Consider the following 144,179-nt stretch of genomic DNA (forward strand, 5'->3'; position numbering starts at 1 on the left):
CCTCACACATTCTAACCCTAACCCTAACCCTAACCCTCCCCCTCACCCTAACCCTAACTGTAACTCTCACCCTAACCCTAACCCTCACCCTAACCCTAATCTTAACCCTCTCCCTCCCCCTAACTTTAAACCTCACCCTAACCCTCAATCTAACCCTAAATCTAACCCTAACCCTAAACCTCACCCTAAACCTCACACAACCCCTTACCTTCATTCTAACCCTGACCATAATCCTAACCATCACACTAATCCTAACCATCACCCTAACCCTAACTATACCCCTCAACCTAACCCTCACCCTAACACTAACCCTCACCCTCACCCTAACACTCACCCAAACTCTAACACTTACCATCACCCTAACCCTCACCCTAAACTTAATCCTCTCCCTAACCCTAAACCTAACCCTTATGTAACCGAAACCCTCACCCTCACCCTCACCCTCACCCTAAACCTAACCCCACCCCTCAACCTAACGTTCACACTAACCCTAAGCCTCACGCTCACTCTGACCCTAATCCTAAACCTAAACCTTACCCTAACCCTCACTCTCAGTCTAACCCTCAACCTAAACCTTACCCTACCCCTAACCCTAAACCTAACCCTTACCCTAATACTAACTCTAACCCTAACACTCACCCTAACCCTAACACTAACACTAACCTTTCACCTCACCCTATCCCTCACCCTACCCTAACCCTAACCCTACACCTAACCCTAAGCCTACACCTCACCCTAACCCTAACTCTCACACTAATCGTAACCCTCACCTTAACCCTAACTATACCCCTCACCCTACCCCTCACCCTAACACTAATACGAACCCTAACCATCACCCTAACCCTAAACTTAAACCTCGCCTTCACTCTAACCCTCCCCGTGAACCTAACCCTCACCTTTACCCTAACCCTCACCCACAACCCAAACCTCACACTCACCCAAACCCTCACCCTATCCCTAAACCTAAACCTAACCCTCATCCTAACCCTCATGCTAACCCTAAACCTCATTCTCACCCTACCCTTATCCTAATCCTTACCCTCACCCTAACCCTATCGGTAACCATAATCCTCACACTAAACCTAACCCTCACCCTAACCCTAACCCTACCCCTCAGACTAACCCTAAACCGCACCCTCAACCTAACACTTACCCTCCCCCTAACCCTCCCCCTCCCCCTAACCATAACACTAACCCTAACCTTAACCTTAAACATCACCCTAACCCTAACCCTTACCCTCATCCTAACCCTCACACTAACAATTACCCTCACCCTAACCCTAACCCTAACCATCACACTCACCCTAACACTTAAGCGCACATAAACCCTAACCCTAACCCTAAAACTACCCCTCATCTGAACCCACATCTTAACCCTAACTGTAATCCTAAACCTCAACCTGACCCTAACCCTCACCGTCCCCCTAACCCTCACCCTACCCTAACCCTCACTGACACCTGAACCCTCTTCCTCACCCTCACGCTCACCATAACCCTCACCCTCAAGCTAACCCTCACCCTAACCCTAACCTTAACCCTAACCCTCACCCTAACCCTAAACCCTTACACTAACCCTAACCCTACCCCTCACCTTAACCCTAACCCTAACCCAACCCCTAAGCCTAACCCTCACTGTCACCCTAAACCTCACCCTACACTAACCCTCACTGTCACCCTAACCCTCACACTCACCCTCACCCTAACTCTAATGAAACCTCTAAACCTCACCCTCACCCTAAACCTAACCCTAACACTAACCCTCACCCTACCTGTCACCCTCATACTAAGCCTAACCCTAACCCTAACACTAATCCTAAACCTAACCCTCACCATCACCCTAACCCTAAACCTAACCCTCACACTAACCCTAACGCTAAACTTCACCCTCACCCTCACCCTAAACCTAACCCTAACCCTCACCCTAACCAAAACCCTAACACGCACGCTAACCCTTAACCTCACCCTCATCCTAACCCTCACCCTAACCCTTAGTCTCACCCTAACCCTAAACCTAACCCCCTAACCATAACCCTCACGCAAACCCTCAACCTATCCCTCAACCTAACCATAACCCTAACCCTAATCCTAACCCTAACCTAATCAAACCCTCGCCCTCAGCTCCACTCTAACCCTAACACACACCCAAACCCTAACACTTACCCTCACCCTAACCCTCACACAAAACCTAAGCCTCTCCCAAACCCTAAACCTAAACCTCACGTAAACGAAACACTCACCCAACCCTCACCCTAACCGTAACCCTACCCTTCAGCCTAACACTCACACTAACATGAACCCTAACCCTCAACATGACCCTAATTCTAAACCTAATCCTTACCCTGACCCTCACCTTCACTCTAAACCTCACCCTAACCCTTACCCTCACCCTAACCCTAAACCTAATCCTAACCTTAACTCTCACATTAACCTTCACCCTAACCCTAACTCTAACTGTAACCCTAACTCTAATCCTAAACCTAATACTCACCCTCACCGTAACCCTAACCCTATCCCTAAAACTCACCCTCACACTCACCCTAAACCTAAACCTAACCCTCACCCTCACGCTTACCCTCACCCTCACCCTAACCATAAACCTATCCCTCACCCTAACACTCAACCTAAACCTAAGCCTAACCCTAACCCTCACACTCACCCTCAGCCTAACCCTAACCCAAAACCTAATCCTAACCTTAAGCCTCACCCTCACCCTCACCCTAACCGAAACCCCAACCCTAACCCTCAACCTCACCCTAACTCTAAACCTGAACTTAACCCTCACCTTAACCCTAACCCTTACCCTAAACCTAACCCTAAACTTAACCCTAAAACTCACCCTCAGCCTAACCCTAACCTTAACACTAATCGTAACCCTATTCCTCACCCTCACCCTCACCCTAACTGTAAACCTCACCCTAACCTTCAACCTAACCCTAACTGTAACCCTAAACCTAAACCTCACCCTTAACCTCACCCTAACCCTTACCGTCACTCTACCTGTAACCCTAACCTTAACTTCACAGTAATTCACCTAACCATAACTATACCCCTCACCCTAACCCTCACCCTAACACTCATGCTAACCCTAAACCTCACTCTCACCCAAACTTCATCATAACCCTTAACCTCACCCTAACCTATCCCTAACCATAACTCTCACACTAAAGCTAACCCTCACTCTAACCCTCACCCTACCCCTCACCTAACCCTAAACCTAACCCTGGACATCACCCTAAACCTAAGCCTAATCCTAACCCTCACCCTCACCCTAGCCCACAACCTAACCCTAATCCTAAACCTAACCCTAACCCTCAACCTAGCCCTAAAGCTCACCCTAACCCTAACTCTCACCCTCATCTTAGCCCTTACCCTAAACCTAACCCTAACATTAACGTTAACTCCCACCCTAAACTTAACCCTAACCCTCACCCTAACCCTTACCCTAACCCTAACCCTAACCCTCACCGTCACCCTAACCCTCAACCTAACCCTTAACCAAATCCTCATGCTCACCCTCAACCTAACCCTAGCCCTAATCCTAATCCAAACACTAACCCTCACCCTCACCCTCACCCTAATCCTAACACAAAACCTCACCCTAAACCTCACCCTAACCCTAATCCTAACCTTAACCCTCACCATAACCCCAACCCTAAACCTCACCCTCACCCACAACCTAACCCTCATCGTCAACCTATCCCTCACACTAACCCTAACCGTCACCCACACCCTAAACCTAACCCTCACCCTAAACATAACCCTAACCCTCACCCTCAACTTAGCACTCAAACTCACCCTAAGCCTAACCCTAACCCTAACAGTAATCCTAAACTTTACCCTCACGCTCACCCTCACACTAACCCTAACCCTAACCCAAAACTTCACCCTAAACCTAACTCTAAACCTAACCCTCATCCTAACCTTAAACATCACCCTTACCCTAACCCAACCCTCACACTATGCTCACAATAACCCTTACGCTCACCCTCACCCTCACCCTCACCCTAACTCTAACCCTAACCCCAATCCTAACGCTAGCCCTTACCCTAACCTTAAGCCTAACCCTATCCGTAACCCTCAACCTCACCATCACCCTAATCCTAGTCCTATCCCAAAGCCTCACACTCACCCAAACCCTCACCCTAACCCTAAACATAACCCTAACCCACACCCTAAACCTAAACCTCACCCTTACCCTAACCCTCACCCTTACCCACACACTAATCCTAACCCTAACCCTAAACCTAACCCTCCCCCTCACACAAACCCTCACCCTAACCCTTACCCTCACACTTACCCTCACACTAACCCTAACCCTCACCCTAACCCTAACCCTAAACCTAACCCTAAGCCTCACCCTACCCTTAACCTCACCTTAACCCTAACTCTAATACTAAATCTCACCCTATCCCTAACACTAACCCTAACTCTCATTCTCACCCTAGCCCTCACCATAACTCTAACCCTAACTCTAAACCGCACCCTCACGCTCACCCTCAGCCTAACTCTAACTCTAACCCTAACACTAATACTAACACTAATCCTCACCCTCAGCCTCACCATAATCCTAAAACTAAACCTAACACTCACACTCACCCAAACCCTCACCCTAACTCTAATCGGAACCCTAACCCTCACCCTAACACTAAACCTCAAAATAACCCTAACACTCACTCTCACCAACACACTAATCCTAACCCCAACCTTAAGACTAACACTGACACTCACCCTAAACCTCACCCTAAATTTTTCCCTCACCCAAACCCTAACCCTAACACTCACACTAACCTGAACCCACACCCTCACCCTAACCCTCACCTTAAACTTTTCCCTCAACCTAACCCTAAACCTAACACTCACACTAACACGAACCCACAGCCTCACCCTAACCCTAACCCTAAACCTAACCCTGCTCCTCCCCCTCCCCCTCAACCTCAGCCTAACCCTAACCCTAATGCTAATTCTAAACCTAACAATCACTCTCACCCTCAAACTAAACCTAACCCTAACCCTAACCCTGCCTCTCCCTCTCCCGCTCCCCCTCCCCCTCCACCGCACCCTAACACTAAAAATAACGCGAATCCTAACCCTCATCCTAACCCTAACCCTAACGCTAACTCTAACCCTAACCCTCCCCATCACCCTCCCTACCCTCACCCTAAACTTAACCATAACTCTAAACCTCACCCTTACCCTCACTCACCCTCACCTTCCCCTGCAACCTAACCCTAATAATAGAAATAACCCTAACCCTAACCCTAACCCTCAACCTAAAACTAACATTAAACCTAACCCTAATTCTCACACTAAACATAACCCTCAACCTAACCCTAAACCTACCCCTCAGCCTAACCCTCAACCTAACCCTCAACATAACCCTTACCCTCAACCTCACCCTAACCATCATACTAACCCTAACCCTCACCCTAAGCCTAACCCTCACCCACACCCTCACGCTCACCCTCAGCCTAAACCTAACCCTAACCATAATCCTAACCATAAACCTCACCCTCACCCTCACCCTAACCCTAACCCCAATCTACTGCCTCACCCTCAAAACCACCCTAACCCTCAGCCTCACCCTCAGCCTCACCCTCACCCCAACCCTAAACCTAAGCCTAGCCCTCACCCTAACCCTAACCCTCAACCTAACCCTGACCCTAAACTTCAACCTCACCCTCACCCTAACCCTAACACTAACAATAACTCTCACCCTAAACATCACCCTAACCCTAATGCTAACCCTAACACTCAACCTCACCCAAACCCTCACCCTAACCATTATCCTCAGCCTAACCCTAAATATAACCCTAATTCTCACCCTATCCCTAACCCTTACCCTAAACCTTACCCTCCCCTAGCCCTCACCCTAACTCTAAACCTAACCCTAACCCTCACCGGAACCCTCACCTTCACCCTAACACTCATGCTGACCCTAAACATCACCCTGACCCTAGCTTTCGCCCAAACCCTATCTCTAAACCTCACCCTAACCCTAACCCTCACCCTAATCCTCACCGACATCCTAATGTCACACTAACCCTAAACCTATCCCTAACCTAACCGAAACCCTCACCCTCACACTCACCCTCACCCTAAACATCAGCCTCACACTCAGCCTAACCTTAAACATAACCCTAATCATAACCCTAACCCTCACCATCACCCTCACCCTAACATTAACCCTCACCCTCACCCACACCCTCACCCTAACTCTAACCCTTAACCTAAGCCTCAGCCAAACCCTAAACCTCACAGGAACCCCAACCCTCACCTTCACCCAAACACTATTCCTAAACCTAACCCTAAGCCTAACTCTCACCCTCACCATAACCCACATGCTAACCCTTACCCTCACCCCAAACCTAACCCTCACCCTAACCCTCACACTAACCCTAACCCTCACCCTAACCCTAACCCTAAACGAAACCCTAAACCTAACCCTAACCCTCACCCTATCCCTAAACCTCACACTCACCCTGAATCTCACCCTAACCCTCACGCTCACCCTAGCCCTCACAATAATCTTAAACCGAACCATAACCCTCAACCTCACACTTACCCTCAGACCAACCCTAACCCTAACCTTAATCCTAAATATAAAGCTCACCCTAAATATAAACCTCACACTCACCCACACAATAATCCTAATCCTAACACTAAGCCTAACATTCATACTCACCCTAAAACTACCCTAAACTTTTACCTCACCCTAAACCTAAGCCTAACCCTAAACCTAACACTAACACTAACCATCAACCTCACCCTAACACTAAACCTAACCCTAACCCTCCCCCTCACCCTCAGCCTAATCCTAACCCTAATCCTAATCCTAAACCTAACCCTCACGTTCACTCTCACCCTAAACTTAACCCTAAACCTAAACCTCCACCTCCCTCTCCCCCTACCCCTCCCCATCCCCATCACCCTAACACTAAAAATAACCCTAAACCTAACCCTAAACCTAACCCTCACATTAAACCTAACACTCCAGCTCAACCTCACTCTCATCCTCAGCCTAACCCTCAACCTAATACTAATCCTAATACTAACCCTAAGTCTCACCCTCACATTAAACCTAAACCTAACCCTAAACCTCACACTCACCCTCACTCTCACCCTCTCACTCACATTCACCCTAACCCTAACCATAACCCTCACCCTAACCCTACCCCTCACCCTAACACTAACCCTAACCTTAACCCTAACTCTCACACTAAACCTAACCCTCACCCTAACCCTAACCCTACCTCTCAGCCTAACTCTCATCCTAACCTTAACCATAAATCTAATCCTCACCCTACCCCTAATAGTAACCCTAACCATAAACCTCACTCTCACCCTAGCCCTCACCCTAACCGTAACCGTAAAACTAACCCTCCCATAACCCTAACCCTCACCCTAACCCTAACCCTCACCCTGAACCTAACCATCACCCTAACGCTAACCCTAACCCTAACCCTCAACTTAACGCTCACCCTCACCCAAACCCTAACCCTCACCCTACTCCTCACGCTAAACCTAACCATAACCCTCACACTCAACCTAAACCTCACGTTAACACTTACCCTCACCCTTACCCTCACCCTAACCCTAACCCTAAACATAACCCTCAACATAACCCTCAACCTAACCCTAAATCCAATCCTCACAGGAAAACTAACCGGAACACTAACCCCTAACCCTCACCCTCACCCCCACCCTCAGCCTAAACCTAACCATAACCCTAATCCTAACCCTAACCCTCACTCTCATCCTCACCCTAATTCTAACCCTAACTCTAACCCTCACCCTCACCCTCACCCTCACTCTAACCCGTACCAAACCCTAACTCTCACCCAAACTCTAACCCTCACCCAAACCTAACCCTCAACCTCACATTCACCCTAACCGTAACTCTAACCCTAACCCTCACCCTAACCCAAACCCACACCCTCACCCTCACCCTCTCCCTAAGTCTAACCCTAACCCTAAACCTAATTTTAACCCTAACCCTCACCCTAACTCTAACCATAACCCAACCCTAATCCTCACACTAACTCTAACTTTCAACCAACCCTAACCTTCACCCTCACCCTCAACCTAACCCTAACCCTAATCTTAACGCTAATGCTCACCCTAACCCTAACCCTCACCAGAACCCTAATCCTAAACTTCCCTCTTACACTAACCATAACCCTAAATCTAACCCTCACCCTAACACTCACTTTAACCCTAACGTTAACCCTAAACCTCACACTCACCCTAAACCTCTCTCTAACCCTTACCCTCAGCCTAAACCTAACACTCACCCTCACACTAACCCTAACTCTAACCCTAACCCTAACACTAAACCTAACCCTAAACCTCACCGTAACCCTAACTATAACCCTAACCCAAAGCCTTACACTAACCCTAACACTAACCCTAACCCTCACTCTCACCTTAATGCTCAATGTCACCCTAACCCTCCCCCTTCCCCTCACCCTAACCCTAACACTAACCCTAATCCTAATCCTAACACTAACCCTCACTCTCAACCTCACCCTAAACCTAACCCTAACCCTAAACATCCCCCCTCCCCCTCAAATTAACGCTAACAATAATCCTAACCCTAAACCTAACCCTTATCCTCAACCTAACCCTAACCCAAACCCTCCCCCTCCCTCTCCCCCTCAGCCTAACCCTAACCCTAATACTTAAGCTAAACCTAATCCTCATTCTCAACCTCATCCTAAAACTAACCCTAACCCTACACCTCAGCCTAAACCTCACCCTAACGCTAACCCTCACCCTAATCCTCAACCTATCCCTAATCCTCACACTAACCCTCACATTCACCCTAGCTATCACCCTAACTTTTACCTAAACCTTACCCTCAACCTAACCCTAACACTCACCCTAACCCTAGCACTCATTCTGATCCTAAACCTCACCCTAAGCCTAACCCTAACCCTCACCCTGACCTTATTGCTCACCGTAACCCTAAACCTAACCCTAAACCTCAACATGACGCTCACACTCACCTTAACCCTAACCCTCACCCTGACCCTAACCCTCACCCTAAACCTAAACCTCAACTTAACGCTCAAACTCACCCTAAACTTAACCCTCACCCTATTCCTCACCCTAACCGTAACCCTAACCCTCACCCGAACCCTTACCCGAACCCTCAACCTAATCCTCACCCTCACCCTAAGCCTAACCATAAACCTAACCCTAATCCTAACCCTAACCCTAAACCTCACCCTCAACCTAGCCCTCACCCTAACTCTAACCGTAACCCTAACCTGCACCCGAAACCGAACCCTCACCCTAACCCACACCCTCATCCTAAATATCACTCTAATCCTAGCCCTCACTATCACCCTAAACATACCCCTCAAACTAACCCTCACCATAACCCTTACCTTCACCCTCACCATAACCCTCACACTAATTATAACCCTCACCCTAACACTAACCCTAACCCTCACCCTCACCTTATCCCATCCCCCTAACTCTAACCCTAACCCTAACACTCACCCTCACCCTCACCCTCACCCTAACCCTCACCCTCACCATAAACATCACTCTAATCCAACCCTCACGCTAGCCTAAACCTAACCCTCACCCTAACCTTAATCCTCAAACTCACCCTCCCCCTCACCCTAACTCTCAACCTCACACTAGCCATCACCCTAAACTTAAACCTCACCTAACCCTAACCCTGAAACTCAACCTCACCCTCAGCCAAACCCTAAACCTAACCATAATCCTACCCCTAATCCTAACCCTAACCCTCACACTCACCCTCACCCACACCCTTACCCTAACTCTAACCCTAACCCTAACCCTCACCCTAAACCAAACACTAACCTTAACCCGAAACCTCCGGCTCACCCTAACTCTCACCCTCAGTCTAACCCTAACCCTAATGCTAATCCTAACCCTAACCCTCACTCTCATCCTCACTGTAAACCTAACCCTAATCCGAAACCTCACCCTCACCCACAAGCTCACCCTCACATTCACCCTCACCCTAACCCTAAAAATAACCCTAAATCTAACCCTAAACCTCGCCTTCACCCTAACACTAACCCTAGCCCTAACCCTCACCCTAAACCTAACCCTCAACCTAACCCTAACCCTAAGCCTCACCCTCACCCTAACCCTAACGCTAACCCTAATGCTAACCCTAACCCTCACCGTAACCCTCACCCTAACCCTTACCCTAAACCTAACCCAAATTCTCACTAGTATGAGGACTAGCTCTCACCCTAACCCTAACCCTCAACCTCACCAACACACGAATCCTAACCCTAATCTAAAGCCTAAAACTTACCCTCACCCTAACCCTCACCCTAAACTTTTCCCTCACCCTAAACCTAACCCTAACCCTCACACTAACCCTAAGCCTCACCCTCACCCTAACCCTAACCCCCCCTCCTCCTCCCCCTCCTCCTGCCCCTCAGCCTAACCCTAACCCTAATCCTAATCATAAACCTAACCCTCACACTCACCCTCACCCTAAACCTAACCCTAACCCTAAACCTCCCCATTCCTCTCCCCCTACCCCTCAAACTACGCTTCACCCCAACACTAAACATATCCCTAAACCTAAACCTTACACTCATCCTAACCCTAACCCTAAACCTAACCCTCCCCCTCCCCCTCACTCTCACCTCACCCTAAACCTAAAAATAACAATAACCCTAACCCTAACCCTAACTCTCACCCTAACACTAACACTAACCCTAACCCGAACCCTAACTCTCACACTAAACCTAGTCCTCACCCTAAGCCTAACCCTACCACTCAGCCTAATCCTCAACCTAACCCTCAACAAAAACCGTAACCTCACCCTCACTCTAACTGTCACTTAACCCTAACCCTCACCCTAAACCTAACCCTCACCCACTCCCTCACGCTCACCCTCAACCTAAACCTAACCCTAACCCTATTCCTAACCCTAACCCTAACATTCACCCTCACCCTCACACTAAATCTAACCCACTCCCTCACCCTCACCCTCACCCCAACCCTCAGGCTCACCCTCACCTTCATACTAACCCCAACCCTAACCCTCACGATCACCCTAACCCTAATCCTCAACCTAACCAAAACCCTCACCCTCACCCTCACCCTCACCCTAACACTAACCCTTACCCTAATCCTCAACCTAACGAAAACCCTAACCTTCACCCTCACCCTCACCCTAACCCTAACCCTAACACTAACCCTCACCCTAAATATCACCCTAACATTAATGCTAATCCTAAACGTTATCCTCATCCTAACCCTAAACCTAACCCTAATTCTCACCCTATCCCTAACACTTATCCTAACTCTCACAATCTCCCTAGCCCTTACCCTAACTATAACCCTAAACCTAACCCTCACAAGAATCCTCAACTTCACCCTAACACTCACCCTCACCCTAAACTTCACCGTAAACTTCATTTCACGCTAAACCTAACCCAAACCCTCACCCTAACCCTAACCCTCATCCTCATACTCACACTAACCCTAAGCCTAACCCTTACCAACAGAAACGCTCACACTCACCCTCAGCCCCACCGTAATCCCCACCCTCACCCTCAGCCTAACACTAAACCCAAGCCTAATAATAATCCTAACCCTCACCCTCACCCTAACCCTAACCCTCACCCTCACCCACACCCTTATCCGAACTCTAAACCTAAACCCAAGCCTCAGCATAACCCTAAACCTCACTCTAACCCCAACCCTCACCATCACCCAAACAATAATCCTAAACCTAATCCTAAGCCTAAACCTCACCCTCACCCTAATCCTCACCCTAACCCTTACCCTCACCCTAAACATAACCCTAACCCTAACGCTCACTCTAACCCTAAACTTTACCCTACCCATAACCCTAGAGGAAACCCTAACCCTAACACTCATCCTATCCCTAACCCTCACACTCAACCTCACCCTCACCCTCACCCAAGCCCTCACCCTAACCTTAACCCTAACCCTAACCCTCAACCTCACCCTCAACCTCAGCCTAACCCTAACATGACCCTAAACCTAATCCTAAACCTAACCCTCAACATCACACTCACCTTAACTCTAAACCTAACCCTAAACCTCACCCTCACCCACACCCTCTCCCTAACTCTAACCCTAACCCTAACCATCAACCCAAACCTAAATCTAACCCTAAATCTAACCATCACCCTCACCCACACACTAATCCTAACCCTAACCCTAAGCCTAACACTCACACTCAACCTAATCCTACCCCTAAACTTTTACCTCACCCTAACCCTAAACCTAACACTCACACTAACCCTAACACTCAACCGCACCCTAACTCTAACCCTAACCCTAAACCTATCCCTCCCCCTCAGCCTAACCCTAACCCTAATCCTAATCCTAACCCTAACCCTCACGCTCACCCTGACCCTAAATCTAACCCTAACCCTAAATTTCACCCTCACCCTCACTCTCACACTCACCCTCACCTTCATCCTCACCCTAACGCTAAACCTAACCCTAACCTTAACCCTAACCTTCACCCTAACATTAACCCTAACACTAATCCTAACACTCACACTAAACATAACCCTCACCCTAATCCTAACCTACCCCTCAGCCTAACCCTAACCCTAACCCTAACCCTAATCCTCACCCTATCCCTAACTGTAACCCTAACCCTAAACCTCAATCTCACCCAAGCCATCACCCTAACCCTAACCGTAAACCTAACCCTCCCATAACCCTAAACCTCACCCTAACTCTAACCCTCACCCAAAACCTAAACCTAACCCTAACACTAAACCAAACCCTAACCCTCACCCTAACACTAACCCTAACACTAATCCTAACTCTCACCCTAAGCTTAACTCTAACCTTAACCCTCACCCTAACCCTCACCCTAACCCTCACCGAATCCTAACCCTAACCCGAACGTGAACACTCACTCTCAGCCTAACCCTAAACCTAACCCTAATCCTAACCCTAACCCTGATCCTCACCCTCACCCTTATTCTAACCCTAACCCTAACCCTCACCCTAACCGTAGTCCTAAACCTAACCCAAACCCTCACCCTCACTCTCAACCTCACCCACAGTCTAACCCTAACCCTAACCCTATTCCTAACCCTAATGCTTACCCTCACCCTCACAATAACAATAATCCTTACCCAACCCTAACCCTCACCATAACTCTAACCCTCACCCAAACCTAACCCTCACACTCACATTCATCCTAACCCTAACTCTAACCCTTACCCTCACCCTAACACTAGCCCAACCCAAACCCTGATGCTCACCCTCACCCTCACCCTAAGTCTATCCCTAAGCCTACCCTAATCTTAACACTAACACTCACCCTCAAATCACCCTAACTCTAACAATAACCCAACCCTAATCCTCACCCTCACTCTAAACCTCAACCAACCCTAACCCTCACCCTCATCCTCACCTTAACCCTAACACTAACACTAACTCTAACGCTCACCCTAAACCTAACCCTCACACGAACCCTAACCCTAAACGTCACCCTCACCCTAACCCTAACCCTAAACATAAACCATACCCTAAAACTCAACCTAAACCTAACTTTAAACCTAAACCTCACCCTAACCATAAACCTCACCCTAACCCTAAATCTAACCCTAACCCTTATACTAACTCTAACAATAACCCTAACCCTAACCCTAACCCTCACCATAACACTAACCCTAACCCCAACCCTAACTCTCACACTAAACCTAACCCTCACCCTAAAGCTAAACCAATGACTCAGCCTAACCCTAACCCTAACCCTAACTCTAATCCACACCCTATCCCTAACCTTAACCCTAAACCTCACACTCACCATAGCCCTCACCCTAACCCTAACCCTAAACCTAACCCTCCTCTAACCCTTACCCTCACCCTAAGCCTAAACCTCAACCTGACTCTAACACTCACCCTAACCCTAACCGGAACCCTCAACCTAAACTTCATGCTCACCCTCATTTTAACCCTAACCCTCACTGTATTCCTCACCCTAACCCTAACCCTAACCCTCAACTTCATTCTAAACCTCAGATTAATCCTTACCCTCACCCTCACCCTCACCCTAACCCTAACCATAACCATTACCCTCACCCAAACCCTAACCCTAACCCTCACCCTAACCCTCACACTCAACCTCACCCTCAACCTGAGCACAACCCTAAACCTAACACTAATCCTAAAACTAAATCTCACCTCAGCCTCACCTTAAGGTTAACCCTAACCCTAACACTAACCCTAACTCTCACCCTCACATTACCCCACTCTCTAACCCTAAACCTAACCCTATCCCACACCCTAACCCTCACCCTAACCCTTACCCTCACCCTAACCCTAAACCTCACCCTCAGCCTAACCCTCACCATAAACCTTACCCTCATCCTAAACCTAACCCTAACCCTCACACTCACCCTAACCCTCATCCTAACACTAATCCTACACCTCAACTTAACCATAACCCTAACCATCACACTAACCCTAAAATTCAGCCTAATCCTAACACTAACACTAACCCTAATCCTAACCCTCACTGTCACCCTCACCCTCAGCCTAACCTTAACCCTATTTCTAATCCTAAACCTAACCCTCACTTTCACCCTCACTATAACCCTAAACCTAAACCTAAACCTCAACCTCAACCTCACCTTGTCCCTCACACTCAGCCTTACCCTAACCCTAACAGTAACCCTAACCCTAACCCTAACCCTCACCCTAAATCTAAACCTAACCCTTAACCTCACCCTAATCCTAACCATTCCCCTCAGCCTAACCCTCACCCTAACCCTGACCTTAACCCTAATTCTCACCCTATCCCTAACACTAACCCTAAACCTCACCCTCACCCTATCCCTAAACCTAACTCTAACCGTAACCCTAACCCGCAACCGAACCAGAACCCTCAGCCTAACCCTCACCCTCATCCTTATCATCAACCTAACCCTAACCCTCACCCTAACCATAACTCTAACCTTCACCCTTAACCTCACCCTAACCCTTACCCTGACCCTAAACCTAACCCTAACCCTAACTCTCACACTAACCTAAGCCTTACCCTTTCCCTAACCCTAAACTTAACCGTAACCCTAACCCTTACAGTAACCCTAACCCTCACACTAACAATAACCCTAACCCTCAATCTAACCCACATAGTACCCCTGAACATATCCCTCATGCTTGCCCTCACCCTCACACTAACCATAAACCTCAACCTAAACGAAACTGTCACCCTCACCCTCACCCTCAGTCTAACCCTAACCCTAACTTTAATCCTAACCCTAACCCTCACCCTCACCCTCACACTAATTCTAACGCTAATCCAACCTTAACCCTCATTCTAACTCTAACACTCACCCAACCCGAACCCTCACCTTCAACATCAATCTAACCCTAACCTTAACCCTAACTCTCACCCTAACCTAACCCTCACACTATCCCTCACCCTCAACCTAACCCTAACCCTCAAGCTAACCCTAACCCTCACACTAATCCTAATGCAAACCCTAACCCTAACCCTCACACTGACCCTCACCCTAACCGTAAAACTAAACCTAGCCCTCAACCTAACCCTAACCCTAAACATCACCCTCACCCTAACCCTCACCGTCACCCTAATCCTCACCCTAACCCTAACCCTCACCCACACCCTAACCCTCACTCTCACCATGACCCTCACCCTCAAACTAAACATCACCCTAAACATAACCCTCACACTAACACTAAGCCTCACCCTAAACCTAACCCTCACCCACACCCTCACCCTCACTCACAGCCTAAGCCTAACCCTAAGCCTAAACTTCACCCTAACCCTAACGCTAAAGCTAACTCTCACCCTAACCCTAACCCTAACATTAACCCTAATACTAACCGTAAACATCACCCTAACCCTAAACCTCAACCTAACCCTAATCCTATCCCTAACCATAAACTTCACCTTCACCCTCACCCTAAGCCTCACCCTAAACCTAAAACTATTCCTAAACCTAACTCTCACTCTCATCCTTACCCTAATGCTAACCCTAACCCTAACCTACACACTAATACTCACCCTCACCCTCAACCTAACCCTAATCCTAACCTAACCCTAACCCTCACCCTCACCCTAACCCTAACCCTCACCCTAACGGTAAACCTAACACGAACCTTCACCCTCACCCTAACCCTCACACTCACATTAAAGCTCACCTTCACCCTAACCCTCACCCTAACACTAGCGCTAACCCTCACACTAACACTTACCGTCACCCTAATCCTGAAGTCAACCTAATCCTCACTCCAACCCTAAACATAAACATTACGCTAAACCTAACCCTCACCCTCACCCTCACCTTCACCCTCAGCCTAACCCTCACCCTCACCCTAGCCCTCACCCTGACCCTAAACCTAAACCTAACCCTCACCCTGACCTTAACCCTCACCCTCATACTAATCCTCACCTAACTCTTACTCTAACCCTAACCCAAATCCTAATAATCACCCTCACGCTATCACTAACCCTCACCCTCACCCTAACCCTAACCCTAAACCTAACCCTAACCCTCACCCTCAACCTAACCCTAAACTTCACCCTCACCCTCAAGCTCACCCTCAGCATAACCCTAATTTTAAACCAAATCCTTACTGTAATCCTCACCCTTACCTTCTCCATAACGCTAACTCTCAAACTCAACCTCACCCTCACCCTCAACCTAACCCTCAGCCTCACTCTCACCCTCAACCTAACTCTCACCCTAACCTTAACCCTCACCCTCATCCTAACCCTAACCCTAACCCTAGAACTCACACAAACCTTACCATAAACCTAACCCTAAACCTCACCCTCACCCTAACCCTCACCCTAACCCTTACCCTCAACTTAAGACTAACCCTAACCCAAAAACTAACCCTAACCCTCAAACTAAACCTAACCCTCCGCCTAACCCTAACCCTACACCTTAGCCTAACCATCACCCTTACCCTAACCCTAACCCTAATTCTCACCCTATCCCTCACCATAACCCTAAACCTCACACTCACCCTAGCCCTCACCCTAACTCTATCCTTAACCTTAACCTTCACCCGAACCCTCACAATCACCCTCACCTTCACCCTAATCCGAACAATAACTTTAACCTAACACTGACTCTAACCCTTACCCTAAACCTACACCTAACCCTAACAATTCCCCACCCCTTCCCACTCACCCTCATCCTAACCCTAACCCTAATCCTAATCCTAACCGTAACCCTCACTCCCACCCTCACTCTAAACCTAACCCTATCCCTAAACTTCACCCTCACCATCTCCCTCACTCTAACACTAAAAATAACCCCAACTCTAACCCTAGTCCTAATCCTAACCCTCACCCTAACACTAACCCTAACCCTAACACTCACATTAAACTTTAACCTCACACTAAACATAACCCTACACCTCAGCCTAACCCTCACACTGAACCTAACCCTAATGCTAATCTTCACCCTATCCCTAACCCTAAACCGAACCCTAACCCTCACCCTGACCCTCAGTTTAACCCTAAACCTAACCCTCACCATGAACCTCACCTTATTCCTAAACCGAACTCTAATCCTAATTAGAACAATATCCCTCACACTCAACCTCACCCTAAACCTAACCCTAAACATAAACCTAACCCTAACCCTAACCCTAACCCTAAACATAACCCTAATCCTAACAATAACCCTCACCCTAACCCTGACCCTAACACTCACGCTATCCCTAACCCTCACTCTCACCCTAATACTCACCCTCACCCTAACTTTTACCCTCACCCTAACCCTAACACTAACCCTAACCTTCACAGTAAACCTAACACTCACCCTAACCCTAAAAATACCCCTCATGCTAACCCTAACCCTACACCTAACCCTAACCCTCAACCTAAACCTAAGCCTAAACTTAACACTCAACCTCACCCTAGATCTCACCCAAACAATAATCTTAACCCTAAACCTAAACCTCACCCTAACCTTAACACTCAACCTTACACTTACCCTAACCCTAACCCTAACAATAACCCTAACCCTCACCCTAACACTAACCTAACCCTTACCCTAACCCTAACCATTCCCCTCAGCCTAACCCTCACCCTAACCCTGACCCTAACCCTAATTCTCACCCTATTCCTAACTCTAACCCTAAGACTCACCCTCACCCTAGCCCTCAACCTAACTCTAACCGTAACCCTAACCCACCCCCGAACACTCACTCTCACCCTAAATCTCACCCTCATCCTTAACATCACCCTAAACCTATCCCTCACCCTAAACCTAACCCTAACCCTCACCCTTACTCTAACCCTCACCCTAAACCACTCCCTCAACCAAATCCTCACCCTAACCCTAACCCTAACATTTACCTAACCGAAACCTTCAACCTTACCCTCACCCTCAACCTCACAAGAGCCCTCACCCTAACCTTAACCCAACCCTAACTCTAACCCTCAAACTCACCCTCAACCTCAGCCTAAACCTTACCCTAACTCTAATACTAACCCTAAACCTCACCCTCACCATAACCCTAACCCTAACCCTACCCTCACCCTCACTCAAACCCTCACCCTGACCCTAACCCTAAACCTCACACTAACTCTCACACTCACCCTCACCCACACACTAATCCTAACACTAACCCTAAGCCTAACTCTCACCCTCACCCTAAACCTCACCCTAACATTTACCCTCACCCTTAAACTAACCCTAACCCTAACCCTCACACTAACCTAAGCCTTACCTTCTCCCTAACCCAAACCTTAACCCTAACCCTAACCCTCACAGTAACTCTAACCCTCACCAGAACCATAACCCTACACCTCATAACCCTCATCCTACGGCTAATCCTAACCCTTTCGCTTACCCTCACCCTAACCCTAACCCTCACCCACACCCTAACCCTGACTCTCACGCTAACCGTAACTCTCACCCTAACCCTAACACTAACCCTAAACATCACCCTAACCCTAATCCTCACCCTTACCCTAACCCTATACCTAACCCTCAACCTCAACCTCACCCTCACCCTAAGCCTAACCCTAAATATAACACTAATTCTAAACCAAACTCTCACTCTCATCTTATCCCTGATGCTAACCCACACACTAATACTCACCCTCACCCTCACCCTAACCCTTACCCTAAACTAAGCCTAAACCTCACCCTCACCCTAACCCGCACCCTCACCCAAACCCTAACCCAAACCCTAATCCTAACCCTAACCTGAACTGTCACCCTCACCCTAACCCTCACGCTCACACTAAAACTCACCCTCACCCTAACCCTCACCCTAACACTAGCGCTAACCCTCACCCTAACACTTACAGTCACCCTAATCCTCACGCTAAGCTTAAACTTAAACATTATTCCAACTCTAACCTTCACCCTCACCCTCAACTTCACTCTCAGCCTAACGCTCACCCTCACCCTAGCCCTCACCCTAATCCTAACCTTAACCCTAAACCTCACCCTGACCCGAACCCTCACCATCATACTATACCTCACCCTAACTCTTACTCTAATCCTAACCCTAACCCTAACCCTCAGTCTCACCCTATCCCTAACCCTCACCCTCACCGTAACCCTACCCCTAACCCTAACCCTTACCTCACCGAAACCCTCACACTCACCCTCACCCTCACGCTAACCCTCACTCTCACAATAGCCCTCACCCTAACCTTAACCCAATCTTAACCCTAACCCTCAAACTCACCCTCACCCTCAGCCTAAACCTAAACCTAACCCTAATGCTAACCATAACCCTCTCCCTCACCCTAAACCAAACCCTAAACCTAACCCTCACCGTCACTCAAACACTCACCCTAACCCTAACCCTAACCTAACCCTAACCGTCACACTAACCTCTCACTCTCACCCTCACCCTAACCCTAACCCTAACACTAACCTTCTCCGTCACCCTCAACCTCAACCTCATCCTAATGCTAACCATAATCCTAATCTTAACACTAACCCTCACTCTCACCCTCACCCTAAACCAAACCCTAACACTAAACCTCCCCCTCCCCCTCCCCCTCACCTTTACCCTAACCCTAAGAATAATCCTAACTCTAAAACTAACCCTAACCCTCACCCTAAACCTACCCCTAATACTCACACTCACCCTAACCCTCACCATCACCCTAACACTCACCCTAACTCTAACCCTAACCCACATCCTAACCCTCACTCTCACCTGGACCCTCATACTCACGCTAAACATCACCTTAAACATAATCCTCACCCTAATCCTAACCCTAAGACTCACCCTAAACCTAACCCTCACCCTCACTCACAGCCTAAACCTAACCCTAAACCTAACCCTCACCCTAACCCTAATCCTAAACCTAAACCTCACCATAACCCTAACCCTCACTCTAACCCTAACACTAACCCTATACATCACCCTAACCCTAACCCTCACCCTAACCCTAACGATATCCCTAACCCTAAACCTCACTCTCACCCTCACCCTACGCCTAACCTTAAACCTAACACTAATCCTATACCTAACCCTCACCTTAACCCTAAACATCACCCTAACCCTAACCCTAAACCAATACATCACCCTAACCCTAACCCTCACCCTAACCCTAACGCTATCCCTAACCCTAAACCTCACCCTAACCCTCACCCTAACGCTAACCCTAACCTTCACCCTAACACTCACCCTAAAACTAATCCTAAACCTCCCATTCACCATAGCACTCAACCTAACACTTATCCTCACACTCACCCTAACCCTCACATTAACCCTAACCCTCACTCTAACCCTAAGCCTAACTCTCACCCTCACCCTCATTGTCACCCTCTGCCTAACCCTAAACCTAACCCGAACCCCAACTCTAACCCTATCCCTCACACTCACCCTTACCCTAACCCTAAATCTCACCCTCAAACTCTTGCTAAACCTCAGCTTCAACCTCACCCTCATCCTATCCTTAACAATAACCCAAACCCTCACACTAACCCTCACCCTAAACCTAACCCTCACCCTAAACCTAACCCTTAACCTCACCCTCAACCTCACCCTAAGCCTAACCCTAAACCTAACACTCACCCTCAGCTTAACCCTCATGCTTACTCTTACCTTCACCCTACCACTCACCCTCAGCATCAAAATTACTCTAACCCTAATGCAACCATAACAATCACTCTAACTCTAATCCTCACCCAACCGTAACCCTCACCCTCAACCTCAATCTATCCCAACACTTAACCCTAACTCTCACCCTAACCCTAACCCTCACCCAAACCCTTACCCTTACCCTTACCCTAACCCTAACCCTAACACTCACATTAATCCTAATGCTAATCCTAACACTAACCGTCAAACTAACCCTCACCCTAACCCTAAAAGTTATGCTAACCCTCACCCTAACCCTAACCCTAATCCTCACCTTCACCCTAAACCTCACCCTAACCCTAACTCTAACCCTAACCCTAAACCTTACACTAACCCTAACAATAACCCTAACCATAACTTAACCCTCAACCTAACACTAAACCTAACCCTAACCCTAACTCTCACAGTAAACTTAACCCTCAACCTAACCCTAAGCCAACCGCTCAGGATTACCCTAACCCTAACCCTAACCCTAAACCTAATCCTCACCCTACCGCTAACCGTAACCCTAACCCTAAACCTCACCCTCACCCAAGACCTCACCCTAACCTTAACCCTAAACCTAACCCTCTCCTAACCCTAACCCTCAGCCTAACCTTAACCCTCACCCTCACCCTAACCCACATCCAAACCCTAACCCTAACCCTCAACCTCAACATAACGCTCACCCTCAACTTAACCCTAACCCTCACCCTAACAATAACCTTAACCCTCAACTTCACCCTAAACCTCACTTTAACACTTACCCTCACCCAGACGCTCAGCCTAACCCTAACCATAACCATAAGCCTCACCCTAACCCTCACCCTAACCCTAAATCTATCCCTCACCCGAACCCTCACAGGAAACCTAACCCTTAAATTCACCCTCATCCTCAACCTCAGCCTAACCCTAAACATAACACTAATCCTTACCCTAACCCTCACCCTCTATTCACCCTAACTCTAACCATAACCCAACACTAATCGTCACCCTCACTCTAACCCTCGACCAAACATAACCCTCACCTTCACCGTCACTGTATCCCTAACCCTAACGCTAACGCTCACCTTATCGCTAACACTCACCCTAACCCTAACCCTAAACATCACCCTCACCCTAAACCTAAAGCTAAACCTAACCCTCACCCTAACACTCACCCTAAACCTAACGTTAACTCTAAACCTCACCCTCACCATAAACCTCACCCTAAACCTTATCCTCACCCTAAGCCTAACCCTAACCCTAACACTAACCTTCACACTAATCCTAACCCTATCCCTAACACTAACACTAAACCTCACCCTAACTCTAACTCTAACCCAAACCCTAATCCTTACACTAACCCTAACAATAACCCTAACCCTAACCCTAACCCTCACCCTAACACTAACCCTAAACCTAACCCTAATTCTCACACTAAACCTAACCCTCACCCTAACCCTACGCCAACCCCTCAGCCTAACCCTAACCCTAACCCTTACCCTAATCCTCACCCTATCCCTAACCGTAACCCTAACCCTAAACCTCACCCTCAACCTAGCACACTCCCTAACCCTAACCCTAAACCTAACCCTAACTGTCACCCTAACCCTAACCCTCACCCTGACCCTAACCCTCACCCTAATCCTAACCCTAACCCTCAACCTCAACTTAACGCTCACCCTCAACTTAACCCTAACCCTCAACGTACTCCTCACCCTAAACCTAATCATAACCCTCAACTTCACCCTAAACCTCACTTTAATCCTTACCCTCACCCTGACCCTCACCCTAACCCTAAACATAACCATAACCCACACCCTAACCCTCACGCTAACCCTAAATCTAACCCTCACCCGAACCCTAAACCTAAACCTTACCCTCACCCTCAACCTCAGCCTAACCCTAACCCTAACGCTAACCCTAACCCTAACCCTAACCCTAACCCTGAAGCTCACACTCACACTAATTCTAATCCTAACCCTAACCCTTACCCTCTCCCTAATCCTAACCCTAACCGTAACCCATACCCTCACCCTCACCCTCAACCTCACCCTCAGTCTAACCCTAACCCTAACCCTAATCCTAACCCTAACCCTCACCCTCACCCTCACCATAACTCTAACCCTTACCCAACGCTATCCCTCACCCTAACTCTAACCCTCACCCAAACTTAACCCTCACCCTCATATTCACCCTAACCCTAACTCGGACCCTAACCCTCACCCTAACCCGAACCCTAACCCGAACCCTAACCCAAACCCTCATGCTCACCCTCACCTTCACCCTAAGTCTAACCCTAACCCTAAACCTAATCTTAACCCTAACACTCACCCTCACCTCAACCTAATTCTAACCATAACCAAACCCTACTTCTCAACCTCACTCTAACCCTCAACCAAACCTAACCCTCACCCTCAACCTCACCCTAACCCTAACCCTAACCCTAATGCTAACGCTGACCCTAACCCTTACCCTCACCCTAACCCTAATGCTAAACGTCACCCTCACCCAAACCCTAGCGCTAAACCAAACCCACACCCTAACCCGCCTTCTCCACCTCCCCCTCACCCTCAGACTAAATCTATCCTGAATCCTAATCCTAACACTAACCCTCACTCTCACCCTCACCTAAACCTAACGCTTACCCTCATTCTCACCCTCACAATAAACCTAACAATAACCCAAACCCTCATCCTCACCCTAACCCTAAGCCTCCATCTCCCCCTAAGACTAAACCTAACCCTAACCCTCACCCAACCCTCACCATGAACCTAAACCTAAACCTCACTCTAACCCTCAACCTAACCCTTACCCTCACCCTAACCGTAACCCTATCGCTAACCCTAACCATAACTATCAGACTAAACCTAACATTCACCCTAACCCTAACCCTACCCCTGAGCCGAACCCTCACCCTAACCCTAACCCTAACACTAATTCTCACCCTACCCCTAAACATAACCCTAACCATCACACTCACCCTATCCTTCACCCTAACTCTTTGCTTAACCCTAATCCTCACCTGAAATCTCACCCTCAGCCTCACCCTAATCCTAAAAATAATTTTAACCCTAACTCTCTCTGTAACCCTAACCCTAAACCTACCCCTAACCCTAAGCTTCCCCTCCCCTTCCCACTCACCCTCAGCCTAAACCTAACCCTAATCCTAATCCTAACCCTAACCCTCACTCCCACCCTCACTCTAAACCTAACCCTATCCCTAAACCTCACCCTCACCGTCACCCTCACCCTCACCCAAACCTAACAATAACCCCAACGCTAACCCTAACCCTAACCCTCATCCTAACATTAACCCTAACCCTAACCCTCACATTAAACCTTACCCTCATCCTAAAGATAACCCTACCCCTCAGCCTAACCCTTACACTAAACAGAACCCTAATGCTAATCCTCACTCTATCCCTAACCTGAACCCTAACCCTCACCCTGACACTCACTGTCATCCTAACCCTAACCATCACCCTCAACCTGACCCTAATCCTAACCCTAACCCTAATCCTAATTCTAACACTATCCCTCACCCTCAACCTAAACATAACCCTAACCCTAACACCAATCCTCACCCTAACCCTCACCAAAACACTCACGCTAACCGTAACCCTCACTCTCACCCTATCCTTCACCCTCACCCTAACCTTATCCACAGCCTAACCCTGTCACCCTAACCCTCACACTAAACCTAACCCTCACCCTAACCCTAAGCCTAAACCTAACCCTTACCCTCACCTTAGCACTAATCCTAAAGATAATCCTAACCCTAAACCTAACCCTAACCCTAAACCTCATTCTAACCCTAACCTTCACCCTAAACCTAACCCTCACCGTAACACTAACCCTCACCATAACACTTCCCTTAACCCTAAGCCTAACCCTCACCCTCACCCTAACCCTCACCCTAACCCATAAGCTCACACTAACCCTAACCCTAACCCTAACCCTCAGACTAAACTTAACCCTCAACCTAACCCTAATCATTCCTGTCAGCCTAACACTCACCCAAACCCTAACCTTAACACTAATTCTCACACAATCCCTAACCCTAACCCTAACCCTCACGCTCACCCTAGCGCTCACCCTATCTCTAATCGTAAACCTAAACAGCACCCGAACCCTCACCCTCTCCCTAAACCTCACCCTCATCCTAAACATCACCATGGCCCTATCCCTCACCCTAACCCTAAACCTAACCTCCCCCTAACCCAAACCCTCACCCTAACCCTCACCCTCAACCTAAACCTCACCCTAACCCTAACAATCACCCTCACCCCAACCCTAACCCAAAACGTAACCCTAAACCTAACCCTCCCTCTTAATCTCACCCTCAACCTCAGCCTAAACCTAACCCTAATCCTAATCCTAACCCTAAACCACACTCTGACCCTCACCCTAAACCGAACTCTAACCCTAACCCTCACCCTCACCTTCACCCTAACTCTAACCCTAATCCAACCCTAACCCTCACTCTAAATCTAACCCTCACCCAACCCTAACCCTAACTCTCAACCTCAATCTAACCCTAACCTTAACCTTAACTCTCATCCTAACCCTTACCCTCAACCTAATTCTAACTTTCACTCTAACCAAAACCCTCACACTAAACCTAACCTTCACCTTGACCCTAACCCTCACCCTTACCCTAACCCGAACCCTAACCCTCACCCTAACCCTCTTCTTAACACTAACTGTAACCCTAACGCACACCCTAGGCCTCACTCTAACCCTAACCCTAACCCACACTCTCTTTAACCCTCACCCTAACCCTTAATATCACCCTAATCCTCACCCTAACCCTAACACTAACCTTAAACTTCACAGTAACCCTTACCCTAACCCAAACCCTCACTCTCACCCTCAACCTAACCCTCATGCTAACCCGTACCCTCTCCCTACCCCTAACCTTAACCCTAAACCTAAAACTCATAGTAAACCTAACCCTCACCCTAACCATAAACCTACTCCTCAACCTAGTCATCCTACCCCTAAACCTAACCCTAACTCTCACCCTAACCCTAACCCTAAACCTAACCCTCACCCTAACCCAAACCGCCACCCTCACCTTCACCCTCACCCTCAGTCTAACCCTAACACTAACCCTAATTCTAACCCTAACCCTCACCCTCACCCTAACTCTTACCCTAATCCAATCCTAACCCTCACTCTAACTCTAACCCTCAACCAACCCTAACACTCACCCTCAACCTGAATCTCACCCTAAATTTAACCCTAACTCTCACCCTAATCCATACCCTCACCCTAACCCTTAACCTAAACCTAAACCTAACCCTAACCCTCACACTAATCCTAATGCTAACCCTAACCCTAACTCTCACCCTAACCCTAAAACTAAAACTAACCCTCACCCTAAACCTAAGCCTAATCCTCACACTCACCCTAACACTCACCATCACCTTAACACTGACCCTAACACTAACCCTAACCCACATCCTAACCCTCACTCTCAGCCTGACCCTCACCCTCACCCTAAATATCAGCGTAAACATAACCCTCACCTTAACCCTAACCCTAAGCCTCACCCTAAACCTAAACCTCACCCTCACGCTCACCCTCACTCACAGCCTAAAGCTAACCCGAACCCTAACCCTAAACCTAGCCCTAACCCTAAACCTAACCCTACCCCTAAATTTAATCCTAACCCTAACCCTAACCATAATCCTCACCCTCACGCTAAACCTCACCATCACCCAAACCCTCACCCTAACCCTAACTGTAACCCTAACAATAACCCTTACACTAACCCTAACAATAACCCTAACCCTAACTTAACCCTCAACCTAACACTAACTCCAACCCTAACTCTAACTCTCACACTAAACCTAACCCTCACCCTAAACCTAAACCAACCCATCAGACTAACCCTAACCCTAACCCTAAACCTAACCCTAATCCTCACCCTATCCCTAACCTTAACCCTAACCCTGAAGCTCACCCTCACCCTAGCCTTCACCCTCAAAACAGCCCACAACCTAACCTTAACCCAACCCTAACCCTAACCCTCAAACTCACCCTCACCCTCAGCCTAAACCTTACCCTAACCCTAATACTAACACTAACCCTCACCCGCACTCTAACCCTAACCTTAACCCTAACCCTCACCATCACTCAAACCCTCACCCTAACCCTAACCCAAAGCATAACCCTAAACCTAACAATAACTATCACCTTCACCCTCACCCACACACTAATCCTAACAATAAACCTAAGCCTAAGTCTCACCCTCATCCTATACCTAACCCTAACCTAACCCTCACACTAACCTAAGCCTTATCCTCTCCCTATCCTAACCTTAACCCTAACCCTAACCATCACAGTAACCCTAACAATCACCCTAACCATAACCCTAACCCTCAACCTAAACCTCATCCTACCCCTAACCCTAACACTTTCGCTTACCCTAAAACTTACCTTAAACCTAATCCTCCCCTTAAAAAAATCGTCACCCTCACCCTCACACTCACCCTCACCCTAACCCTAACCCTAACCCTAACCCTAACCGTAACCCTAACCCTAACCCTAACCCTAACCCTAACCCTAACCCATCCTAACCCTAACCCTAACCCTAACCCTAACCCTAACCCTAAACCTAAACCTAAACCTAACTCTCACAGTCACCCTTTCCCTAACTTTAACCCTAATCCAACCATAACCCACACTCTAACTCTAACACTCACCCAACCCTCAAACTAACTCTCAACCTCAATCTAACCCTAACCTTAACCCTAACTCTCACCCTAACCCTAACCCTAACCCTCACCCTAACCCAAAATGCCACCCTAATCCTCACCCTCACCCTAAGTCTAACCCTAATCCTAACCCTAACCCTCACCCTCACCCTAACTCTTACCCTAATCCAACCCTGACCCTCACTCTAACTCTAACCCTGACCCAAACCTAACCCTCACCCTCAACCTCAATCTAACACTAAACTTAACCCTAAATCTCACCGTAACCCATACCCTCACCCTAACCCTTACCCTAAACCTAAACCTAATCCTAACCCTCACACTAACCCTAAAACTAACCCTAAACCTAACTCTCACCCTAACCCTAAAACTAACCCTAACACTCACCCTAACCTTAACCCTAATCCTCACACTCACCCTAACACTCACTGTCACCCTAACCCTCACCATAATCCTAACCCTAACCCATATCCTAACCCTCACTCTCACCCTCACCCTCAACTTCACACTAAACATCACCAAAAACATAACCCTCACCATAACCCTAATCCTAAGACTCACCCTAAACCTAACCCTCACCTTCACCCTCACCCTCACCCTCACCCTCACTCACAGCCTAAACCTCAACCTAACCCTAACCCTCAACCTAACCCTAACCCTAAACCTAACCCTGACCCTAACCCTAAACCTCACCCTCACCCTAAACCTAACCCTATACATCACCTTAACCCTAACCCTCTCCCTAACCCTAACGCTATCCCTAACCCTAAAACTCACCCTCACCCTCACACTAAGCCTAACCCTAAACCAAACACTAATCCTAAACCTAACTGTCACTCTCCCCCTAACCCTCACCCTAACCCTAACCTAATCTTAATCCTACCCCTAAATCCAACCCTAACCCTAAACCTCCCACTCACCCTAACACTCAACCTAACCCTTATCCTCACCCTCACCGTAACCCTCATATTAACCCTAACCCTCACCCTAACCCTAAACCTAACCCTCACCCTCATCCTCATTGTCACCCTCATCCTAACCTTAACCCTATCCCTAACCTTTCGCTTACCCTCACCCTCACCCTAACCCTAACCCTCACTTTAAAAAAAAAACCGTCACCCTCACCCTCACCCTCACCCTCACCCTCAGTCTAAACCTAACCCTAACCCTAACACTAACCCTAACCCTCACCCTCACCCTCAACCTAACTCTAACCCTAATCCAACCATAACCCTCACTCTAACTCTAACCCTCACCCAACCCTAACCCTCACCCTCAACCTCAATCTAACCCTAAACTTAACCCTAACTCTCACCCTAACACTAACAGTAACCCTAACCCTTATCCTCACACTAACCCTAACCCTAACCGTAACCCTAACCCTCACACTAATCCTAAAGCTAACCCTAACACTAACCCTCAACCTAACCCTCACCCTAACCCTAAAACTAATGCTAAACCACACCCTAAACCTAACCCTAATACTCACCCTCACCCTAACCCTCACTGTCACCCTAACCCTCACCCTAAACCTAACTTAACCCTAACCCTAACCCTTACACTAACCCTAACAATAACCCTAACCCTAAACTAACCCTCAACCTAACACTAACCCTAACCCTGACCCTAACTCTCACCCTAACCCTAAGCCAATCCCTCAGCCTAAACTTAATCCTAACCCTAACCCTAAACCTAATCCTCACCCTATCCATAACCGTAACCATAACCTTAAAACTCACCCTCACCCTAGCCCTCACCCTAAACGTAAGCCTAAACCTAACCCTCACCCTAACCCTAACCCTCACCCTGACCCTAGCCCAAAACCTAACCCTAACCCTAAACCTCAACCTCAACTTAACGCTCACCATCACCTTAACCCTAACCCTCACCGTACTCCTCACCCTAACCCTAACCCTAAACCAAAACTTCAACTTAAACCTCACTTTAACACTTGCCCTCACCCTGACACTCAGCCTAACCCTAACCATAACCATAATCCTCACCCTAACCCTAAATCTAACCCTCACCCGAACTCTCACCCAAACCGTAACCCTAAACCTCACCTTCACCCTGAACCTCAGCCTAACCCTAAACCTAACACTAATCCTTACCCTCACCCTCACCCTCACTTCACCCTAACTCTAACCATACCCAACCTTAATCATCACCCTCACTCTAACCCTCAACCCACCATAACCCTCACCCTCACCATCACCCTATCCCTAACCCTAACCCTAAGGCTAACGCTCACCCTAAACGTCACCCTCACCCTAAAACTAACCCTAAGCGTCACCCTCACCCTAACCCTAACCCTAAACCTAACCCTCACCCTAACACTCACCGTAACCCTAATGTTAACCCTAAACCTCACCCTCACCATAAACCTCACCCTAACCCTTACCATCACCCCAAGCCTAACCCTAACCCTAACACTAACCTTCACACTAATCCTAACCCTAACCCTAACACTAACACTAAACCTCACCCTAATCCTAATTCTAACCCTAACCCTAACCCTTAAACTAACCCTAAAAATAACCCTAACCCTAACCCTCACCTTAAAACTAACCCTAACCCTAACCCTAACTCTCACACTAAACCTAACCCTCACCCTAACCCTAAGCCAACCCCTCAACCTAACCCTAACCCTAACCCTAACCCTAATCCTCACCCTATCCCTAACCGTAACCCTAACCCTAAACCTCATCTTCACCCTAGCACACACCCTAACCCTAACCCTAAATGTAACCCTCCCCTAAACCTAACTCTCACCCTAACCCTAACCCTCACCCTGAGGCTAATCCTCACCCTAACCCTAACCCTAACCCTCAACCTCAACTTAAAGCTCACCCTCACCTTTACCCTAACCCTCAACGTACTCCTCACCCTAAACCTAATCATAACCCTCAACTTCACCCTAAACCTCACGTTAACCCTAACACTCACTCTGACACTCACCCTAACAATAACCATAACCATAATCCTCACCCTAACCCTCACCCTAACCCTAAATCTAACCCTCACCCGAACCCTAAACCTAAACCTCACCCTCACCCTCAACCTCAGCCAAACCCTAACCCTAACCCTAATCTTAAACCTAACCCTGACCCTCACCCTCACCCTAATTCTAATCCTAACCCTAACCCTTACCATCACCCTAACGGTATCCCTAACCCTAACCCATAAGCTCACCCTCACCCTCAACCTCACCCTCAGTCTAACCCTAACCCTAACCCTAATCCTAACCCTAACCCTCACCCTCACCCTCACCATAACTCTAACCCTTACCCAATGCTAACCCTCAACCTAACTCTTACCCTCACCAAACCTATCCCTCACCCTCATATTCACCCTAACCCTAACTCTAACCGTAACCCTCACCCTAACCCAAAACCTAACCCTCACCCTAACCCTTACCCTAACTCGAACACTAATCCAACCATAACCCTCACTCTAACTCTAACCCTCACCCAACCCTAACCCTCACCCTCAACCTCAATCTAACCCTAACCTTAACTGCAACTCTCAACCTAACCCTAACCCTCACCCTAACCCTTACCCTCACCCTAACCCTAACCCTAACCCTAACCTTCACAATAAACTTAATGCTAACCCTTACCCTAACCCTCAAACTGACCCTCACCCTAACCCTAAAACTAACGTTAACCCTCACACTAAACCTAACCCTAATCCTCACCCTCACCCTAAACGTCACCATCACCATAACCCTTACCCTAACCTAACCCTCACCGACACCCTAACACTCATTCTCACCCTGACCCTCACACTCACTCTAAACATCATCCTAAACATAACCCTCACCCTAAGCCTAAACCTAAGCTTCACTCTAAACCTAACCCTCACCCTCACCCTCATTCACAGCCTAAGCCTAACCCTAACCCTAAACCTCACCCTAACACTAACCCTAAACCTAAACCTCACCCTAAACCTAACCCTCACCATAACCCTCACCCTAAAACTAACCCTCACCCTAAACCTAGCCCTCACCCTCACCCTAACCCTCACCCTAACGCTTAACCTCACAATAACCCTAACCCTAACACTAACCCTCACCCTCAGACTTAACCTAACCCTCAACCTAACTGTAAACATTCCCCTCATCATAACCCTGACCCCAACCCTAATTCTCACCCTATCCCTAACCCTACCCTAACTCTCACAGTCAACCTATCCCTCAACCTAAATCTAACCGTAACCCTAACCCTCACCCGCAACCTAAATCTCACCCTCATCCTAAACATCACCCTAACCCTATCCCGCACCCTCACCCTAACACTAACCCTCACCGTAACCCTAACCTTCACCCTAACCCGCTCCCTCAACCAAATCCTAACCCTAACCCTAAACCAAACACTTAACTGACGGAAACCCTCACCCTCACCCTCACCCTAAATCTCACCCTTACAATAGCCCTCACCCTAAAATTCACCCAACCCTAACCCTATACCTCAAACTCAACCTCACCCTCAGCCTAAACCTACCCCTAACCCTAAACCCAAACGTAACCCTAACCTTCACTCTAACCCTAACCCTAACGCTAATCCTCACCCTCACTCAAATACTCACCCTAACCCTTACCCTAACCCTACCCCTAAACCTCACACTAACTCTCACCCTCACCCTCACCCACACACTAATCCTAACACTAACCCTAAGACTAACTCTCACCCTCACCCTAAACGTCACCCTAACCCTTACCCTCACCCTAAACCTAACCCTAACCCTAACCCTCACACTAACCTAAGCCTTACCCTCTCCCTAACCCTAACCTTAACCCTAACCCTAATCCTGACAGTAACCCTAACCTTCACCTGAACCATAACCCTACCACTCAATCTAACCCTCATCCTACCCCTAACCCCAACCCTTTCGTTTACACTCACTCTTACCCTAACCCTAACCCTCAACTTAAAAAAAAAACATCACCCTCACCCTCACCCTTACCCTCAGTCTAACCCTAAACCTAACCCTAATCCTAACTCTAACCCTCACCCTCAACATCAACCTAACTCTAACCTTAAACCAACCATAACCCTCACTCTAACTCTAACCCTCACCCAAAACTAACCCTCACCCTCAACCTCAATCTAACCCTAACCCCCACCGTAACTCTCACCCTAAACCTAAACCTAACCCTAACACTTACCCACACCCTAACCCTAACCCTAAACCTAACCCTCTCACTAATCCTAAGGCTAACCGTAAACCTAACCCTCTCCCTAGCCTAACCCTCACCCACAACCTAACCCTCACTCTCACCATGACCCTCACTCTCACCCTAAACATCACCCTAAACTTAACCCTAACCCTAACCCTAACCCTAAGCCTCACACAAAACCTAACCCTCACCCTCACCCTCATTTACAGCCTAAGCCTAACCCTAAACCTAACCCTCACCCTAACCCTAACCCTAACCCTCACCCTAACCCTAACCCTAAACCTCACCCTCACCCTAACCCTAAAACTCACCCTAACCCTAACACTAACCCTAAACATCACCCTAACCCAAAACCTCACCCTTTCCCTAACCCTATCCCTAACCCTAAACCTCACCCATACCTTCACGCTAAGGCTTACCCTAAACCTATCACTAATCCTAAACCTACCTCTCACTCTCATCTTTACCCTAATGCTAACCCTAACCCTAACCCACCCACTAATACTAACCCTCACCCTCACCCTAACCCTAACGCTAACCTAACGCTAACCCTCACCCTCACCCTAACCCTAACCCTAACACTAAACCTAACCAGAAACGTCACCCTCACCATAACCCTCACACTAAACCTAGAGCTAACCCTCACCCTAACACTTACCATCAACTAATACTCAAGTCACTCTAATCCTCACCTAACCCTAAATTTAAACCTTATGCTAACCCTAACCCTCACCCTCACCCTCAACTTCACCCTCAGCCTAACCCTCACCCTCACCCTAGCCCTCACCCTAACCCAAACCCTAACCCTCACCCTGACCCTAACCCTCACAGTCATACTAATCCTCACCCTAACTCTTACTCTAACCCTAACCCGAACCCTCACTCTCACCCTATCCCTAAACCTCACCCTCACCCTAATCCTAAACCTAAACCTGACCCTAACCCTCACCCTAAACCTACCCCTAAACCTAACCCTCACCCTCAAGCTCAGGCTCAGCCTAACCCTAATCTTAAACCAAATCCTTACCATAATTCTCACCCTTACCCTAACCTTAACCCTAACCCTAACCCTCACAATAATCTTAATGGTAGCCCTAACCCTAACCCTCAAACTGACCCTCACCCTAACCGTAAAACTAACGATAACCCTCACCCTAACCCTAAACATAATCCTCACCCTCATCCTAAAAGTCACCGTCACTTTAACCCTCACCCTAACCCTAACCCTCACCCACACCCTAACCCTCACTCTCACACTGACCCTCACCCTCACCATAAACATCATCCTAAACATAACCCTCACCCTAAACCTAACACTAAGCCTCACCCTAAACCTAACCCACAGCCTCACCCTCACCCTCACTCAACCTAAGCCTAACCCCAACCCTAAAATTCACCCTAACACTAACCCTAAACCTAAACCTAACCCTAACCCTAACCCTCACCCTAAAGCTAACACTCAGCCTAAACCTAGCCCTCACCCTCACCCTCACCCTCACCCTAAACCTCACCCTCCCAATACCCCTCACCCTAACCTTACCCAACCCTAACCCTAACCTTCAAACTCACCCTCACCCTCAGCCTAACCCTACCCCTATCCCTAATCCCAACCCTAACCCTCACCCTCACCCTAACCCTAACCCTAACCCTCACCCTCACTCAAACCCTCACCCTAACCTGACCCTAACCCTAATCCTAAACCTCACACTAACTCTCACCCTCACCCTCACCCACACACTAATCCTAACACTAACCCTAAGCCTAACTCACACCCTCACCCTAAACCTCACCCTAACCCTTACCCTCACCCTAAACCTAACCCTAACCCTAAACCTCACACTAACCTAAGCCATAATCTCTCCCTAACCCTAACCTTAACGCCAACCCTAACCCTCACAGTAACCCCAACCATCACCCTAACCATAACCCTACCCCTCAATCTAACCCTCATCATTCCCCTTACCCTAAAACTTTCGCTTACCCTCACCCTCACCCTAACCCTAACCCTCACCTTAAAAAAAACCGATCACCCTCACCATCACCCTCACCCTCACTCTAACCCTAACCCTAACCCTAATCCTAACCCTAACCCTCATCCTCACCATCACCCTAACTTTAAACCTAATCCAACCATAACCCTCAATCTAACACTAACCCTCACCCAACCCTAACCCTCACCCTCAACCTCAATGTAACCCTAACCTTAACCCTATCTCTCACCCTAAACCTAACCCTCACCCTAACACTTACCCTCACCATAACCCTAACCCTAACCCTAACCCTCACACTAAACCTAATCTTAAACCTAACCCTCACCCTCAAGGTCAGCCTCAGCTTAACCCTAATCTTAAACCAGATCCTTACCATAATTCTCACCCTTACCCTCACCTTAACCCTAATCCTCAAACTCACCCTCACGCTCACCCTCACCCTAAACCTCAGCCTCACTCTCACAGTCACCCTAACCCTAACCCTAACCCTAACCCTCACCCTCACCCTAACCCTAACCCTAACCCTATCCCTCACCCAACCCTTACCCTAAACCTAACCCTAAACCTCACCCTCACCCTAACCCTCAGCCTAACCCTTACCCTCACCTTAAGCCTAACCTAAACCAAAACCTAACCTTAACCCTCAGACTAAACCTAACCCTCACCCTAACCCTAACCCTAACCCTAATTCTCACCCTATCCCTCACCATAACCCTAACCCTCACATAAACCATAGCCATCACCCTAACTATATCCCTAACTCTAACCTTCACCCGAACCCTCACACTCACCATCACCTCACCCTAATCCTAACAATAATTTTAATCTAACTCTCACTGTAACCCTAAACCTACCCCTAACCCTAACCCTCCCCCTCCCCTTCCCACTCATCCTCAGCCTAACCCTAACACTAATCCTAATCCTAACTCTAACACTCACTCCCACTATCACTCTAAACCTAAACCTATCCCTAAACCTCACCCTCACCCTCACCCTAACCCTAACAATAACCCCAACTCTAACCCTAACCCTAACCCTAAACCTCACCCTAACACTAATCCTAACCCTAACCCTCACATTAAACCTTACCCTCACCCAAAACGTAACCCTAATCCTTAGTCTAACCCTCACATTAAACCTAACTCTAACGCTAATCCTCACCCTAACCCTAAACCTAAACTAAATCTTAATTCTAACAATATCCCTCACACTCAACCTCATCGTAAACCTAACCCTAACCCTAAACCTCAACCTAAACCTAACCCTAACACTAATACTAACAATAACCTTCACCCTACCCCCAGCCTAACACTCACACTAACCCTAACACTAACTCTAAAACTCACACTAAACCTATTCCTCACCCTAACCCTAAAACTACCCCTCATGCTAACCCTAACCCTAAACCTAACCCTAACCCTCACCCTAACCCTAAGCCTAACATTAACACTCCCCATCACCCTAGCCCTCATCGTAACAATAATCCTAACCCTAAACCTCAACCTAACCCTAACCCTCATTCTAACCCTAACCCACACCATATACCTAACCCTCAACCTAACCCTAACACTCACCCTAACACTTTCCCTAACCGTAACCCTAACAATAACCGTAACCCTCACCCTAACCCTAACCTAACCTTAAGTCTAACCCTCACCCTAACACTCACCCTAACCATAACCATAACCCTAAACCTCCCACTCATCCTAACCCTCCACCTAACCCTTATCATCACCCTCACCCTAACCCTCACATTAACCCTATCCCTCACCCTAACTCTAAGCCTAACTATCACCCTCACTCTAAGCCTCTGTCAACCTAATCCTCAACCTAAACCTAAACCTCACCCACACACTAACCCTCACCCTAAACTTAACCCTCACCTTCACCCTAACCCTCAACATAAGACTAACCCTAACCCTAACACTAATCCTAAACTTAACCCTCACACTCACCCTCACCTTAACACTATCACTAATCCTCCCCCTAACCTTAACCCTCATCCTAACCCTAACCCTAACCCTAACCCTCACCCTAAACCTAACCCTCACCCTAACCCTAACCCTAACCCTAACGCTCACCCTAATCCTAACCCTAATCCTAACCCTCACCCTCACCCTAAACATCAACCTTTACCTAACCCTCACCCTAACCCTAACCCTAATCCTCATTCTAACCCTTACCCTCACCCTCACCCTCACCCTAAGTCTAACCCTAAACCTAACACTAATCCTAAACCGAACTCTCACCCCCACCCTCACCCTAAGGCTAACCCTAACCCTAAACCTAACCCTAACTCTCACCCTCACCCTAGCACTCTCCCTAACACTAAGCCTAAACTTAACCCACAACCTAACCCTCACCCTTACCCTTACCCTCACCCTAACCATTAAACTCACCCTCTCCCTAACCCTCTCCCAAACCCTTACCCTCATCCTAACCCTAACCCTAACCCTCACACAAACCCTAACCCTCATCCTAACCCTAACCCTAACCCTCACCCTAACCCTAACCCTCACCCTAACCCTAACTCTCACTCGCACACTAACCCTAAACTTCACACTAACCTTAACACTAACACTCACCCTAATCCTAACCCTCACCTACACCACCACCCTCAGCCTAACACTAACCCTAATTCTAATCCTAAACCTATCCCTCACTCTCACCCTCACCCTAACCCTAAACCTAACCCTAAACCTCAACATCACGGTCACCATCACCCTCACCCTCAGCCTTAACCTAACCCGAACAATAAACCTAACCCTAAACCTAACCCTAACCTTCACCCTAAACCTAACCCTAACCCTTAACTTCACCCTAAACCTAACCCTAACCCTCACCCTCACCCTAACCCTAACCCTAACCCTCAACCTAACCCTCACCCTAACACTTACGGTATACCTAACTCTCATTCTCAAGCTAACCCTAACACTAAACCTTACCCTCACCCTAAAACTCACAATGAACCTAACCCTAAACCTACCCCTCACCCTAACCCTAACCCTCAACCTAAGCCTAACCATCACCCCAACCCTAAGACTAACCCTCACCCTAACCCTTACCACAAGCCTAAATCTAACATTAACCCTAACCCTCACCCTAACCCTAACGCTAACCTTAAACTTAACCCTCATTCTAACCCTCACCCTCACCCTAACCCTAAGCCTAACCCTCCCCCTCACTCTAACTTCAATCTAAACCTTACCCTTACACTCACCCTAACCCTCACACAAACCCTCACCCTAACCCTCAAGCTCATCCTCAGCCTAACCCTAATCATAACACTAATCCTTATCCTAATATTTACCCTTACCCCCACCTTAACCCTAACCTTCAAACGCACCCTCAACCTCACCCTCACATTAACCCCCAGCTTCACTCTCACCCTCACCCTCACCCTAACCCTAACCCTAACCCTCACCCTCACAGTAACCCTAACAAAAACCTTAACCCTCATCCAACCCTCACCCTAAACCTAACCCTAAACCTTACCCTCACCCTAACCTTTACATTCACCCTATGCCTAAACCTAACCCTAAACCAATCCGTAACCCTCAGACTAAACCTAACCCTCACCCGAAAACTAACCCTAACCCTAATTCTCACCCTATCCCTAACCATAAACCTAATCCTCACACTCACACTAGCCCTCACACTAACACTAACCCTAAACCTAACCCTCACCTGAACCCTCACCCTCACCTTCACCCTAATCCTAACAAGAAGTTTAACCCTAACTCTCACGGTAACCCTAACTCTAAATCTTCCCCTAAGCCTAAACTTATCCTCCACTTCCCACTCACACTTAGTGTAACCCTAACCCTAATCCTAACCCTAACCCTCTCTCCCACCCTCAATCTAATCCTAACCCTATCCCTAATCCTCAGCCTCACCGTCACACTCACCCTCACCCTAACCCTAACTATAACCCCAGTTCTAAACCTTACCGTAACCCTAACCCTCACCCTAACACTATCCCTCACCCTAACCCTCTCCCTAACACTCATGCTAACCCTAACACTCACTCTCACCGTAAACCTCACCCTTACCCTAACCCTTACCCTCACCTAAACCTAACTCTAACCCTAACACTCACAATAAACCTAACCCTAACCATAACCCTAAAACTACAACTCACATTAACCCTAACCCTAAACCTAACCCTAACCCTCTGCTTCACCCTAAGCCTAACCCTAACCCGCACCCTAACCATAATCCTAACCCTAAACCTCACCCTAACCCTGACATTCAATCTAACCCTAACCCGCACCCTAAACCTAACCCTACCACTTACCCTAACCTAACCTTAAACCTAACCCTCACCCTAACTCTCACCCTAAACATCCCACTCACCTTAACCCTCAAACTAACCCTTATCCTCACCCTCAGCCTAACCCTCACATTAACAACAAACCTCGCCCTAACCCTAAGCCTAACCCTCACCCACACACTCATTCTCACCCTCAGCCTAACCCTAACCCTAACCCTAATACTAACACAAACCCTAACCTGAACTCGAAACCTCACCCTCACCCTAAAACTCACCCTCATCCTAAACATTACCATAACCCTATCCCTCACCCTAACCCTAACCCTAATCCTCACCCTAACCCTAATCCTCACCCTAACCATCACACTCAACCTAATCCTCACCCAAACCCTCAACCTAACCCTTAACTAACAGAAACCCTCACCCTCACCCTCACCCTAACACTCACCCTTACAATAGCCCTCACCCTAACCTTAACCCAACCCTAACCCTCAACCTCACCCCAACCCTCAGCCTAACAACCCTAACCTTAACCCTAATCCTAACCCTAATCATCACCATCACTTTAACCCTAACCCTAACCCTGACACTCAGCCTCACTCAAACCCTCAACCTAACCCTAACCCTTACCCTAAACCTAAACCTATCCCTAAACCTCACCCTCACCCTCACCCATAAACTTATACTAACAATAACCCTAAGCCTAACCCTCACCCTCAAGCTCACCCTATCCCTTACATCCACCCTAAATCTAACCCTAACCCTAATCCTCACACTGACCTAACCCTCACCCTCACCATAAAGCTAACCCTAACCCTAACACTAACCTTCCCCCTCACCCTCAACATCAACCTCAGCCTAGTTTTAACCTTCAACCTAACGCTAACCCTCACCCTAACCCTTACCCTAAACCTAACCCTAACCCTTACCTAACCGAAATCCTCAACCTAACCCTAATCCTCACCCTAACCCTCACCCTAACACTCAAGCTAACCCTAACACTCACTCTCACCCTAAACCTCACCCTCACTCTAAACCTTACCCTCACCCTAAACCTAACCCTAACCCTAACACTCACACTAAACCTAACCCTAACCATAACTCTAAAACTGCAACTCACACTAACCCTAACCCTAAACCTAACCCTAACCCTCACCTTAACCCTAAACCTAACCCTAACCCTCACCTTCACCCTAGCCCACACCCTAACCATAATCCTAACCCTAAACTTCACCCTAACCCTAACCCTCAATCTAACCCTAACCCGCACCGTAAACTTAACCCTCACCCTAACGCTCACCCTCACCCACACACTAATCCTAACACTAACCCTAAACCTAACACTCACACTAAACCTAAACCTCACACTAACCCTAAACCTACGCCTCATTAAACCCTAACCCTAATCATAAACCTAAACCTTACCCTCACCCTAATCCAAACCCTAAACCTCACCCTCACCCTAAACTTCACCCTAAGGCTAACCACCAGCCTAAACCTTCCCATAACCCTAACCCTATCATTAACCCTAACCTTCACCCTAACCCTCATCCTAAACCTAACACTAAACCTCCCCCTCCCCCTAACTCTCAACGTAACCCTTACCTCACCCTCACCCTAAGAATCACACTGACCCTAACACTCAACCTAACCCTAACCCTAACCCTCACCCTCAACCTCACCCTCAGCCTAACACTAACCCTAACCCTAATCCTAACCCTACCCTTCACACTCACCCTCATCCTAACCCTATCCCTAATCCTCACTCTCACCCTCTCCCTCACCCTAACCCTCAGCCTCACCCTCCACCACACACTAATCCTAACACTAACCCTAAACCTAACACGCACACTAAACCTAAACCTCACACTAACCCTAAACCTACCCCTCACTTAACCCTAACCCTAATCCTAAACCTAAACCTTACCCTCACCCTAAGCTTAACCCTAACCCTCACCCTCACCCTAGCCCTCACCTTAACCCTAATCCAAACCCTAACCCTCACTCTAACCCTAACCTTCACCATAAAGCTAACCCTCACCCTAACACTTACCCTAACCCTAACCCTATCATTAACCATAACCTTCACTCTAAGCCTCATCCTAAACCTAACACTAACCCTCACCCTCACCCTAACTCTCAATGTAAACCTTACACTCACCCTCACCCTAATAATCACACTGACCCTAACACTCACCCTAACCCTAACGCTCACCCTCACCCTCACCCTCACTCTCAGCCTAACACTAACCCTAACCCTAATCCTAACCCTAACCCTCACCCTCACACTAATCCTAAATCTTTCTCTAAACCTCACCCTCACCCTCACTCTCACCCTAACCCTCAGCCTCACCTTCACCCTCACCCTAACCCTAACCATAATCCTAACCCTCACCCTAACCCTAAACCTCACCCTAACCCTAACCCTCACCCTCGCATTAACCATAACCCTAACCCTAACCCTCAACTTATCCCTCACCCTAACCCTAATGCTAAATCTAATCCTCATCCTCACCCTAAACCTCACCCTAACCCTTACCCTAACCCTAACCCTAACCCTACCCTAACCCTAACCCTCCGACTAACCTTAAACCTAACTTTAATTCTCACCCTATCCTTAACCCTCACCCTCACCCTCACCCTAGCCCTCAATCTAATTCTAACCCTATCCATAACCCTCATCCGAATCCTCACCCTCACCCTAACCCTCACCCTCATCCTAAACATCACCCTAAACCTAACCCTAACCCTCACCCTAACCGTAACCCCAACCCTCACCCTAACCGTAACCCTCACCGTAATACTCAACCTAAACCTAAAACTAACCCTTACCTAAGCGAAACCCTCACACTCACCATCACCTTGACCCTCAACCTAGCCCTCACACTAACCTTAACAATAACCCTAACCCTCAACCTCACAATCACCCTCAGCCTAACCCTAATCCTAAACCTAATCCTAAACCTAAACCTCACCTTCACCCTAACCCTAACCCTAACCCTCAACCTCACCCACAACCTCACCCTAACCCTAAACCTAACCCTAACCCTCAAACTAACCCTAAACCTCAACCTAAACCTAACCCTCACACTCACCCTAACCCTAACGCGAACTCTAACCCTAAACCTACCTCTTACTCACAAACTCAACCTGAGCCTAAGCCTAACCGTAATCCTAATCCTAACCCTAAACCTCACTCTCACCCTCACCCTAAACCTAACTCGAACCCTAAACCTCACCCACAGCCTCACCCTCACCCTAACCCTAATCCTAATCCTAACCCTAACACTAACCCTCAGCCTCACCCTAACCCTAACCCTAACTCTAACCCTAAAACTCACATGAAACCTAACCCTCACCCTAACCCTAACCCTAACCTTCAGCCTAATCTTCACCTTAACACTTACCCTAACCCTAATCATAACACTCACCCTAACCCTAACCCTCACCCTAAACCTAACCCTCACCCTAACACTTACCCTAACCCTAACCCTAACATTAACCCTAACCCTCACCCTAACCTTAACCTAATATTAACCCTAACCCTCACCCTAACCCTAACCCTATAACTAAACCTCCCACTCATCCTAACACTCAACCTAACCCTTTTCCTCACCCTCACATTTACCCTCACATTAACCATAAACCTCACGCTAACATTAACCCTAACTATCACCTTCACCCTAACCCTCAACATCACCCTAACCCTCACCCTATCCCTAACCCTCACCCACACCCTACACCTCACCATAAACTTAAGACTCACCCTCAATGTAACCCTCACCCTAACACTAACCCTAACCCTAACACTAATCCTAAACTTAACACTCACACTCACTGTCACCCTAACACTAACCCTAACCTGCACCCTAATCGTAACCCTAATCCTAACCCTAACCCTACCCCTAACCCTCACCCAAACTCTAACCCTACCTCTGAGCCTAACCCTCAACCTCACCCTAACCCTAACCCTAATTCTCACCCTATCCCTAACCATAACCTTAACCCTCACACTCACCCTAGCCCTCACCCTAAAACTTACCTGCACCCTGACCCTCACCCTAACCCTCACCCTAACCCTCACGCTAACTCTAACCCTCACCCTAAACCCAACCCTAACACTCACCCTCACCCTAACCCTAACCCTATACCTAACCCTCACCATCACACTAACCCTCAACCTAACCCATAAGCTCACACTAACCCTAACCCTAACCCTAACCCTCAGACTAAACTTAAACCTCGCGCTAACCCTAACCATTCCCCTCAGCCTAACCCTCACCCAAATCCTAACACTACCCCTAATTCTCACCCTATCCCTAAACCTAACCCTAATCCTCACGCTCACCCTAGCGCTCACCCTAAATCTAACTGTAAACCTAAACCGCACCCGAAACCTCACCCTCACCCTAACCCTCACCCTCATGCTAAACATCAACATAACCCTATCCCTCACCCTAACACTAACCCTAACCCTCACTGTAACCCTAACTCTCACCCTAACCCTCACCCTCAACCTAATCGTCACCCTAACCCTAAGCCTAAGCCTTACCTCACCGAAACCCTCACACTCACCCTCAACCTCACCCTAACCTTCACTCTCAAAATAGCCTTCACCCTAACCTTAACCAAACACTAACCCTAACCCTCAACCTCAGCCTAAACCTAACCCTAACCCTAATCCTAACCCTAACCCTCACCCTCACCCTAAAACTAACCCTAACTGTAACCCTCACCCTCACTCAAATCCTCACCCTATCCCTAACCCTAACCCTAACCCTAACCCTCACACTAACCTAACTCTCACCCTCACCCTCACCCTAAGCCTACCCTAACCGTAACCTTCACCCTAACACTAACGCTAACCCTAACCCTAAACCTTACACCAAGTCTAACCCTCACACTAACCCTTACCCTACCCCTCAGCCTAATCTTCACCCTAACCCTGACTCTAACCTGCACCCTAAACCTAACCATAATCTTAAACTGAACCCTAACACGGACCCTAACCCTTAACCTCACTCTAAACCTCAAACTCATCCCAAGCTTAACGCTAACCCTTAACCTCACCCTAACCCTCAACCTAAGCCTAACCCTAAACCTAACTCTCAGCCTAACCCTAATCCTAACCCTAAGCCTCACCCTCACCCTAACTCTCACCCTAACCCTAACCATCACCCACAACCTAACCCTCACCCTCACCCTCACCCTCACCCTAGGCATAACCCTAATCCTAACACTAACCCTAAAGTTAACACTCACCCTAACACTCACCCTAAACCTAACCCTAAACCTAACCATCACCCTAATCCTTACCCTCATCCTAACACTAACCCTAACCCTAAACCTAACACTCACACTAAACCTAAACCTCACAATAACGCTAAACCTACCCCTCACCCTAACCCTAAACCTAACCCTAAACCTAAACCTTACCCTCACCCTAAGCCAAACCCTAACCCTCACCCTCACCGTAGCCCTCAACTTAACCTAATCCAAACCCTAAGCCTCAACCTAACCCTAAACTTCACACTAACCCTAATCCTCACCCTAACCTTTACCATAACCATAATCCTAGCATTTACCCTAATCTTCACCCTAACCCTCATCCTTTCCCTAACCCTAATCCTCACCCTCATCCTAGCCCTCAACCTAACCCTTATCCTCAACCTCACCCTAAGACTCACACTGACCCTAAACTTCACCCTAACTCTAACACTAACCCTCCCCCTCACCCTCAAGCTCACCTTCAGCCTAACCCTAACACTAATGCTAATCCTAACCCTAACCCTCACCCTCACCCTCACCCTAACCAAACCCTAAACCTCACCCTCACCCTCACCCTCACCCTCACCCTAAACTTCTGCCTCACCTTCACCCTCACCCTACTGCTAAACCTAATCCTAACCCTCACCCTAACCCTCAACCTCACCCTAACCCTAACGCTCACCCTCACATTAATCATAACCCTAACCCTAACCTTATCCCTCACCCTAAGCCTTACGCTAAAACTAACCTTCATCCTCACCCTAAACTTCACCCTAACCAGTACCTTAACCCTAACCCTAAACCTACCCTAAGCCTAACTCTCAGATTAAACCTAACACTCACCCTAACCCTAATCCTAACCCTCACACTAACCCTAACCCTAACGCTAATCCTCACCCTATCCTTAACCCTAACCCCAACCCTAAACCTCACCCTAGCCCTCACCCTAATTCTAACCCTATCCCTAACCCTCACCCGAACCATCACAATCACCCTAACACTCACCCTCATCCTAAACATCACCATAAACCTAAACCTAACCCTCACCCTAACCCTAACCACAACCCTCACCCTAACCCTAACCCTTACCTTAACCCTCACCCTCACCCTAATCCTCAACCTAACCTTAAAACTAACCCTTACTTATCTGAAAGCCTCACCCGCACCCTCACCCTCACCCTAACCCTTTGCCTCACCCTAGCCCTCACCCTAACCTTCACACTAATCCCAAACCTAAAACTCAACCTCATCTTCAGCCTAACCATAACCCTAACCCTAATCCTAAACCTAAACCTCACCTTCACCCTAACCCTAAACCTAACCCTCACCCTAAACCTCACCCTCACCCACACCCCCACCCTCACCCTAACCCTAAACCTAACCCTAACCCTCACCCTAACCCTAAAACTCACCTTAACCCTAAACCTCACCCTTACCCTAACCCTAACCCGAACCCTACCCCTAACACTAACCCTCCCTCTGACTCTCACCCTCAACCTGAGCCTAAGCTTAACCTTAACCCTAATCCTAACCCTAAAACTCACTCTCACCCTCACCCTAAACCTAAACCTAACTCTAAACCTAACCCTCACCCTCACCATCACCCTCAGTCTAACCCTAACCCTAACCCTAATCTTAATCCTAACCCTCACCCTCACCCTCACCCTAACTCTAACCCTAATCCAACCCTAACCCTCACCCAACCCTAACCCTCAAACTCAAACTCAATCTAACCCTAACATTAACCCTAACTCTCACCCTAACCCTTACACTCACCCTAATCCTATCCCTCACCATAACCCTAACCCTCACCCTAAACCTATCCCTCACTGCGACACTAACCCTCACCCTAACCCTAACCCTAACCCTAACCCTCACCCTAACGCTCATCCTAAACCTAACCGTAAACCTAACCCTCACCCTACGCCTCACCCTAACCCTAACCCTAACCCTAACCCTCCATTTCCCTAACCCTCACCCTAACCCTTACTATCACCCTAATCCTCACCCTAACCCTGATCCTAACACTAATCTTAAACCTCAGAGTAACCCTGACTCTAACCCTAACCCTAACCCTCACCCTGAACCTAATCATCATGATAACCCTTACCCTCTCCCTAACCCTAACCTTAACCCTAACCCTAAACCTCATAGTAACCCTAACCCACACCCTAACCATAACCCTACCCCTCAAGCTACCCTCATCCTACCCCTAACCCTAACCCTCATGCTTACCCTCACCCTAACCCTAACCCGAACCTTCACCCTAACCCAAACCGCCACCCTCACCCTCACCTTCAACGTCAGTCTATCCCCTAACCCTAATCCTAATCCTAACCCTAACCCTCACCCTCACCCTAACTCTAACCCAAATCCAACCCAAATCTTCACTCTAAATGTAACCCTCACCCATCCCTAACCCTCACCCTCAACCTCAATCTAACACTAACCTTAACCCTATCATCCTAACCCATACCCTCACACTAACCCTTAACCTACACCTAACCCTAACACTAACCCTAACATTCACACTAAACCTAATACTAACCATAAAACTAACCCTCACCCTAACCCTAAAACTAACCCTAACCCTCATCCTAATCATAACCCAAATCCTCACACTCACCCTAACCCTCACCATCACCCTAACCCTCACCCTAACCCAAACCCTAACCCTGACTCTCACCCTGACGCTCACCCTCACGCTATACATCACCATAAACATAACCCTAACCCTAACCCTAACTCTGAGCCTCACCCTAACCTAACTCTCACCCTCACCCTCATTCACAGCCTAAACCTAACACTAAACCTAACCATAAAACTAACCCTCACCCTAACCCTAAACTTCACCCTAACCCTAACCCTAATTCTATACATCACCCTAACCCTAAATCTCACCCTAACCCTATTGCTATCCCTAACCCTACACCTCACCCTCAGCCGCACCCTAAGGCTAACCCTAAACCTAACACTAATCCTAAACCTGTCACTCTCACCCTAACCCTCACCCTAACCCTAACCTAAACTTAACCCTAACCCTCACCCTAACCGTAACCCTAAACCTAAAACTCCCAATCACCCTATCCCTCAACCTAAATCTTATCCTCACCCTCACCCTAACGCTCACATTAACCCTAACCCTGACACTAATTCTAAGCCTAACCCTCACCCTCACCCTCATTCTCAACCTCAGCCTAACCCTAACCTTAAACCTAACCCTAACTCTAACCCTAAACCTCACCCTCACTTTTACCCTAACCCTAACCCTCACCCTCACCCTCACCCTAAAAGTCAACCTAAACCTCACCCTCACCCTATCCATAACAATAACCCTAACCCTCATCCTAACCCTCACCCTAAACCTAATCCTAACACTCAACCTCACCCTCACCCTCACCCTAACCCTTAACCTAACCTAACCCAAACCCGAACGGTCACCCTCACGCTCACACTAAACCTCACCCTCACCCGAACCCTTACCCTAACCCTAGCGCTAACCTTCACCCTAACACTTACCATCACCCTAATCCTCAAGTCACCCTAATCCTCATACTAACCCTAATCTAAAACGTTACGCTAACCCTAACCCTCACCCTCACCCGCACCTTCACACTCAGCCTAACCCTCACCCTCACCCTAGCCCTCACCCTAACCCTAACCCTAACCCTAACCCTCACCCTGACCCTAACCCTCACTGTCATACTAATCCTCACCCTAACTCGTACTCTAAACCTAACCCTAAACTTCACCCTCGCCCTATTTCTAACCACCCTCACCCTAACCCTAACTCTCAACCACACCCTAACCGTCACTCTCACCCTGACCCTCACCCTCACCCTAAACATCGCCCTAAACATAACCCTGACTCTAACCCTAACCCTAAAGCTCACCCTAAACCTAACCATCACCCTCATCCTCACTAACAGCCTAAGCCTAACACTAACACTAAACTTCACCCTAACCATAACCCTAAACCTAACCATCACCCTAACCCTAACCCTCACCCTAACCCCAACTCTAAACCTATCCCTAACCTTAAACCTAAACCTAACCCTCACCCTAACCCTCACCCTAAACCTAACCCTCACCCTAAACCTAACCCTAACCCTCACTCTCACCCTAACCCTCACCATCACCTAACCCTCACCATAACCCTAACCCTCACCCACACCCGAAAACTCACTCTCACCCTGACCCTCACCCTCACGCTAAACATCAGCCTAAACATAACCCTCACCCTAAACCTAACCCTAATCCTCAAACTCACCCTAATCCTCACAATCACCCTAACCCTCACCATAACTCTACCTCTCACCCACAACCTAAACCTCAATCTCACCCTGACCCTGACCCTAACCCTCACACAAAACCTAACCCTTAGCCTAACCCTAACCCTCAGACTAAACCTAACCCTCACCCTCACTCTAACCATTCCCCTCAGCCTAACCCTCACCCTTACCCTAACCCTAATCCTAAATCTCACCCTATCCCTAACACTAACCCTAATCAGCACCCTCACCCTAGCTCTCAACCTAATTCTAACCGTAACCCTAACACGCACTCCAACCCTCACCCTCACCGTAACCATCACCCTCTTCCTTAATATCACCCTAACCCTATCCCTCACCCTAACCCTAACCCTAACCCTCACCCTAACCCTAAGCCTAACCCTCACCCTAACCATCACCCTCAACCAAATCCTCACCCTAACCCTAACCCTAACACTTACCTAGCCGAAACCCTCACCATCACCCTCATCCTCACCCTAATCCTCACCCTCACAATAGCCCTCACTGTAACTTTAACCCAACCCTAACCCTAACCCTCAAACTCACCCTCACCCTCAGCCTAACCCTAAACTTAACACTAACACTAAACCTAACCCTCACTCTCACTCAAACCTTCACACTAACCCTAACCCTAACCCTAACCCTAAACCTCACAGTAACTCACACCCTCACCCTCACCCCCACGCTAATCCTAACACTAACCCTAAGCCTAAATCTTACCCTCACCCTAAACCTCATCCTAATATTTACCCTCACCCTAAACCTAACCCTAACCCTATCCCTCACACTAACCTAAGCCTTACCCTCTCCCTAACCCTAAACTTAAACCTAACCCTAACACTCACCCTAACTATAACCCTACCCCTCAATCTAACCCTCATCCTACCCCTATCCCTAACCCTTTCGCTTACCCTCACCCTCACCCTAACCCTAACCCTCACCTTAAAAAAACCGTCACCCTCACCCTCACCCTCACCCTCAGTCTAACTCTAACCCTAATCCAACCGTAACCCTCACTCTAAATCTAAACCTCACCCAACCCTAACCCTCACCCTCAACCTCAATCTAACCCTAACCTTAACCCTAACTCTCACCCTAACCCTAGCCTCAACCTAACACTTACCCTCACCCTAACCCTAACCCTAACCTTAACCCTCACACTAATTCTAATGCTAACCCTAACCCTCACCCACAACCTAACCCTCACTCTCACCATGACCCTCACCGTCACCCTAAACATGACCCTAAACATAAACCTCACCCTAACCCTAATCCCTAAACCTCACCCTAACACTTACCCTCACACTAACCCTAACCCTAACCCTAACCCTCACACTAACCCTCACCCTAACCCTAAAACTTGCCCTACCCCTCACGCTAAACCTAACCCTAATCCTCACCCTCACTGTCAAACTAACCTTCAACCTAAACCTAACCCTCACCCACACCCTAACACTGACTCTCACCATGACCCTCACCCTCACCCTAAATATCATCCTAAACATAACCCTCACCCTAACCATAACCCTAAGCGTTACCCGAACCCTCACACTCACCCTCACCCTCACCCTCAGTCCCATTCACAGCCTAAGCCTAACCCAAACCCTAACCTTCACCCTAACACTAACCCTCACCTTAACCCTAACCCTCACCTGAACACTAAACATAAACATCACCCTAACCCTAATCCTCACCCTAACATTAACCCTATCCCTAACCCTAAACCTGAACCTCACCCTCACCCTAAGCCTAACCCTAAACCTAAAACTAATCCTAAACCTAACCCTCCCTCTCATCCTTACCCTAATGCTAACCCTAACCCTCACCACACACTAACACTTACCCTCACCCACACCCTCACCATAACCCTTACCCTAACCTAAACCTAACACTCACCCTCACCCTAACCCTAACCCTAACCCGAACGGTCACCCTCACCCTAACCCTCACGCTCACACTAAACCTCACCCTCACCCTCACCCTTACCCTAACCCTAACCCTAACCCTAACCCTAACCCTAACCCTTACCCTAACCCTAGCGCTAACCCTCACCCTAACACTTACCGACACCCTAATCCTCAAGTCACCCTAATCCTTACCCTAACCCTAAACTAAAACGTTATGCTAACCCTAACCCTCACCCTCACCCTCACCTTCACCCTCAGCCTAACCCTCACCCTCACCCTAGCCCTCACCCTAACCCTAACCCTAAACCTAAACCTCACCCTGACCCTAACCCTCACCGTCATACTAATCCTCACCCTAACTCCTACTCTAACCCTAACCCTAACCCTCACCCTCACCCTATTTCTAACCTTCACCCTCACCCTAACCCTAACCCTAACCCTTACCTCACCGAAACACTCACACTCACACTCACCCAAACCCTAACCCTCACTCTCACAATAGCCCTCACCCTAACCTTAACCCAACCCTAACCCTAACCCTCAAACTCACCCTCACCGTCAGCCTAAACCTAACCCTAACCCTAATCCTAAACCTAGCTCTCACCCTAGCCCTAAGCCTAACCCTAACCGTCACACTAACCTAACTCTCACCCTAACCCTAACCCTAACATTAACCTTCTCCCTCACCCTCACCCTGAACCTCATCCTAATGCTAACTCTAATCCTAATCCTAACCCTAACCCTCACTCTCACCCTCACCCTAAACCAAACCCTAACCCCAAACCTCCCCCTCCCCCTCACCCTCACCTTAACCTTAACCATAACAATAACCCTGAGCCTAACCCTAACCCTAACCCTCCCCCTACCCCTCACCCTCCTCCTCAGCCTAACCCTAACCCTAATCCTAATCCTAAACCTAATCCGAAATCTCATGATCACCCTAAACCTAACCCTAACAATCACCCTAACCCTAACCCAAACCCTCAATCCAACCCTTTCCCTATCCCTCAGCCTAACACTCACCCTCACCCTAACCCTATCTTTCACCCTAACACCAACCCTAACCCAAACCCTAAGCCTCACACTAAATCTAACCATCACCCTAACCCTTACACTACCCCTCAGCCTAACCGTCACCCTAAACCAGACCCTAACCCTAATCCTAACCCTAATTCTCACCCTCACCCTAACCTTAACCCTAAACCTCACCCTCCCCCTCAACCTCACCCTCACCCTCACCCTAACCCTAACAATAACCCTAACCCTAACCCTAACCTTCAACCAAACACTTACCCTACCCCTCAGCCTAACACTCACCCTCACCCTATCCCTAACCCTAAACTTCACCCTAACACTAACCCTAACCCTAAACCTTACACGAAATCTAACACTCACCGTAACCATTACCCTACCCCTCAGCCTAATCCTCACCCTAACCCTGACTCGAACCTGTACCCTAACCCTAACCATAACTGTAACCCGATCCCTAACCAGGACCCTAACCCTTACCCTCCCCCTAACCCTCAAACTAATCCTAAGACTAACCCTAACCATAAACCTCACCCTAAACTTCACCCTAACCCTAACCCTAACCCTCAGCCTAACCCTAATCCTAAACCTAAGACTCAACCTCACCCTAACTCTAACCCTCACCCAAAACCTAAACCTCACCCTCACCCTCACGCTTAACCTAGGCCTAACCCTAATCCTAACACTAATCCTAAAGTTAACACTCACCCTAACACTCACCCTAAACCTAACCCTAACACTAACCCTCACCCTAATCCTTAACCTCATCCTTACACTAACCCTAACCCTAAACCTACCACTCACACTAAACCTAAACCTCACACTAACACTAAACCTACCCCTAGCCTACCCCTAAACCTAACCTTAAACCTAAACCTTACCCTAACCTTAAGCCTAACCCTATCCCTCACCCTCACCCTAGCCCTCACCTTAACCTACTTCAAACCCTAAGCCTCACCCTAACCCTAAACTTCACCCTAACCCTAAACCTCAACCTAACCCTTACCCTAACCCTAACCCTAGCATTAACCCTAACCTTCAACCTACCACTAACCTCCACACTGACCCTAACCTTCACCCTAACCCTAACATTAACCCTCATCCTCACTCTCAACCTCACCCTCAGCCTAACCTAACCCTCACCCTAATCTGAACACTAACCTTAACCCTCACCCTAACCCTAACCCTAAACCACAACCTCACCCTCAGCCTCACCCTCATCCTAACCCTCAGCCTCACCTTCACCCTCACCCTAACGCTAACTTTAATCCTAACACTCAACCTCACCTAACACTAACGCTCACCCTCATATTAACCCTAACCCTAACCCTAACCCTAACCTTATCCCTCACCCTAACCCTAATGCTAAAACTAAACCTCATCCTGACCCTAAACCTCACCCTAACCCTTACCCTAACCCTAAACCTAACCCTACCCTATCCCTAACCCACAGATTAAACGTAACCCTCACCCTAACCCTAACCCTACCCCTCAGCCTAACCATCACCCTAACCCTAACCCTAACTCTAATTCTCACCCTATCACTAACCCTAACCCTAACCCTCAACCTTACCCTAGCCCTCACCCTAATTCTAACCCTATCCTTAACCTCAATCGAAACAACACCCTCAGCCTAACACTCACCCTCATCCTAAACATCACCCTAAACCTAACCCTAACCCTCACCCTAACCCTAACCCCAACCCTCACCCTAACACTAACCCTCACCCTAACACTTACCCTCACCCTAACACTTACCCTCACCCTAATCCTCAACCTAACCCTAAAACTAAACCTTACCTAACCGAAAGCCTCAGCCACACCCTCACCCTCACCCTAACCCTGACCCTCATCCTAGCCCTCACCCTAACATTCACACTAATTCCAAACCCTCAACCTCACCCTCACCCTCAGCCTAACCCTAACCCTAACACTAATCCTAAACCTAAACCTCACCTTCACCCTAACCCTAACCCTAACCCTCACCCTAACCCTCACCCTCACCCACAGCCTCACTCTAACTCTAAACCTAACCCAACCATCACCCTAACCCTAAACCTGACCCTAACCCTCACCCTCCCTCTTACTCTCACACTCAAGCTTAGCCTAAGCCTAACCCTAATCCTAATCCTAAACCTAAAACTCACTCTCACCCTCACCCTAAGCCTAACTCTAACACTAAACCTCACCATCACCCTCACCCTCACTCTAACCCTAACCCTAACCCTAATCCTAACCCCAACCCCAACCCTCACCCTCACCCTCACCCTAACTCTAACCCTAATCCAACCCTAACCCTCACTCTAACTCTAATCCTCACCCAACCCTAACCCTCACTCTCAACCTCAATCTTACCCTAACCTTAACCCTAACTCTCACCCTAACACTTAGCCTAAACCTAATCCTAACCTTCACCCTAACCCAAACCCTCACCCTAAACCTAACCCTCACCGTGACCCTAACCCTCACCCTAACCCTAACCCTAACCCTAACCCTCACCCTATGCCTCACCCTAATCCTAACCCTAACCCTAACCCTCACTCTCCCTAACGCTCACCCTAAACCTTACTATCAGCCTAAACCTCACCCTAACCCTAATCCTAAAACTAATGTTAAACTTCACAGTAACAATCATCCTAACCCTAAAAATAACCCTCACCCACAACCTAACCCTCATGCTAACCCTTACCCTCTCCCTAACCCTAACCTTAACCCTACCCTAAACCTCATAATAACCCTAACCCTCACCCTAACCATAACCCTACCCCTCAACCTACCGTCATCCTACCCCTAACCCAAACCCTTACGCTTACCCTCACCCTCATCCTAACCCTAAACCTCACCATAACCCAAATCGCCACCCTCACCCTCACCCTTACCCTCAGTCTAACCCTAACACTAACCCTAATCCTAACCCTAACCCTCACCCCACCCTAACTATAACCCTAATCCAACCCTAACTCTCACTCTAACTCTAACCCTCACCCAAACCTAACCCTCACCCTCAACCTCAATGTAACCCTAACCTTAACCCTAATTCTCACCCTAACCCCTACCTTAAACCTAAACCTAAACCTAACTCTAACCCTCACACTAATCCTAATGCTAACCCTAAAACTAACCCTCACCCTAACCCTAAAACTAACCCTAACCCTCACTCTAACCCTAACCCTAATCCTCACACTCACCCTAACCCTCACCGTCACCCTAACCCTCACCCTAACCTTAACCCTAACCGACACCATAACCCTCACTCTCACCCTGACCTTAACCCTCACGCTAAACATCACCATAAATGTTACCATCACCCGAACTGTAACCCGAAGACTCACCCTAAACCTTACCCTCACCCTCACCCTCAACCTCACTCATATCCTAAACCTAACCCTAACCCTAACCCTAACCCTAAACCTAAACATCACCCTATCCCTAACCCTCACCCTAACCCTCACGCTATCCCTAACCCTAAACCTCACCCTCACCCTCACCCTAAGCCTTACCCTCAAACTAACACTAATCCTAAAACTAACTGTCACTCTCACCCTAACCCTCACCCTAACCCTAACGTAACCTTAAATCTAACCTTCACCCTAACTCTCACCCTAAACTTAACCAAAACCCTAAACCTCCCACTCAACCTAAACCTCAACCTAACCCTTATCCTAACCCTCACCCTAACCCTCACATTTACCCTAACCCTCACCCTAACCATAAGCCTAAACCTTACCCTCACACTAATTGTCACCCTCATCCTAACCCTAACCCTAACCCTAACCCTAACTCTAACCCTAACCTTCACCCACACCCTATCCCTAACCCTAACCCTCACCCTCACGCTAAACCTCAGCTTATACCTCACCCCCAGCCTATCCTTAACAATATCCATAACCCTCACCCTAACCCTCACCCTAAAACTAATCCTCACCCTAAACTTAACACTAAACTCAACCTCACCCTCACTCTAACCCTCACCCTTACCCTTACCGTCACCCTAACCCTCACCCTCACCCTCACCCTAACTCTAACCCTAATCCAACCATAACCCTCACTCTACCTCTAAACCTTACCCAACGCTAACCCTCACCATCAACATCAATCTAACCCTAACCTTAACCCTCACTCTCACCCTAAACCTAGCCCTCACCCTATCACTTACCTCACCCTAAACCTAACCCTAACCCTAACCCTAACCCTAACCCTCACCCTAACCCTAAAACTAATGGTAACCCTCACCCTAAACCTAACCCTAATCCTCACCCTCACCCTAACCTTCACCGTCATCCTGACCCTCACCTAAACCTAACCCTCACCCACACCCTAACCCTCACTCTCACCCTGTCCCTCACCCTTACCCTAAACATCACCCTAAACATAACCCTCAGTCTAACCCTAACCCTCAGCCTCACCCTAAACTTAACCCTCACTCTCACCCTCACCCTCACTCACATCCTAAGCCTAGCCCTAACTCTAAATTTCACCTTAAACCTAACACTAAACCTAACCCTCACCCTATCCCTCACCCTCACCCTAAACCTAACCCTCACCCTAAAACTTACCATAACCCTCACCCTAACCCTAACCCTAAATCTCAGACTAAACCTAACCCTCACCCTAACCCTAACCATTCCCCTCAGCCTAACCACCACTCTAAACCGGACGCTAACCCTAATTCTCACCCTATCCCAAAACCAACCCTAACCGTCACCCTCAACCTAGCCCTCAACCTAACACTAATGCTAACCCTAAACCTCACACTAACTCTCACCCTCACCCTCACCCACACACTAATCCTAACACTAACCCTAAGCTTAACTCTCACCTTCACCCTAAACCTCACCCTAACCCTTAACCTCACACTAAACCTAACCCTAACTCTATCCCTCACACTAACCTAAGCCTTTCCCTCTCCCTAACCCAAACCTTAACCCTAACCCTAATCCAACCATAAACCTCACTCTAACTCTAACCGTCAACCAACCCTAACCCTCACCCTCAACTTCAATCTAACCCTAACCTTAACCCTAACTCTCACCCTAACCCCCACTCTAACCCTTACCCTCACCCTAACCCTAACCCTAACCCTCACAATAATCCTAATGCTAACCCTAACCCTAACCCTCAAACTGACCCTCAACCTAACCCTAAAACTAACGCTAACCCTCACCCTAACCCTAACCCTAATTTTCACCCTCACCCTAACCTTCACCGTCACCTTAACCCTAAACATAACCATCACCCACACACTAACCCTCACTCTCACCCTGACGCTCACCCTCACTCTAAACATCATCCTAAACATAACCCTCACCCTAACCCTAACCCTAAACCTAAACCTCACCCTAACCCGAACCCTCACCCTAACTGTCACCCTAAAGTTAACCATCACACTAAACCTAGCCCTCACCCTCACCCTAACCCTCACGATAACGCTTAACCTCAAAATAACCATAACCCTAACCCTAAACCTAACCCTCAGACTAAACCTAACCCTCACCCTAATCCTAACCATTCCCCTCAACCTAATCCTCACCCTAACCCTGACCCTAACCCTAATTCTCACCCTATCCCTAACAGTAACCCTAACCCTCACACTCACCCTATCCCTCAACCTAACTCTAAACGAAAACCTAACCCGCACCCTCACCCTCACCCTCAACCTAACCGTCGCCCTCATCCTTAACATCACCCTAACTCTATCCCTCACCCTAACCCTAACCCTAACTCTCACCATAACCCTAACCCTCACACTAACCCTCTCCCTCAACCAAATCCTCACGCTAACCCTAACACTAACACTTACCTAACGGAAAACCTCACCCTCACCCTCACCCTCACACTAACCCTCACCCTCACAATAGCCCTCACCCTAACCTTATCCCAACCATAACCCTAACCCTCAAACTCAACCTCACCCTCAGCCTAACACTAACCGTAACCCTAATCCCAACCCTAACCGACACGCTCACAGTAAACCTAACCCTAACCCTAACCCTCACCCTCACTCAAACCCTCACCCTCACCCTAACCCTAACCCTAACCCTAAACCTCACACTAACTCTCACCCTCACCCTCATCCACACATTAATCCTAACACTAACCCTAAGCCTAAATCTCACCCTCACCCTCACCCTTACCCTCACACTAAACCTAACCCTAACCTAACCTTCACACTAACCTAAGCCTTACCCTCTCACTAACCCGAAACTTAACCCTAACCCTCACATTAACCCTAACCCTCACCCTAACCATAACCCTACCCCTCAATCTAACCCTCATCCTACCCCTAACCGTAACACTTTCGTTTACCCTCACCCTCACTCTAACCCTAACCCTCACCTTAAAAAAAACCATCACCCTCACCCTCACCCTGACCTCAGTCTAACCCTAACCCTAACCATAAACCTAAGCCTAACCCTCACCCTCACCATAACTTTAACCCTAATACAACCATAACCCTCTTTCTAACTCTAATCCTCATGCAACCCTAACCCTCACCCTCAACCTCAATCTAACTCTAACCTTCACTCTAACTCTCACCCTAACCCTAACCCTCACCCTAACACTTACCCTCACCTTAACCCTCACCCTAAAACTAACCCTCACCATAAACCTTACCCTAACCCTCACCCTCACCCAAACCCTCACTATCACTCTAACCCTCATCATAACCCTAACACTCACCCACACCCTAACCCTCACTCTCACCCTGACCCTCACCCACATGCTAAACTTCACCCTAAACATAACCCTCACCCTAAACCTAAACCTAACCCTCACCCTAACCCTAAACATCACCCTAACCCTCACCCTAAACCTAACCCTCACCCTAAACCTAACCTTAACGCTCACCCTCACCCTAACCCTCACCATCATCCTAACCCTCACCATAACCCTAACCCTCACCCACACCCTAACCCTCACTCTCACCCTGACCCTCACCCTCATGCTAAACATCACCCTACACATAACCCTCACACTAAACCTAACCCTAATCCTCACACTCACCCTAACCCTCACCATCACCCTAACACTCACCATAACCCTAACTCTCACCCACACTCTAACCCTCACTCTCACCCGGAGACTCACCCTAACCCTTAACCTCACACTAACCCTAAACCTAACCCTAACCCTCACCCTCAGACTAAACCTAACCCTCACCCTAACCCTAACCATTTCCCTCAGCCTAACCCTCACCCTAAACCTAACCCTAACCCTAATTCTCACCCTATCCCTAACGCTAACCCTAACCCTCACCCTCTCCTTAGCCATCAACCAAACTCTAACCGTAACCCTAACCCGCACCCTCACCCTCACCCTCACCCTAAATCTCACCCTCATCCTTAATATCACCCTAACCCTATCCCTCACCCTAACCCTAACCCTAACCCTCACCCTAACCCTAACCCTCACACTAACCCTCTCCCTCAACCAAATCCTCACCCTAACCCTAACCCTTGTCGCTATCGCCTCGACCAGCAAGGAAGACGCGACACCGAACTCTTCTCTCTGCAGTTTATTCAGGACCTATGAGTAATCTTCTGACCCCAACCCCGGGGAGAATTCCCCACAGCCTTAAGTACCCGCTGGGTAGCCAACCCTCATACGCCACGTGGGAACCACCAATAGGTTCAGGTGCGCGGAAGCAAGCCAGATTCTTTGCCTTAGCCATATAAGGAGTTGTTTACCACGAGAGCACTCGCCATCGGGAAGGCGGAGGGCGGAAGCTGGCGCCATCTTCCAGGTGCGGCCTCTCGCAGCTCTCTACAGTTCCCCCTTTTTTGTTTAAAGAACACAGATGAGAACAGAGGTCTCATCCCTGTTGTGCAATGCAAGGACTGCATTCAAGCCTTCTCCCAGAGGGTACCTTCTCTAGGGATGACTCAGATTGTCCATTGATTCGTTTTTCACAAGGACGGGAAAAGGTGAATCGAACCCGTGTGCAATCAAACATGCTCTCCTCGAGGGCAAAACTCATGCCTCTCGACTGCAGTACTTTGGCTTTGCAATCTGTGTTCATTGTTTTAGGGTGGCAAGCCATGCTTGGGGGGACTGACCTGCTCCAATGACTGTAAAGGCATGGATAATCATGGCTGCACTGCGACGCTGAGAACCTCTAATTTGGCAAATGCACCACAGACATACCAAGGAGGCTAACACCAGAAGGCCTGTCAGGGCTCCTAAACCCGCCCATTCCTTAAGATGATTCATAGCAGCGGAGAGCCATGAAGATAACCCCTCCACCAATCTGGCATACACTCAGGTCGAGTTCACCATGACGATGGCAACCCTGAGCTGTTCCATCAGGCTGTCGAACTCCCCAGTTCAATTACCTAAAAGATAACTAGACAACTGTTTAGACAAATTTGCAGCGTTTTTTAAATAGGTTTTTTCCTGGGCCTGAACTCTGGGCCTGGGCGCTATCCCTCAGCTCTTCAGCTCAAGACTAGCGCTCTACCACTTGAGCTACAGCACCACTTCCGGCTTTTTTCTCTTCTTTTTGCTTATATGGTACTGGGGAATTGAACCCAGGGCCTCATGAATGCAGAGGAAGTGCTCTACCATTGAGCCACCTTCCCAGCCCCTCTCCTTAAGATGATTGGGTCATAGCATTAGGAGCATCCTCAGGCACAGGCACCCAATGAGGCATGCGGGAAACTAAAGCATATTTAAACTTTGAGGCATTCCAGCATTGGGTTACTGCACGAGGTAAGTTCTTCCATACTCACAATGAACAAAAATGGGGGGATACACGCACACAGAGGTAGGCCTGTGAGTAATAGAAGAATTAGGTTTAACACTTTGGCCGCCGCAACCCGTAGCAGTTGCCACAACACCAGTCACGGTACCAGAACCCGAAGAGGCTGTAATCAAGGAAACAGTTATGCATCATGTCGTACGGGCATCGGTCTCGGGAACACAGAAAGGGTTCCCCATCTCGGTACTGGTCTTCCCGGTTGCACCATCGCAAGGATGAGCAGGAGGACCATCACCCCCCGCATCTCGTGCCTCTTCACACTGGGCTTTTCTAGTGAGGCGTTCAGGCACCCACACCGGATCTTGTTGGTCCTGAGGAAAAACACAAACAGAGCCTCGTGCCCATGTCAGTACGGGATCGGGCCCACGCCAGAGCCCTGTCAAGACATCCTTCCATTTTACCATCCCTTTTGCTGGGCCATAAGGTTCATTATGTCTATCTGCTGCGGATTGACTCTGAGCATCCAAATTTAAAAAATTAATAGTAAATAAAGCAAGAGAAAGTCTTTCCTTTGGGGTACGGCCATGGCCAATTCCCCCCTTTTGTTTTTGTAGGCACTCTTTTATCGTGAGGTGAGCACGTTCCACAATGCCTTGGCCTTGGGGATTGTAGGGCAAACCATGTATAAGTTGCACCTCCATTTGATGACAAAAGGAGGCAAACTGTTGTCCTGTGTACACAGGTCCATTGTCAGTCTTAAGTTGAAAAGGTTTTCCCCAGGCTGCCCAGGCCTCCAAACAATGGGCAATAACATTGCGTGCCTTTTCTCCAGCCGAGGGCGTGGCATGTATAACACCTGAACAGGTGTCCACAGACACATGTATATATTTTTGGTGTCCAAACTCAGAGATGTGAGTCACATCCATCTGTCAAACTTTTAGCGGGAGCAAACCCCCCGGGGATTAACCCCAACACTAGGCGGATGCTGATAAATTACACATCGAGGACAGTATAATATCACGTGTCTCACATCGGCTCGAGAAATTTGAAATTTTTGTTGTAGTGCTTTTGCATTAACATGAAATGTTTTATGAAAGGTTTTGGCTCTGTCTAAGACAGAGCTAATAAATACCCATTCTTGTCTGGTCCATTGATCCACTACATCATTTCCTTTGCCCAGGGGTCCTGGCAGGCCCGTATGAGCCCGAATATGCAAGGGATAAAAGCATGATTTTCTCTGCCAAATCAACTGTTGTAATTGTTGAAACAATGGACCAACCGGACTGGAACTCTTAATAGGTCCGGCAACCTCTAAAACCTTGAGAGCATTAATAACATAAGCAGAATCAGATATTAAATTATAAGAAAACAGGCATGCTTCAAAAACTTTTATAACAATTTTTAACTCTACCATCTGAGGAGCACCGGGCTGAAACTGGTGTTGTACCGGTCGTTGTGCCTCAACCATGTATACACCACATCCCGTTTTTGAGCCATCAGTAAATACATTAGGGGCACTTACAATAGGTTGAGAAGACGTTACCTTAGGAAAGATAATTGGGTGTTCCTTGAAAAACCCCAAAAGGGGATGTTTTGGAAAGTGGTTGTCTATTTGTCCAGTAAAGCTACATTGTAAAATAGCCCAATCATCTATAGTAGCACACAAAGTTTGAACTTGATGGCTGGTGTAAGGAACTATAATGGTAGACGGGGCAATTCCAAAATACTGTAAGCATTGTTGAATTCCAGAGAGTGCAACACCAGCCACAGCAGTAGGGTAATATTCAATGGACTTGGCTGGTGATATTTTCGGGTGAATCCAAAACAACGGGCCTTCTTGCCACAACAACTCAGTAGGTTGAGACAAGGTAGGGAGTATACACAGGGTAATACTCTTGTCTTCCTGTATTCTCTGTAAGCAGGCATTTTGTAATCTCTCTTCTATCTTATGTAAAGTCTCTCTTGCCTCTTTGGTTAACTGTCTAGGAGAATCCAAAGCAGAGTCTCCTTGTAATATAGCATAAAGGGGTCTCAACTCATAATTTGGTAGCTTTAAATAGCTTCTAACCCAATTAATATCTCCTAACAATTTTTGAAAATCATTTAAGGTTTTTAGATTATCTTTTCTCAACTCTACCTTTTGTGGAGTAACGCAATTTTTACATATTTTCGCTCCTAAGTAATCTATAACCTGGTCCTGCTGTACCTTTTCAGGAGCTATAAACAGTCCTCTGTACTTTAGCATCTCAATCAAATCCACATACGCCTTTTCCAGCATATGTTTACTCTTTGCAGTTAGTAAAATATCATCCATATAATGAATGCATCTTAATTTGGGATATTTTTGTCTAAGAGGGGCAAGAGTTTCATCCACATAAAGTTGGCACATAGTAGGACTATTGGCCATCCCCTGAGGCAAAACTACCCACTCATATCTTTTATCTGGCATGATTGCAGGAGGGAATAGTAAAAGCAAACCTCACACTGTCTTGATCATGTAGGGGAATAGAAAAAAAACAATCCTTTATATCAATCACAATAATGGGCCAAAAGGCAGGCAGGGAAGAAAGCAAAGGTAGGCCTCGTTGTACGGGGCCCATAATTTGCATCTGGTTATTGATGGCTCGTAAATCGTGTAACAAACGCCATTTTCCAGACTTCTTTTTAATAACAAAAATGGGTGTATTCCACGAGGATACTGATAGTTTAATGTGTCCTTGGGTTAACTGTTCCTGTACTAACGTCTTGGCGGCAGTTAATTTTTCAGAGGAAAGTGGCCACTGAGGCACCCACACCGGCTCCTCCGTTTTCCAGGATATGGGGATCCCTCCCCAGTGGCCCCTAGGAAAAACCCAAGCCCTGCCTGTGGTTTCTCTGGTACACTTTAATAGGCTCCTTGTTCCCTCGTAGAAATTTACCTAGTCCAAAACTGGGGTGATAACCCATACGCACCATCATGTCCTGATGCAGGGGAATAGTCATTACTTAATTTAAATCCCATTTCTTTCATAAGGTCTCTGCCCCATAAGGAAACCGGGAGCTCTAACACATAAGGCTGTATTATACCGGAATGTCCTTCTTCATCACTCCAGTGCAGCTGTCTCGCACTCATGTCAGGGGCCTTAGCATATCCCAGACCTTGTAAGGTTTGGGAGGACGCTTGTACAGGCCATCCTGATGGCCAATCATTTCTGGCAATAATGCTCCTGTCTGCCCCAGTATCCAAAAGGCCCAAAATTTTCTTATTATCAACATTGAGTTCAAGAACTGGTCTTTGGTCCAAATCAAGAGACAGGAATGTTAAGTCTGTTCCCGTGGATCCAAAACCCCCTTTTCCTCTTAGCTTGGGCTGAGCCGCAAAATGGTCATGTAAACTGGGTAAAATCAAAAGCTGAGCAATTCTATCTCCTGGGGAGATGGCTAAAATTCCTTTAGGAGATTCAACCATAATCTTTACAATTCCAGTATAGTCTGGGTCAATCACACCAGGATGCACCTTAAGGCCCCGCAGAATTGTGGATGACCTCCCTATCAACAATCCCACCGTGCCAGGCTCAAGGGGTCCTTGGAAGTCTGTGTCAACTAACTGGACCCCCATTCGGGGAGTTAATACGAGTTTGGTGGTGGCACGGAGGTCCAGTCCTGCTGAGCCCGCAGTGGCTCTCCGCGGTCCTTGGGGTGCCGGAGGGTCGGCCACTGTTCTGGGTAGTAGCTCCTGTCCTGGTTCTCGACTGCCCCATATATTTGCGGGCCCTGAGGGCGGGGGCCCTGCTGCCCGTTTTTTGAATGGGACTACGTTAAGGTTCGACCGTTGATGTCTTTCACAGATCGGCATTCAACTGCCCAGTGCTTCCCCCTTTTACATCTAGGGCACAGCCCAGGCTGCTTAGGCTGTTGTCCCTTTCCTGTTTCTATCACACTTCCTCTTTCAGGGCAATTACGCTTTATGTGTCCCATCTTGCCGCATCTAAAGCACGCACCTGAGCCTCCTCCTTTCTTCTGGGTTAATTGCACCACAGCAGCAGCTAATCCAGCATTAGTTAGTGGTCCGCCCAGCTCTCTGCAAACTTTCATCCATGCTTCTAGTCCCCTATTCTTATATGGGGTTATGGCGGCTCTGCATTTCTTAGTGCACTGCTCGTAAACAAGCTGTTTAATTAATGGCATGGCTGCGTCTGGGTCACCAAAAATTCTGCCAGCAGCCTCGACCATACCGGCAACAAAGTCCGAAAACGGCTCCATAGAGCCCTGCAGGATTTTGGTGAGATTGCCACTCACCTCGCCTTTATTTGGTAAGGCCTTCCATGCCTTTATGCCAATTTTATTGATTTGTTCATAAACTTGAACCGGGTAGCCTATCTGCTGATTGGCGAATCTCCCCTGTCCAAGCAGCATATCTCTGTCCCAAGCTGGGTTTCCCCCAGCCTGATTGGCCACAGCCTCTTCACTAGCAAATTCAATCAAAAAGACCTTCCAATCTAAATACTGACCTGGGCTCAAACAAGCTCGTGCGAGCCCATTCCAATCACCGGGTGTCATGCAATGTCTGTTTAGGGCCCCCACCTGGGCTACAGTAAAGGAGGCTGTGATTCCGTATGTCCGCACAGACTCAGCTAAAGATTTTATAACCTTAAAATCTAAGGGTTCATGATACCGCTGTCCCTGTGGATCCTGAAATATTGGACAGGCTAGATGTAACTCGGTTCTGACCGCTTTCCACACGCCTGGGCTGAAAGAAAAGCCGGGGCTGCCACTTCCGGTGTCCTCCGCATAGAGCGGAGGGGCCGAAGGTGTGGGGCAGTGCACGAAGGGCGTGCATTCGTCTTTATCTGGGTCCTCTCTCTCCTTCCCTTTCCTCCTCTTTCTTATCTTTGTTTTTTCTATTTGTTCTATGAGTGTAGTTCCTCTGAGTCTGTAGACTCAGAGGTCTCTAGTTCGGCAAAATAGGGGTATAACCCCCCCCCCTGCTCTCCTCCTTTTCGCTGTCTGCCCTTTCCGATCTTTCTTCCTGCAGCATTTCTAGGGCGGCCTGACCATTCTCTAATGCCTCACTGCAACGCTGGTCCTCGAGACAGCCTCTTATCAGTTTCCATATTGGTCTCACTCCGCTCTTAAGCGTTCCTTGTTCAGAGGCAAAATCTAGGTCCCTCCCTAGTTTCTCCCAAGAGGCCACCGTGAGGCTTCCGGAGACAGCGAACCACGGGGCAACGATGTCACATTCATTCAAAAATCTCTCTAAAGTACTCTTTTTTATTTTTAACTTTTTTGAGTGCAGTAGCTCATTGAGAGCCAAAAAAATTGGGTGCGAAGAAGAAGCACCCATGTTTTAAACATTTAAAGCTGGTAAACAAACTTTTACTTTCACTTTTGGCTACTCTATTGACTAGCCCCGGGTTCTCGCTCTCTCTTTATCTACCGAGAAGAGCAAAAATCCCCCTGCTCTTGTCGCGGATTCCCCTTTTACCTGGGGACTTATCCCCCGCTCTTGTCGCGGATTCCCCCATTTACCTGGGGACTTACCCCCGCTTTTGTCGCGGATTCCCCTTTTACCTGGGAACTTACCGGTGCACCACCCTGACCGCAGAGAGTTCTGAGTCCTCTTTGGGGTTATGCCTGAGTCCCCGTACGGGCCACCACGTGTCGCTACCGCCTCGACCAGCAAGGAAGACGCGACACCGAACTCTTCTCTCTGCAGTTTATTCAGGACCTATGAGTAATCTTCTGACCCCAACCCCGGGGAAAATTCCCCACAGCCTTAAGTACCCGCTGGGTAGCCAACCCTCATACGCCAAGTTGGAACCACCAATAGGTTCAGGTGCGCGGAAGCAAACCAGATTCTTTGCCTTAGCCATATAAGGAGTTGTTTACCACGAGAGCACTCGCCATCGGGAAGGCAGAGGGCGGAAGCCGGCGCCATCTTCCAGGTGCGGCCTCTCGCAGCTCTCTACAAACCCTAACACTTACCTAACCGAAAACTTCACTCTCACCCTCACAATCACCTTAAACCTCACACTCACAATAGCCCTCACCCTAACCTTAACCCAACCCTAACCCTAACCCTCAAACTCACCCTCAACCTCAGCCTAACCCTAAACCTAACCCTAACCCTAACCCTAACCCTCACTCTCATTCAAAGCTTCACCCTAACCCTAAACCTAAACCTCACACTAACTCTCGCCCTCACCCTCACCCCCACACTAATCCTAACACTAACCCTAAGCCTAACTCTCACCCTCACCCTAAAACTCATCCTAACATTTACCCTCACCCTAAACCTAACCCTAACCCTAACCCTCACACTAAACTAAGCCTTACCCTCTCCCTAAACCTAACCTTAAACCTAAACCTAACCCTCACAGCAACTGTAAACCTCACCCAAACCATAACCCTACCCCTCAATCTAACCCTCATCCTACCCCTATCCCTAACCCTTTCGCTTACCCTCACCCTCACCCTAACCCTAACCCTCACTTTAAAAAAAACTGTCACCCTCACCCTCACCCTCACCCTCAGTCTAACCCTAACCCTAACCCTAATCCTAACCCTAACCCTCACCCTCACCCTCAATCTAACTCTAACCCTAATCCAACGATAACCCTCACTCTAACTCTAACCCTCACACAAGCCTAACCCTCACCCTCAACCTCAATCTAACCCTAACCTTAACCCTAACTCTCACCATAACCCTAGCCTTACCATAACACTTACCCTCACCCTAACCCTAACCCGAATCCTAACCCTAGCCCTCACATTAAACATAATGCTAACCCTAACACTAACCCTCAACCTAACCTTAAACCTAACCCTAACCCTCACCCACAACCTAACCCTCACTCTCACCATGAACCTCACCCTCACCCTAAACATCACCCTAAACATAAACCTCACCCTAACCCTAACCCTAAGCCTCACCCTAAACCTAACCTTCACCCTCTCCCTCACCCTCATTCACAGCCTAAGCCTAACCCTAACCCTAAACCTCACCCTAACCCTAACCCTAATCCTAACCGTCACCCTAACCATACCCTCACCCTAACCCTAACACTAACCCTAAACATCACCCTAACCCTAATCTTCACACTTACGCTCACCCTATCCCTAACCATAAACCTCAACCTCACTGGCATCCTAAGCCTAACCTTAAACCTAACACTAATCCTAAACCTAATTCTCCCTCTCATCCTTATCCTAATGCTAAACCTAACCCTAACCAACACACTAACACTAAACCTCACCCTCACCCTGACCCTAACCCTTACCCTAACCTAATCCTAACACTCACCCTCAGCCTAACCCTAACCCTAACCCGAACGGTCACCCTCACCCTAACCCTCACGCTCACACTAAACCTCACCCTAACCCGAACCCTTACCCTAACCCTAGCGCTAACCCTCACCCTAACACTTACCATCAAGCTAATCCTCAAGTCACACTAATCCTCACCCTAACCCTAAACTAAAACGTTACACTAACCCTAAACCTCACCCTCACCCTCAACTTCACCCTCAGCCTAAGCCACACCCCCACCCTAGCCTTCACCCTAACAATAACCCTCACCGTCATACTAATCCTCACCCTAACTCTTACTCTAACCCTAACCCTAACCCTCACCCTCACCCTATCCCTAACCTTCACCCTCACCCTCACACTAACCCTAACCCTTACCTCAACAAAACCCCCAAACTCACCCTCAACCTCACCCTAACCCTCAATCTCACAAGAGCCCTCATCCTAACCTTAACACAAACCTAATTCTAACCCTCAAACTCACCCTCACCCTCAGCCTAAACCTAACCCTAACACTAATCCTAACCCTAACCCTCACTCTCACCCTAACCCTAACCCGAACTCTAAACCTCACCATCACTCAAACCCTCACCCTAACCCTCACCATAACCCTAACCCTAACACTAACCTCCCTCACCCTCACCCTCAACCTCATCCTAATCCTAACCGTAATCCTAATCCTAACCCTAACCCTCACTCTCACCCTCACCCTAAACCAAACCCTAACCCTAAACCTCCCCTTCCCCCTCCCCCACACCGTTACCCTAACCCTAACAATATCCCTAACCCTAACCCTAACCCTAACCCTCACCCTAACCCTTACCCTAACCCTAACTGTAACCGTACTCTCCCCCTACCCCTCACTTTCATCCTCAGCCTAACCCTAACCCTAATCCTAATCCTATACCTAATCCTCAATCTCACCCTCACCCTAAACTAACCCTATCCCTAAACCTAAGCCTAACCCTCACCCTAACCCTAACCCTCAAACTAAACTTAACCCTAACCCTCAACCTCAACCTATCCCTAATCCTAACCATCACCGTAACCCTCACCCTAACCTTAACACTAGCCCTAACCCTCAAAGTAAACCTAAACCTCACCCTCAACCTTTCCTTTACCCTAACCCTTACCCTAATCCTAAACCTCACACTAATCCTAACCCTAACCCTAAACCTAATCCTCACCCTAACCCTAACCCTAATCCTAACCGTAAACTTAAACCTCACCGTAACCCTAACCCTAACCCTAACCCTCACCCTCAACCTAAACATCACTGACACCCTAAACCTCACACTAAACCTAACCCTCACACACACCCTAACCCTCAGCCTCACCGGAACCCTCACCATCACCCTAAAGCTAACCCTCATCCTAACCCTAACCCTAACCCTCACCCTAAACCTAAACCTCACCCTCACCCTCTATCTCACCCTAAGCCTAACCCTAACACTAACACTAATCCTAAACCTAACCCTCACCCTAACTCTAAACTTCACCCTAACCCTAACCCTCACCCTCAACCTCACCATAAGCATAAAACTAACACTAATACTAATCCTAAAGCTAAACCTCACCCTCACTAAAAACCTAACCCTAACCCTAAAACTAAACCTCACCCTCACCCTCAGCGAACCATAACCCAAACCCTTACCCAATCCCTCACCCAAACCTAACACTCACCCTAAACATAACCCTTACCCTCAGCCTCACCGTCTCCCTAACCCTAAACCTATCCTTAATGCTCACCCTCACCCTCACCCTCACCCTAAACTTAAGCCTAACCCTAACCCCTACACTAATCCAAAACCTAACCCTCACCCTCAAACTAACCCTAACCCTAAAACTAACCGTTAACTTAACCTTCATCCTCACCCTCACCCTCACCCTCAGCCTAACCCTAATCCTAACCCTAATCCTAACCCTAACCCTCACCCTCACACTCACCCTAAACCTAACCCGAACCCAAACCTCAGCCTCACCCTAAGCCTCACCCTAATCCTAAAACCCTAAACCTAACCCTAACCCTCACACTCAGACTCACCCTAAACCTCATCCTCACCCTCACCCTCACTCTAACCCTAACCCCAAACCTTAGCCTCAACCTAACCGTAACCCTTACACTAACATTAACCCTAACCCTCACCCTCATTCTAACACTAACCCTAACCCTCACCCTAACCCTCATCCTAATTCGAATGCTAACCCTAAGCTTCACCCTAACCCTAACCCTCACCCTAACACTTACTCTCACCCTAATATTAACCCTAAATCTAACCCTAGCCCTGACACTAAACAAATCCTTCAGCCTAACCCTAACCGTAACCCTCAGCCTAACCCTCACCCTAACCCGAAACCTAACCCTAATCCTCACCCTATCCCTAACCCTAACCCTCACCTTCACCCTCAACCTAACCCTCACCCTAACCCTAAACTTAACCCTAACCCTCACCCTAACAATAACCCTAACCCTAACCCTAACCCTCACCCTCACCCTAACCCTCACCTTAACCCTAACTCTAACACTAACCAAAACCCTTACCTTAACTCTCTCACTAACCCTAAATTTAACCCTAACCCTACCCATAACCCTAATCCTAAACCTAACTCTCACCCTCACACGAACCCTCACCCTAACACTTACCCTCACCCTAACCCTCAGCCTAACCCTAATACTAACACTTAGCCTCACACTAACCCTCATCTTAAACCGAATGCTAGCCCTAAACTTCACCATAACCCTAATATTCACCCTAACCCTTACCCTAACCCTAATATTAACCCTAACCCTCACCCTAACCCTTAACATCACATTAAACCTATCCCACAGCCTATCCCTAACCCTACCCATCAGCGTAAAACTCACCATAACCCTAAACCTAACCCTAATCCTCACCCTATACCTAACCCTAACCCCAAACCGCACCCTCACCCAGGCCTTCACCCTAAACCTAACTTAACCCTAACCCTCACACTAACCTTATCCCTCACCCTACACCTAACCCTGCCCCACCTAACCCTCAACCTAACCATAACACTAATCCTCAACCTAACTCTCATCCTAAACCTAACCCTCACCCTAACACTTACCCTAACCCTAAACCTAAACCTCACCCTAACCCTCACCCTAACCCTAACTATAAGCCTCACCTCACCCTAACCCTCACTGTCAACCTAACCCTCATCCTAGTCCTAACCCTCACACACACCCTAAACCTCACCCTCAACCTCAAAAGCACCCTAACCCTAACCCTCACCCTAACCCTAACCCAAAAACTCACCCTAAACCTAACCCTCACACTCACACTCACCCTCACCCTAAGCCTAACCGTAACCCAGCACTAATCCTAAACTATCCCTCACCCTAACCTTAATCCTCAACCTAACCCTCACCCTAACCCTAACCCTAACCCTATCACTCACCCTAACCCTAAACCTCACTCTAACCCTAAACCTCACCCTCACACTTACCCTCACCCTGAGCATACCCCTAAAGCTAACACTAATCCTAAACCTAACCCTCACCCTCATGCTAATCCTAACCCTAACCCTAAATCTCACCCTCACCCTCAGCCTAAACCTCACCCTAACCCTAATCCTAACCCTAGACCTCACCCTCACAATCACCCTAACACTTATCCTAACCCTAATGCTAACCCTAAACCTCACCCTAACCCTAACCATCACCCTAACTCTTACCCTCACCCTAACCCTAACCCTAACCCTCACCATCATCTTAACCCTCACCCTAAACATAACCCTCACCCATATCCTAAACCCAACCCTAAACCTCACCCTCAGCCTAACGCTAACACTTACCCTCTCCCTAACCCTTAACCTACCCCTAAACCTAACTTCACCCTAACCGTCATCCTAACCCTAATGCTTACCCTAAACCTCACCCTAAACCTAAACATCACCCTAACTCTTACCCGCACCCTAACCTTAACCCTAACCCTAACCCTCACGATCACCTTAACCCTCACCCTAAATATAACCCTCACCCATATCCTAACCCTAATGCTAACCCTAAATATAACCCGCACCCATATCCTAACCCTAATGCTAACCCTAACCCTTACCTTCACCTTAACCCTCACACTAAACCTTAACCTCACACCAAACCTAACCCTCACCCTAACCCTAACCCAAAACCTCACACTAACCTTCACCCTAACCATAACCCTAAACCTAACCCTCACCCTAACTTTCACCAACACCCTAACACTCACCCTAACCTAACCCTCAAACAAACCCTAACCCTTACCCTCACCCGAACCCTCACCCTGACTCAAACCCTCACCCTCACCCTAAAGCTACCCCTCAGCCTAAACCACAACCTACACCTAACCCTCACACTAAACCTAACCCTAACCCTAAACCTAACCCTCACCATCATCCTAACCTCAACCTAACCATTAACCTCACCCTAACCCTAACCCGAACCCTAACCATAATGCTCACACTAAACCTAACCCTCAACCTAACCCTAACCCTTACCCTCACCCCAACCCTAACATTAAACCTAACCCTAACACTAACACTAACCCTAACCCTCACCATAACCCTAACCCTAACCCTCTCCCAACACTCACCCTAAACCTAATCCTAACCCTCACACAAACCCTCAACCGTACTCTAACCTTAACCCTAAGCCTAACCCTCACGGTCACTCTAACCCTCACCCTAACACCAGACCTAAACCTCAACTTAACCCTCACCCTAAACCTAACCCTAACCCTAACCTTCACCCTAACCCTCAACCTAACCCTCACCCTAACCCTAACCTTCAACCTCACCCTCACCCTCACCCTAATCATTACCCTCACCCTCACCCTAAACCTAACCCTAATGCTAAAGGTCACCCTAACACTAACCCTAACCCTCACCCTCACACTAAACCTAACCCTCACCCTAACCCTAACTCAGTCCCTCACCCTAACCTTCACCCTATCCCTAACCCTAAACCTAACGCTCACCGTAAACCTCAGCGTCACTCTAACACTCAACCTAAACCTATCCCTCAACCAAACCCTACCCCTATACCTGCAACCGAACCGTCACCCTCACCCAAACCCTCACTCTCACCCTAAACCTACCCCTCAGCCTAAGCCTCAACCTAACCGTAATCCTCACCCTAAACCTAACCCTAACCCTAAACCTAACCCTCACTCTCATCATAACCCTCACCCTAACCATTAACCTCACCCAAACCCTAACCCTAACACTAAACCTAACGCTCACACTAAACCTAACCCTCAACCTAACAATAACACTTACACTCAACCTAACCCTAACATTAACCCTAACACTAACCCACACACTAATCCTAACCCTCACACTAACCCTTACAATTACACTAACCCTAACCCTCACCATAAACCTAACCCTAACCCTCACCCAACCCCTCACCCTAAACCTAATCCTCACCTTCACACAACCCCTCACACGTAACCTAACCTTAACCCTAAGCCTAACCCTCACCTTCACTCTAACTCTCACCCTAACACTAACCGTAACCCTCAACCTAACCCTCACCGTAAACCTAACCCTAAACCTAACCCTCACCCTAACTCTCAAAATAACTCTCACACTAACCCTAACCCTAAACCTCACCCTCACCCTAACCCTTAATTTATCCCTAAACCTATCCCTCACTCTAACCCTCACTCTAACTCTAACGCTAACCCTAACCCTCACCCTCACCCTAACCCTCACCCTAACCCTTAACCTCACCCTAGCCCTAACGCTAACCCTACAACTAACCCTAACCCTCACACTAATCCTAACCCTCACCCTAACCCTAACCCAACCCAGCACCCTAACCCTCACTCTATCCCTAACCCTAACCGTAAACCTCATACTAACCCTAACCTTAACCCTAATACTCACCCCCACCTTAACACTCACCGTCACCATAACACTCACCCTAATCCTAAACTTCACCCACACCCTAACCCTAAACCTCACGGAAAACTCACCCTCACCCTAACCCTCACCATCACCCTTAATATCAACGTAACCCTAAACCTCACTCTAACCCTAACGCTCACCCTCAACCTAAGCTGAACCCTAATCCTAACCCTAATCCTAACCCTAACCCTCACCCTCATGCTCACTCTAAATCTAACCCTAACCCTAACCCTCACCTCACACTCAGCCTAACTGTAAGCCTGACCCTAACACTAATACTAACCCTAACGCTCACCCTCAGACTGACCCTAAAACTCACCCTCACTGTCACCATCACCCTACCCCCAACCCTAACCCTTAGCTTCACCCTAACCCTAACCCTCACCATTACCTTAACCCTGACCCTCACCTTCACCCTCACCCTAACTCTAACCCTAACCCTAACCCTAAACCTAACCCTCATCCTAAACCTAATGCTAAACCTAATGTCACAGTAAACCTATCTCTCACCCTAACCCTAAGTCTACCAGTCAACTTAACCCTCACACTAACCCTAATGCTAACCCTTATCCTCACCCTGACCCTAACCCTAACCCTCACCATCACCCTCACCCTAGACCTCACCCTAACCCTAAACCTAACCCTGACCCTCCCCATAACCCTAACCATAACCCTAACCCTAACCCTCACCCTCACCTTTTAGCCTAACCGTAGCACTTATCCTCAAACCTAACCCTCACCCTAACCCCAACCCTAACCCTAACCCTAATCCTCACGCTAACCCTCACTCTATTCCTAATCCTCACCCTCAACCGAACCCTCACCCTAACCCTAACCCTAACATTAACCCTAATCCTCACACTAACCCTCACCCTAACACTAACCCTAACACTCACCCTAGCACTCACCCTAACACGAAACCTAACCCTTACTATAAACCTTACCCTCACCCTCACCCTCACACTCACCATAAGCCTAACCCTAACCCTAATACTAATCCTAAACCAAACCCTCACCATCACCCTCACCCTAACCCTAACACTAACCCCCACCTAACCCTAAACCTAATACTAACCCTCAAATAAACCTAACCTAAACCCTAACCATAACCCTCACCCTAAACCTAACCCTAATCCTCACCCTCACCCTAACTCTCACTGTCAACCCAATCCTCTCCCTAACCCTAATCCTCACCCTCAACCTAACCCTCACCCTGACCCGAACCCTCATCCTCACCCTAAAACTCACCCTCAACCTAAACATCACCCTAAACTTAAACCTCACCCTAACCCTAACCCGAAAAATCACCCTAACCCTAACCCTCACCCTCACCCTCACCCTAAGCCTAAACCTAATGCTCACACTAATCCTAAACCTAAACCTCACCCTCACCCTAAAACTAACCCTAACCCTCACCCTAATCCTAACACTATCCCTCACCCTAACGCTAAACCTCACCCTAATCCTAACCCTCACCCTCACCCTTATCATCACACTAAGCCTACTTCTAAACCTAACACTAATTCTAAACCTAAACCTCAACCTCACCCTAACCCTAACGTTAACCCTAACCCTCACCCTCATCGTAAACCTTAACCTAACCCTAAACCTAACCATCACCTTAAACCTCACCCTAACCCTTACGCTAACCATAACCTCACCCTCAACCTAAACCTCACCCTAAAACTTAACCTCACCCTAACCTTAACCTAACCCTAACCCTCACACTAATTCTAACCCTCACCTTAACCCTAACCCAACCCCTCACCCTAAACCTTACCCTATCCCTTACCCTAACCCTCACCTTAATCCTAACCATAACCCTAAGACTCACATTCACCCTAACCCTCACTTTCACCCTAACACTCACCCTAACCCTAAACCTCACCCAAACCCTCACCCTCACCCTATACATCAACCTAACCCGAAATCTCACCCTCACCCTAATCCTCACCCTAACCCTATCCCTAACCCTTACCTAACCGAAACCCTCACCCCCACCCTCACAATAACCCTAACCCTATCCCTCAGCCTAACCCACAACCTAACCTTTAACCTCACTCTCGCCCTATAACTAACCCTAACCCTAACCCTTACCCTAAACCTCAGCCTCACCCGAACCCAAACACTAACCCTCACCCTCGCCCTAAGCATAACATTAAAACTAACCCTAACCCTCACACAAACCCTAACCCTCACCCTAACTCTAACCCTAACACTAATCATAAGCCTAACCCTAACCCAAACCCTAAAACTAACCCTCATCTTCACCCTCACCCTCACCCTCAGCCTAAACCTAAAACTAACCCTATTCCTATTCCTAACCCTCACCCTCAAGCTCACCCTAAACCTAACCCTAGCCCTTACACTAACCCTAACCCTAACCCTCACACTAACCTTCACACTAACCCTCATCTTAACACTTAACCTCACCCTCACCCTAACCCTAACCCTAATCCTCACATTAATCCTAACCCTTACCCTAACCCTAACCCTCACCCTCACCCTAACCCTTAATCTAAATCTAAACCTAACCCTCACATTAACCCTCACTCTAACCCTAACGCTAAACCTAACCCTCACCTTCACCCTAACCCTCACCCTAATCCTTAACCTCACCCTAGCCCTAACACTAACCCTAAAACTGACCCTAACCCTCACACTAACCCTAACCCTAACCCAACCCAGCACCCTAACCCTCACCCTAAACCTAACCCTAAACCTCACACTAATCCTAACCGGAACCCTAACACTCACTCTCACCCTAACCCTCAGCCTCACCCTAACACCCTAATCCTAAACCTCACCCACACGCTAATCATCACTCTCACCGAAAACTCACCTTCACCCAACCCCTCACCCTAACCCTAAACATCAACGTAACCCTAACACTCATTCTAACCCTAACCCTAACACTCACCCTAAGTCTAACCCTAACCCTAACCCTCATGCTATACCTAACCCTCACACTCACGCTCACCCTAAATGTAACCCTAAACCTAACCCTCACCCTCACCCTCAGCCTAACCCTAACCCTTACCCTAACCCTTATACTAACCCTAACCCTCACCCTAAGACTCACCCTAAAACTCAACTTCACTCTCACCCTCACCCTCACCCTACCCCCAACCCTAAACCTTAGCCTCACCCTTACCCTAACCCTCTCCGTTACCTTAAACCTAACCCGCACCCTCACCCTCACAATAACTCTATCCCTAACCCGTTACCTCACGCTAACCCTCATCCTAAACCTAATGCTAACCCTAACCCTCAAACTAAACCTATCCCTTAACCTGACTCTAAGCCTACCCATCAACCTAAACCTCACCCTAACCTTAACCCTAACATGAACCCTAACCCTCACCCTAAACCTGAAACCTAACCCTCACCCTAAAGGCAACCCTCACCCTCACACTCACACTCACCCTAAGCCTAAACCTAACCCTAACACTAATCTTAAACCTAACCCTCACCATCACCCTCACACTAACCCTAACCCTAACCCTAACACACACCCTCAACCTAACCCTAACACTAATCCTAACCCTCACCCTAACCCGAACCCTCACCTAACTCTAAACCTAACCCTCACACTCAAAGTAACCCTAACCCAAACCCTAACCCTAACCTTCACCCTAAACCTAACCCTAATCCTCACACTCACCCTAACTCTCACTGTCAACCTAACCCTCAACCTAGCCCTCACCCACAACCTAACCCTCACCATAACCCTCACCGTCACCCTCACACACACCCTCACCCTAAGCCTAAACCTAACCCTCACACTAATCCTAAACCTAACACTCACCCTCACCCTGACCTTAACCATAACCCTCACCCTAATCCTAAACCTATCCCTCACCCTAACCCTAACCCTAACCCTCACCCTCACACTTACCATCACCCTATGCCTACCACTAAACCTAACACTAATTCTAAACCTAACCCTCACAGTCACATTCACCCTAACCCTCACCCTAACCCTAACCCTAACCCATAGCGTCAACCTAACCCTAAATCTCAACCTAGCCTTAACCCTAACCGTCACCCTCACAATAAAATTATCCTTCACCCTTACCCTAGCCCTACCCCTCAGCCTAAAGCTCACACTGATCCCAACCCTAACCCTAATCCTGACCCTATCTTTCAACCTCTTGCACACACTCACCCTAAACCTAACACTAACCCTAACCCTCACACTCACCCTCAGCCTAACCGTAACACTAACCCTAATCCTAACCCTAACCCTCAACCTCGCACTAACCCTAACCCTCACCCTAAACCTTAAACTCACCTAAACCTCAACCTAAACCTAAGCTGACCCCTAAACCTGATCCTCACTGTCAACCTAACCTAACCTGACCCTAATCCAAACACTACTCCTCACCCTCTCCCTAAAACTCTAGCACAAGCTCACCCTTATCCTAACACTAATCCTAACTCTCACACTCGCCCTCACCCTAACACTAACACTAACCATTACCCTCAACTTCACCCTAACCCTAATCCTAACCCTAAACCTAACCCTCACACTAACCCTAAACCTAAACCTCACCCTCACCCTAACCCTTAACCGAATGCTAAAGCTAACCCTCAACCTAACCCTCATCCTAACCATAACCCTAACCCTCACCCTCACCCTAACACTCAACCTAACCCTTAACCTCACCCTAACCCTAACCCTAACCCTAACCCTAACCCTCAAAATAACCCTAACCCTCACACTAACCCTAACCCAACCCAAAACCCTAACCCTCACCCTAACCCTAACCCTAAACGTAACCCTAACATTCACACTCACCCTAACCTTCACAGTCAGCCTAACACTCACCCTAACCATAACCCTCACCTACATGCTAACCCGAACCCGAACCCTCACCCTCACCCTCACCCAAACCCTCACACTTACAGTCACACTGACCTTCATACTAATCCTCAACCTCGCCCTAAACATAACCTTAACCCTAACCCTCACACTAACATTAAACCTAAACCTAAACCTCACCCTCACCCTCAACTTCACCCTAAGCCTTATCCTAACCCTAACTTTAATCCTAATGCAAACAATAACCCTCAACCTCACCCTAAATCTAACCCTAACTTTCATGCTAACCCTCACCCTAAACCTCATCCTATTCCTTACCCTCACCCTAACCCTAAACCGAGCACTAACCCTAACCCTCACCATAACCCTAACACTAACCCTCACCCAACCCCTCACCCTATTCCTAACCCTAACCCTCACATTCACGCTAAATCTCACCCGAAAACTTACCATCATCCTAACCCTCACCCTAACCCAAACCCTAAGCCTAACTCTAAGTCTCACCCTCACGCTAAAGCTAACTCTCACCCAAACATCCCCCTAACGCTAACCCTAACACTAAGCCTAACCCTGACCATCACCCTAACCCTAATCATAACATTAACCCTAAACCTCAAACTAAACCTAAACCTAACCCTAACCCTCAACCAAATCATAACCCTAACCATAACCCTTACCCTCATCCTAACACTAACCCTAACCATAACCCTCACCCACACCTTAAACCTAACCCTAAACCTAACCCAATCACTCACCCTAACCTTCACCCTATGCCTAAACCTAACACTTACCCTCACACTATCGCTAACCGTAACCCTAACATTCAACCTCACACTAACCCTCACCGTCACCCTAACACTCACCCTAACCCTAACCATCACCAACATCCTAACCCTCACCCTCACACAAACCCCACCCTAACCCTAACCCTCACACTAACCTTAACCCTCACCCTAACCCTAACCCTTACCCTCACAGTAACCCTAATATTAACCCTAACCCTAAAACTCACACTAAAAGCAATCCTCACATTCACCCTAACCCTACCCCTCAGCTTAACCCTCAACCTAAGATTAACCCTCACCTTAAACCTAACCATAAGCCTAACCCTCACCCTCATTCTAAACCTCACCCTAACCCTTACCCTCAACCTAACCCTAAATCGAACCCTAACCCTAACCCCAACAATAACCCTAACACTCACCCCAACGCTAACCCTTACTCTGACCATAACCCTAACAATAAACCTAACCCTAAACCTCGCACTAATCCTAACCCTCACCCTAACCCTAACCCTAACACTAACCCTAACCCTCACCATAACCCTAACACTAAACCTCAACCAACCCCACACCTTAAACCTAACCCTAACCCACACCCTCACCTTAACCCTCACCCTAAACCTTACCCTCACACTAACCCTCAGCCTAACTTTAACCTAAACTCTAAACCTAAGCCTCACCCTCAACCTAACCCTAACCCTAACCCTAAACCTCACGCTCATTCTAACCCTCACACTAACAATCAACCTCACCTTAAACCTAACCCTAACCCTCATCCTCACCCTAAACCTCACCCTCTCCATTACACACAAACTCACCCTAACCCTAACCCTAACCCTAAACCTAACCCTAACCCTAACTCTAACCCCCAACCTCACCTAACCCTTAACCTAACCCTAAACCTAACCCTCAACCTAACCCTAACGCTAACACTAACCCTCACCCTACCCCTTAAACCCACCCTAAACCTAACCCTCTCACTAAACCTAACCCAACCCCACACCCTAACCCTCACCCTAACCCAAACGCTAACCCTAACAATCACACTCACCCTAACTCTTATGCTAACCTTTAACCTCACCCTAAACGTAACCCTAACCCTAACCCTCACCCTAACCCTAACCCAACCCCAAACCATAACCCTCACCCGATCCCTAACCCTAAACCTAACCCTCAACCTAACCCTAAATGTAACCCTAACACTCACCCTCACCCAAACCCTCACTGTCACCCTAACACTCACCCTAACCCTAAGCCTCACCCACACACTAACCCTCACCCTCACCAGAATCCTCAATCTCATGCAAACCCTCATCCTCACCCTATACATCAACCTAACCCTAACCCTCACCCTAAACCTAAACCTAACCCTCACCTTAACCCTAAAACTCACCCTAACCCTCAGCCTCACCCTAATCCTCACCCTAAACCTGACCCTCACGTTAAACTTCGCCCTAACTTTAATCCTAACCATAATACTCACCCTAACAATAACCCAAAACCTCACCCTGACCCTCACTCTAAAACTTACCCTAACCCTAAGCCTCACCCTAAATTTAACCCTAACCCTAACCCTCACCAAACCCTTCACCAGAATCCTAACCCTAACCCTGAGCCTAATCCTCACCATCACCCTAACCCTCACCATAACATTAACCCTAACCCTAAACCTAATCCCTCACCCTAAACATCACCCTCACCCTAATCCTCACGCTAACCCAAACCTTAACCATTACCGAACCGAAACCCTCACAGTAATTCTCACCATAAACCTAACCCTACCCCTCAGCCTAACCTCAACCTAACCCTAAACCTCACCCTCACCCTATTCCTAACCCTAACCCCAACCCTTACACTAAACCTCATCTTCACCCGAAACCTCACCCTAAACGTTACACTCACCCTAACCCTAACATTAACCCTAACCGTAACACTCACACTAACCCTAACCCTTAACCTAACCCTAACCCTAACACAAATCCTAACCATCACCCTAACATTAAACCTAAACCTAACCCTCACTGTACACCTCACCCTAAACCTAACGCTAACCTTCACCCTCACCCTAAACCTCACCCTAAATCTTACCCTCACCCTAACCCTCATCCTAACCCTTACCCTAACCCTTACCCTAACCCTCACACTAACCCTAACCCTGACCCTAACCCTAAAAATAACTCTAACCCTAACACTCACACTAAACCTAACAACCACCATAACCCTAACCCTAATAATAAGCCTAACCCTCACAATAACCCTAAATCTAACCCTCACCCTAACCCTCACAATAAACGTTACCCTAACACTCACCCTAAGCCTCACCCTAACCATAAGCCTCACCCTAGCCCTAACCCTAACCCTCACCCAACTCTTCACCCTAACCCTAACACTAACACTAAGTGTAACCCTGACCGTCACCCTAACCCTCAACCTAACTCTAACCCTAACATTAACCCTAACCCTCAACCTAACCCTCACCCTAAACCTAATCCTAACCCTAACCCTAACCCTTACCCTCAGCCTAACCCTCATCTTAACCCTAATGCTAACCCTAAATGTCACCCTCACACTCACCTCAACCTAACCCTCAGAGTAAACCTCACCCTCACGTAACACTCACCCTAAACCTAAGCCTAACGCTAACACTTACCCTAAACCTCACCCTAACCCTAACACTCACCCACACCCTCACCATAACCATTACCCTCACCCTCACCCTCACCCCCACCCTAACCCTAACACTCACTCACACCCTCACCCTAACCCTCACCATAACCATTAGCCTCACCATCACCCTAACCCTAACCCTAACCCTAACTCTCACCCTAAAACTAACCCTAACCCTCACACTCACACTCACCCTAACCCTCACTCTAACCCTTACCCTCACCTAACCCTCACCGTAAACCTAAGCCTAACACTAACCCTAACCCTCACCGTCACCCTAACACTCACCCTAACACTAACACTGACATTAACCCTAACCCTCAACCTAAACCTCACCCTAAACCTAATCCTAACCCTAACCCTCACCCTAAACGTCACCATAAACCTAACCCTAACCCTCACCCTAACCCTAAACCTAACAGTAAGTGTAACCCTGACCATCACCCTAACCCTCAACCTAACTCTAACCCTAACATTAAACCTAACCCTCAACCTAACCCTCACCCTAAACCTAATCCTAACCCCAACCCTCAACCTAAACATCACCCTCACCCTAATCGTCACCCTAACCCTAACCCTAACCCTAACACTGACATTAACCCTAACCCTCAACCTAACCCTCACCCTAAACCTAATCCTAACCCTAACCCACACCCTAACCCTAACCCTAACACTAAGTGTAACCCTGACCATCACCCTAACCCTCAACCTAACTCTAACCCTAACCCTCAACCTAACCCTCACACTAAACCTAATCCTAAACCTAACCTTCAACCTAACCGTCACCTTCACCCTAACACTAACCATCACCCTCACCCTAACCCTCACCCTAATCATTACCCTCACCCTCACCCTAACACTAACCCTAATCCTAACCCTAATCCACACGCTCACCCTCACCCTAACCCGAACCCTAACCCTTACCCTCACCTTAAACCTCATCCTAACCCTAATGTTAACCCTAACCCTCATCCTAACCCTAACCCTCACCCTAACATTAACCCTAACCCTCACCCTACCACTCACAATAAACCTATCCCTCACCCTAAACCTAATCCTAACCCTCAGCCTAACCCTCACCCTGACCATAACCCTAACCCTAATCCTCACCCTATCCCTAACCCTCACCCTAAATCTCCCCCTAAACCTAACCCTAACCCTAAACTTCACCCTCCCACTCAGCCTAAACCTAACCCTAAACCTAATCCTAACCCTAACCGTCAGTCTAACACTTAACCTCACTTAACACTCACCCTAAACCTTAGCCTAACCCTAACCCTTACCCTAACCCTCAGCCTAACCCTAACACTCACCCACACCCTCACCCTAACCCTCACCATAACCATCAGCCCCACCCTCACCCTAACCCTAACCCTAACCCTAACTCTCACCCTAACCCTAACCCTAACCCTCACACTCACACTCACCCTAACCCTCACTCTAACCCTTACCCTCACCTAACCCTCACCCTAAAGTAAGCCTAACCCTAACCGTCACCGTCACCCTAAACCTCACCCTAACCCTAAAACTGACATTAACCCTAACCCTCAACCTAACCCTCACCCTAAACCTAACCCTAACCCTAATCCTCACCCTATCCCTAACCCTCACCCTAAATCTCCCCCTAAACCTAACCCTAACCCTAAACTTCACCCTCCCACTCAGCCTAACCCTAACCCTAACCCTAATCCTAACCCTAACCATCAGTCTAACACTTACCCTCACTTAACACTCACCCTAAACCTAAGCCTAACCCTAACACTTACCCTAACCCTCAGCCTAACCCTAACACTCATCCACACCCTCACCCTAACCCTCACCATAACCATCAGCCTCACCCTCACCCTAACCCTAACCCTAACCCTAACTCTCACCCTAACCCTATTCCTAACCCTCACACTCACACTCACCCTAACCCTCACTCTAACCCTTACCCTCACCTAACCCTCACCCTAAAGTAAGCCTAACCCTAACCGTCACCGTCACCCTAAACCTCACCCTAACCCTAAAACTGACATTAACTCTAACCCTCAACCTAACCCTCACCCTAAACCTAACCCTAACCATAAGCCTCACCCTAATCCTCACCATAACCCTAACCCTAACCCTCACACTCACCCTCACCCTTAACATAACCCTAAACATAACCCTCACCCTAAACCTCACCCTAATACTTACTCTAACCCTAACCCTCACCCTTACACTAACCCTCATCCTAAACCTTGACCTCAACCTAACCCTAACCCTAACCCTCACACTAACCCTAACCCTCACCTTAAAACCCAAAACCTCACCCTAACTATCACACTATCCCTAAACCTAACCCTAACCGCACCCTAACCCTAACTGTAACCGTAACACGCACACTCACCCTAACCCTCACCATCACCCTAACACTCACCCTAACCCTAACTCTCACACAAACCCTCACCCTCACCCTATACATCAACCTAAGCCTAACCCTCACCCTAAACCTAACCCTCATACTCATCTTCATATTAACCCTAAACCTTACCCCAACCCTCAGCCTAACCCTCAACCTAACCCTCAACCTCAACCTAACCCAATAACCAACAAAAAACCTACCTCTTACCCTAAACCTCAACCTCACAAGAACCCGAACCCTAACCCTTACCCGCACCCTAACCCTAACATTAATCCAAACCCTAACCCTCACACAAACCCTAACCCTCACCCTAAACTTAACCCTAATCCTAAACCCTCACCAAATCCCTCAACCGAACACTAACCCTAAACCTCACACTAAAACTTAAACTCACCCTGACCTTGAAACTAACCCTAACCCTAACCCTCACCCTAAACCTAAGCCTAATGCTAACGCTTACCATAACCCTCACCCTAACCCTAACACTCACCCACAACCTCACCCTAACCCTCACCATAAGCACTACCCTCACCTCAACCTCACCCTCACACTTGCTCTAACACTCACCCACACCCTCATCATAACCCTCACCATAACCATTACCCTCACCCTCACCCTAACCTTAACCCTAACCCTAACTTTCACTCTAACCCTAACCCTAACCCTCACACTCACACTCACACTAACCCTCACTCTAACCCTTACCCTCACCTAACCCTCAACCTAAACCTAAGCCTAAACCTAACCCTAACCCTAACCCTCACCGTCACCCTAACCACACCCTAACACTAACACTGACATTAACCCTAAACCTCAACCTAACCCACACCCTAAACCTAACCCTAACCCTAACCCTCACCCTAAACCTCAACATAACCCTAACCCTAACCCTCACCCTCTCCCTAACCCTTAAACTAGCCCTAAACCTAACTATCACCCTAAACCTCACCCTAATACTTACTCTAACCCTAACCCTCACACTAACCCTAACCCTCACATTAACCTAAACCCAAACCCTCACCCTAAACCTCACCCTATCCCTAACCCTAACCCTAACCCTCACACTAACCCTAACACGCACACTCACCCTAAGCCTCACCATCACCATAACACTCACCCTAACCCTAACTCTCACCCAAACCCTCACCCTCACTGTATATATCAACCTAAACCTAACCCTCACCCTAACCCTAACCCTAAATCTCACCCTCACCATAATCGTAACCATAACTCTAACCCTAAAACTTAGCTTACCAAAACCCTCATCCTCACCTTCACATTAACCCTAATCCTAACCGTAACACTCAGCCTAACTCTCAACCTAACCCTAAACCTCAACCTCACCCAATAACTAACCCTAATCCTACCCCTTACCCTAAACCTCAACCTCAAACGAACCCGAACCCTAAACCTTACCCGCACCCTAACACTAACATTAACCCTAACACTAACCCTGACACAAACCCTAAACCTCACCCTAACCCTAACCCTCACCCTAACACTAACCCCCACCCTCACCCTAACCCTCACCCACACACTAACCCTCACCCTCACCAGAATCCTCACCCTCACCATAACCCTAACACTAACCCTCATCCAACCCTTCACCCTAATTCAAAACCTAACCCTCGCTCTCACACTAATCCTCACCCTAAACTTTACCCTCAGCCTAACCCTCACTCTAACCCTAACCTCACACTCCCACTCACGCTAACCCTCCCTCTAACACTTACCCTCACCTAACCCTCACCCTAAACCTAACCCTAATCCTAACCCTAACCCTCACCCTCACCTTCACCCTAACACTAACCTTAACCAACCCTAACCCTCACCCTAATCCTATCCCTAACCCTAAACTTTACTCTAACCCTCATTCTCACACTAACCCGAAATTTTCCACCTAACACTCACCCTATCCCTAAACCTAACCCAAACACTCACCCGATCTCTAACCATAATCCTAAACCTCACACTCACCCTAACCCCCACCATCACCCTAAACATCACCCTAAACATAACCCTCAACCTCACCATAAAACTCACCCTCAACCAAACCCTCACCCTGACCCGAAACATCAACCTAAACAAAACCCTCACCGTAACCCTAACCCTAACCCTCACCGTACAGCTAACCCTCACCTCACCCTCACCCTCTTCCTAAGCCTAAGGCTCACCGTAACCCTAACCCTAACCCTAACCCTCACCCTCATCCTAACCATAACCCTAACACTCAACCTCACACTAACCCTCACCCTAACCCTAAACCTAACACTCAACCTCACCCTCACCCTCACCCTAACCCTAACCCTACTCTCACCGTCACCCTAACACTTACCATCACCCTAACCCTGAACATAACCCTAAACCTCACCCTAAACATAAACTTCACCCTCACCCTCAACCTCACCCTAAGCCTAACCCTCACCGTAAACCTAACCGTAACCCTAAAATTCACCCTAACCCTAACCCTAACCCTAACACTCAACCTAATCCTACCCTCACCCTAACCCTAACCCTAACCCTCAACCTCACCATCAGAATCACCCTAAACCTAACACTCACCTTAACTCTCATCCTCACCCTAACCCTATCCCTCACCCTCACCCTCACCCTAACCCAAAACCTAACCTTTAACCTCACCCTAAGCCTAACCTTAAGTCTAACCCTAAACCTCACCCTCACCCTAAGCATAACCCTGAATCTCTCTCTCACCCTTACCCTCAGCTTAACACAAACCCTAACACTAAACCTCACCCTCAGCCTCACCCTAAACCTAACCCTAAACCTAAGCCTCACCCGAACTCTCCTCATAACCCTAACCCTAAAACTAACCCTCACCCTCAACCTAACCCTCTCTCTAACCCTAACCCTAAATCTCAGCCTCACCCTAACCCTAACCCTCACCCTAACAATTACACTAAACCTCACACTGACCCTATCACTCACCCTCAATGTAACCATCACCCTAAACCTCACCCTCATCCTAAACCTCACCCTAAAACTTAACCTCACCGAAACCCTAACCTTAACCCTAACCTTAACCCTCACACTAATCCTAACCCTCACCCTCACCCTAACCCTAACCCCCACCCTATCCCTCAACCTAACCCTCAACCTAAACCTAACCCTAACCCTAACCCCCACCAGAACACTAGCACTAACCCTCAATCTCACCCTCATCCTCACCCTAACCCTAACCATACTCCTCACCCTAACCCTAATCCTAACCCTAACACTCACCCTAACACTAACCCAAACCCTAAACCTCACTCTCAACCTAACCCAAACCCTAACCCTAATCCTAAACCTAAACTTCACCCTCACCCTAATTCTAACCTTAATCCTAAACCTAAACCTCACCCTACCCCTAACACTCACCCTAAACTTCACCCTCACCATAATCCTCACCCTAACCCTAACACTAATGCTTAGTCTAACCCTCACCAGCACCCTCAGTCTAACCCTAACCCTAACCCTAATCCTAACCCTAAACCTCACCCTCAACTTCACCATAACTCTAAACCTAACCCAAACCTAACCCTCACCCTAATCCTATCCCTAACCCTACATTTTACCCTAACCCTCATTCTCACCTGAAACCTAAACCTAAACCTAACCCTCACCCTAACCCTCACCCTAACACTAAGGCTAACCCTATAGCTCACCCTCACCCTAAACCTCACCCTAGACCTTATCCTCACCCTAACCCTGACCCTAACCCTAACCCTAACCTTTACACTAATGCTAACCCTAACCCTAACCCTAACTCTAAATTTCACCCTAACCCTTACCCTAACCCTAAACCTAACCCAAACCCTCACCCTAACTCTAACCCTATCCCTAACCCTCACCGTCACCCTAACCCTCACCCTATGCCTCACCCTAACCCTAAACCTAACCCTCACCCTCACCCCAATACTTAACCTAACGCTCTGCCTCACCCTCAACCTCAGCCTTACACCAACAACAACCCTAGCCCTCACCCCCACCATCACCCTCACCCTAACCCTAAAAATCACCCTAACCCTCACCCTCACCCTCACCCTAACCCTAAACCTAAACCTAAAACTCACGCCATGCCTAACCCTAAACCTAGTCCTCACCCTAACAATAATGTTAACCCGAACCCTAACCCTCACACTAACCCTAAACCTCACCCTAACCCTAACCCTCACCCTCTCCCTATCCCTAAACCTAAACCTAAAACTCACACCAGCCCTAACCCTAACACTTACCCACACCCTAACCTTTACTCTAACCCTAACCCTAACCCTCACACTGAAGCTAATCATCACCCTAACCTTAACCCTAAGCCTAACCTTAACACTAACCCCCACCCTCAACCTTACCCTCAGCCTAACCCTAACCCTAATCCTAATCCTAACCCTAACCCTCACCCTCATGCTCACCCTAAACCTAACCCTAACACTATCCCTCACATAACTCTAAAGATAACAATAACCCTACCCCTAACCCTAATCCTAAACCTCACTCAAACCCTAACCATAACCCTCACACGAACCTTAACCCTAAAACTAAACCTCTCCCTAATCCAACCCTAATCTTCACCCTCACCCTAACCCTAACCCTAAACCTCACACTAAACCTATCCCTCACCCTAACCCTAATCCTCACCCTAAAACTTACCCTCACCCTTACCCTTACCCTCACACTAACCCTAACCCTCAACCTAACCCTAAACCCAACCCTCAACATCAACCTCACCCTCAGCCTAAGCCTAACCCTCACTTTAATCCTAACCCTAACCCTCACCCTCACCCTCACCCTAACCCTCAACCTCACACTCACCCTCACCATAACACTAACCCTACCCCTACCCCTCACCCTAACCCTAACGCTCACCCTAAAAACCCTAACCCTCACCCTCACCCTCAACCTAAAACTAATCTTAACCATAACCCTCAACCTAACCCTCACCATAACCCTAATAATAACGCTAACACTCACCCTCACCCTAACCCTCACCCGAACCCTTAACCTCACCCTAACCCTAAGCCTAACCATAACCCTTACACTAAACCTACCCCTCACCCTAACACAAAATCGAACCCTACCCCTAACCCTCACACTAAACCTCAACCTCAGGCTAACCCTAACCCTACCCCTGAGCCTAACACTCACACTAACCCTAACCCTAATCCTACACCTCACCCTATCCCTAATGCTAACCCAAAAACTCACCCTCACCCTAACCCTCAACCGAACACTTACCCTTACCCTAACCCTAACCCTAAACCTCACACTGAACCTAACCCTCACCCTAACCATAATTCTACCACTCAGCCTAACCCTCACCCTCACCCTAACCCTAACTCTAATCCTCACCCTATCCCTAACTCTAACCCTGACTCTAACCCTCACCCTAACCCTTACCTGACCCTATCCCTCACCCTAACCCTAACCCTAACCCTAACTCACACCCTCAACCTAACGCTACCCCTCACGCTAACCCTCAACCTATTCCTAAACCTAACCCTAACCCTAACCCTAACCCTCACCCTAACCCTAAACCTAACCCTAACCCTCACCCTCACCCTAACCCTAACCCTAAACTTAACCCTCACCCTCACCCTCACCCTAATCCTCACCCTCAAGCTAATCCTCTGGCTAACCCTAAACCTAACCCTTACTTAACTGAAACCCTCACACTCACCCTCACCCTGACCCTAACCCTGACCCGAACCCTACCCCTCAGCCTAACCCTCACCCTAATCCTAACCCTCAACCTCAACCTGACCTTAAACCTTAGCCTAAAACTCATCCTTACCCTAAACCTCACCCTAACCCTTACCCTCACCCTAACCCTTACCCTAACACTAAACCTTACCCTAACACTAAACCTACCCCTCACCCAAAGCCTAACGCTAACCCTAACCCTCACACTAACCCTAACCCTAACCCTCATCCTCACCCTAACCCTTACCCTCACCCAAACCATCACCCTCACGCTAATCCTCACTCTCACCCAAAACATCTCGCTAAAGCTAACCCTCACCCTAACCCTAACCCTAACCCTCCCACTAACACTAACCCTCCCTCTAACCCTCAAACTCAACCTAATCCTCCCCATAACCATAACCCTAACCCTTATCTATCCCAAACCCTCACCCTCACCCTAACCCTCCCACTCAACATAGCCCTCACCCTAACCCTAACCCTAACCCTAACCCTAAAGCTGACCCTCATACTCAACCTCACTCTCAGCCTACACCTAACCCTAAACTTGAACCTAAACCTAAACTTCACCGTCACCCTCACCTTCACCCTAACCCTAACCATAACCCTAACCCTCACCCTAACCCTAACCAGCACCCTAAACCTAATCCTAACCCTAACCCTAACCCTAACCCTCACCCTACCCCTCAACCTAACCTTAAGCCTAACCCTAATCTTCACCCTAAAATTAACCTCACCCTGACACTTACCCTAATCCTAACCGTAACCCTAAACCTAACCCTCACACTAACCCTAAGCCTCACCCTAAACCTAACCTTACCACTAACCCTACACCTCATACTAAACCTTACCTTAACCCTAATACTCACCCTAACCCTCAACCTAACCATAACCCTCACCCTCAAAGTAACCCTCACCGTCATGGTAACCCTCACCCTAACCTTAACCCTCACCCTCAGCCTAACCATCACCCTCACCCTAGCCCTCACCCTTATCCTAACCATTACTCTAACCCTAAATCTCACCCTAACCCTCACCCTCAACCTAAACCTTACCCTCACCCTAACCCTAACCCTAACCCTAACTTTTAACATCACCCTAACAATCACCCTAACCGTAACCCTTACCTTCATCCTAACCCTCCACCTAACCCTTACCCTCTAGCTAACCCTAACCCTAACCCTAACCCTCACCCTCACCCTAAACCTTACCGTCACCCTAACCCTAACCCTACCCTTCACCTTAACACCTTAACACCTTAACCTTAACCCTACTGCTCAGCCTAACACTCACCCTAACCCTATTCTTCACCCTCAAACTCACCCTAAACCTTACCCTAAACCTTACCCTAACCCTCACCCTAAAACTTATCCTCACCATAACCCTTACCCTCACACTAACCCTAAACCTAAACCTCACCGTACACCTCACTCAAACCCTAAACCTAAACCTAACCTGCACCCTAACCTTCACCCACACCCTTACCCTCAACCTCACCCACATCTTAATTCGAACCCAGAAGCTAACACTAACCCTGATGCTCACCCTCACCCTTACTGTAACTCTCAACCTAATCCTAACCCTCACCCTAAACATAACCTTGACCCTCACCCTCACCCTAACTCTAAACCTCACCCTAAACCTCAACCTAACCCTAAGTCTAACCCTAACCTTCAACCTCACCCGAACCCTAACCTTAACCCTCAACATAACCCTAAAGCCAACCCTCACCCACAACCTAACCCTCGCCCTCACCATCACCCTAAAGATCACCCTAACTCTAACCCTCACTCTAATCCTAAACCTAAACCTCACCCTAACATTAAACCTCACACTAAACTTCAGCCTCACCCTAATCCTCACCCTGACCCTAACCCTAACTCTCATCCTAACCCTCACCCTCAGCCTAACCCTAACCCTAAACCTAAACCTAACCCTAACCCTCACCCTCACCCTCACCCTAACCCTAACCCTGTTACCCTAACCCTCACCCTCACCCTCACCCTAACACTTACCCTAGCCCTAAACTTAACCCTCAAACTAACCCTAACCTTAACCCTCACCCTGACGCTCATCCTGAACCTAACATTAACCCTAATACTCACCCTAACCGTTACCCTAACCATAACCCTCACCCTCACCCTAACCCTCACCCTCAGGGTAAACCTCACCCTAACCCTCACACTCACCCTAACCCTCACCCTCACCCTAGCCCTCACCCTAAACCTAACCCTAACCCTAACTCTAAAACTCACCCTAACCCTCACCCTTAAACTAACACTTACCCTCATCCTAAACCTCAACCTAACCCTAATCCTAACCCTAACCCTAATCTTAAACATCACCCTAACCCTCACCCTAACCCTAACCCTTACCCTCGTCCTAAACCTGACCCTAACCCTTAACCTCAAGCTAACCTTAACCCTAACCCTAACCCTCACCCTCACCCTAACCTTTACCCTCACCCTAACCCTAACCCTAACCCTCACCCTAACTCTCATCCTACACCTACTGCTCAGCCTAACCCTCACCCTAACCCTATTCCTCACCCTCAAACTCACCCTAAACCTTACTCTAACCCTTACCCTAAAACTTATCCTCACCCTAACCTTTACACTCACACTAACCCTAAACCTAAACTTCACACTACACCTCAATCAAACCCTAACCCTAACACTAACACCCACCCTCAACTTCACCCCCACGCTTACCATCAACCTAACCCTCACCCTAACACTAACCCTAACCCTAACACTCACCCTAAACCTCACCATCACCCTTATCCTAACCCTAACATTAAACATATCTCTAACCCTCACCCGAACCCTAACTATAATCCTAACTCTATTCCTCAACCTCACCCTCACATTAATTCGAACCCAGAAGCTAACCCTAACCCTCATATTCACCCTAACCTTAACTCTAACTCTCACACTAAACCTAACCTTCACCCTAAACCTAAACCTAACCCTCACACTCACCCTAACTCTAAACCTCACCCTAACCCTCAACCTAACCCTAACTCTAACCCTAACCCTCAACCTCACCCTAACCCTGTCCCTAACCCTCACCATAACCCTAAACCTAACCCTCACCCACAACCTAACCCTCACCTTCACCCTCACCCTACACATCACCCTAACTCTAACCCTCACCCTAATCCTAAACCTAAACCTCACCCTAACCCTAACCCTCAGACTAACCCTAACCCTCACCCCAAACCTAATCCTCACCATAACCCTAACTCTACCCCTCACCCTAACCCTAACCTAACCCTAACGCTAAGCCTCACCCTAACCCTCACCCTTACCCTCATTCTCACCCTAACCCTCACCCGAACCCTCACATTAACCCTTACCCTCACCCTAACCCTCACACTAACCCTAAACCTGACTCTCACCCTCACCCTCACCCTTATCCTAAACCTAACCCTAACCCTCACCCTCACAATCACCCTAAACCTAACCCCAACTCTAACCCTCACCCTCACCCTCACCCTCCCCCTAACACTATCCCTCATACTCACTCTCACCCTAATCCTAACCCTAACCGTAACCCTCACACTAAGCCTAACCCTAACCTTAACCCTAAACCTAACACTCACCCTACCCCTCACCCTAATCCTAACCCTAACCCTAATCTTCACCCTAAACCTTACTCTCAACCCAAACCTTACCCTCACCCTAACAGTAACCCTAAACCTAATACTCACACTAACCCTAACCCTTACCCTAAACTAACCCTTCAACTCACCCTAACCCTCATCCTAACCCTAACCTTAACACTAATACTCACCCTAACCCTAAACCTAACCATAACCCTCAAACTCATCGTCACACTAACCCTAACCCTCATCCTCATCCTAACCTCACCTTCACCCTAGCTATCACCCTAACCCTCACCCTAACCCTAATCCTCACCCTAACCCACATCCTACCCCTTCGGCTCAACCTAACCTTCACCCTTACCCTATTCCTCACCCTCAAACTCACCCTAAACCTTACCCTAACCCTAACCCTAACCGTTACACTAAGCCTAACCCTCACTGTCACCCTATCCTAAGCCTAACCCTCTCCCTCACCCTCTCCCTCACCCTTACACTAATCGTAACGCTAAACCTAACCCTCACCCGCACCTTCAACCTAACCCTAAACGTCACCCTAATCTTCACCCTCACCCTAACCCTAACCCTAACGTTCACACTATCCATAACCCTAATCCTTATCCTCTCCCTAACCCTAATCCTTATCCTCTCCCTAACCCTAACGCTAACCCAAAGCCTAACCCTCACACGGACCCTAACCCTCACCCTATCCCTAATTCTAACCCTCACCCTAACCCACACCCTAACCCTTACCCACACCCAAACCATAATTCTAACCCTAACCCTCACACTAACCCTAACACTCACACAAACCCTAACCCTCACACTCCCCCTAACCCACACCCTGACCCTTAGCAACATCTTAAACATAACTCTAACCCTAACCTTAACCCTCACACGAACCCTAACCCTCAACCTAATCCTAAACCTAACCCTTACCATCATCCACACCCTCAGCCTAACCCTATACCTAACACGAATCCTAACCTTATCTCTCAAACTCACGCTCACCCTAACTCTCAACCTCACCCTCACCCTCACTCTAACACTAACCCTAACCCTAACCCTCAACCTAACCCTCACCCTAAACATAACCCCAACCCTCAACCTCACCCTAACTCTAAACATCACCCTAAACCTCAACATAACCCTAACTCTAACCCTAACCCTCAACCTCACCCTAACCCTATCCCTAACCCTCACCCTACACATCACCCTAACTCTAACCCTCACCCTAATCCTAAACCTAAAACTTACACTAACCCTAAACCTCACCCTAAACTTCACCCTCACCCTAATCCTCACCCTAACACTAACCCTAATCCTAACTCTCATCCTCACACTCACCCTAAGCCTAAACCTAACCCTAAACCAAATTCTTACCCTAACCCTCACCCTCACCCTAACGCTAACCCTAAGAGTTACCCTAACCCTCACCCTCACCCTCACCCTAACCCTTACCCTAACCCTTAACCCTAACCCTCAAACTAACCCAAATCCTAACCCTCACCCTAACACTCATCCTAACCCTAACCTGAAACCTAAACCTAACCCTCACCCTAGATCTCACCCTAACGTTAACCCTAATCCTAAACCTCACCCTCAATCTAACCCTCAGCGTAACAATTACCCTCACCCTCATCCTAACCCTAACCCTCACACTAACCCTAACCTTCACCCTAAACCTAACCCTCACCATAACCCTAACCCTACCCCTCACCCTAACCTTAACCCTAACGCTAACCCTCACCCTCACACTAACCCTCATTCTCAACCTAACCCTCACACTAACCCTAACCCTCACCCACACAGTAACCCTCATCTTCACCCGAAATCTCACTCTCACCCTAATGCTCACCCTCACCCTAAACATCACCCTAACCCTAACTCTCAGCCTAACACGAACCCTAACACTCACTCTAACCCAAAACCTCACCCTAACACTCATTCTCAACCTAAACCACACCCTAAACCTCACCTTAACCCTTACCCTCAACCTAACCCTCACATTAATCCTAAACCTAACTCTCACCCTCACCCTCACCATTACACTAACCCTTACCCTAACCCTAACCCTCACCCTCACAATCACCCTAAAACTAACCTCACTCTAACCCTCACCTCAACCCTCAAACTCACCTTAAACCTATCCCTCACCCTCACCTTCTCCCTAATCCTAACCTTAACCCTAACACTCACCGTAAGCCTAACCCTAACCCTAACCCTCTCCCTCACCCTCACCATCAGCCTAACACTAACCCTAACCCTCTCCCTCACCCTCACCCTCACCCTAACCCTAACCCTCAACCTAACCCTAACCCTAATGCTTTCCCACATCCACATCCTAACCTTTACCATCACCCTAACACTCACCTTCACATTAACCCTCACCCTAAACATCATCCTAACTCTAACCCTCACCCTAACCCTAATTTTAACCCTCACCCTAACCCTAACCCTCACCCTCACCCTAAGCCTAAACCTAATCCTAAGACTAACCGTAAACCTAAGTGTCACTCTCACCCTCATCTGAACCTTAACCCTAACCCTAACGCTCACATAACTCTAAAGCTAACAATAACCCTAACCCTAACACTAACACTAAACCTCACCCTAACCCTAAAACTAACACTCACCCTAAACCTCAACCTAACCCTATCCCTCATCCTAACCCTAACCCTAATCCTCACCCTCAAGCTAACTCGAACCCTAACCCAAACACTCACAGTAAACCTATCCCTCACCCTTACCCTAAGCCTCATCCTAAACCTTACCCTCACCCTCACCCTTACCCTCACACTAAGCCTAACCCTCAACCAAACCCTAAACCTAACCCTCAACATCACCCTCAACATCAGCCTAACCCTAACCCTAACCCTAATCCTAACACTAACCGTAACCCTCACCCTCACCCTAAACCTCAACCACAACCTCACCCTCACCCTAACACTAACTCTAAACCTAACCCTCACCCTAACCCTAACACTCACCCTAAACTTAACTCTAACCCTCACCCTCACCCTCACCCTAAACCTAACCCTAAACCTCACCCTAAAAGTAACCCTAACCCACACCCTCACCCTAACCCTCACCATCACCCTAACCCACACTTTAACCCTAAACCTAAACCTCACCGTAAACCAAACCCTCATCCTAACATTCACGCTCACCCTAATGCTCAACCTAAAACTAACCCTAACCATAACCTAACGCTAACCCTCACCATGACACAAACCCTCACCCTAACCCTCACCGTCACCCTAATCCTCACCCTAAACCTAACCATAATATTTATCTAACCAAAACCCTCACAATAACCCTCATTCTAAACCCCACCCTTACCCTAACCATAACACTAAACATACCCTTCACCCTAACCCTCACCCTAACACGAACCCTAACGCACACCCTCACTCAAACCCTCACTATCACCCTAACCCTCACCCTATCCCTAAGACTCACCCACACCCTAACCCTAAGACTCATCCACACCCTAACCCTCACCCAAAACCTCACCCTCAGCCTAACCCTAGCCCTCACCCTAACTCTAACCCTAACCTTAACCCTAACACTAAACCTAACCTTCACCCTCACCCTCACCCTCACCTTCCCCTTAACGCTAGACCAACCCTAACCCTAACCCTAACCCTCACCCTCACCCTCACCCTAACCCTCACCCTAACCCTACCCTAAAGCTAACAAGCACCGTAAACCGAGCACTCACCCTAAACCTCACCCTAACCCTAACCCTAACCCTAACACTAACCCTAACCGTCACCCTCACCCTAAACCTCACCCTAACCCTGACCCGCACCCTAATCCTCAATCTAACCCTAACCCTTACCCTAACACTAACTCTACCCTTCACCCTATCCCTCACCCAAACCCTAACGTTAACCCTAACCCTCACCCGAACCCAGAAGCTAACCCCCATCCTCACCCTAACACTTACCCTCACCCTAATCCTCACACTAACCCTAACCCTAACCCTAACCTTAAAAATCACCCTTACCCTCAACCTAACACTATCACTTACCCTCATCTTAACCCTCACCCTAACCCTTACCCTCACACTAACCCTAACCCTAGGCCTCACCTTCAACCTAACCCTTACCCTAACCCTAACCCTAACCCTCACCCTAACTCTACTGCTCAGCCTAACCCTCACCCTAACTCTACTCCTCACCCTCAAACTCACCCTAAATCTTACCCAAAACCTTAACCTAACCCTCACCCTAACCCTCACCCTAACCCTATCCCTAAACCTCAACCTCACCCTAGCCCTCAGCTAACACTAATCCTAACCCTAACCCTCACCTTCACTGTCACTCTAACCCTCACCCTAACCCTAACACTCAACCACAACCTAAACATCAACCTCACCAGAACACTCACCCTCACCCTAATCATAAACATCACCCTAAACCGAACCCTCACCCTAACTCTAACCCTAACCCTCACCCTAAACATAACCCTCATCATCTTCCTCACCCTCACCCTAACACTAAACCTCACCCTAACCCTCACCCTCACGCTAACACTATGCCTGACCCTCACCCTCACCTTAACCCTAACCCTAACCTTCACTCTAAGCCTGAGCCTATGCCTCACTCTAACCCTCACTCTAACATTAACCCTAACCCTCACCCTAACCATAATGCTCACCCTAAAAACCCTAACCCTCATCCTCACCCTCACCCTAAACCTAACCCTAAATTTCACCTTAATCCTCACCCTTACCCTAAACCTATCCCTCAACCTCACCCTAACCCTATCCCTAACACTCACCCTCATCCTCACCCTCACCCTCACCATCAGCCTAACAATAATCCTAATCCTAACCCTCACCCTCAGCCTAATCTTAATCCTAACCCTAAGCCTCACCCTCACACTCACCCTAACTCTAAACCAAACCCAATTCTAACCCTCAACCTTACTCTAACCCTAACCCAAATCTAATCCTCCCTTAACCCTAACCCTAACCCTAAAACATACCCTAACCTTCACGCTCACCAGAAACCTGACCCTAACAATAAGCCTCACACTAACCCTCACCCTAACCGTAACGCTAACTCTAAACCTCATCCTCACCCTAAACCTCATCCTAACCCTTATCCTTACAATAACTCTGACCCTAAACCTAACACTAACCCTCACACTAATCCTAACCCTCACCCTAACCCTAATCCTAAACCTCACCCTAACCCTAACCCTCACCCTCACCCTCACACTCCCCCTAAGCCTAACCCTAAACCTAACACTAACCCTAAACCTAAAACTCACACTCACCCTCACCCTTATGATAACCCTAACCCTAACCCTAACCCTCACAATCATAATCACCCTAAACCTAACCCTAACCCTAACCTTCACCCTCTTCCAAACCCTCACCCTCACCCTAACCTTAAACCTAACCCTAACCCTAACCATAACCATAACCCTCACCCTAACCCTATACCTAACCCTAAACTTAACAATCACTCTCACCTAACCCAAATCCTAACCCTCTCACTCACCCTCACCCTCAGCCTAACACTAACCCAAACCCTAACCCTCAACCTCACACTAACCCTAAACCTCAACCTCACCCTAACCCTCACCGTCACCCTAACCCTCACACTAACGATAACCCTCAACCACACCCTAACCCTTAACTTCATCCGAACCCTCACCCTCACACTAACCCACACCCTCACCCTAAACATAACCCTAACTCTAACCCTCACCCTCACCCTAAACATAACCATCACCCTCACCCTTAGCCTAAACCTAAGCCTAAACCGAAACCTACGAACAACCCTAAACCTAACACTCACCCTCAGCCTCACCCAAAGATTAACCCCAACCCTAACCCTAAGCCTCACCCACACCCTCACCTTCACCCTAACCCTAAACCTCACCCTAATCCTCACCCTCACCCTATCCCTAATCCTAAACCTCACACCACCCCTTACCCTAATCCTTATCCTCACCCTAATCCTAATGCTAACCCTAACCATAACCCTCACACTAACCCTAACCCTCACCCTAAACCAAACCCTCACCCTCACAATAACCCACACCCTAACCCTTACCCACACCCCAACCTAACCCTAACCCTAACCCTCACACTAAACCTAACCATCACCCTAATCCTAAACCTAAGCCCAACCTAAAACCTAACCCCCACCCTCAACCTTACCCTAACCCTAACCCTCACAATCAACCTCACCCTAAGCCTAACCCTAACCCTCACTCTAATCCTAACACTAACCCTCACCCTCACCCTAACCCTCAACCTCACCCTCACCCTAAACCTAACCCTCACGCTAACCCTAACCCTACCTCTGAGTCTAACACTCAAACTAACCCTAACCCTAATCCTACACCTCACCCTATAACTAACCCTAAACCTAAACCTCAACCACACCCTAGCCCTCAGCTTACACTACCCCTAAACCTAACCCTCACCCTCACCGTCACCCTAACCCTCACACTAAACCTAACCCTCATCCACAACCTAAATCTCACCCTCACCAGAACCCTAATCATAAACATCACCCTAACCGAACCCTCTCCCTAACTCTAACCCTAACCCTCACTCTAAAACTAAACCCTCACCCTCACCCTCACCCTCAACCTAAGCCTAACCCTAATCCTAACACTAACCCTAACCCTATCCCTGAATGGAACCTTAACCCTAACTCCTAACCTATACCTAACCCTCACACTAACCCTATCCCTAAACCACAACCTCACCCTAACCCTCACCATCACCCTAACCCTCACCCTAACCCTAATCCTCAACCTCACTGTAAACCGAACCTTAACCCTAACCCTAACCCTCACACTAAACCACACCCTCACCCTAAGAATCACCCTATCCCTCACCGTAACCCTCACCCTAAACCTAACCCTAACATTCACCTTAATCCTCACCCTTACCCTAACCCTATCACTCAACCTCACCCTAACAGTAACCCAAACACTAACCCTCACCCTCACCCTAATCCTAACCCTAAACCTCACCCTCACCCTCACCCTCAGCTTAACATTAACCCTAATCCTAAACCTCACCCTCACCCTCACCCTAATCCTTATCCTAAACCTAAGCCTCACACTCACCCTCACTAACACAAAGCCAAATCTATCCTACAACCTAACTCTAGCCCCAACCCAAATCTAACACTCCCTTAAGCTATCCCTAACCCTAAACCATACCCTAACCCTCACGCTCACCAGAAACCTAACCCTAACACTAACCCTCACCCTAACTTTCACCCTAAGCGTAAGGCTAACCCTAACCCTCACCCTCACCCTAAACCTCATCTTAATACTTATCCTTACAATAATCCTGACCCTAACCCTAACACTAACCCTCACACTAATCCTAAGCCTCACCCTAACCCTAACCCTAACCTAAACCCTCATGCTCACCCTAAACCTAATCCTAACCCTAACAATCATCCTACCCCTCACCGTCACTCTAACCCTCACCCTAACCCTAACCCTTAGCCTAAATCTAACCCTCAATCACACGCTAATCCTCACCCTCACCCGAACACTCGCCCTCACACAAACGCACTCCCTCACCCTAAACATCACCCTAACCCTAAACCTCACCCTAAACCTAAACCTAAACCTCACCTTAACCCTAACTCTCACCCTCACCCTGACCCTCACCCTAAGCCTAAACCTCACCCTAACTCTAACCCTAACCCTAACCCTCACCCGCACCCTCACAATCACCCTAAACCTAACCCCAACCTTAACCCTCACCTTCAACCTCACCCTCACCCTCACCCTAACACTTTCGCTCACCCTCACCCTCACCCTAACACTAACCCTAACCCTATCCTTCACCCTTACCCTAAGCCTAACCCTAACCCTAATCCTAACACTCACCCTCAGCCTAAGCCTAACCCTAACCCTCTCCCTCACCCTCACCCTCAGCCTAAAACTAACCTTCACCATCACCCTAACCCTAACACTAAACCTAACCCTAACCCTCACCCTGATCCTAACCCTAATGCTCAACCTCACACTAACACTCACCGTCACCCTAACCCTCACCCTAAAGCTAACCCTCACCCACACCATAACCCTTACCCTCACTTGAACACTCACCCTCACACTAACCCACACCCTCACCCTAAACATCCCACTAACTCTAACCAACCCCCTAAACCTAACCCTAAAACTATCCCTAACCCTCACCCTCACCCTCACCCTAAGCATAAACCTGAACCTAAGACTAAACCTAAACCTAACTCTCACCCTCACCCTCACCCTCACAGTAACCCTAACCCTAACCCAAACTTCACCCTAACCCTAACCCTCACCCTCACCCTAATCCTAAACCTAACCCTCTCCATCACCTTCAGCTTCAGCCTAACACTAACCATAAACCTAACCTTCACCCTCACCCTCACCCTCAACCACCCCCTAAACCTCACCCTCACCCGAATCCTCACCCGAACCTGACTCTAAACATCCCCCTAAACCGAACCCTCAAACTAACCCTAAGACTAACCCTCACTCTAAAACTAATCCTCACCCTCACCCTCACCCTCATCCTAAGCCTAACCCTCACCCTAACCCTAACCCTAACTGTAACCCTCAGCTTTACCCTATCCCTAATCCTCACAATCAACCTAACCCTAACGCTCAACCTCATCCTAACTCTCAGTCACGCTAAACCTAACCGTCACCCTATCCCTAATCCTAAACCTCACCCTAACCCTAACCCTCACCCTCACACTGACCCTCAACCTAAGCCTTACCCTAAACCTAACACTAACCCTAAACCTAACTCTCACACTCACCCTCACTCTAACCCTAACCCTCTCCCTCACAATCACCCTAAACCTAACTCTAACCCTTACCATCACCCTAACCTTCACCTTCACCCTAAACCTATCTCTCACCCTAACCCTCACCCTAACCCTAAACCTAACCCTAAGCCTAACCATAACAATAACCCTCACCATAAGCCTAACCCCAACCCTAAACTTAACACTCACCCTCACCATAAGCCTAATCATAACCCTCTCCCTCATCCTCACCCTCAGCCTAACACTAAAGCTAACCTTAATTCTCACCATCACCCTAACACTAACCCTAACCCTAACCCTAATCCTCAACCTCACCCTAACCATCACCTTCACCCTAACCCTCACCCTATGCTAAATCTCACCCACAACCTAACTCTTAACCTCACCCGAACACTCATCCTCACACTAACCCACACCATCACCCTAAACATAACCCTAAATGTAACCCTCACCTTCACCCTAACCCTAACCCTCACCATAACCCTAACTCTCACCGTCACCCTCACCCTCGCCCTTAGCCTAAACCTAAACCTATGACTAACCCTAAACCTAACTCTCATCCTCACCCTCACCCGAAGGTCAACCATAACCCTAATCCTAACCCTCACCCTCTTCCTCACCCTAACCCTAACCCTAACCCTCTCCCTATCCCTCACCCTCAACCTAACCCTATTCCTTAACCTCACCCTCACCCTAAACCTAAACCTAACCCTAAACCTCAAATTAACCCTCACCCTATGCCTAACCCTAACCCTAAACCTAACATTCACCCTTACCCTACTCTAAATCCTAACCCTTTCCCTCACCCTCACCCTCAGCCTAACACTAACCCTAACCCTAAACCTCACCAGCACCCTCACCCTCACCCTAACCCTAAACCTCAAACTAACCCTCACCCTCACCCTCACCATAATCCTAACCCTAACCCTAACCCTAAACCTCACACCATCCCTAACCCTAATCCTTATCCTCACCTTAACCCTAATGCTAACCCTAACTCTAACCCTCACACTAACCCTAACCCTCACCCTAACCCTAACTCTGACCCTCACCCTAACCCACAACCTAACCCTTACCCACACCCTAACCGGAACTCTAACCCTAACCCAAACCCTCACACTAAAACTACCCATCACCCTAACACTAAGCCTAACCTTAACCCTCACCGCCACCCTCAACCTTACCAAAACCTAAACCTCACCCTCACCCTCACCCTAACCCTAACCCTCATCCTAAACCTCACTCTAACCCTAAACGTAACCTTAACCCTCAACCTCACCCTCACCCTCACCCTAACCCTTACCCTGACCCTATCCCTCATCCTAATCCTAACCCTAACCCTAACCCACACCCTAACCCTAATTTTACCCTCATGCTAATGCTCAAACTATCCCTAACCCTAACCCAAACCCTCACCCTAACCTCACCCTAAAACTAACCCTCACCCTAACCCTCACTCTAACCCTAACCCTAACCTTAACCACTCCCTCCCACTCCTACTCACCCTAACCCTTACCCTGACCCTATCCCTCAACCTAAACCTAAACCTAACCCAAAACCTAACCCTCACCTTCACCCTAACGCTAACCCTCATGCTAAAGCTCAACCTATCCCTAACCCTAACCCTAACCCTCACACTAACCCTATACCTCAACCTAAACCTAACTCTCAACCTAATCCTGACCCTCACCCTAATCCTCTGGCTAACCCTAAACCTAACTCTTACTTAACCGAAACCCTCACCATCAGCCTCACACTAACTTTATCCATAACCTTACCCCTCAGCCTAACCCTCAACCTAACCCTAACCCTCACACTCAACCTGACCAAAATCCTTACCGAAACCCTTAGCATAACCCTCACCCTCACACTAACCCTCACCTTAACCCTTATCCTCACCCTAAACCTAATCCTAACCCTAAATCTCACACTAACCCTAACTCTCCCCCAAACCCTACACCTAACACTAAACCTAAACCTCACCCTAAGCCTCACCCTAACCATAACCTTAACCCTAACCTTAACCCTAACCCTCACCCTACCACTCACCCTAACCCTAACCCTAAACCTAACCCACACCCTCACCCTAAACTTCAACCTAATCCTTATCCTCACCCTACTCTAAACCTAAACCTAACCCTAACCCTCACCCTAATCCTAACACTCAATCAAACCCTAAGCTTAACACTAACCCTAACCCTCAACCTAAACCTCACCTAACGCTAAACCTAAACCTAACCCTCACAATAACCCTAACCCTAATCCTAACTCTACCCCTCACACTAAACCTAACCTTCACCCGTAACCCAACCCTACCCCTCACCCTAACCTTCACCCTAACCCTACAACTCACTCTATCCCTCAACCTAACCCTAAACCTAATCCTCACCCTAACACTAACACTAAACCTAAACCTCACGCTAACCCTCAACCTCACCCCCACCCTAATCCTCACCCTAAACCTAACCCTAACATTAAACCTAACCCTCACCCTTACCCTATCCTTAAACCTAAACCTAACCCTAACCCTGACCCTAATTCTCACCCTAACCCTAACCTCAACCCTCACCCTCACCCTAACCCTGACCTTCACTCTCACGCTAACCCTAACGCTTACCCTAACCATCACCCTAACCCTCACCATAACACTAATGCTAACCCAAACACTCACCCTCACACTAACCCTCACCCGAAACCTTACCCTTACCATAACCCAAACCCTAACCCTCACACTAAAGCTAAAGCTCACCCAAAACCTAACTCTAAAACTCAGCCTAACCCTCAACCTAACGCTAAACCTGACCCTAATCCTCAACCTATCCCTAACCCTCACCCTCACCATAGACCTCACCCTAATACTAACCCTAACCCTAACCCTATCCCTCACCCTAAACCTAACCCTAAAATTAACACTAACCCTCACCCTTACCGTAACCCTAACCCTAACCCTAAACCTGACCCTAATTCTCACCCTAACCCTAACCTTAACCCTCACCATCACCCGCACCCTAACCCTCACCCTCACCCTCACGCTAACCCTCACCCTAACCCTTATACCCTCACCCTAACCCAAAACCTAACCCTAACCCTAACCCTGACACTAACCCTAACACTCACCCTAACCCTAAACCTAACACTAAACCTAAACCTAAACCTAACCCGCACCCTAAACCTTACCCTGACCCTATTCCTCACCCTAACCCTAACCCTAAACCTAACCCTAACCCTCACCCTAACCATCACCCTAACAGTAACCCTAACCCTAACTCACTCCCTACGCTTCACCATAACCCTAACCCTCACCGTAACCCTAACCCTACCCTTCACCCTACCACTAATCCTAACCCTAACCCTAACCCTAACACTCACCGTCACCCTAACCGTAACCCTAACCCCCACCCTAACAATACCCCTCACCTGCACCCTAACTCTAACACTAACCCTAACCCTCACCCTAACTCGAACCCTAAACCAACCTTAATCCTCACCCTCACCTTTAAACTAACCCTAACCCTAACCCTCTCCCTAACCCTTACCCTCATCTGAAACCTTGCCCTAACCATCACCCTAACCCTAACCCTAATACTAACCCTAACTTTCACCCTAACCCTAATGCAAACCTTAAATCTCACCGTCACCCTAAACATCACCCTAACCCTTATCCTCACTCTAACCATGAAGCTAACCCTAACAAAAAACCCTCACACTAAACCTAACCCTAATACTCACCCTAACCTTAACCCTAACCCAAAACCTCACTCTAACCCTAACCCTAACCCTAACCCAAACCCGCACCCTCACCTGAACCCTCACCCTCACACTCACCCTAAACATCACCCTAAACCGAACTCTCCCCCTAAACCTAACCCTATCCCTCACCCTAACCATAACACTCACACTCACCCTCACCCTCACCCTAAGCCAAACCCTCACCCTAACCATAACCCTAATCCTAACACGCAACTCAACCCTGACCCACGCACTAACCCTAACCCTACCACTTAACCTCACCCTAACAATAACCCTAAGCGTAACCCTAATCCTCACCATAATCCTAATATTATCCCTCACCCTAACTATCACCCTAACACTCACGCTAACCCTAACCCTCACTCTAACCTCATCATAACCCTTACCCTCACACTAACACTAACCCTACCCCTCACACTAACACTCACCCCAACCCTTACCCTAACCCTCACCCTAACCCTAAAACTAACCCTAAACCTCTCCCTCACCCTAGCCCTCAGCATAAACCTAAACCTAACCCTAACACTCACCCTAACCCTAAGCTTCACCCTTACCCTCACGCTCACCCTCACCGTCACCCTTACCCTCAGCCTAACCCTAACCCTAACATTAACCCTAACCCTCACCTTAACCCTCACCCTTAACATTACGCTAAACCTAAACCTAACCCTAACCCTGACCCAAACCGTCACACTAACCCTAAACCTAACCCTCACCCTCACCCCCACCCTAAACCTTACCTTTACCCTCACCCTCACCCTAACCCTAACGCAAACCCTAACCATCACCCTAACCCTCAACCTAACCCTAATGCAAACCCTAACACTCACCCCACCATAACCCTCACCCGATCCCTTATGCTTATGCTAACCCTAACCCTAATCCTCATACTAAACGTAACCCTCACTCAATCCCTAAACCTACCGCTCAGCCTAACCCTCACCCTAAACCTAACCCTAACCTTAATCCTCACCCTATCCTTATCCCTAATCCTAACCCTCACCCTCACCCTAGACCACACCCTAACCCTAAACCTAACCCTCACCCTAGACTTCACCCTCACCCTAAACTTCACCCTCACTCTAAACCTATCCTTAACCGTCACCCTAAACCTCACCCTAAACCTAACCCTAACCCTTACCCTCACCTGAACCCTAACCCTCAACCTAACCCTAACCCTCCCACTACACTTAACCCTCATCCTTACCCTAAATCTACCCCTCAGCCTAACCCTCACCCTAACCCAAACCGATATCCTAATCCTCAACCTATCCCTAAACCTAACCCTTACCCTCAACTTAACCCTAACCCTCACCCTAATCCTAACCCTCACCCTCCCCTAACCCTAAACCTCATCCTCACCCTAACCCTCACCCTAATCCTAACCCTAACCCTCACCCTAAACGTAACCCTGACATTAACCCTCTCCCTAAGCCTCACCATAACCCTAACCCTAACCCTGAGCCTCACCCTCACCCTCACCCTAACCCTAACCCTCACACTAAACCTAACCCTCACCCTTACCCTAACCCTCACACTAACCCTAACCCTAAGCCTAACCCTCACCCTCACCGTAATCCTCACCATAAACCTTACCCTCACCCTCACCCTTAACCTCATACTAACCCTAATCCTCAACCTAACCCTAACCTTAACCCTCACCATCACCCTAACACTCAACCTCACCCTCATCTTCACACTAACGCTAACGGAAACCCTAAGCCTCACCCTAACCCTAATGCTCGTCCGAACCTTAAACCTAAACCTCAAACTCAACCTCACCCTAACCCTAACCCTAACGCTAACCCTCACCCTGACCCTAACGCTAACCCTAACACTAACCCTTACACTGAACCCAACCCTACCCTTAGCCTAAACGTGACCTTAACCCTAAGTTATCCCTAATCCTCTCCCTATCCATAACCCTAAACCGAACCCTCAACATCAAATTAGCCCTCACCTTAATGCAAACCCTAAACCTAACACTCACCCTAACCATAACTCTCACCCGAAACCTAACCCTCACCATGAACCTAACCCTTATCCTAACCCTAAACCTAACCCTCACCCTAACCGTAACCCTAAACCTCACCCTTTGCCTCACCCTTAGACTAACCTAACCCTAACCCTAACCCTCACGCTTACCCTCACCCTAACCGTAAACCTAACCCTCACCCTCACACTAACCCTCACTCTAACCCTTACCTCCACCCTAAGCCTAACCCTAACCCTAACCCTCACCCTAACCATAAACCTACCCCTCACACTAACCTTCATCCTCACCCTAACCCTAACACTCACCCTAACCCTAACCCTAATCCTACCCCTACCCCTCACACTAACCCAAACCCTCACCCTCACACTCACCCGCAGCCTAAACCGAACCCTCAACCTAACCCTAACCCTAATCCTAACACTCAGCCTAACAATCACCCTAACACTCATCCCAATCCTAACCCTCAACCTCTCGCTAACCCTCACCCTAACCCAAATCTAACCCTCACACTAAACCTAAATTTCACCCTAACCTTAATCCTAACCCTCAACCTAAGCCTCAACTTAACCCTAACCCTAAACCTCACCCTAAACCTAACCCTAGTCTAACCTTCACCCTCACCCTAGACCTCACCCTAAACCTAATCCTAATCCTAAATTTCACCCTAACCCTAACCTTCACCCTAAACCTAACCCTGAACCTCCCACTCACGCTCACTCTAACCCTCACCCTAATCCTAACACTAACCCTAATACTCACCGTATCTCTAACCCTAACCCTCACACTCACCCTAGACCTCACTTTAACCCTTACCCTAAACCTAACCCTTTCCCTGACACTAACCCTCACCCTAACCCGAAACCTCCCACTAAACCTAACCCTTATCCTTACCCTAAACCTACACCTCAACCTAACCCTTACCCTAACCTAAAACCAAAACCTAATCCTCACATTTTCCCTAACCTTAACCCTTACCTTCACCTTAACCCTATACCTAAACCTAACCTTAAACCTCAACCTCAATCTAGCCCTCACCCTAACTCTCACCCTGACCCTAACGCTCACCCTAACCCTAACTCTCACCCTAACCCTAACACTAACTCTCACCCTAACCCTCAACCTAACTGCAACCATAAACCTAACCCTCAGCCTACGCCTCAACATTACCCTAACCCTAACCTTAACACTCACCCTCACCCTAACCCTCACCCTAAACCTTACCCTGACCATATCTCCCACCCCAAACCTAACCCTAAACCTAACCCTCACGCTAACCCTCACCCTAACCCTAAACCTCACCATAACCCTCACCCTAACCCTAACCCTCACCCTCACACTAACCCTAACCCTAACCCTAACACTCACACTAACACTAAACCTCACCCTAACCCTAAAACTACACCTCACCCTAAGCCTCATCCTAATCCTAACCCTAACCCTTACCCTAACCCTAACCTTAACCCTAACCCTAAACCACACCCTAACCCTATACTTCACCCAAACTCTCACCCTAACCGAACACACACCCTCACCTCAAACATGACCCTAACCTTAACTCTGAGACTAATCCTAACCCTAACCCTCACCCTAACCCAAACCCTCATCCTAACCTTCACCGTCACCCTAATCCTCACCCTAAACATAACACTAACCCTTCCCTATCACAAACCCTCACCCTCTCCCTCAACATGACCCTCACCCTAACCCTAACCCTCACCCTCACACTAACCCTAAGCCTAACCCTAACCCTAACCCTAACCCTAACACTCACACTAACACTAAACCTCACCCTAACCCTAAAACTACCCCTCACCCTAAGCCTCGTCCTAACCCTAACCCTCACCGTCAACCTAGCCCTCACACTAACCCTAACCCCAACCTTAACCCTAACCCTAAACCTAACCTTCAAAATCAGCCTCACACCCAAGCTCACCCTAAACCTAATCCTAACCCTAATCCTAAGCCTAAACCTCACCCTCACAATCAACCTAATCCTAACCCTAAACCTCAACCTATCCCTAACCCTGACCCTCACCCTAAAACTCACCCTAACTCTAACATTAAACCTCACGCTCACCCTCAGCCTAACCCTAACCCTAATCCTAATCCTAAACCTAACCCTCACACTCACCCTCACCATATACCTAACCCTTACCTAACCTTCCCGCTCCCCCTCCCCCTCCAACTCACCCTCACCCTAACCCCATCAATAACACTAACCCTAACCCTAACATTAACCCTAAACCTCACCCTAATCCTTATACTCACCCTCACCCTCACCCAAACCCTTAGACTCACCCTAACCCTAACCAAAACCCAAACCTCAAACTAACCCTAACCCTCACCCTAACCGTAACCCTACCCCTCACCCTAAGCCTCATCCTAACCCTAACCCTGACCCTCAACCTAACCCTCACCCTAACCCTCAAACTGTCGCTAACCCTCCCCATCACCCTAACCCTAAACCTCACCCACACCCTAATCCTCAACTTCACCCGAACTCTTACCCTAACCTAACACTCACCCTCAACCTAAACATCACAGTAACCCTATCTCTGAGCCTAACGCTAATCCTAACCCTCACCCTAAATCAAACCCTCACCCTAAACCAAACCCTCACCCTAACCGTCACTGTCACCCTAATACTCAGACAAAACATAACTCTAACCCTTCCTTAACCCAAAACCTCACACTCTCCCTTACCCTCAACTTAACCCTTACCCTCAATCTAGCCCTCACCCTAACCCTCACCCTAACCTTACCTCTAAACCGAAACCTAACCCTCACCCTCACCCTCACTCTAACCCTAACCCTCACCTTAACCCTAACCCTAACCCTAAACCTAATACAAATCCTAACCCTAACCCTCACTCTCACCCTCACCCTAAAACTAACCCTAACCCTAAAACTCACCCTCACCCTCACCCTCACCTTCACCCTAACCCTAACAATAACCCTAAACCTAAACCTAACTCTAACCCTAACCCTCACCCTAACACTAACCCTAACCCTAACCCTCAAACTGAACCTAAACCTAAACCTCAGCCTAACCCTCACCCTCACCCTAAACCTAACCCTAATCCTCTCCCTATCCCTAACCCTAACCGTAACCCTCAACCTCAATCTAGACCTCACCCTATACCTAACCCTAAACCTAACCCTCACCATAACCCTAACCCGCACCCTAACCCTAACCCTCATCCTGACCCTAACCCTCACCCTAACCCTAACCCTCAACCTAACCCTAAACCTAAGCGTAATCCCAACCCTAAACCTCCCCTACCCCTCACCATTACCCTAACCCTCACCTTAAACCTTACCCTGACACTATCCCTCACCCTAACCCTAACCCTAACCCTAACCCTCACGCTAACCCTCAAACTAACCATACACCTCACCATAACCCTCATGCTAATCCTAACCCTCATCCTAACACTAGCCCTTACCCTAACCCTTAACCTCACCCTAACACTAACTCTAACCCTAACCCTCAAACTAACCCTAACCCTCACCCTAACCCTAAATCTACCCCTAAACCTAAGCCTCATCCTAACCCTATCCCTAAACCTCACCCTAACGCTAAACCTAACCGTAACCGTAACCCAAACCCTAAGCCTCACCCTCAATATAAATATAAACCTAACCCTAAGTCTGAGCCTAACCCTAAACCTAACCCTCACCCTAATCCGAAACCTCACCCTAGCCCTTACCCTCACACTAACCCTCACCCTAACACTAACTCTAAACCCCAACCCTCACCTCAACCCTCACCCTAACCCCAACCCTAACCCTAATCCTAACACTAAACCTCACCCTCACCCTAACCCTAACTCTAACCCTAACCCTCACACTAAACCTATCCCTCACGCAAACCATAACCCTACCCCTCAGCCTAACCCTCACCCTCAACCTAACCCAAACCCTAAACCTCACCCTATGCATAACCCTAAACCTTACCCTCACCCCCACACTAGCCCTCACCCTTACACTAACACTAACCCTAACCCTCACCCTAACCATCACCCTCACCGTAACAGTAACCCTCACACTCAACCTAACCCTCAGCCTAAACCTAACTCTAACATTAATCCTAACCCTAAACATCACCCTCACCCTAACATTAACACTAAACCTAACCATAACCCTAACAGTCAACCTAACGGTAACGCTAACCCTAACCCTCACCCTCACCCTAAACCTCATCAAAACCCTTACCAGAACCCTAACCCGAACCCTAAACCTAACCCCAACCCTCACACTAATTCTAAACCTCACCATAACCCTAATCCTAACCCTCACCCTAACCCTCACCTTAACACTAACACTAACCTTAACCCTAAACCTCACCCTCAGCCTAAATCTCACTGTCACCCTAACCCTCACCCTAATCTTAACTCTCACCCACACCCTAACTCTCACCCTCCCTCCAACCCTCACCCTCACCCTAACACTCACCCTCACCCTAAACATCATCCTAACAATAAGCCTCACCCAAACCTAGACCTAACCCTCACCCTCAGCCTAACCTTAACCCTAACCCTAACATTAACCCTCACACTAACCCTAACCCTAACCCTAACATTGACCCTAACCCTCACCCTAACACTAACCCTAATCCTAACCCTCAACTTCATGCTAACCCTCACCCTAACCCTAAACCTAACCCTCACACTAACCCTCACCCTAACATTCACTCTAACTCTAAGCCTCACTCTCACCCTAACCCTCACCCTAACCCTTATGGTCACCCTAACCCCAACCCTAACCCTAACTCTACCCTCACACTAAACCTAACCTTCACCCGAACCCTGACCCTAACCCTCAACCTAACCCTCACCCTAACCCTAACACTAAACTTCATGCTAACCCTCACCCTAACCCTAAACCTAACCCTCATACTAACCCTTACCCTAACACTCGCTCTAACCTTAACCCTCACTCTCACCCTAACCCTCACCCTAACCCTTACCCTCAACCTAACCCTCACCCTAACCCTAACCCTAAGCTTCTCCCTAAAACAAACACTAACACTAACCCTCACCCTCAACCGAGCCCGAGCCCTAAACCTAATCTTAACCCTAACCCTCACTCTAGCCCTAAACTTCACCTTAACCCTCATCCTCACCCCCAACCTAACCCTCACCCTAAACCTAACCCTAACATTAACCCTCACCCTCACCCTAACTCTCACCCTTAACCTAAGCCTAAACCTAAACCTAACCCTAACACTGACCCTAATACTCACTCTAACCCTAACTTTAACTCTCACCCTCAACCTCAACCTAAACCTCCCCCTCCCCCTCACGCTAATCCTAACGCTAAACCTAACCATCACCCTAACCCTCACCCTAAACCTAATGATAACCCAAACACTCACCCTCAACCTGACCCTCACCCGAACCCTTACCCTCACCCTACCCCTAACCCTAACCCTCACACTAAACCTAACACTCGCCCTAAAACTAACTCTACCACTCAACCTAACCCAAGCCCTAACCCTAACCCTAATCATCACCCTATCCCTAACCCTAACCCTAGCCCTAACCCTCACCCTAACCCTTACCCTGAACATATCCCTCACCATAACCATAACCCTAACCCTAACCCTCACGCTAACCCACACCCTAACCCTAAACCTCACCATAACCCGCACCCTAATCCTAACCCTCATCCTAACAAAAACTCACCCTAACCCTTAACCTCACCTTAACCATAACCATAAAACTAACTCTACCCTAAAACTAAACCTGACCTTCACCCCAACCCTACTCCTAACCCTCAACTTAACCCTCAACCTAACCCTAACTCTAAACTTCATGCTAACCCTCACCCTAACCCTAAACCTAACCTTCAAACTAACCCTCACCCTAACACTCACTCTAACCCTAACCCTCACTCTCACCCTAACCCTCACCAAAACCCTTAACTCACCCTAACCTTAACCCTAACTCTAACTCTAACCCTCATACTAATCCTAACCTTCACCCGAACCCTAACCCTAAACCTCAACCTAACCCTCACCCTAACCCTAACCCAAACACTAACCCTAACCCTCACCCTCAAACTAGCCCTCACCCTACACCTAATCCTAACCCTAACCCTCACCCTAACCTTAAACTTCACCCTAAACCTCATCCTCACCCCCACCCTAACCCTCACCCTAAACCTAACCCAAACCTTAACCTTCACCCTCACCCTAACTCTCACCCTTAAACTAACCCTTCACCTAAACCTAACCCTAACCCTGACCCTAATTCTCACCCTAACCCAAACCTTAACATTACCCTCACTCTCACCCTAACCCTCACCCTCACACACCCGGAAACCCAACACTAGACCTAACCGTCATCCTAACCCTCACCCTAACCCTAATGCTAATCCAAACACTCACATTCAACCTAACTCTCACCTGAAGCCTTACCCTCACCCTAACCCTAACCCTAACCCTCACAGTAAACCTAACCCTCACCCTAAAACTAACTCTACCACTCACCCTAACCCACACTCTAACCCTAACCCTAATCCTCACCCTATACCTAACCCTAACTCTAACCCTCCTCCTCACCCTAGACTTCACCCTAACCCTAACCCAAAATATCACCCTAACCCTAACCCTCACCCTAACCCTAAACCTCATGCTCACCCTGACACTCACCCTAACCCTAACCCTAACCCTCACCCTAACCCTCATCCTAACGCTAACCCTAACCCTCACCCTAAACCTCACTCTAACCCTAACCCTAACCTTAACCCTCACCCTCAGACTCACCCTCACACTAACCCTTAACCTGACCCTATCCCTCACACTAACCCGAACCCTAACATTAACCCTAACCCTCACCCTAACACTAACCCTAATCCTCACCCTCAACTTCACGCTAACCCTCACCCTAGCCCTAAACCTAACCCTCACACTAACCCTCACCCTAACACTCACTCTAACCCTAACCCTCACTCTCACCCTAACCCTCACCCAAACCCTTACCCTCAACCTAACCCTAACCCTAACTCTAACTCTAAACCTCACACTAAACCTAAACTTCCCCCGAAACCTAACCCTACCCCTCAACCTAACCCTCACCCTAACCCTAACCCTAAGCCTCTCCCTAACCCAAACACTAATCCTAACCCTCACCCTCAACCGAGCCCTCACCCTAAACCTAATCCTAACCCTAACCCTCACTCTAGCCCTAAACTTCACCCTAACCCTCATCCTCACCCCCACCCTAACCCTCACCCTAAACCTAACCCTAACATTAACCCTCAGCCTTACCCTAACTCTCACCCTTAAACTAACCCTAAACCTAACCCTAACCCTCACACTGACCCTAATACTCACCCTAACCCTAACTATAACTCTCACCCTCAACCTCACTCTAACCTCACCCTCATCCTAACCCTCACCCTAACCCTTACGCTCACCGTAACCCTAACCTTAATCCTAACCCTAACCCTCAACCTAACCCTAACCCTAACCCTCAGACTAAACCTAAATCTCATGCTAACCCTAACCCTATCCCTCAGCCTAACCCTCACCCTCACCCGAACCCTAATCCTAAACCTCAACCTATACATAAACTTGACCCTTACCCTCACCCTCACACTAGCCCTCACCGTGACACTAACAGTTACCCTAACCCTCACCCTTAACCTCACTCTCACCCTAACAGTAACCCTCACCCTCACCTTCACCCTCAGCCTAAACCTAACCCTAACACTAATCCTGACCCTTAACCTCACCCTCAGCCTCACCCTAACTCCAAACCTAACCATAAACCTAACCCTCACCCTACCGCTAATGCTAACCCTAACCCACACTCTTATGCTAAATGTCACCAAAACCCATACCCTCACCCAAACCCGAAACCTAACCCTAACCCAAACCCTCACACTAATCCAATCCCTAATCCTAACCTTAATCCTAACCCTCACATTAACCCTCAACCTAACACTAACCCTAACCCTAACCCTCACCCTAACCCTAACCCTAATCCTCAACCTCAGCCTAACCCTCACTGTCACCATAACATTCAACCTAAACTTAACCCTCAGCCACACCCTGACTCTCAACCTCATCCCAACCCTCACCCTCACCCTAACCCTAACCCTCACCCTAAATATCAACCTAATCATAAGCCACACCCTAACCCTAAACCTAACCCTCACACTAACCCTAACCCTCACCCCCACCCTAATCCTCTCCATATACCTAACCCTAACCCTAACCCTCACCCTCACCCTCATCCTCACCCTAAGCCTCACGTTCACCCTAGCCCTCTCGTAACCCTAACTCTAACCCTATGCCTAACCCTCATCCTCACACTCCGCCTAATAATAACCCTAATGCAAATCCTACCCCTAACCCACCCCCTCACCCTTACCCTAACCCTAACCTTAAACCTCACCCTAAACCTAACCCTATTATTAACCCCAACCCTCACCCTAACCCTCACCCAACACTAACCCTAACCCCAATCCTCACACTAATCTTAACCCTCACCCTAACCCTAAACCTAACTCTCACACTAACTCTCACCTGAACACTGATTCTAACCCTAAGCCTCACTCTCACCCTAACCCTTACCCTAACCCTTAAGGTCAGAATAACCCTAACTCTAACCCTAAATCAAACCCTCACACTAAACCTAAACTTCACCAGAACCCTAACCCTACCCCGAACCCTAACCCTCAACCTAGCCCCATCCTTGAACCTCACCTTAACCCTAACACTAACCCTAACCCTCACCCTCGACCTAGCCCTCACCCTAAACCTAATCCTAACCCTAAAACTCATGCTAACCCTCACCCTAACCCTAAACCTAACCCTAACCCTCACCCAAACCCTCACCATACCCCTAATACTAATCCTATCACTCACCATCACCATAACCCTCATCTGAACCCTTACCCTCACCCTAACCCTAACCCTAACCCTAAACCTCACACTAAACCTAACCCTCACCCTAACACTAATCTTAACCCTAACCCTCTCACTAAACCTAACCCTCATGCTAACCCTAACCCTACACCTGAGCCTAACCCTCACACTAAGCGTAACCCTAATGCTAAATCTCACCCTATCCCTAACCCTAACCCTAACCCTCAACCTCACCCTAGCCCTCATCTAACACTAACCCTAATACAAACCCTCACCCTCACCCTAACACTCAACCTAACTCTAACCGTAAACCCCACCCTCCTACTAACCCTCACTCTAAACAAAACCCTAACTCTCACCCTAATCCTACGCATCATCATAAGAATAACCCTTATCCTAACCCTCAACCTCACCCTAACCCTCACCCTAACCATTGCCCTCACATTAACCTAAACCAAAATTTCACCTTAATCCTCACCCTAACCCTAAACCTTTCCCTCACCCTCACCCTAATGCTAAACCTTAGCCTAATCCTAACCCTCACCCTATGATTAACCCTAACCCTAAACCTAACCCTCACCATCACCCTAATCCTAACCCTAAAGCTCACCCTGACCCTCAACCTCAACCTAACACTAACCCTAACCATAACTCTCACCCTCACCCTCACACTCAACCTAAGCTAACCCTAACCCTCAGCCTAACTCTAAAGCTAACAATAACCCTATCCCTAATCCTAAACCTAAACCTCAACGTAAAAATAACTCTAACCCTAACCTTCACCCTAACCCCAAACCAAACCCTAACACTCACCCTAACCCTAACCCTAATCCTCAACCTCACCATAAACCTAACCCTAACACTAACCCTCACACTAAACCCATCCCTCACTCTTACACTAACCCTCACTGTAACCCTAACCCTCACTCTCACCCTCACCCTAATCCTCACCCTAAACCTTACGCTTACCCTCACCCTTACCCACAGACTAACCCTAAACTTCAACCTAACCCTAACCCTAACCCTCACCATCACCCTCACCCTAAACCTAATCCTAAACTTAACCCTAACCCAGACCCTCACCCTAACCCTAACCCTCACCCTAACCCTAACCCTCACCCTAACACTTACCCTCACTTACCCTCATCCTAAACCTAACCCTAACCCTCACACTAACCCTAACCCTCACCCTAACCCTAACCCTCATCCTAACCCTAACCCTCATCCTAACCCTAACCCTAAACCTCACCCTAAACCTAAAACTAAGCGTTACCCTAACCCTCAACCTAACCCTCACACTAACCCTAACTCTAACCATAACCATAACCCAAACCCTAGACCTCACCCTAACCCTAACTCTTATCCGCAGCCTCACTAACATCCTAAAGCTCACCTTCACCCGAACTCTCACCCTCACCCTAAAACTCACCCTTACCCTAAACCTGACCCTAACGCTAACCCTCAGCCTAATCCTAATCCTAACACTCACCCTGACCAAAAGCCTCAACCTACCCGTTACTGTCACCCAAATTCTCACCCTAAACCTAAACTAACCCAAACCCTCACCCTCACCCTAAACTTCACCCTCACCTTAGCCCTCACCCTAACGCTAACCCTAACCTTAACACTTAAACTAAACCTAATCCTCACCCTCACCCTCACCCAAACCCTCACCCTAACCCTAAACCTAACACTAACCCTCACCCTAACACTCACCCTTACACTTACCCTCACATTCACACTCACCCTCACCCTAACCCTAACCCTAACCCTCACCCTAACCCTCTCTGTACCCCTCACCCTAATCCTAACACTCACCCTCACACTCAACCTCACCCTCACACTAACCCTACCCCTCAGCCTCACCCTCACCCTCACCCTAACCCTCACCCTAACACTAATGCTAAAACTAATCCTCACCCTAAACCTAACCCTAACCCTAACCCTCACCCTCACCCTCAGCTAACCCTCACCCTAACTCTAACCCTAACGCTCACCCTAAACTTAACACTAATGCTCATCCTAAATCTAACCCTAACCCTAACCCTAACCCTCACCCTAACCCTAACCCTCACCCTACCCCAAACCCTAACCCTCACCCTCACCCTAACAATCAACCTAACCCTAAACTTCACCCCAACCCTAAACCTAACCCTAACTCTAACCCAAACCATCACCCTCACCTTAAACCTCACCCCAAACCATACCCTCACTCTAACCCTAAACCTAAACCTAACTGTCCCACTAATCCTAACCCTCACCCAAACTGTAACCCTAACCCTCACCGTCACCCTAACCCTCACGATCAACCTAACACTCACCCTAACCCTAACAATCACCCACACCCTAACCCTAACCATCATCCACACCCTAACCCTCACCCAAACCTTCACCCGAACCCGAACCTCAACCCTCACCCTGACCCTCACCCTGACACAAACCCTCACCGTAACCCTCACTGTAACCCTAATCCTCACCCTAAAAATAACCAGAACATTTAACTAAACCAAACCCTCACCCTCACCCTCACCGGAAACCCCAGCCTCAACCTATCCATAACCCTAACAATACCCCTCACACTAACCCACACCCTCACCCTAACTCTAACCCACACCCTCACCATCACCCTAACCCTCCCCCTAACACTGTCTCACCCACACCCTAACCCTCACCCAAAACCTCACCCTCACCCTAACCCTAGCCCTCACCCTAACTCGAACCCCAACCTCAACCCTAATATTAAACCCAACCCTAACCCTAACCCTCACCCTCACCCTAAACCTAACCCTCAACTAACCCTCACTATAAAGCTAACCCGCACCTTAAACCTAGCCCTCACCCGCACCCAAACCATAACCCTATCCCTCACCCAACCCCTCACCCTAAACCTAACCCTAACCCTAAACCTCACCCTCTCCCTAACCCTCACCCGAACACTTACCCTCACCCTAACCCTCATAAGACCCCTAACCCTTACCCTAACACTAACCCTCCCCCTCCCCCTCCCACTCACCCAAACCCTAACGCTAACCCTAACCGTCATCCTAAACTTAAGCCTAACCCTCAACATCATCGTAACCATTACCCTCACCCAAACACTCACACTCACGCTAACCCTCACCCTCACCCAAAACCTCACACTAACCGAACCCTCACCCTAACCCTAAACCTAACCCTACCCCTAACACTAATCCTAAGCCTAACCCTCACACAAAACCTAAACCTAAACCTCACCCTCACACTCACACTAACCCGTACCCCAACCCTAACCCTCACCCTATCCCTAACCCTAACCCTAACCCTCACCCTAACCCTAGCCCTAGGCCGAACACTGACCCTAACCCTAACCATCACCTTAACCCTCACCTCACCCTAAACGTAACCTTCACCCTAACCCTAACCGTAACCCTCAACCTCACCCTCACCCTCACCCTCAGCCTAAACTTAACCCTAACACTAATCCTAACCCTAAACCCCACCCACAACGTCAAACTAACTCTAACCTTAACCCCAAATCTAAACCTCACCCTAATCCTAACGCTAACCGTAACCCTCACCCTCACCCTAAACCTCACCAGAACCCTTACCCTCACCCTAACCGAAACCTAAACCTAAGCCTAACCCTCACACTAATCGTAACCCTCACCCTAACCCTAATCCTACACCTCACCCAAACCCTCACCCTAATACTGACTCTAACCCTAACCATCACCCTAACACTAACCCTAATCCTCAACCTCACCCCAACCCTCATTGTCACCCTAACCCTCACCCTATTCCTAACTCTCACTCACACACTAACTCTCATCCTCACATTAATCCACAACCTCACCCTAAATATCACCCTAACCCTAACCCTAAACCTAACCCTAACCTAACCCTAAACCTCACCCTCACCCTCACACTCAGCCTCAGCCTAACCCAAATCCTAACTCTAACCCTCAGCCTCAACGTAACCCTAACTCTAACCCTATCCCTAACCCTAACCCTCACCCTCACCCTAAACTTCACCCTAAATATTACCCTCACCCTAACGCCAATGCTAACCCTAACCCTCACACTAAACCTAACCCTAATCCTCACCCTCAACATGAACCTAACACTAACCCTAACCCTCACATTAAAACTAACCCTAACCTAACTGTAAACCTCACGTAACAGCTCACTCTAACCCTAACCCTAACCCTAAATCTCACCCTCACCCTAACACTCACCCTAACCATTACCCTCGACCTAACCATCACCGTCAACCTAACCCTCACCATAAACCTAACCCAAACCCGAATCCTCACCCTCACCCTAACCATAACCCTAACCCTAACCCACATCCTAATCCTCACCCTACCCTAAGCCTAACCCTAACCCTGTCGCTTACCCTAACCCTAACACTCAACCTAACTGTAACCTAACACGAATCCTAACCCTCACACTAACCCTCACACTAAAACTAAACCTAACCCTAACAGTAACCATCACCCTACCCTCACTCTAACCTTAACCCTAACCCTAAATCTCACCCTCAACCTAACACTCACCCTAACAGTTACCCTCGCCCTACCACCCTCACCCTAACATTCACCCTATACCTAACACACACCCTAACCCTCGCCCTCACCCTAAACATAACCCTAACACTAACCCTCACCCTAACACTCAACTTTCCCTAACTCTAACCCAAAACTTCACATTCACCCTAAACCTCACCCTAACCTTTACCCTCACCCTAACCCTAACACTAACCCTCACACTAATCCTAACCCTCACCCTAACCCTAATCATACCCCTCACCCTAACCCTCACCCTAACACGAACACTAACCTAATCCTCACCCTTACCATAACCCTAACACAACCACTCACTCTATCCCTCACATTCACCCTAAACCTCAACCTAACCCTAACCCTCACCCACATCCTAACCCTCAGATTTACCATAAACCTAAACCTCACCCTAACCGTAAATCCAAACCTAACCCTCACCCTAACCCTTACCCTCAAACTAAACATAAACCTTAACCTAACCCTAACCCTAACCCTCACCATCACACTTACCCTAAGCCTAAGCCTAAGCCTAACCCTAACCCTCACCATCACACATAGCCTAAGCCTAACCCTAACTCTAACCCTAACCCTCACCCTAACCCTAACCCTCACCCTAAACCTAACCCTCACCGTAACCCTTACCCTCACACTAACCCTCACCCTAACCTAACCTTAACCCTCACCTTAAACCTCACCCTTAACCTAACCCTAACCCTAACCTTCACCCTCACGCTTAATCTTAACACTCAGCCTAACCGTAACCCTAACCCTAACACTAACTGAAACCCTCACGCTAAACCTAACCCTCACCCTAACCCTAAACCTAACCCAAACCCTCACACTACATGTAACCCTCACAGTAACACAATAAACCTAATCCTACCCCTCAGCCTAACCCTCACCCTAACCCTAGACCTCACCCTAACTCTAACCCTAACCTTAACCCTAACCCTAACCCTCACCCTCACCCTTACCCTAACCCTCACCCTAACACTAACATGCACATTAAACCTAGCCCTCACCCACACTCAAAACCTAACCCTAACCCTCACCCTAACCCTCACACTAACCCTAAAACTAACCCTAACCCTCACCCTCTCCCTAAACCTTACCCTAAACCTTACTCTCACCCTAACCCTCACACTAACCCTAACCCTTACCCTAACACTAACCCTACACCTGCCCTTCACCCTCACCCAAACTCTAACGCTAACCCTAACCCTCATCCTAAACCTAAGCCTAACCCTCATCCTCACCCTAACCCTTACCCTCACCCAAACCCTCACACTCACGCTAACCCTCACCCTCAAGCAAAACATCACGCTAACCCTAACCCTAACCGTAACCCTAACCCTCACCCTAACCCTAACCCTCCCTCTAACCCTCAAACTCAACCTAATCCTCACCCTAACCATAACCCTAACCCTGACCTAACCCCAACCCCCATCCTCACCCTAACCCAAACCCTCAACATACCCCTCACCCTAACCCTAAACCTAACCCTCTCCCTCACCCTCATACTCACCCTCACCCTAAGCCTACCCCTAACCCTAAACCTAATCCTAACCCTAAAGTTCACGCTCACCCTCACCCTCACCCTAACCCTAACCTTAACCATAACCATAACCATAACCATAACCCTAACCCTCACCCTCAGGGTAACACTCACCCTAACCCTTAACTTTACCATAATCCTCACCCTCACCGTCACACTCACACCTCACCCTAACCCTAACCCTCACCACACTTTAACCCGAACCCTCACCAAAACCCTCACCCTCACCCTAACTGTCAACGTCACCCTAAACATCACCCTAACACTAAAACTCAACCTAACCCTAACCCTAACCTTTACCCTAACCATAATCCTCACCCTCATCCTAACCCTAAGCCTAACCCTAACCCTAACTCAAATCCTAAGCCTAACCTTCACCCTAAACCTAACCCTAAACCTCACCCTCACACTCACCCTAACCCTAACCCTAACCCTCACCTTAACCCTAACACTCAGCCTCACCCTAACTCTCAACCTCACCCTAAACATTACCCTAACCCTAACCCTTATCCTCACACTAACCCTAACCCTAAACCTAACCCTCATCCTAACCCTCACCCTAAACCTAACCCTAACCCTACCCCTCACCTTACCCTACCCCTAACCCTAACCCTAACTCTAAAACTCACCCTCACCCTAAACCTCACCCTCACCCTAACCCTCACCCTCAAACTAACCAGCATCCTAAACCTAAACCTAAACCACACCCTCATCCTAACCCTCACCCTAAACCTTACCCTCCCTGCATCCAAAACCTTAACCCTAACCCTAACCCTCACCCTAACCCTAACCTTAACCCTTACCCTAACCATAACCCTAAACCTCACCCTATCCATATCCCTAACTCTTAACCTCACCCTCACACTAGCCCTCAACCTAACCCAAACACTAACCCTAACCCTCACCCTAACTGCCACCCTCACCCTAACAGTAACCCTCACCCTCAGCCTAAACCTAACCCTAACCCTAATCCTAACCCTAAACCTCCCCCTCACCCTCAACCTAACTCTAAACCTAACCCTAACCATAACCCTTACTCTCTAACGCGAACACTAACCCTAACACTCAACCTCACCCTAAAACTCACCAAAACCCTTACCCTCACCCTAACCGAAACCTAAACCTAACCCCAACCCTCACACTAATCCTAACCCTCACCCTAAACCTAATCATAACCCTCAACCTAACCCTCACCCTAACACTAAACCTAACCCTAACCCTAACCCTAATCCTTACCCTCAGCCTAACCCTCATAGTCACCATTACCCTCACCCTAATCTTAACCCTCACCCACACAATAACTCTCACCCTCACCCCAAACCTCACCCTCTCCCTAAACCTCACCCTCACCCTAAACATCATCATAACCATAAGCTTCACGATAACCCTAAACCTAACCCTCACTCTAACCCTGTCCCTCACCCTTACCCTCACCCCCACCCTAATCCTCTCCATAACCCCAACCTTAACCCTTACCGTAAACCTAAAGCTCACCCTCACCCTCATCCTCACCCTAAGCCTCACGCTCACCCTAGCCCTCACCTAACCGTAATTCTAACCCTAACCCTAAGCCTCACCCTCACAATCAGCCTAATCATAATCCTAACCCAAATCATAACCCTAACCCTCACCATCACCCTAACCCTAACCCTAACCTTAACACTCACTGTAACCTTAACCCTAACATTAACCCTAAACCTCACCCTAACCCTCACCCAACACTAACCCTAACCCTAACCCTCAGCCTCAAACTTACCCTCACCCTAACAATAAACCTAACCCTCACCCTAAGCCTCACCCTAACCCTAACCCTCACTCTCACCCTCACCCTCACCCTAACCCTTACCGTCACAATAACACTAACCCTATCCCTAACTCTAACCATTACACTAAACCTAACCTTCACACGACCCAAAACCTACCCCTCAACCTAACCCTCAACCTAGCCCTAATCTTAACCCTCACCCAAACCCTAACACTAACACTAACCCTCACCCTCAACCTAGCACTCACCCTAAACCTAATCATAACCCTAAACCTCACCCTGACCCTAATCCTCACCCTAACCCTAAAACTAACCCTCACCCTCACCCTAACCCTCAGCCCCAACCTACTCCTCTCCATAACCCTAACCCTAAACCTTACCCTAACCCTCACCCTCATCCTCATCCTCACCCTAAGCCTCACGCTCACCCTAGCCCTCACCTAACCGTAACTCTAACCCTAACCCTAAGCCTCACACTCACAATCAGCCTAATCATAACCCTAACGCAAATCCTAACTCTAACACTCACCCTCACCTTAAATCTGACCCTAAGCTTAACACTCTCCTTAAGCTTAACCCTAACATTAACCACAAACCTCACCCTAACCCTCACCCAACACTAACCCTAACCCTAACCCTCAGCCTCAAGATAACCCACACCCTAACAATAAACCTAACCCTCACACTAACCCTCACCTTAACCCTCACCCTAACCCTAACCCTCACTCTCACCCTCAACCTCAACCTAACCCTTACCGTCACAATAACCCTAACCCTAACCCTAAGTCTAACCATTACATTAAACCTAACCTTCACACGAACCCAAACCCTACCACTCACCCTAACCCTCAACCTAGCCATAACCCTAACCCTCACCCTAACCCTAACACTAAAACTAACCCTCACCCTCAACCTAGCCCTCACCCTAAACCTAATCCTAACCCTAACCATCACCATAAGCCTAACCTTCACCCTTACCCTCAACCTCAACCTCACCCTTACCCCCACCCTAATCCTCACCCTAAACCTAACCCTAACCATAACCCTAAACCTAACCCTAACCCTAACCCTGACACTAATTCTCACCCTAACCCTAAACTTAACCCTCACCCTCACCCTCACCCTTAACCTCACCCTAAACCTCACCCTCACCCTCTCGCTAACCCTAAACCTAACCCTAACGATCACCCTAAGCCTCACCCTAACCCTAATGCTAAACCAAACACTCACCCTCACCCTAACCCTCAACCGAAACCTTACCCTTACCATAACCCTAAACCTAACCCTCACACTAAACCTAAAGCTCACCCTAACCCTAACTCTACCATTCAGGCTAACCCTGAACCTAAACCTAAACCTAACACTAGTCCCCTACCTAACCCTAACCCTAACCCTTACCCTCTCCCTCACCCTAGACCTCACCCTAAAACTAACCCTAACCCTCACCCTATACCTAACCCTCACCCTAACCCTAACCCTCACCCTCACCCTAAACCTCATCCTAACCCTTACCCTAAGCCTCAACCTAAACCTAACCCTCACCCTAAACCTAATATTCACCCTAAACCTCACTCTAACCCTAACCCTAACCTTAATCCTCTCCCTCACCCTCACCCTCACCCTAAACCTTACCCTGACCCTCACCCTAACCCTAATGCTCACCCTAACCCTAGCCCTCACCCTAACCCTCATCCTCACTCTAACCCTCACTCTAACCCTAACCCTAAACTTAACCCTCCCCCTCCCCCTCCCCCTCCCCCTTACCCTTACCATATCCCTCACCCTAACCCTAGACCTAACCCTAAACCTAACCCTTACCCTAACCCTAATGCTACCCCTCAGGCTAAACTTCAACCTATCCCTAAACGTAACCCTAACCCTCACCCTAACCCTAACCCTAACCCTCAACCTAAACCTAACTTTCAACCTAATCCTCACCCTCAACCTAATCTTCTGGCTCACCCTAAACCTAACCCTTAGTTAACCAAAACCCTCACCCTCAGCCTCACCCTAACTCTAACCCTAACCCTACCCCTCAGAGTAACCCTCAACATAAAACTAACCCTCACCCACAACCTGACCCAAATCCTTACCCTAACCCTTAGCCTAACCCTTACCCTCACCCTAACACTCACCTTAACCCTTAACCTCAACCTAAACCAAAACCTAACTCTCACACTAACCCTAACACTCACCCTAAAACTAACACTAACACTAACACTAAACCTAAACCTCACCCTAAACCTCACCATAACCATAACCCTAACCCTAAACCTCACCCTACCACTCACCATAACCCTAACCCTAAACCTAACACTCACCCTCACCCTAAACCTCACCCTAACACTTATACTCTCCCTACTCTAACCCTAAACGTAACACTAACCCTCACCCTAACCCTAACACTCACCCAAACCCTAAGCTTAACACTAACCCTAACCCTCACCCTAACCCTCACTCCAACCCTAACCCTAACCTTAAACCTCTCCCTCACCCTCACTCTCACCCTAACCCTTACCATGACCCTATCCCTCACCCTAACCGTAAACCTAACCTAACCCTAACCCTCACCCTAACACTAACGCTATCCCTCACGCTAAACCTAAACCTACCCATAACCCTAACCGTAAACCTCACCCTAACCTTAACCATAACCCTCAACCTAAACCTAACTCTCAACCTAATCCATACCCTCAGCCTAATCCTCTGGCTAACCCTAAACCTAACCCTTACTTAACTGAAACCTTCAATCTCAGCCTCAACCTAACTCTAAACCTAACCCTACCACTCAGCCTAACCCTCAACCTAACCCTAACCCTCACCCTCAACCTGACCCAAATCCTTACCCTAACCCTTAGCCTAACCCTCAACCTCACCCTAACCCTCAACCTAACCCTTACCCTGACCCTAAACCAAAACTTAAACCTAACCCTAACTCACACACTAACCCGAACACTCACCCTAACACTAACCCTAACACTAAACCTAAACCTCACCCTAACCATAACCCTAACCCTAACCCTAAACCTCACCCTACCACGCACCCTAACCCTAACCCTAAACCTAACCCTCACCTTCACCGTAACGCTTACCCTCACACTAACTCTCACACTAACCCTAACCTTAACCCTCACCTTAACCCTCACTCTTAACCTAACCCTAACACTAACCCTCAGCCTCACGCTCCCCTTAACCGTCAGCCTAAACCTAACCCTAACGCTAACACTAACAGAAACCCTCACACTAAACCTAACCCTCAGCCAAACCCTAAACCTAACCCTAACCCTCACACTAAATGTAACCCTCACAATGATCCTAATCCTACCCCTCAGGCTAATCCTCACCCTAACCCTAACTGTAACCTTAAGCCTCACCCTATCCGTAACCCTAACCCTAACCCTCACCCTCACCCTAGCACTCACCCTAACACTGAACCTAACCCTAACGCTCACCCTAACCCTCACCTCACCCTAAACGTAACCCTCAACCTCACGCTAACTGTAAGCCTCACCCTAACCCTAACCCTCACCCTAAACCAAACCCTAAACCTCACCCTCAATCTAACACACACTGTCACCCTAACCCTCACCCTAATCTTTACTCTCACCCACCCACACCCTAACTCTCACCCTCAACCCAACCCTCACCCTCACCCTAACACTCACCCTCACCCTCAGCCTGACCCTAACAATCACCCTAACCCTAACACTCACACTAACCCTAACCCTAACACTAACCCTAACCCTAACTGTAACCCTTACCCTAACCCTAAACCTAACCCTAGCCAGACCCCTCACCTTACCCTCCCTCTCCCCCTAACCCTCACCCTAACCCTCACCCTCAAACTACCTAGCATCCTAACCCTAACCCTCACCCTAACCCTTACCCTCCTCGTATCCAAAAACTTAACCCTAACCCTAACCCTCACCCTAACCCTAACCTTAAACCTTACCCTAACCCTAACCCTAAACCTCACCCTATCCATAACCCTAACTCTTACCCTCACACTAGCCCTCACCCTAACACTAACACTAACCCTAACCCTCACCCTAACCGACACCCTCACCCTAACAGTAACCCTCACCCTCAGCCTAAACCTAACCCTAACACTAATCCTAACCATAAACCTCACCCTGACCCTCAATCTAACTCTAAACCTAACCCTAAACCTAAAACTCACAATAACGTGAATGCTAACCCTAACACTCAACCTCAACCTAAAGCTCATGAAAACCTTTACCCTCACCCTAGCCCGAAACCTAACCCTAACCCCAACCCTCACACTAATCCTAACCCTCACCCTAACCCTAATCCTAACCATCACCCTAACTCTCACCCTAACCCTCACCCTAACCCTAACCCTAATACTCACCCTCAGCCAAACCCTCATAGTCACCATAAAACTCACCATAATAATAAACCTCACCCACACCCTAACTCTCACCCTCACCGCAAACCTCACCCTCACCCTTAACCTCACCCTCACCCTAAACATCATCCTAACCATAAGCCTCACCTGAATCCTAAACCTAACCCTCACTCTAACCCTAACCCTCACCCTAACCCTCACCCCCACCGTATTCCTCTCCATAAACCTAACCCTCACCCTCACCCTCACCCTCACCCTCATCCTCACCCTAAGCCTCACTCTCACCCTAGCCCTCACCTAACCGTAACTCTAACCCTAACCCTAAGCCTCACCCTCACACTCAGCCTAATCATAACCCTAATGCAAATCCTAACCCTAACCCTCACCCTCACCCTAACCCTAACCCTAACCTTTACCCTCACCGTAACCTTAACCCTAACATTAACCACAAACCTCACCCTAACCCTCACCCAACACTAACCCTAACCCTAACCCTCAGCCTCAAGCTAACCCACACCCTAACAATAAACCTAACCCTCACACTAACACTCACCCTAAAACTCACCCTAACCCTAAACCTCAGTCTCACCATAACCCTCACCCTAACCCTTACCGTCGCAATAACCCTAACCTTAACCCGAACTCTAACCATTACACTAAACCTAAACTTCACACGAACCCAATCCCTACCCCTCACCCTATCCCTCACCCTCACCCTAACCCTAAACCTTAGATTAACACTAACCAAAACCCTCAGCCTAAGTCTAACCCTAACCCTAACCCTAATTTTCACCGTCACCCTATTCCTAAACCTAACCCTCACCCTCACCCTTACCCTCAACCTAACACTAACCGTAACTCTAACCTTCACCCTCAACCTCACCCTCACCCTAACCCTAATCCTAACCCCAACCCTCACACTAACTCCAACCCTAACCCAAACCTAACCCTCCACTAAGCCGAACCCTAACCCTAAAATTTACCCTAATCCTCACCCTCACCAGAAATCAAACCCTAAACTTAACCCCCTCCCTAACCCTAACCCTAACCCTCACCCTAACCCTAACACTAACCCTAAACCTCACACTCACCCTAAACCTCACCCTAACCGTTATACTCACACTAACCGTGAACCTAATTCTAAACTTACCCCTCACACTAATCCTAACCCTAACCCTAACCCTAACCCTAAATTTCACCCTGACCCTCACCCTTACCCTAAGCCTAACCCAAACCCTCACCCTAACCTTAACCCTAATGCTAACCCTCACCCTCACCCTAACCCTCACTGTCACCCTAACCCTCACCCTAATCCTAACACTCAACCACACCCTAAACCTCACCCTCACCCGAACCCTCACCCGAACCTTAAACCTTAACATCACCCTAAAACGAACCCTCAACCTAACCCTAACAATAACCCTCACCCTCACCCTCACCGTTATCCTTAGCCTAACCTTCACCATAACCCTAATCGTAACCCTCACCCTTACCCTAACCCTAACACTCAACCTAACCCTAACGCTCACCCTCACCCTAACCATAACGCTCAACCTCACTCTAACCCTCACCGTCACCCTAACCCTCACCCTAACCATAACCCTAAACCTCACCCTAACCCTAACCCTCACCCTCACCCTCAACCTCACCCTAAGACTAACCCTAAACCAAACACTAACCCTAAACCTAAATCCCACACTCACCCTCACCCTTACATTAACCCTCACCCTAACCCTAACCCTTACCCTCACAATCACCCTAAACCTAATCCTAACCCTAACCCTCACCCTAACCTACTCCCTCACCCTAACCCTATCCCTCACCCTCACCCTCAAGCTAACCTAAACCTAACCGTCACCCTCATCCTAAGTCTAACCCTCACCCACATCCTGCCCTTACCCTCACCGGAACAATCACCCTCACACTAACCCACACCCTCACTCTAAACAAAACCCTAACTCTAACCCTCACCCTCACCCTAACCTTCAAACTTACCATTACCCACACCCTAAACATGACTCTAACCCTACCCTAACGCTCACACTAAACCTAACCATCACCCTAACCCTAACACTAAGCCTAAACTTAACCCTCACCCCCAACTTCAACCTTATCCTCAGCCTAACCCTAACCCTAAACCTAATTCTAACCCTAACCCTCACCCTCATGCTCACCCTAAACCTAACCCTGACCCTCACATAACTCTAAAGCTGACAATAACCCTAACCCTAACCCTAATGCTGAACCTCACCCTAACCCTAACCCTAACCCTAAGCCTCACCCTAAACTTAACCTTAACCCTAAACCTCTCCCTAACCCTAACCCTAATCCTCAACCTCACTCTAACCCTAACCCTAAGCCTAACCCTCACAGTAAACCTATCCCTCATCCTCACCCTAATCCTCACCCTAAATCTTACCCTCACCCTCACCCTTACCCTCACACTAACCCTAATCCTCAACCTAACCCTAAACCTAACCCTCACCATCAACCTCACCCTCAGGCTAACCCTAACACTCACTCTAATCCTAACCCTCACCCTCACCCTAACCCTCAACCTCACCCGAAACCGAACCCGAACCCTTAACCTCACCCTAACCCTAACCCTAACAGTAAACCTAACCCTCACCCTGACACAAACCCTAACCCTAACCCTAACCCTCACACTAAACCTAAACCTCAAGCTAACTCTAACCCTACCCCTGAGCCTAATACTCACACTAACCCTAACCCTAATCGTACACCTCACCCTATCCCTAACCCTAACCCTAAACATCAACCTCACCATAGCCCTCAGCTAACACTAACCCTAACCCTACCCTCAACTTCACCATCACCCTAACCCTCAACCTAAACCTAACCCTCAACCACACGTAACCCTCACCCTCACCAGAACCCTCACCCTCACCCTAATCATAAACAACACTCTAAACCGAACACTCACCCTAACTCTAACCCTAATACTCAACCTACACCTAACTCTCACCCTCCCCCTCCCCCTCCCCCTAAGCCTAACCGTCATCCTAACGCTAAACCTATCCCTAACCCTCACCCTAACCTTAACCCTCACCCTCACCCTAAACCTAAGCCTCAACCACACCCTAACCGTCACACTCACCCAAACACTCACTCTCACACTAACCCACACCTTCACCCAAAACATCACCCTAACTCTAACCCTCACCCTCACCCTAACCCTAACCATCACCTTAACGCTAACCCTATCCCTCACCCTCACCCTCACCCTAACCCTAAGCCTAGCCCTCACCCTAAGCCTAACCGTATCCCTCACCCTAACCCTCACCCTAAACCTAACGCTAACTTTCACCTTCATCCTCACCCTTACCCTAACCCTAACCCTCACCCAAACCGTCACCCTCATGCTAACCCTCACCCTCACCCAAAACATCACGCTAACCGTAGCCCTCACCCTAACCCTAACCCTAAACCTCACCCTAACCCTAACTCTCAAACTCAACCTAATCCTCACCCTAAACATAACACTAACCCATACCTAACTCAAAACCTCACCCTCAGCCTAACCCTCACACTCAACATAGCCCTCACACTCACCCTAACCTGAACCCTAACCCTAACCTTCACCCTCACCCTCACACTCACCCTAACCTTCACTTTAACCCTTACCCTCACCCTAACCCTCACAGTAACCCTAACCCTAAACCTCAACCTAACCCTCATTCTAACCCTAACCCTAACACTAAACATCAACCTAACCCACACACTCAACCTAACCCTAACCCTCACCCTCATCCTAACCCTCACATTAAACCTTAACCTCACCTTAACTCTAACCCTAACCCTCACACTACCACTCATCCTGACTCTAATACTCACCCTAACCCTAACCCTAAACATTAGCCTCACTCTCACCCTAACCCTCACGGTTACCCTAACCCTCACCCTAAACCTAATGCTCACCCACACCCTAACCCTCAACCTCACCCTCATCCTCACCCTAAACCTCACCCTCAACCTAGCCCTCACCATAACCGTAACACTAACCCTAAACCTTACCTAACTGAAAGCATCACCCTCTCCTTCACCCTAACCCTCACCCTCACCATAATACTTACCCTCACCCTAACCCTCACGCTAACCCTAAGCCTCACCCTCACCCTCACTCTCACGGTCACCCTCACTCTCACCCTAACACTCACCCTCACCCTAACCCTTACCTTCACCCTAACCCGAACCCTCACCCGAACCCTTACCTCACGGTAACACTCACTCTGACGCAAAACATCACCCTAACCCTAACAATCACCCTACCACTATCCCTAAACCTCACCCTAACCCTAACCATCCCTCTAACCCTCAAACTCACCCTAATCCTCACCATAGCCATAACCCTAACCCTTACCTAAGCGAAACCCTCACCCTCACCCTAACACTAACCCTCATCCTAACCCTAACTTTAACCATAACATGCACCCTAACCCTAACCCTAAATCTCACCATCACCCAAACCCTAAACTGTACCCTAAACCTTATCCTCCCCCTACCCTAAGCCTAACCCTAACCCTAACACTAACACTCGCCCAAACCCTAAGCCTAACACTAACCCTAACCCTCACCCTCTCCTTCAGCCTCACCCTAATCCTAAACCTACCACTCACCCTAACCCTCATCCTAACCCTAACCCTAAGCCTAATACTAACTTTAACACTAACCCTAACCCTTACCCTCACCCTGACCCTCACCCCTCAGTCTAACGCTAACCATCACCCTAACCTTTACCCTCACCCTACCCTAACTCTAACCCTCACCCTAAACCTAAAACTCACCCTAACCCTATCCCTTACACTAACCCTAAAACTAACCTCACCCTAACCCTAAACCTCAACCTCACCCTAACACTCACCCTAACCCTTAGCCTAAAACTAACCCTGAACCTCACCCTAAGCCTAACACTAAACCTCACACTCACCCTTACCCTCACCCTAACCCTAAGCCTAACCTTCACCATAACCCTCAACCTAACCCTAATCCTAAGCCTAACCCTCACCATAATCCTAACCCTAACCCTCAATCTCACCTTCATCCTCACACTAAACCTTACCCTTCCCCTCACCCTAACCCTCATCCTAACCCTAACTATAACCCAAACACTCATGCTAACACTAACGCTAATCCTAACCCTCACCCTCAAACTCAACCTCAGCATAACCCTAACCCTAACCCTAACCCTCACCCTAACCCTAACCCTCATCCTAACCCTTACCCTCACACTAACTCTCACACTAACCCTAACCTTAACCCTCACCTTAACCCTCACCCTTAACCTAACCCTAACCCTATCCCTCACCCTCACACTCCCCTTAACCGTCAGCCTAAACCTAACCCTAACCCTAACACTAACCGATACCCTCACACTAAACCTAACCCTCACCCTAAACCTAAACTTAACCCTAACCCTCATACTAAATGTAACCTTCACAATAACCCTAATCTTACCCCTCAGCCTAACCCTCACCCTAACCCTAACACTCACCTTCACACTAGCCCTCACCCTAACACTGACCCTAACCCTAACCCTCACCCTAACCTTCACCTCACCCTAAACGTAACCCTTACCATCACCCTCACCCTCAAACTCAGCCTAAACCTAACCATAACACTAATCCGAACCCTAACCCTCACCCTAAACCTCAGGCTAACTCTAACCTTAACTCTAAACTTAAACCTCACCCTAAACCTAATGCTAACACTAACCCTCACCCTCACCCTAAACCTAACCCAAACCCTTACGCTCACCCTAACCTGAACCTAAAGCTAAGCCTAACCCTAACACTAATCCTAATCCTCACCCTAACCCTAATCTTACACCTCACCCTAACCCTCACCCTAACACTAACCCTAACCCTATCCATCACCCTAACACTAACCCTAATCCTCACCCTCACCCCAACCCTCATTGTCGCCCTATCCCTCACCCTAATCTTAACCCTCACCCATACACTAACTCTCATCCTCACCCAAACGCTCACCCTCACCCTAATCCTCACCCTCACCCTAAACATAATCCTAACCATAACCCTCACCCTAACCCTAAACCTATCCATCACCTTCACCCTAACCCTCATCCTAACCCTAACCCTAACCCTAACCCTCACCCTCAACCTCACCCACACCCTCAGCCTAACCATAACCCTAACCCTAATCCTACCCTAACCCTAACCCTAACCCTAACCCTCACCCAAACCCTAACCCTAACATTAACCATAACACTCACCCTAACCCTAAACCTCACCCTCAGGTTAACCCTCACCCTAATCCTTACACTCACCTAACCCTACCCCTCACAGTAAACATAACCTCACACTAACCCTAACTATACCCCTCAACCTAACCCTCATCATAAACCTAACCCTAACCCCAACCCTCACCCTAAACCTAACCCTAACCCTAACCCTCAACCTAACCCTCACCGTCACCCTCATACTCAGCCTAACCCTAATCCTAACCCTAACCCTCAGCCTCAACCTAACCCTAACTCTAACCCTAACCCTAACCCTAACCCTCACCCTCACCCTAAACCTCATCCTAAACATTACCCTCACCCTTACCCTAACCCTTACTGTAACCATAACCCTAAACCTAACCCTCACCCTCACCCTATTCCTCACCGTAAACATTACCCTCACCCTCACCTTTACCCTCAAACTAACCTTAAACCTCAACCTATCCCTAACCCTAATCCTCACCATCACCCTCACCCTAAGCCTAACCCTAACCCTAATCCTAACCCTAACACTAACCCTCACCCTCACCCTAACCCTCACCATAATCCTTCCCCTCACCATAACCCTTCCCCTCATGCTAACCCTCACCCTAACCTAACCTTAACCTTCACCTTAACCTTCACACTTTACCTAACCCTAACCCTAACGCTCACCCTCACTCTCACCTTAACCGTCAGCCTAAACCTAACCCTAACCCTAACAGTAACCGATAACCTCACACTAAACCTCACCCTCACCCTAAACCTACACCTAAACCTAACCTCACCCTAAACGTAACCCTCACCCTCACCCTAATCGTAATCCTCACCCTCACTCTCACCCTCAAGCTAACTCTAACCTTAACCCTAAACCTAAACCTCACCTTAATCCTAATGCTAACACTAACCTTCACCCTCACCCTAAACCTCACCCAAAACATTACCCTCACCCTAACCCTCACCCTAACCCTAAACCTAACATTAACAATAACACTCACCCTAACCCTCACCTTAACACTAAACCTAACCCAAACCCACACACTCATGCTAACCCCCACCCCAACCCTTTCCCTCACCCTAACCCTTACCCTAAATCTTACCCTCACCCTACAATAACCCTATCACTGAAACGAAACCTCACCCTAACCCTAAAACTCAACCAAAACCTAACCATAACACTAACCATAAACCTCACACTAAACCTCACTCCAACCCTAACCGTAAACCTTACCCTAAACATACCCCTCACCCTACCCCTCACCCTAACCCTAATCCTAACGCTAACCCTCACCTCACCCTAATATTCACCCTAACACTTACCCTCACCCTAACCCTCACCCTCATTCTAACCCTAAACCTAAACCTAACCCTCACCCTTACCCTCACCCTAACGCTATCCCTTACCCTCCCCCTCCCCCAACCCTCTCCCTAACCCTAACCCTAACCCTCACCCTCACCCTAACCCTAACCCTCAGCCTCACCCTCACCCTAACCCTAACCCTACGCCTCACCCTACCCCTCATCCTAAACCTAACCCTAACCCTAACACTCATCATAACCCTAAAGCTAACCCTAACCCTCACCCTCACCCTCAGCCTAAGCCTAACCCTCACCCTACCCTTTACCTTCACCCTACACTAACCTTCACCCTAAACCTAACACTCCCTCTAACTGTAAAACTAACACTAACCCTATCCCTCACCCTAATCCTCACCCTAAAACTAACCCTAACCCTAACTGTAAACATCACCCTACCCCTCACACTAACCCTAACCCTAACCCTAAATTTCACCCTCACCCTAACACTCACCCTGACCGTTACCCTCGCCCTATCCCTCACCCTCACCTTAACCCTCACCATAAAACTAACCCAAACCCTAAATCTCACCCTCACCCTAACCATAACCCTAACCCTAACCCTCATCCTAACCCTCAACCTAACCCTAACACTAAACCCAAACCTCATCCTCACCCTCACCCTAACCATAACCCTAACCCTAACCCTCATCCTAACCTTCACCTTACCCTAACCCTTACCCTAACCCTAACCCTAATCCTCACCCTAAACCTAACACTCACCCTAACTGTAAACCTAACACTAACCCTAACCCTCAACCTAACCCTCACCCTGAAACTAACCCTAACCCTAACTGTAACCATCCCCCTACCGCTCAGCCTAAACCTAACCCTAACCCTCACCCTCACCCTAACCATAACCCTAACCCTAACCCTCATCCTTACCCTAAACTTAAACCTAAAGCTAACCCCAAACCTCACCCTGACCCTAAACCTCACCCTAACCCTAACCCTAACCCTCACACTAATCCTAAACCTCACCCTAACCCTAACCATACCCCTCACCTTAACACCCACACTAACACGAACACTAACCCTAAACCTCACCCTAACCATAACCCTAACACAACCACTCACCCTAACCCTCACAGTCGCCCTAAACCTCACCTTAACCCTAACCCTCACCCACATCCTAACCCTTACCTTAACCCTAAAAGTAAATCTCACGCTGACCGTAAACCGAAACCTAACCCTCACCCTAACCCTAACCCTAATCCTCACCCTCACGCTAACTCTAAACTTAACCCTAACATTCACAATAAACCCATCTCTCAACCTTACCCTAATCCTCACCCTCACCCTAACCCTAACACTAACCCCCACCCTCACCCTCAAACTTACCCTCACACTAAGCCTAACCCTCAACCTAACCCGTAACCTAAACCTCACCATCAACCTCACCCTCAGCCTAAACCTAACCCTAACCCTAATCCTAACCCTAACCCTCACCCTCACCCTCACCCTAACCCTCAACCTCACCCTCACCCTCACCCTAACATTAACCCTAACCCGAACCCTCACCCTCACCCTAACCCTCAACCTAAACTTAACACTAACCCTCACCCTCACCCTCACCGTAAACCTAACCCTAACCCTAACTCTATCCGTAACCCTCACCCCCACACTCAAACATACCTTCAGCCTAACCCTAACCCTAACATTAATCCTAACCCTAACCCTCACTCTGAGGCTCACCCTAACCCTCATCCTAAAACTAAAGCAAACAATAACCCTATCCCTAAACTTAATCCTAAACCTCAACCTAACCCTAAACCTAACCTTAACCGTCAACCTAACCCCAATGCTAACCCTTACCCTCATGCTTACCCAAACCCTAATCCTCACCCTCAACATAAACATAACCCTAACCCTAACCCTCACTCTAAACCTAACCCTCACCCTTACCATAACCCTTACCGTAACCCTAACCCTAACCCTCACCCTCACCCTCACCCTAATCCTCACCATAAACCTTACCCTCACCCTCACCTTTACCCTCAAACTAACCCTAAACCAAAACCCAACCCTAACCCTAACCCTCACCATCACCCTCACCCTAAGCCTAACCCGAACCCTAACCCTAACCCTCAACCTAACCCTAACCCTCATCCTAACGCTAACCCTAACCGTAACCCTTACCGTCACACTAACCCTCACCCTAACCCTAAACTTAACCCTCACCTTAACCCTCACCCTTAACCTAACCATATCCCTAAACCTCACCTTCATGCTCCCCTTAACCGTCAGCCTAAACCTAACCCTAACCCTAACACTAACCGAAACCCTCACACTAAACCTAACCCTCACCCTAAACCTAAACCTAACCCTAACCCTCACACTAAAAGTAACCCTCACAATAACCCTAATCTTCCCCCTTAGCGTAACCCTCTCCCTAACCCTAACCGTAAACTTAAGCCTCACCCTCACCCTCACCCTAACCCTCACCCTCACCCTAGCTCGCACCCTAACACTGACCCTAACCCTAATACTCACCCTAAACCTCACCTCACCCTAAACGTAACTCTCACCCTCAACCTCATCCTCAGCCTAAACATAACCCTAACACTAATCTTAAACCTAAATTTAACCCTCACCATCAACCTCACCCTAAGCCTCACCCTAACCGTAATCCTCATCCTAATCCTAACCCTAAGCCTAATACTAACCTTAACACTAACCCTAACCCTTACCCTCACCCTCACGCTCAACACTCAGCCTAACGCTAACCAAACTCTAACCCTTACACTCACCCTACCATAATGCTAGCCCTCACCCTATCTCTAACACTCACCCTAACCGTAACCCTTACACTAACCCTAAACGTAACCTCACCCTAACCCTAAACCTCAGCCTCACCCTAACACTCACCCTTACCCTTAGCCCAACACTAACCCTCAACCTCACCCTAACCCTAACCCTAACACTTACACTAAACCTCACACTCACCCTAACCCTCACCCTAACCCTAAGCCTAACCCTCACCATAAACCTCAACCTAAACCTAATCCTAACTCTAACCCTCACCATAATCCTAACCCTAACCCTCAATCTCACCTTCATCCTCACACTAACCCTAAACTTTCTCCTCATCCTAACCCTCATCCTAACCCTAACCCTAACCCTAACACTCACGCTAACACTAACCCTAATCCTAAACCTCACCCTCAACCTCACCTTCAGCCTAACCCTAAACCTAACACTAATCCTAACCCTAAACCTCACCCTCACCCTAATTCTAACCCTAAACCTAAAACCTAAACCTCACCCTAAACCTAACACTCAGCCTAAACTTCACCCTCACCCTAATCCTCACCCTAACCCTACCACTAACCCTTACCCTAACCCTCACCCTCACCCTCATTCTAACCCTAACCCTATCCCTAATCCTAACCCTAACCCTCACCCTCACCTTCACCCCAACTCCAACCCTAACCCAACCATAAACCTCACCCTAATCCTATCCCTAACCCTAAACTTTACACTAATCCTCATTCTCACCCTAACTCTAACCCTAAACCTCACCCTCATTCTAACCCTCATTCTAAACATTACCCTCACCCTAACCCTAACCGTAACCCTCACCCTAACCCTAACACTAACCCTCACCCAAACCCTAAACCTGAACCTAACCCTAACTCTAACCCTAACCCTAACCATCAATCTCACCCTTATCCTCACCCTAACCCTAAACCTTTTCCTCACCCTAACCCTCATCCTAACCCTAAATCTAACCCTAACACTCACCCTAACACTAACCCTAACCCTTAACCTCACCCTCAGCTGAACCCTAACCCTAACCCTAAAACTAACCCTAAACCTCTCCCTCACCCTAATTCTAACCCTAACACTAAAACCTAAACCTCACCCTAACCCTAACACTCACCCTAAACTTCACCCTCACTCTAATCCTCACCCTAACCCTACCACTAACCCTTACCCTAACCCTCACGCTGACCTTCATTCTAACCATAACACTATCCCTAATCCTAACCCTAACCCTGACCCTCACCTTCACCCTAACTCTAACTCTACCCGACCCTAACCCTCACCCTATTCCTATCCTTAACCCTAAACTTTACCCTAACCCTCATTCTCACCCTAAACCTAACCCTAAACCTCACCATCATCCTAACCCTCACCCTAACCTTACCCTCACCGTAACCCTAACCTTAACCCTAACCCTAAACCTCACACTAATCCTAACCCTCAACCTAAACCTAATCCAAACCCTAACCCTCACCGTAACCCTACCACTAACTGTCAATCTCACCCTTATCTTCACCCTCAACCTAACCCTACCCCTCACCCTAACCCTCATCCTAACCCTAACCCTAACCCTAACACTCACCCTAACACTAACCCTAACCCTAAAACTCACCCTCAACCTCACCCTCAGGCTAACCCTCAGCCTAACCCTAATCCTAACCCTAAACCTAACCCTCACCCTAATTCTAACCCTGACCCTAAACCTAAATCTCAACCTAACCCTAACACTCACCCTAAACTTCACCCTCACCCTTACTCTCACCCTAATCCTAACACTAACCCTTAGCCTAACCCTTACCCTCACACGCATTCTAACCCTAACCCTAATCCTAAACCTAACCCTCACCTTAACCTTCACCAAAACTCTAACCTAACCCAAACCTAACCCTGACCCTAATCCTATCCCTAACCTAAATTTTACCCTAAACCTCATTCTCACTGGAAACCTAACCCTAACCCTAACCCTCACCCTAACCCACACCCTCACCCTAAACCTCACCCTAATCCTGACCCTAACGCTAACCCTAATCTTCACACTAATCCTAACCCTAATCCTAACCTTAACCCGAAATTTCACCCTAACCCTCACCCTAACCCTAAACCTCACCCAGACACTCACCCTAATTCTAACCCTAACTCTAACCCACACGCTCACACTAACCCTCACCGTCACCCTAAACCTCACCCTAACACTAACCCTCAACCACACCCTAAAACTCACTTTCACCCGAATCCTCACCCTCACCCAAAACATCACCCTAAACCGAACCCTCTCCCTAACCATAACCCTAACCCTCACCTTAAATCTAACCCTCACCTCACACACACCCTCACCCTAAGCCTAACATTCACCTTAACCCTAACCCAAAACCTAACCCTCACCCTAACCCTAACTGTAACCCTAACACTCAACCTCACCCTAACCCTCAGGCTAACCCTAACCCTCACCCTCACCCTAAGCCTAACCTTAAACCTAACACTAACCCTAAACATAACTCTCACCCTCACCCTCATTCTAAGCCTAACCTTAAACCTAACACTAACCCTAAACCTAACTCTCACCATCACCCTCACCCTAATGTTATCCTTAACCCTAACCCTAACCCTCACCCTCATGATTTCCCTAAACCTAATCCTAACACTAATTCTGACCCTAACCCTCACCCTCACCCTAAACCTATCCCTCACCGTCACCCTCACCCTAACACTAACCGTAACAATAATGCTAACCCTCCTCCTCACCCTAAGCCTAACCCTAACCCTCTCCCTTACCCTCATGCTCAGCATAACACTAAAACTACACCTAACCCTCACCCTCACCCTCACACTCACCCTAACCCTAACGCTCACCCTAAACTTAACCCTGACCCTCAACCTCACCCTAACACTCACCATCACCCTAACCCTCACCCTAAACCTAAACCTCACCCTCACCCGAACACTCACCCTTACACTAACCAACAGCCACACCCTAAATATCACCCTAAATCTAACCCTCAACCTCACCCTAACCCTAACCCTCACCCTAACATTAATCCTCACCCTCACCCTCACCTTCTCCCTAAGCCTAACCCTAAACCAATCACTAACCCTAAACCTAACTCTCACCCTCAAGCTGACCCTAACGTTAACCCTAACCCTAACCCTCACCCTCACTCTCACCCTAACCCTAACCCTAACCCTTAAACTAACCCTAACCCTCACCCTAAGCTTAACCCTAACCCTAAACCTAACACTCACCCTAACCCTAACCCTCACCCTATCCCTCACCCTCACCCTGTCCCTAACCCAAACCCTAACCCAATCATAAACCAACCCTCAACCTAAACCTCACCCTAACAGTAAACCTAACCCTAACCCGCACCCTACACCTCACCCTTACCCTAACCCTAAACCTAACCCTAACCCTCACCCTCACCCTAACCCTCAACTTAACCCTATCCCTCACCTAACCCTTATCCTCAAACTAACCCTGACCCTAACTCTAACCCTCTCTCACACTAATCCTAACCCTAACCCTAAATTACACCCTAAACCTCACCCTCACCCTAACCCAAACCCTAAACCTAACCCTAACCCCAATCCTTACCCTCACCCTCACCCTAACCCTCACTGTCACCCTAAACCTCACCCTAACCCTTACCCTCAACTACAACCTAAACCTCACCCTCACCGCATCCCCCACCCTCACCCTAACCCTAAACATCAACCTAAACCGAACACTCATCCTAACCCTAACCGTAAACCTCACCCTAAAACTAACAGTCACCCTCGCCCTTGCCCTCACCCTACGCCTAACCCTCAACCTAACCCTAACCCTAACACTCAACCTAACCCTAACCCTAACCCTCACACTTAACCTAACCCGAACACTCACCCTAAACCTAACCCGAACACTCAACTTCACCCTTACCCTCACCGTCACCCTAACTCTCATCCTAACCCTAACCCTCACCACACACTAACCCTCAACCTCACCCGAACAGTCACCCTAACACTAACCCACACCCTCACCCTAAACCTAACCCTCAGCCTAACCGTATCCCTAAACCTCACCCTAACCCTCACCTTCACCTTAAACGTATCCCTCAACCTCACCCTCACCTTAAACCCTAACCTTAATTCTAACATTAACCCTCACCCTAAGCCTCACCCTAACCCTAACCCTAACCCTCACCCTCACCCTAACCCTCACCCTAACTCTAACCCTAACTTTCACCTTAATCCTAAACCTTACCCTAACCCTAGCCCTCACCCTCACCCTAACCCTAACCCTAATCCTAACACTAACCCTAACCCTCAACCTAAGCCTAAGCCTAACCCTAACCCTAATTTTCAACCTCACCATATTCCTAACCCTAATCCTCACCCTCACCCTCACCCTCACCCTCAGCCTTACACTAACCGTAACTCTTACCTTCACCCTCAACCTCACCCTCATCCTAACTCTAATCCTAACCCCAACCCTCACACTAACTCTAACCCTAACCCGAACCTAACCCTCCACTAAGCATAACCCTAACCCTAAAACTTACCCTAATCCTCACCCTCACCACAAACCTAACC

The sequence above is a fragment of the Dipodomys merriami genome, unplaced genomic scaffold (assembly GCF_024711535.1).
Source record: "Dipodomys merriami isolate MVZ:Mamm:240054 unplaced genomic scaffold, mDipMer1.0.p SCAF_88, whole genome shotgun sequence".
NCBI classification, from domain to species: Eukaryota; Metazoa; Chordata; class Mammalia; order Rodentia; family Heteromyidae; genus Dipodomys; species Dipodomys merriami.